The following is a 105,406-nucleotide window of genomic DNA, read 5'->3' as shown; positions in this document are numbered from 1 at the left end:
AGGTGTGCACCACCATGCCCAGCTAATTTTTGTATTTTTGATAGAGACAGGGTTTTGTCATGTTGTCCAGGCTGGTCTCAAGTGATCTGCCCACCTCAGCCTCCCAAAGTGTTGGGATTACAGGTGTGAACCACCACGCCTGGACGTTTTTTTAATTTTTGATAGAGACAGGGTCTTACTATGTTGAGCAAGCTGGTCTCCAATTCCTGGGCTAAAGCAATCCTCCCACCTCACCTCTCAAAGTGCTGAGATTACAGACATGAGACATGCTCCTGGCAAAGTCCCTGCTTTCCATTCTTTGGAGTACTTACCCAGAAGGAGAACTACTGGATCATATGGTAATTCTATTTAATTTTTTTAGGAACTACCATACCCTCTTCCACAATGGCTGCACCATTTTATATTCCCACCAGCACGGCACAAACATTCTAATTTCTCCTCATCTTTTCCAACACTTATTATTTTCTGGGTTTTCTAAAAAAATAGTCATCATAATGGATATGAAATTATGTTATTGTTATCTACATATGTTCTCATTTAATCAGCTTAATGAACTTGCTCTGACAAATAGTCATTTCTTGTATTTTCTCATATGAAATCTGAAATGATTTAGTGATACATTATTGTTCACTAGCAAATAAATATTCAGTACACATTTACTTTATTTTTATTCCTTTTATTTTTTAAGGAAAAGGTACTTCAATCCTAGAGTACACTTTTTTTTTTTTTGAGATGGAGTCTTGCTGTGCTGCCCAGGCTGGAGTGCAGTGGCACGATCTCTGCTCACTGCAACCTCTGCCTTCCTGGTTCAAGCGATTCTTCTGCCTCAGCCTCCCGAGTAGCTAGGACTACAGGTGCACACCACCACGCCTGGCTAATTTTTGTATTTTTAGTAGAGATGGGGTTTCACCATATTGGTCTTGAACTCCTGACCTCATGATCCGCTCGCCTTGGCCTCCCAAAGTGCTGGGATTACAGGCGTGAGCCACCCTGCCCAGCTAGAGTACACATTTTAAAACTTAGCCTTTGTTGAGAAACTTCTTTTTTTCCCTTTTCTGAGACAGTCTCACTCTGTCACCCAGGCTGGAGTGTAGTGGCGCAGTCATGGCTCACTGCAGCCTCAACTTCCCAGGCTCAAGTGATCCTCCCACTTTAGCCTCCCTGGTAGATGGGACCACAAGTGTGCACCACCACGTCCAGCTAATTTTTTATTTTTCTTTTTTGTACAGATGGGGTCTTACCATGTTATCCAGGCTGGATTTTGTCTTTTTAATTTCAAATTTCAATTGTTCATTGCTGGCATGTAAGAAAACAATTGACTCTTGTGTATTAATCCTGCATCTTGTGCTCACTTTGGAAACACATTTACTAAAATTGGAATGATACAGAGAAGATTAGCATAGCCTCTGTGCAAGGATGGCACACAGATTTGTGAAGCGTTCTTTATTTGTCTTCAACTTGGGCAAGAGTGATACGCTGTCTCCGAAAAAAAAAAAACAAGAAGAAGAGGAAAGGACACAAAGGAGGCTATGTGAGCCACGGTGGCTCACGCCTGTAATCCCAGCACTTTGGAAGGCCAAGGCAGGCAGATCACTTGGGTCAGGAGTTGGAGACCAGCCTGGCCAACATGGTGAAGCCCTATCTCTACTAAAAATACAAAAATTAGCCAGGCCTGGTGGCTCATGCCTGAGTCCCAACTACTCGGGAGGCTGCGGCAGGAGAATCGCTTGCACTCCAGGCTGGGCAACAGAGCAAGACTTCATCTAAAAAAAAAAAAAAAAGGGCCAGACGTGATGGCTCACACCTATAATCCCAGCACTTTGGGAGGCCGAGGCAGGCAGATCAGGAGGTCAGGAGTTCGAGACCATCCTGGTTAACACAGTAAAACCCTGTCTCTACTAAAAATTCAAAAAGTTAGCCAGGTGTGGTGGCATGCACCCGTAGTCCCAGCTACTCAGGAGGCTGAGGCAGGAGAATGGCTTAAACCTGGAAGGTGGAGGTTGCAGTGAGCCAAGATCATGCCACTGCACTCCAGCCTGGGCGACAGAGCCACGTGAAACAAGCAGAAATTAAAATCATGTTGCCACAAGTCAAAGAATGTCAACAGCCACCAGAAGAGTTAAGGAAGGGTTCTCCCTCAGAGCCTTCAGAGGGAGCATAGCTCAGCTGACACTGATTTTGGATAACTGTAGAAGCTGAAATCCAAGAGAATTTGCCGCCTGCCCATTTGGAAACCACCACAAAGTAATCAACTGCAACACATTCTTTGACACAAGAAGGGGATTAGAAAAAAGGGTTGCTTCAAGAGTTTGGTGGCAGACTTCATATTTTTTAATTTAAAAAAACACATTTTGTTTTTACCAAAAAAAAATATATATATATATACACACACACACACACACATATATATATATATATATATATATAAAAAATATCTTGCATCCTTGTTGTAATCACTTATTAGTGCCAGGATTCTTTGGTTGGTTCTTTAGAAGTTTTTACATAGACAATCATTATCATCTGTGAACAAACATAGTTTTCTTCGTTGCTTCCCTATGTTTTATTTCTTTTTTTGTTGTTGTTTTACTGCATTAGCTACAACTTCCAGTGTAATGTTGAATAGAGGTGATGAGAACAGACATCCTTGCCTTATTCCTAATCTTAGTGGGAAACTATCTAGCTTCTCCAATAGACTTTTTTTTTTTAAGAGGCAAGGTCTTACTATGTTGTCCAGGCTGGAGTGCCGTGGCGAGTCACAGGCGCAATTATACTGCACTAAAGCCTCGAACTCCTGGCTCACGCTCATGCAATCCTCTTGCCTAAGCCTCCCAAGTAGCTAGGACTATAAGTGTACACCACCACGCCTGGGTTTCAAGAAACTTTTACATCTAATATCAACTATCTGTATTCTTTTAATGTTCATTTTTGGGTTTTGTTGTTGTTGTTGCTGTTTTGAGACACAGTCTCGCTCTGTCATCTAGGCTAGAGTGCAGTGGTGCGATCTCAGCTCACTGCAACCTCTGCCTCTAGTGTTCAAGCGATTCTCCTGCCTCAGCTTCCCAAGTAGCTGGGACTACAGGTGCACACCACCATGCCTGGCTAATTTTTGTGTTTTTAGTAGAGATGGGGTCTCACCATGTTGGCCAGGCTGGTCTCGAACTCCCAACCTCAGGTGATCCGTCTGCCTCAGCTTCTCAAAGTGCTGGGATTACAGGCATGAGCCACCGCACCGGCCCATTTTTGTTATTAAAAGTTAAAAAATCAAATTAAATATACAAAAGAAAAATAACTATAACCCTTAGTTCACTGTCCAAACACAATATGGCAAAATGTGGGTATTTTCTTATAATTTCTATATGTGATTATTGTCCTGATGGTTTTTTATTTTAAGAATTTTAATGCTACTATATATTCTCTGAAAATGTTAATGAATGAAATGAAAATGTTAACATTTCATGAATATTCAAATGAATATTCCATGCCTTAGGTAATTATTCCCCTATGGATGGATCTTTAAGTTATTTATAATTTTCCTCTGTTATAAATAATATTGCTATAAAAATATTTTTGCATGGTGGACTTTATATATTTAGAAATGATTCATTACAATGTATTTCAGAAATTCTTGAATGAAAAACTTTAGATTCATGGTATATTGGAAAGTTACTTTCCATGTGGTCGGGTGCAGTGGCTCAGGCCTGTAATCCCAGTACTTTGGGGGGCTGAAGCAGGTGGATCACTTGAGGTCAGGTGTTCGAAACCAGCCTGGCCAACATGGTGAAACCCTATCTCTACTAAAAATATAACAATTAGCTGGGCGTGGTGACAGGCACCTGTAATCCCAGCTACTCGGGAGTCTGAGACATGAGAATCGCTTGAACCTGGGGGCAGAGGTTGCAGTGAGCTGAGATCATACCACTGCACTCCAGCCTGGGTGACACAGCCAGACTCCGTCTAGGAAAAAAAAAAAAAAAAAAAAAAAAAGGCCTGGTGCAATGACTCAAGCCTGTAATCCCAGCACCCAGCACTTTGGGAGGCCGAGGTGGTTGGATCGACTTGAGGCCAGGAGTTCAAGACCAGCCTAGCCAACATGGTGAGACCCCATCTCTACTAAAAATACAAAAATTAGCTGGGCATGGTGGTGGGCGCTTGTAATCCCAGCTACTCGGGAGGCTGAGGCAGCAGAATCACTTGAACCTGGGAGGCAGAGGTTGCAGTGAGCCACGATCACACCACTGCATTCCAGCTTGGGTGACAGAGCAAGACTGTCTCAAAAACAAACAAAAATAGCCAGCTGTGATGGTGTGTGTTTAAATAATCCCAGCTACTCGAGAGGCTGAGGCAGGAGAATTGGTTGAACCGAGGAGCCAGAGGTTGCAGTGAGCTGAGATCACACCCCTGCATTCCAGCCTGGGCGACAGAGCAAGACACTATCTTTAAAATAAAAAAAAAAGAAGGCCAGGTGTGGTGGCTCACGCCTATAATTCCAGCACTTTGGGAGGCCGAGGCGGGCGGATCACAAGGTCAGGAAATCGAGACCATCCTGGCTAATACAGTGAAACCCCATCTCTACTGAAAATACAAAAGAAAGTTAGCCGGGCGTGGTGGTGGGCACCTGTAGTTCCAGCTACTCGGGAGGCTGAGGCAGGAGAAGGGCGTGAACCCGGGAGGCGGAGCTTGCAGTGAGCCGAGGTCGCGCCACTGCACTCCAGCCTGGGCGACAAAGCAAGACTCCGTCTCAAAAATAAATAAATAAATAAAAAATATATATATATATATACACACAGACACACACACTTTTCATGAGTATTGTACAAACTTATATTGCAATCAACAATCTACATTGGTTTTCATCACTTATTTTTATTTTTGCTAATTTCATAAGATAAAATATTGGCCAGGCACGGTGGTTCATGCCTGTAATCCCAACACTTTGGGAGGCCAAGGCAGGAGAATCACTTGAACCCAGGTGGTAGAGGTTGCAGTGAGCCGAGATCACGCCACTGCACACCAGCCTGGGCAACAGATCGAGACTCTGTCTCAAAAAAAAAAAAAAGATTAAATATTATATGCCTCTTTTCATGTATATTTCTAATTACTTATGGTTTAATTTTTTGTTAGCCATATTTTTCATTAGTTGCATTTCCTCTTTTGTGTATTTTTTTATTCACGCTTTTTGGCCATTTATCTGTTAGAGATTTAGTGGCTTTCTCATTGATTTGCATGAATTACTTATGGCCATTTGCTTTACTTTGGCCATTTGCCTTCTAGATTTGCTCTGACATTTTCTAAGTTTGTTATTTGCCTTTAAATTTTATTTTTTTATATTTTAATTATAAATTATTTCTATATCATCATATGTAAATAGAATAACATATATAGTCTACACATTTACATAATTTAATATTTACTTTTGTTTTCTTTTAGTTTTCTGTGGCTATATTTTTCAAATTGTGGTAAAATCAAGTAATATGAAATTTACCATCTTAACCATTTCTTTGGTTATACATTTTTGAATTAAATATATTTGTGAGGGTCTAAGTTATTACATTTAAAATTTTATTTTCATAAATAGTATTGTACCAACTCCATTCATTCAATAGATAATTATTAATCATTTACTCTGATAAGCAATGATAAAAATTTAGATAGGAGATATTCTTACAGTGTGGTGGAAGAGACAAACAACTCCAGGATTATGTGATAAATGTGATAAATGCAGTGATAGAGGTATACATAGTCTACTATAGGTACTTTTTTTTCCTTAGTAGAGATGAGTTGCCCAGGCTAGTCTTGAACACCTGAACTCAAGTGATCCTCCTGCCTCAGCCTCCCAAAGTGCGGGGATTACAGGTGTGGGCCCTCATGCCCAGCCTACTATAGACACTCTCATTCAATCAATATATACTTCAGTAACTACTATATGTCAAGTACCGTACTGGGCCACAATCAACAGGGAACCAGTCATGGTCCCTGTTTTGGTTTTCAAAAAAGAGAAAGAGAAAGAAAACTTACACTCAAACAGAGGATACAGATACATTTATTGTGTGATTTGCTGATTTATTGTGTGTCATAGTAGAGAAAACATGGGCTGCCATGGGAAAACAGAGAAGATCCATCTAAATCCAATCAGGCTAGGAGTCACAGGGAGTCAGAAAGGCCTTACTAGCGCAGGAACAGAAAACCAAATCCCGCCGGGCGCAGTGGCTCACGCCTGTAATCCCAGCACTTTGGGAGGCCGAGGCGGGTGGATCACCTGAGGTCAGGAGTTCGAGACCAGCCTGACCAACATGGAGAAACCTCGTCTCTACTAAAAATACAAAAAATTAGCTGGGCGTGGTGGCGCATGCCTATAATCCCAGCTACGGGGGAGGCTGAGGCAGGAGAATTGCTTGAGCCTGGGAGGCGGAGGTTGTGGTGAGCCGAGATCGTGCCATTGCACTCCAGCCTGGGCAACAAGAGTGAAACTCCGCCTCAAAAAAAAAAAAAAAAGAAAGAAAACCAAATCCCTCAGGTTCTTACTTATAAGTGGGAGCTAAATGATGAGAACACCTGGACACATAGAGGGGAACAACACACTGGGGCCTCTCAGAGAGTGGAGGGTCGGAAGAAGGAGAGGATCTTGAAAAATAACTAGTGAATACTAGGCTTAATACCTGCCTGATAAAATAATCCGCACAGCAGACACCCATAACACAAGTTTACCTATGTAACAAACTTGCACATGTGCCCCTGAACTTAAAAAAAAAAAAAAAAGACGCCTGGGTGCGGTGGCTCACGCCTGTAATCCCAGCGCTTTGGGAGGCCGAGATGGGCGGATCATGAGGTTAGGAAATCGAAACCATCCTGGCTAACACGGTGAAACTCCGTCTCTACTAAAAATACATTAGCCGGGTGTGGTGGCGGGCTAAGTCCCAGCTACTCAGGAGGCTGAAGCAGGAGAATGGTGTGAACCCGGGAGGCGGAGCTTGCATTACAGGGTGTGGAGATTGCGCCACTGTACTCCATCCAGCCTGGGCGAAAGAGCGAGACTCAGTCTCAAAAAAAAAAAAAAAGAAAGACATGAGCTAGATGAAGGGAGAAACATACTCTGTGTAGAGAGCACATATACCACATACCAAGGTACAGTGGTGCAAGTAAGCAGGCTGTGTACCACTTAGTCAATTGAGAGAAGTGAAGCTAAAAATGTGGCAGGAGCCAGAACAAATTGTCTTTTATGCTAAATCCTAGCATCACTTCCTGAATAATCTTTCCCTTTCACATAAAAATAATGTTTATTGAGCATTTACTACGTGTCAGTCTCTGTTCCAAGTGTCTTACATGTACTGGTTCATTTGTTTCTTTATTCCAGAGAAAACCATTTGGTTCAGCGTATTAACTCGTTTAATTCTTACAATAATCCATGAAGTGCATATTATTATTATGCCTTTGCTTAGTTAAGAGGAAATTGAGGGCAAGTCACACAGCTATATTTAAACTCAGGCAGTCTGCCTCTAGAGGCTCAATCTTTTTTTTTTTTTTTTTTTTGAGACAGAGTTTTGCTCTTGTTGCCCAGTCTTGAGTGCAATGGCACGATCTCAGCTCACTGCAACCTCCACCTCCCGGGTTCAGGCAATTCTTCTGCCTCAGGCTCCCGAGTAACTGGGATTACAGGCATGCACCACCATGCACAGCTAATTTTGTATTTTTAGTGGAGACAGGGTTTCACCATATTGGTCAGGCTGGTCTCGAACTCCTGACCTCAGGTGATCCTACCGCCTCGGTCTCTCAAAGTGCTGGGATTACAGGTGCAAGCCACTGTGTCTGGCCCCAATCTTTTTTTTTAAGAGATGAGGATAGTCTCACTATATTGTCCAGGCTGGTCTCAAACTCCTGGCCTCAAGCAGCCCTCCCCACTTAGCCTCCTGAGTAGCTGGGATTATAGGTGTGAGCCACCTCATCTGGCACAGAGACCAGACTATTAACCACTCTGCCTCTCATTCATATGTGATACTTCAAATATTTAAAACATTATTATTTTTTTTTTCTTTTGAGACAGAGTCTCATTCTGTCACCCAGGCTGGAGTGCAGTGGTGCAATCATGGCTCACTGCAGCCTCGACCTTCTGGGCTCAAAGCAATCCTCCCACCTTGGCCTTCTAAAGTGCTGGGACTACAGCATGCATGACCACACCCAGGTGGTTTTAAATTTTTTTTGTAGAGATCGGGCCTCACTATGTTCCCCAGGCTGTAAAACATTAAATTTTTTACAGGTTATTTGGAGGCTATTGATTCGGCACAATATTTATTTCTGTAGGTACATGTATTTCTTTCTGTATGTTTATCTTTATTCCAGAATCATGCTGAAGGTTGTCTATGCCTTTGCTATCTTCTTTTTCAGGTTTTTCTTTCCTTTTTAAAAACAAATATTGCCTATTCTTCAAGTGAACTTTCATAACAATTTTCTTTTTTTTCTTTTTTTTTTTTTTATTTTGAGATCGAGTCTTGGTCTGTTGCCCAGGCTGGAGTGCAGTGGTGCAATCTCAGCTCACTACAACCTCCACCTCCCAGGTTCAAGAGATTCTCCTGCCTCAGCTTCCCAAGTAGCTGGGATTACAGGCACCTGCCACCTTGCCCAGATAACTGTATTTTTAGTAGAGACGGAGTTTCAACATGTTGGCTAAGCTGGTCTCGAACTCCTGACCTCAAGTGATCTGCCTGCATTGGCCTCCCAAAGTGATGGGATTATAGCCATGAACCACTGTGCCTGGCCTCTCATAATAATTTTCTTGAACTAAAATTTGGGATTAGACCAGGCATGGTGGCTCACACCTATAATCTCAAGCACTTTAGGAGGCCAAGGCAGAAGGGCTGTTTGAGCCCAGGAGTTCAAGACCAGCCTGGGGGATGTAGCCAGACCCCACCTCTACCAAAAAATCAAAAATCAGCTGGGCATGGTGACATGTGCCTGTTGTCCCAGCTACTCAGGAGGCTGAGGTGGGAGGATTGCTTAAGCCTGGGAAGTTGAGGCTGCAGTGAGCTCTGATGACACCACTGCACTCCAGCCTGGGCTACAAAGCGAGACTGTTGTTAAAAATGAATGAATTAATTTAAAAAATAGAAATTGGAGAATTTTAGTTAAATAAATAAAATTTAAAAATAAAATTGGAGATTAGAGGACTTTAGTTAAGTGTATTAAATTGTAAAGTATTCCATTTTTCCATCCACAAAGTGCTATATTTTCTCATTGAAGTCTTTCAAGTCTCCCGATACAATTTTCTTGAAATAGGTAACATTTATTAAGCTTGTTCTTAGGTGTGTTAGAATTTTGTGGAGAAGTGTCATTTCTGATTGTGTTTTCTAATTCCTCACTATTAGTATGTAGGAATGCTGTATACTTGTATATGTTATTTTTCTTGATAGGTGAGATTATAAAATTACCACACAAAAACTGTAAAAATAGAAAAGGCATATACCTTATTCAATAATGTTCAAAACATTCAGAAAAGGTTTGGGTCAATATGAAAGGCTACACAGAAAATAATGTGATTGTAATTCACTGTTTACATAGGTGTTAGTTACACATTTAAACTCTTGTCACCAATGCATTCTCATCTAATTTTTCCCATAATGAAAGAGAAGGAGACGCATTGGTGACTGCAATAGGGCCACCTCCCTCAAATTACGTTGCTCTCTATGACCCATCCTCAGTCTCCCAGTTCAAGCTAATCATTGACAGAGCTTTACAATCACAAGCTTTTACTGAAGCTTTGATAAGACAGTCCAGCAGTTGGTGGCAAATGAAGCCAGGCTGTGCGGCAGGATCTCCAGGGAATGAATGGATTTTCTTCAGCACTGATGAAATAACCATACGCTATAGGAATACAATGTCCAACGGGGGACTGCAAAGATCTGTCATCCTGTCAGCACTTATTCTGCTACGAGCTGTTACTGGATTCTCTGGAGATGGAAGAGCTGTATGGTCTAAAAATCCTAATTTTACTCCGGTAAATGAAAGTCAGCTGTTTCTCTATGACACTTTCCCTAAAAACTTTTTCTGGGGTGTTGGGACTGGAGCATTGCAAGTGGAAGGGAGTTGGAAGAAGGATGGAAAAGGACCTTCTATATGGGATCATTTCGTCCACACACACCTTAAAAATGTCAGCAGCACGAATGGTTCCAGTGACAGTTACATTTTTCTGGAAAAAGACTTATCAGCCCTGGATTTTATAGGAGTTTCTTTTTATCAATTTTCAATTTCCTGGCCAAGGCTTTTCCCCGATGGAATAGTAACGGTTGCCAACGCAAAAGGTCTCCAGTACTACAATACTCTTCTGGACTCTCTAGTGCTTAGAAACATCGAACCTATAGTTACTTTATACCACTGGGATTTGCCTTTGGCCCTACAGGAAAAATATGGGGGGTGGAAAAATGATACCATAATAGATATCTTCAATGACTATGCCACATACTGTTTCCAGACGTTTGGGGACCGTGTCAAATATTGGATTACAATTCACAACCCATATCTAGTGGCTTGGCATGGGTATGGGACAGGTATGCATGCCCCTGGAGAGAAGGGAAATTTAGCAGCTGTCTACACTGTGGGACACAACTTGATCAAGGTACTGTACAGCTCGCTTCTTATTATAGCTTCAGAAAACACTAACAATTTACCTTCTGCCTCAGTAATTCTCTTATTGAAATCAAGGCAACTGATTTCAGGCTAATTCACAAGATCTATCCTCAAATTTTGTATTTAAGTTAGTGTATGTTTTATTTATCTAAGCTATTTTTAATGTATTAATCCAATCAGTTTTTTTCAAAAGTCGCACTTTGAGGCTATTTTTAAATCTACCATCATACACTACAGTATGAAAATATGAGCTTACTTTCATCCTGTGAGAAAACAGTGCTTCATAAATTTAATTGTTGGAACCCTTTTCTGACAACGTGCAATTGTTTCAGAATTATGTTAAGGCACAACCATTTCAACTATGTATTTGTTGTTAAGGATAGCTAACTTAGCTAATAAGTAAATAAAGTAAGTAAATAAGTAAGTTAAATAAATGTTAGCTAACTCATGCATATTAAATACAGAAATTTAAATGTACTTCACATTTGATTTTATTTGTGTTACATAGCAAAAAAGAGAGGGTTAATTGTTATGGGAGCTAAACACATTTCTTCCCATAAGAACTGGGAAGAATGTGCTCTACTAAAGCAATTTTCAAGCAGTGTATTTCAAAAGCTAGAGATTATGTTGAGAAATGTTAACATTAGTAAAACGATAGTGAAAATGCAAGCAAAATCATAGGTAATATTTACTGAGTACTTATTATGCACCACAGACTACATTAAGTATTTTACATGCATCGTCACAGTTGATCCTCTTATCCTCTTAACAGCCTTATGAACTAGTCTTCTTATTCTTCCCATTTAAAAGATGAGGAAACTGAAGCTTAATGAAATTAAATAATTTTACCAAGGTTAAGGAGTAAAATACAGCTGTTATGGACATGGATTTTTTAAATGACAACATAATTAACACTAACTGTCTTCATTAAGAATGTTTTGAAAAGAAGACTCAGGAATTTTCAAGAGATTTAAAATTAGGAAAAATAAGTTATTCTGCACACCTGTTACATTTTAAAAATGAAAAAACTTTTATCAATTTTATAATGTGCTACAAAAAGTAATTTAATTATTAATGATCAAAAGCTAAGTATACAGAAATTTTAAAAAAGAGCAACATAAAATAATTCCATGTCTGAATTTGTACATACAAAAATATCTGCTATCACTTCTTTTCTTTTTGAACTTTTCTGGATTATTACACATGTGCATTGTACTATGGTTTCAGACACATCTGCCCTTGAAGTAAATAGATTGCATTATGATTTAAAGGTCATTTGTACATTTTTGACTAGAATTGTATATAGAACATATTAATATGTGGGTATACTATGATTTGACAAAATAAGGCCTTAAAGGGGAGAAATTGTATAAGTATTTAAAAGTTATCAAGATTATGCATGCAAAAGTTAGAAAAATATTCCTTTCATTTAGTCCTTTTAATTTTTTTTTTGTTTTTTTGGTTTTTTTTGAGACAAAGTCTCATTCTGTCACCCAGGCTGGAGTGCAATGGCGTGGTCTCGGCTCACTGCAACCTCCACCTCCCAGGTTCAAGCAGTTCTCCTGCCTCAGCCGCCTGAGTAACTGGGACTACAGACACGTGCCACCTAGCCCAGTTAATTTTTGTGTTTTTAGTAGAGAGGGGTTTCACTATGTTGGCCAAGCTGGTCTCAAACTCCGGATCTCATGATCCACCCGCCTCGGCCTCCCAAAGTGCTGGGATTACAGGTGTGAACCTCAGGCAGTCCTTTTAATTATTAAAACAATTCATGCTCATGTACATTTAAAAATATCAGATTGGGCGGGGCGCAGTGCCTCATGTCTGTAATCCCAGCACTTTGGGAGGCCGAGGTGGGTGGATCACGAGGTCAGGAGTTCGAGACCAGCCTGGCCAACATAGTGAAACCCCCTCTCTACTAAAAACACAAAAATTAACTAGGCATGGTGGCACGTGCCTGTAGTCCTGGTTATTGGGGAGGCTGAGGCAGGAGAATCCCTTGAACCCAGGAGGCAGAGGTTGCAGTGAGCCGAGATCACGCCACTGCACTCCAGCCTGGGTGAGAGTGAGGCTCTGTCTCAAAAAAATAAGTAAATAAAAAATAAAAATATCAGATTGTACCAAAGGATCTAAAGTGAAAAAGTTAAATCCCTCTCCCTTTCTCCACCTGACAATCCCAGGCCAAGGACACTACTGTTAATCGTTTCTTATACATTCTTTTTAAAGTTTTCTATGCAAATATATGCATGAATATGTTTATTTAACCTTTGTATAAAGAAAAATATTCTAAATTGTTGAAAAGTCATTACCTGGAAAAATGTCAACAATTAGAGTTTTCATGAAAATGTATTTTAAGGATTAAAGCCTTAAAATTGGCTGATAAGAATGAACAGGCAAAAAGCTTTAACAGATGTTGCTTCCAAATGTAGTTGATAAAATGACATATTTTCAGATGTTTTTCATTTTCCTGTAATTTGAGATATTCTCTGCCTTTAACACAAAATTAGCACTTTCTGATCGTGAGATAAATTTTATTATTTTAAATGGAGGGATATGTTTTTCAACTGTTGTGTTTTCCAAATAATGTTTGTATTGCCTTAAAAGTTCTAAATCACTAGACTAAATAAATGGTGTGAGGGGTCCTTGAAATCAGTCAGAAAGTGAAATACACTGCATGGCCCAGTGACTTATAGCACTAAAGAAATCTTGCAATGATTTGGTAGCCTGAGGTGAACTTGTTTTTCCCACTTGTCCCCTCGCTGTCTTGACTTTCACGTAGAAAACATTAATTTGATATTTTATGTTGCAATGAAGTATTTCTTCCTTATCCTGCCCCCTTGTGACCCAGAAGAAGCATTCTTTAGGAATGGTTTTTAGACCGAAAACATTTATTGAGCTACACAAGCCTAATATAAAACTGAATTCTGGGGGGTTATGGATCCCTTCATTCCCTGCTTCTCAGATAGAGAAAAGGTTTCATGGTGGCTATTGGGGTTCTTTTCATTCCAGAATGATCTGGAAAACTCCATCTTGGTTTGAAATGTTCCCGTTTGGAGGAAACCTGAATGGTCCAGAGGGTCCCCAGACTGACCTGCAATTTAGATTCCACTTTATTGCAGATCTAGGGAGTACCTTAATGCAAGTCTAAGACTCAGGTAAAAATTTTCCATAATCACATCTACTATTGGACGCCTCAACTCTAAGTTTTTGTTTTTGTTTTGTTTTGTTTGAGACAGAGTTTTCGCTCTTGTTGCCCAGGCTGGAGTGCAGTGGCACAATCTTGGCTCACTGCAACCTCCGCCTCCCGGGTTCAAGCAATTCTCCTGCCTCAGCCTCCCAAGTAGCTGGGATTACAGGCATGTGCCACCACGCCCGGCTAATTTTTTGTACTTTTAGTAGAGACAGGGTTTCTCCATGTTGGTCAGGCTGGTCTGGAACTCCTGACCTCAGGTGATCCGCCCGTCTTGGCCTCCCGAAGTGCTGGGATTACAGACGTGAGCCGCCACCGTGCCCGGCCTCAATGCTAAGTTTTCAACAGTATTTGCAATAGAATGAGGATGTCTTTTTTGGTTTGGCCTTTTTTTTTTTTTTTTTTTTTTTTTTTTTTTTTTTTTTTTTTTTTTTTGACAGCGTCTCACTCTGTCACCCAGGTTGGAGTGCAGTAATGCCATCTCAGCTCACTGCAACCTCCGCCTCCCGGGTTCAAGCAGTTCTCCCACCTCAGCCTCCTGAGTAGCTGGGATTACAGGCGAGTGCCACCACACCCAGCTAATTTTTGTATTTTTAGTAGAGACGGGATTTCACCATGTTGGCCAGGCTGGTCTCGAACTCCTGACCTCAGGTGATCTGCCCACCTCAGCCTCCCAAAGTGCTGGGATTACAGGTGTGAGCGCCACTGCACCTGGCCCTGGCTTGGCCATTTTTAAGCATGGTAATCATCACTTTAAATATCATCTCTAGGCTGGGCATGGTGGCTCATACCTGTAATCCCAGAGCCTATGAGTTCGAGACCAACCTGGGCAACATAGCAAGACCCCCATCTCTATTTAAAAAAAAAAAAAAAATCTGTATATTCTAAGTGAAGTAACTCAGGAATGGAAAACCAAATACCATATGTTTTCTCATATAGTGGGAGCTAAGCTATGGGTATATTGAGCTTATGTATGCATTTGCATACCCATAGCTTAGCTCCCACTATATAAGCATGACATAATGGACTGTATATACAGAATGATATATACCTACATACAGAAGGATATAATCAACTTTGGAGACTCAGAATGGAGAAGCTGGGAGAGGAGTAAGGGATAAAAAACTACATATTAGATACAATGTATACTCCTCTGGTGACAAGTACACTAAAATCTCAGACTTCACCCTTACACAATTCATCCATGTAACCAAAAACCATTTGTACCCCAAAAACTATTGAAATTTTAAAAATATTTTTAAAAAGAGAAATATTATGAACATTTACATTTCAAAAACACATAAGTAAATAAATATTATCTATACTCTTTGCAACAATCTTGCCAGGTAACTATTATCCTCATCTTACAGTGTGATATTTTGGACATGTGTCATATTGCTCCCCTATATAAAATCCATTAGTGGCTCCCCCAAGCTTTGGGGATAAAGTCTCAAATTTTCACCAAGACCTTTGAGACACAATTCCCAGCCTCCTTCCTGGCCACTCTCCCATCATCTTGCACTTCATGTTCTATCATAACACACTACTACTGCCAGTGTCTCAATCTCTCCTTCCTATTTCTCTCCACCAGCTTCAACTATCTCACTCTGTCTAGCACAAATGCCCTCTTTACTTCGTGATGGTCACCACCTCCAAGTTATTCTTGCCCCTTTAAGATTTAAGTGCCCCCGGTGGCTCAAGCCTGTAATCCCAGCACTTTGGGAGGCCGAGGCGGGCGGATCACAAGGTCAGGAGATCGAGACCACAGTGAAACCCCGTCTCTACTAAAAATACAAAAAATTAGCCGGGCGCGGTGGCGGGTGCCTGTAGTCCCAGCTACTCAGGAGGCTGAGGCAGGAGAATGGCGGGAACCCGGGAGGCGGAGCTTGCAGTGAGCCGAGATCGCGCCACTGCACTCCAGCCTGGGCAACAGCGTGAGACTCCGTCTCAAAAAAAAAAAAAAAAAAAAAAAAAAAAAAAAAAAGATTTAAGTGCCCCTTCTGTGGGCTCCCCATAAGATGGGTTTGTTTCTAGCATAACACTCATACGACATGATACTTTTTCATCTCCCCAGCTAGACTGAGAGTTCTTTCAAAAAGGAGAGACAATTTTTAAATTTGCCTTTATGTTCTCAGCACCTAGCACAGAATATTTATACACGTTAGTTGTAAATGTTGATTAAATGAGTGGTTTAGGATTTCTGTCTTAAATACTGTAATCAAAAACCAGTCTCAAGTTCAATCTTCATATTTCATGGCATTATTGCAAACTGTTGAAATATTACTTATATTAATCGAGTAGTATATTAGTCAGGACTTTTTTGGTGGTAAGTTACAGAAATCTCATTCAAATTGGCTTAAGCAAAAAGGGGCAATTTCCTGGCTCAGTAACCAGACGACAGGGATGAATGGGCTCAGTGACCAGGAAGGCCCTTTATCTCAGCCTCTCACGTCTATTTCTTCCTCGGGTTGTGTCATTTTCTCCTTTGTAGAGGAAAGATTTCTCTCTCCCAAGTTTAGTTTTTTAAATCCCAGAAACGTATTTGGCCTATTCAGCAAAGCCCTGAGGGTTCACATTAGTAAAGGCAGTAATGTCTGTTTTCATTCTATTTTTAAATCAATAAACACATATAATAATTTAAATTTGTACATTTCCCTTTTAGAATGGAACATTTGAGAGTCTCTGAGTAAACATGCACAGAGGTTTGGGAAGGTGAGTTTGCTCATGAGACAATAACTCATTCTGTTTATAACTCTACTAAATATTGCCAAAGCTGCGCAGAGTTACTCCTGCCTGTAATCCCAGCACTTTGGGAAACCGAGGGAAGAAGATCCCTTGAGTCCAGGAGTTCAAGACCAACCTGGGCAACATAGTTTTGTAGAGACGAGACAAACCTTGTCTCTACAAAAAATAAGAAATCAGCTGAGAGGGGTGGCACATGCCTGTAGTCCCAGCTTCTTGGGAGGATGAGGTGGGAAGATCACTTAAGCCCGGGAGGTCGAGGCTGCAAACAGCTGTGATTGTGCCGCTGCACTCCAGCCTGGGTGACACAGCAAAACCCTGTCTCAGGAAAAAAATTAATTAAATAAATAAATAAATAAATAAAACGAAAAATACTGCCAACTTCCATGATAGTTTTGACCATTTCTTGACTTTAAAACTCTTTGTCTTTTACTAGTCATATTGGATTAGGGGGGAAAATGTTATCTTTCATAGATAAATACTGTTTACACAGTACAAAGATTTCTCAAACCTGGTCACCATTGACATTTGGGGTCAGATAATTCTTTGTCGTGGTGGGCTGTCCTGTGCAATGGAGGAGGTTAGCAGCATCTAAACTCTACTCACTAGATGAGAGTAGCTCCCCCATTTTCAGTGTTGTGACAATCAAAAATGTCTCCAGACCTTGCCAAATGTCCCCAGGCAGTCAAAATTCCTCCCGCTCACTCCACCCTTAAAACCACTGACTTATTCTATAGTAGACAACTGGTTAAAGACGTGAAGCACAAAGAATAAGGACATTGACATGTAACTAGTATGAGGGGCATAAAGATGATTATTTTACACGATTGCCTCAAGGAGATCTTCACCAGATGTATAAGTTGCATACAGAAGCTCAAAATTAATGTACGGCCTATTCTGTTTTTAGGGGAAAAAAAACAGTGCTTTTTTTTTTTTTTTTTTTTTTTTTTTTTTTGAGACGGAGTCTCGCTCTGTCGCCCAGGCTGGAGTGCAGTGGCGCGATCTCGGCTCACTGCAAGCTCCGCCTCCCGGGTTCACGCCATTCTCCTGCCTCAGCCTCCCGAGTAGCTGGGACTACAGGCGCCCACAACCACGCCCGGCTAATTTTTTGTATTTTTAGTAGAGACGGGGTTTCACCGTGGTCTCGATCTCCTGACCTTGTGATCCACCCGCCTCGGCCTCCCAAAGTGCTGGGATTACAGGCGTGAGCCACCGTGCCCGGCCAACAGTGCTTTTAAAATGTTGAAAGAGGAAATAATATTTAATCATCAACATGATTACATCTAGTTTGGCTTTTCACATATCAAGAATAAAGACTGTCCCTCCTGGCTTTGCCTTATTTGTGAAATACTTGAAAGAGCTGCCCCCAAACTATTTTTCTTATATTAACCATTAGTTATTCATGAACAAAACACTAATCTTACTTTTTAAAAAAACTTGTCCTTTTTTAAAAAGCAAAATTTGGCCAGGCGCGGTGGCTCATGCCTGTAATCCCAACACTTTGAGAGGCCAAGGTGGGCGGATCACGAGGTCAGGAGTTCGAGACCAGCCTGACCAACATAGTAAAACCTCATCCCTACTAAAAATACAAAAATTAGCCAGGCGTGGTGGTGGGTGCCTTTAATCCCAGCTACTGGGGAGGCTGAGGCGGGAGAATTGCTTGAACCCGGGAGGTGGAGGTTGCAGTGAGTCGAGATCACACCACTTCACTCTAGCCCGGGTAACAGAGCAAGAATCTGTCTCAGAAAAAAAAAAAAAAAAAAAAAAAGCAAAATTCAACGATTCAAACAAAACGTTACATAAGCAATATTTATTCATTTTTGATGCTATAACTTTGTGTTTCACAAAGCTTGGCAGGGGGTGGCTTTTTTGATTCGTGTTCTGAGAAGGAGCGATTCTCATGCCTCAGCCTCCCAAGTAGCTGGGATTACAGGCATGTGCCACAGCTCACGGCTAATTTTTGTATTTTTAGTAGAGACAGGGTTTCACCATGTTGGCCGGGCTGGTCTCGAACTCTGGACCTCAGGTGATAGACCTGCCTCTGCCTCTCAAAGTGCTGGGATTACAGGTGTGAGTCACTGCGCCTGGCCAAAGTTTGGTTTTTTATGTGTCACTTTGTGTTCTATTTTTCTGGTTTTTTATTTATATACATATCTAGATATATCTAAGTGTCATTATGTACTCTTGTTTACTAAAATATTTTTCTTTTAGAAATCTACTTTGAGGCCAGGTGCAGTGGCTCATGCCTGTATTCCCAACACTTTGGGAAGTCAAGGCAGGAGGGCTTCTTGAGCTCAGGAGTTCGAGGCTGCAGTGAGCTGTGATCATGCCTCTGCACTCCAGCTTGGGTGATAGAGGGGGACTGCGTCTCTAAAAAAATAAAAAATAAATAAAATTTTAAAAATATTTAAGTCATAAAATGCTTTTCCTTATTACATAATTAAAATAATTTTTTTTTTTTTTTTTTTTTTGAGACGGAGTCTCGCTCTGTCGCCCAGGCTGGAGTGCAGTAGCCAGATCTCAGCTCACTGCAAGCTCCGCCTCCCGGGTTTACGCCATTCTCCTGCCTCAGCCTCCTGAATAGCTGGGACTACAGGCGCCCGCCACCTCGCCCGGCTAGTTTTTTTTTGTATTTTTTTTTTTTTTTTTTTTTTTGAGACGGAGTCTCGCTCTGTCGCCCAGGCTGGAGTGCAGTGGCGCGATCTCGGCTCACTGCAAGCTCCGCCTCCTGGGTTTACGCCCTTCTCCTGCCTCAGCCTCCTGAGTAGCTGGGACTACAGGCGCCCGCCACCGCGCCCGGCTAATTTTTTGTATTTTTAGTAGAGACGGGGTTTCACCGTGGTCTCGATCTCCTGACCTTGTGATCCGCCCGCCTCGGCCTCCCAAAGTGCTGGGATTACAGGCGTGAGCCACCGCGCCCGGCCTTGTATTTTTTTTAGTAGAGACGGGGTTTCACCGTGTTAGCCAGGGTGGTCTCGATCTCCTGACCTCGTGATCCGCCCACCTCGGCCTCCCAGAGTGCTGGGATTACAGGCTTGAGCCACCGCGCCCGGCCGAATTAAAATAATTTAAATAATGTGCATTATTAGATGGTTAAATGCCCAAATTTATGTTCATATATTATTAGCATTTAAAATATTTATTTATTCTATTAATATTTTAAATTTAAATAGGCCTTAAAATACAATAGTCAATAAATATATTTATATAAAATAAAATATATGTCAACGCTTTTTGTATTTTTTTATTACCACACACAAATGATGAAATAATTTTTAAAATTCCTCGTGGGTTCAAGAGATTGCTTAACACTGTGAAAGAGGCTTTCAGGATAAGATAATGTTGGGAAACCCTACTCTAGGTCAAGGCCTCACCAGCTCTTTCTTGAGCTTAGGATACAACTGGATTGCTTTCCTATTTTTCCACTTCTTTGAGTAACTTTATCTTAACATTTCTTGGCATAATTCCTTCACAGAAGCTCACACATGCTGGACACGTGTTAGGCATTCAATGCATAATTGATTATTTTCAATTTAAGGAAGATCTACCTTGTTCCAGAAAGGATTTAAACCTGCAACAACAACAACAACAAAAAAGTGGATTGCAGGCACATACACACACACACACACACACACACTCTCACAGGCATAAACATTAGTCTTTTCAGAACATGCAAATCAATTAGATATGTCTGTTTCTTTAAAATATTGTACATTAAAAACCCATCTTGAAACAAGCTGCAGCATTTTGATGACTGTTAAAACTCAGTGATGTGTTTATGAGGGTTTATTATTGTTTCTATTTTTGTGTATTATGACAATTTCCATAATTAAAAGTAAAAAATAAGTCACATAAGAAGGTAAAGAGAATATTTTACATTTAAAGATAAATGACTTTTTCCAACAAGAAACTAAAAAAAAATTTTTTTAAATCTTCATATAGTTCTCTTCTTAAAGGCTCTCTTAAAATTATTAAACAAAATTTAGTATTTAAACTGCAAAAACAAGGGTCAAGCGCAGTGACTCATGCCTGTAATCCCAACACTTTGGGAGACTGAGGCAGGAGGATTGCTTGAGTCCAGGAGTTCAAGATCAGCCTAAGCAACATAGTGAGACTTCGGTCTCTACAAAAAATAAAACAAAAATCAGATAGGCATGGTGGTATGAGCCTGTAGTTACAGCTACTGGGGAGGCTGAGGTGAGAGAATTGCTTGAGCTCAAGAATTCAAGTTTAAAGCTATGATGGCACCACCGGACTCCAGCCTGGGTGACAGAGTGAGACCCTGTCTCAAAAAGTAAATAATAAAACTGCAAAAATAGCCGTGAAAATGCCACCATTCACATGATTAATAGCTAAGCCTTCTTTGCCAACAGACTGCTGCAACTGCTTTCTTGAACAACAAGAAGGCTGCAGTGTTTCTTAGGCATATTTAAATAAACAAAGTGTCATTTTAAAGACTCTTTTGCCCAATCCACCACCAATGTCTTGAAGATTAAGTATAATATTTTGAAATGGAAATACTAGTTGGAGCCTTTTTAGTTTGTCTTGGTTATATAGAAGCAAAATCTTCAAGGATTATCTGAAATTATTTTCTTTCACTGAAAAAAAAAGGATTTTTTAAAAACTCCCTTGGTAAAGTCAGATTTCAAGAGAATAACATATCATAATTAATTTGTGCTAAGTCTTAGTGGCTAAAAAATTAGTCAAGCTTTTTTTTTCAACAAAGGACGGGAGAAAGAGGGTTGAAACAAACAACAAAACCTATTACTTTCTTCCTTCCACCACTTTCCCCTCTCACATCAAAAAAGTGGTTTTTGTTGTTGTTGTTGTTCGTTTGTTTGTTTGAGACAGAGTTTTGCTCTTGTTGCCCAGGCTGGAGTGCAATGGCGCGATCTCGGCTCATCATAACCTCCACCTTCTGGGTTCAAGTGATTCCCCTGCCTCAGCCTCCCAGTAGCTGGGATTACAGGCATGCACCGCCACGCTTGGCTAATTTTGTATTTTTTGTATTTTTAGCAGAGACAAGGTTACTCCATGTTGGTCAGGCTGGTCTTGAACTCGTGACCTCAGGTGATCCGCCTGGCTCAACCTCCCAGTATGCTGGGATTACAGGCATGAGCCACTGCACCCAGCCAAAAATGCTTTTTTTAAAAAGAGAAGAAAGAACAAAGAACAATCTTAATTCTTAAAGTGAAAGATTGAGACAATTATTACAGATAACTTTTTTACATCCCATCATATTCTTTTAAATTACTATAAGAATTTTTATTGCATACATACTGTAATATCAGAAGCATACTAGGTACCTGTAATATATGATCTCGTTTAATTCACTCATCAACTCTGCCAGGCAGGTGTTCTGAAACTCAACTTACAATTGATGAAACTGAGGCCCAGAGAAATTTGCCCAAGGTTACATAGTGGATCAACGTGTCAAACACAAAATTAAAGCCTGATCTGTGTCAATCCAAGCTAGCAAGGTCTGAGGACAGAAATCAGCTGCCCCGCTTCAATGAAAAAAAAATTTACATCTTCAAAACCCATGTCCGTCACTTGTTTTGATACTGTCTCAGCAGATATTTTGCTTTGCTTATTAAAAGACCAAAACAATCTATGTATGTGTTTAATTTGTCCATGAAATCTATGAACTATTTATCCCCTGACTCATATATTAAAAGTTGGGTTTTTCATTTGTCCTCATGATTTTAATTATTTGCTCAAAATTTAGCATCCCATTAAAGTGATGTTAAATCACTTAAGTGTGCCCTTGACAATATCTTTTTTTTTTTTTTGAAGAGTCTCGCTCTGTCACCTAGGCTGGAGTAGTGCAGAGGTGCAATCTCGGCTCACTGCAACCTCCACCTCCCAGGTTCAAGCGATTCTCCTGCCTTAGCCTCCTGAGTAGCTAGGACTACAGGCATGAGCCACCACGCCAGCTAATTTTTTTTTTTTTTTTTTTTTTTTTTTTTTTTTTTTTTTTTTTGAGACGGAGTCTCGCGCTCTGTCACCCAGGCTGGAGTGCAGTGGCGCGATCTCGGCTCACTGCAAGCTCCGCCTCCCAGGTTCACGCCATTCTCCTGCCTCAGCCTCTGAGTAGCTGGGACTACAGGCGCCCGCCACCACGCCCGGCTAGTTTTTTGTATTTTTAGTAGAGACCGGGTTTCACCATGTTAGCCAGGATGGTCTCGATCTCCTGACCTCGTGATCCACCCGCCTCGGCCTCCCAAAGTGCTGGGATTACAGGCTTGAGCCACCGCGCCCGGCCGTCGCCAGCTAATTTTTGTACTTTTTTTTTTTTTTTGAGACAGAGTCTCGCTCTGTTGCCCAGGCTGAACTGCAGTGGCGCAATCTTGGCTCACTGCAAACTCCACCTCCTAGGTTCACGCCATTCTCCTGCCTCAGCCTCCTGAGTAGCTGGGACTACAGGCGTCTGCCACCACACCCGGCTAATTTTTTGTGTTTTTAGTAGAGACGGGGTTTCACCATGTTAGCCAGGATGGTCTTGATCTCCTGACCTCGTGATTCGCCCGCCTCGGCCTCCCAAAGTGCTGGGATTACAGGCGTGAGCCACCACGCCCGGCCTTGTACTTTTAGTAGAGACAGGGTTTCGCCACGTTGGCCAGGCTGGTCTCAAACTCCTCACCTCAAGTGATCCATCCACCTCAGCCTCCCAAAGTGCTGGGATTACAAATGTGAGCCACTGTGCCCGGCCGTATCATCTAGAGTTAGCACAGTTTTTCATTTGATTAGCTAATGCATGGTACCTGCATATAATGCCAACCCATCTCCATCAGGATCTAAGACACCTCTTAGAAAATACCGTATAAGAAATACTGATCAGGCCGGGCACAGTGACTCACGTACATCCCAGCACTTTGGGAGGCTGAGGCAGGCGGATCACTTGAGGTCAGGAGTTCAAGATTAGCCTGGCCAACCTGGTGAAATCCCATCTCTACTAAGAATACAAAAGTTAGCTGGGTGTGGTGGTAGTAAGCCTGAAATCCCAGCTACTTGGGAGACTGAGGCAGGAGAATCGCTTGAACCCAGGAGGCAGAGGTTGTAGTCAACCAAGATCGTGCCACTGCACTCCAGCCTGGGTGTCAAACACGCCATCTCTAAAAAAAAAAAAAAAGAAAGAAAGAAAAAAGAAATACTGACCAAATACATTAAAACTATTATTATTATAGATGTTTTTAAACTAAGTTTGAATAAATTATGAAAACTGCTTGTGGAGAATTGCCAAAGAGAGTTTCTATAACCAGAATACCATTGTTAGTAATGAGTCGTGTAAAAAAAAAAATTTTCAGACTACAACAGGTATTCTAAAACCTTCAAGAGAGCAATATTTACTTTTTCTAACCATTAAGTAGAAAAAGTTATACTTCAGTAAATGATTAACAAGAGTTTAAATAAATGTAATTATAAATACTCAGAGAATAATATTGTGATCCTATTTAAACAGCTTGATTTGATATGAGCACTCTCATACATGGAAAATTAGGCCCAAATGGAGATCAGAAAATATTTTGAGTAATGGAAACAGTGCTGGACATAATGAAACTATGAACAGAGGGAAACTTTACATGACTTTATAATACAAAATAAGTGAGCTGAGATCCGGCCACTGCACTCCAGCCTGGGCCACAGAGCGAGACTCTGTCTCAAAAAAAAAAAAAAAAAAAAAAAAAACATATATAAAGTTTTACTGAGCAAACTCAACATTCGAAAACAGCCTATTTTAGGCCAAGCACTGTGACTCACGCCTGTAATCCTAGCACTTTGGGAGGCTGAGGTGGGTGGATCACCTGGGGTCAGGAGTTCAACACCAGGCTGGCCAACGTAGTGAAACCCCGTCTCTACTGAAAATACAAGAAAAATAAGCTGGGCTTGGTGGCGTGTGCCTGTAATCCCAGCTACTAGGGAGGCTAAGGCAGGAGAATTGTCTGAGCCCGGGAGGCGGAGGTTGCAGTGAGCCAAGATCGCACCACTGCACTCTAGTCTGGACGACACAGCGACTCTGTCTCAAAAAAATAAAAAAATAAAAAAATTAGCTGGGCGTAGTGATGGGTGCCTCTAGTCCCAGCTACTCAGGGGGCTAAAGCAGGAGAATCGCCTGAACCTGGAAGGCGGAGGTTGCAGTGAGCCAAGATCGTGCCACTGCACTCCAGCCTGGGCGACAAGAACAAAACTCCGTCTCAAAAAAAAAAAAAAAAAAAAAAAAAAAAGCTATTTTAAAAGAAAAATGTGTGATTAAAACTACTGAACATTAGCAACAATTCTGTTGCTGAAAAGTAGTAGAGAAGCTGAAAATAGAAGGTTCTGACCTTCTAATTTACTGACCAGTGAAGAGTGAATCACAGAAGTAATTAAAGTAATCCTTGGATGATCTAGTAGTGTTACTTGAAAATGTTTTTGGGTAACCTTGAGGCTGGTGAAAGCCAGGATCCTTTAGTATTTGGGGGAGTTAATTGCTTGGTTCTGCTTAATGTCATATCTTGACCAGAGATTACATGACCAAAGTCTTAAGTAAAGGGCCAGGGTCTACTGTTACGAGTTTTTCCTTCATGTTAATATGACATGACTTCCTCCTTACATTGTTTTGAACATCAACGTATTATTATAGAGGACAAAATATTCCTTAATATAGAATGAAATTCAGAGTAGCCAAACTTTACTTTTAAGTCTGTTTTTTCTTTTGAGATTTTTGGAAGTCGGGGGAAGCTAAACAGTGATAGCACAGAACAATTAAAGTCACTGACAGGAACTGTTTCAACCAATACCCTTGACTTTTTGTTTTCGAGATAGGGTCTTACTCTGTTGCCCAGGCTGGAGTGTAGTGGCATGATCATGGCTCACAGTAGCCTCAACTTCCTGGGCTCAAGTGATCCTCGTGCCTTAGCCTCCCGAGTTAGCTGGTACACCCAGCTAACGTTTTTAGTTTTTGTAGAAACAAGGTCTGGCTCTTGTTGCCCAGGCTGGTCTTGAACTCCTGGGTTCAAATGATCCTCCCACTTCAGCCCTCCAAAGTGCCGGGATTACCGGCATGAACCACCATGCCCAACCCAACTTTATTGAATTACAAAAATAATGCATTTGTATTGCAAAACATTCAAACAACATAGAAAGACATTGTCAAAAATAAAGGTTCTCTTCTTTCCTTACTCCCTAACCCCACACCACGGAAGTAACCACTGCTAGCAATTTGTTCAATGTCCAGATTTTTTTCTATGTATATATGTACACATAACATAGACATACATATAGTGATTTTTGAATCATATTATTACATTTAGTTTCAGTTATTATTTCTCAATCAAAACATAAAAGCATACTGTTTTTATTTCACTCATTTCTGTATTTTTTTCTCCTGTTAGATATCATAGGTCATCTAAAGGCAGTGGCTACCTTGCTTTTCTAAATGTCTGTTACAGGGCCTTGTATTTGTTAAATAAATGTAGACTTGAATTTAAGTAAATAATCAAAGTAAATGGATGAAGAGTGACAAAAGGAATAAAATAATAGCCGGGGGTTGAAGGAAACTTAGACAAATGAAAATGACTTATCTAAACATGTTTTTGCTGATGTATATAACTTTGTGTAATGAACAGAATGAAACATAAGGTAATGCTGATGAATTCTCCATTTGACTGAGTTCAGAGGGGTGCCCCAGGTGGTGAAGCGGGATGCAGGCATAATCAAAACCATGACCCTGACTGGGCACGGTGGTTTATGTCTGTAATCCCAACAGTTTAGGAGGCCAAGGTGGGCAGACCACTTGAGGTCAGGAGTTCGAGACCAGCCTGGCCAACATGGCAAAACCCCGTCTCTACTAAAAATACAAAAAAATTAGCTGGGCATAGTGGCCCATGCTTATAACGCCAGCTACTCAAGAGACTGACGCAGGAGAATTGCTTGAACCTGGGAGGTAGAGGTTGCTGTGAGCCGAGATCTGCCATGCACTCCAGCCTGGGCAACAGAGCAAGACTCCATCAAAAAAAACACAGGGTCTCACTCTGTCACCCAGACTGGAGCTCAGTGGCACGATCAGCTCACCTTACCGTCTGCCTCCCAGGCTCAAGCAATTCTCCTGCCTCAGCCTCCCGAGTAGCTGGGATTACAGGTGTGTGCCACTACTGCCTGGCTAATTTTTGTATTTTTAGTAGAGACAGGATTTCACCATGTTGGCCAGGCTGGTCTCGAATTCCTGACCTCAAATGATCCACCCCCCTCAGCTTCCCAAAGTGTTGGAATTACAGGTGTGAGCCACCGCACCCGGCTGCCTCTGAGTGTTTCTTCTCTGGTTTCTCAGTCTACTATCCCTTGGTTTTGTGCCATGTCTGTTACATACCCCTTGCATTTTCACAGCCTGTTCAATCACCTTCTTGTCTATGGTGTAACAGTGTGTTTCAAAGGCACGTAATTTAATTTGCATGATATCCTGGAATGACAGTGAACTAGAAACCTGAAGGACTTAGTTCTATTTCTAGCTTTACTACTAACTGACACCTTGGGCAGGTCATTTATGTGGGTGAGAGGGAGGTTCAGCTTCTTCATCTATAATAGAAAAATTTTTTAAATTGAACAAAATGACCTCTGAGGTCCATACTCTACCTCTAATTAGAGCACGTGGGGTGATACAGCCTGGGCCTGATTCATCCTGTGCAAGTTACCTAACCTCTCCACCCTCTGATTTCCTCTAAGTGGAAATGATCACAGTACCTACCTCGCAGAATTTCGGTGAGGATTACATGAGAGAGTACACACACAACACCTGGAATAGTGCCTGGCGCATTTGGTACTAGATATGTGTTAGCTCTTATTAATATTTATATTATTCAATTTCTGTGGCTCTTATTTCCATCACTGTTCTGTTATATTCAGTTATGAAAATCACTCATCTCTAAGAACCATTTAATTATGACTTGATTGAATGCCATGCTGTTCTAAATGCTATGAAGACAAGTATCTCTGCTCTTTCAGTCTAACTTTTTTTTTTCTTTTTTTTTTGGAGACAGAGTCTTGCTCTGTCACCCACACTGGAGTGCAGTGGCATTATCTCGGTTCACTGCAGCCTCCACCTCCTGGGTTCAAGCAATTCTCCTGCCTCAGCCTCCTGAGTAGAGTAGCTGGGACTACAGGCGCGTGCCACAACGTCTAGCTAATTTTTGTATTTTTAGTAGAGACAGGGTTTCACCATGTTGGCTAGGCTGGTCTCGAATTCCTGACCTCAAGTGATCCACCCATCTCATCCTTCCAAAGTGCTGGGATTACAGGCGTGAGCCACCGTGCCTGGCCTCAGTCTAACATTGACAATGGTGTAAGGATCACCATTCACAGGGAAGACAGTCCAGCACAGGGGTGGTGCCTGAGGGATTTACTTAGCTTCTGACATCAGTGAGGAAAATAATCCAATGCTAACGTTACTGGTTTTAGGAGAGAGGTGAATAGAAAATTACACATAAGTGTTATACATAGAAGTGCTGTGCTAGGCACTTGGACAACTAACCGTTTTCTGAACACCCCAAATTTACTGACAGGTCCTCCATGACCTTTCTAGATGATACTGAATTCCAAAGGTATATAGATATTTTTCTCTCATCATGCAATTGTGGAATGTGGTACCCTCATTCCAGGACTATTTAGCTCTTTTAATAACTAAGTACAGCAGAGAGAAAATGTAATTTTAAAACAATATGTCAAATGGTCTTTCCCCAACGGCTTCAAAATTTAGAACTGGCAGGACATACAGAAAGCAGGATGGTATAGTAAAGTGGGTTCAAATCCCAGCTCTGCAACTGTAAACTTCAATTTCTTTTCTAAAATGGGAAAAATAAGACTTGTCTTGCAGAAGCTGTATTATCAACAAGGTACATCAAGTAACCAACGAACTAGCTGATCCATAATGGGCGTTCATTCAACAAATATTCTAGGCCAGGCCCTCCATTGGGCATCTGTGTGGACAACTGTGAGCACAATAAATATAGTCAGTCTCTGCCCTCAAGAAGCTAATAGGCCTGGTGTGGAGCCACACTGCATGAGCCTGAGACTTTTACAATAGCAGGGAGGGATCCTTTTTAAAAAAAAAAAAAAAAAAAATTAAACGGAGACAAAAATCAATACAAAAGTAAATATTTGGCCAGGTGCAGTAGCTCAGGCACTTTGGGAGGCCAAGGCAGGAGGATTGCTTGAGTTTGAGACCAGCCTGGGCAACATACTGAGACCCTGTCTCTGCAAAAATATATTAAATAAATAAATGAATCTTTATTTAGACTGAGAAAAACATCACAATAAATTACTATAGTCATTTTTTGTTTTTGTTTTTGAGACAGGTCTCATTATGTCACCCAAGCTGGAGTGCAGTGGCACAATCACAGCTCATTGCAGCCTCAACCTCCATGGGCTCAGGTGATCCTCCCACCTCAGCCTCCTGAGTAGCTGGGGTTACAGGTGCACACCACCATGCCCAGCTAATTTTTGTATTTTTTGTAGAGAGGAGGTTTTGCCATGTTGGCCAGGCCGATCTTGAACTCCTGAGCTCAAGTGATCCACCAGCCTCGGCTTCCCAAAGTGCTGGGATTACAGATGTGAGTACCACGCCTAGCACAATAAATTACTGTAGTCCTAGAGTCCTTTTTTTTCTAAAGTCTCTTTAGGGAATTTGCCAGAACTGCTCACCTAGAAGTGCTTCCAATTGCAACTAGGCTCCCCGACCCACCCAGGGCATTTCTGGGGGCCTAAGCAAGCAAGGCGTCCTGAAGTTAAAGCTTCATTGGGCTCACAGTAAATATGGCTTTGCTGCAGGCTCTACACATGATGGCCCTTGTTTTTATTAATTTGTAATCTCCATGGTGGTTTTTTTTGTTGCTGTTTTTTTTTTTTTTTTTTTTTTTTTTTGATGGAGTTTCACACTGTTGCCCAGGCTGGAGTGCAGTGACGCTATCTTGTCTCACTGCAACCTTCACCTCCCGGATTCAAGTGATTCTCTTGCTTCAGCCTCCCTAGTAGCTGGGACTACAGGCATGTGCCACCACACCTGGCTAATTTTTGTATTTTTAGTAGAGCTGGGGTTTCACCACGTTGGCCAGGCTGGTTTCGAACTCCTGACCTCAGGTGATCTGCCCTCCTCGGCCTCCCAAAGTTCTGGGATTACAAGTGAGAGCCACCGTGCCCAGCCTCCATGGTGGTTTATATATTGACTATCCGTATTCCTAAATCCTGAGGAAAGGCTTCAAGTCACCAACCCAGACCATTTTAGCTTCAGTTATACCATGAGATATGGTCCTTTTGCATGAAAAAATTACTATCAGGATCACTAACAGAAAGCCTTAAATATCATTACACCCTCTACAAAGATGGCATGCAAATGCTCTCCTCCGGCAAAGAGAACTTCACTACAGCACTAATTAACTAATACTGATTTCCTCTCATTTCTGATAGGGGGAAACCAGATGCTTCATTTAATCAAATTACGAACTTTATTCTAGACTTTTTTCCTTTTGTGTTGCCAGGTATAGATTCTGGTTCAGCCACTAGTCTAATTTAGTAATATTATCATTGAAATCAGAATTCTTGGCCGGGCGCGGTGGCTCAAGCCTGTAATCCCAGCACTTTGGGAGGCCGAGACGGGCGGATCACGAGGTCAGGAGATCGAGACCATCCTGGCTAACATGGTGAAACCTCGTCTCTACTAAAAAATACAAAAAACTAGCCAGGTGACGTGGCGGGCGCCTGTAGTCCCAGCTACTCGGGAGGCTGAGGCAGGAGAATGGCGTAAACCTGGGAGGCGGAGCTTGCAGTGAGCTGAGATCCGGCCACTGCACTCCAGCCTGGGCGACAGAGCAAGACTCCGTCTCAAAAAAAAAAAAAAAAAAAAAAAAAAAAAAAATCAGAATTCTTTAACAAGACACTTGTTTTAAAGGAACAAATATGCTAGAGTTTAGTTTTTACATTCCTTCAGGAAAATTCTGAAGCAATACAAACTGAGAATAATCAATAATTTGTTAGAATAATTTTTTTTTTTTTTTAAGACAAGGCCTTGCTCTGTCACACGGGTTGGAGTGCAGTGGTGTGAACACAGGTCAAACACAGCTCACTGCAGCCTTGACCTGCTGGACTCAAGCGATCCTCCCACCTCAGCCTCTCGAGTAGCTGGGACTACAGGCACATGTCACCATGCCTAGCTAATTTTTGTATTTTTTGGAGAGATCGGTTTTTGCCATGTTGCTCAGGCTGGTCTCAAACTCCTGGGCTCAAGCAATCCATCTTCCTTGGCCTCCCAAAGTGCTAGGATTATAGGCGTGAGCCACCACACCCGGCCAGAAAATTTGAAAACATAATGATTGAAAAAAAAATAGGGAGAAATTCATTAAAATGTATAGTTATTTCAACTATAGAAAACATGAATTTGGGCCAAGCGCAGTGGCTCATGCCTGTAATGTCAGCACTTTGGGAGGCTGAGGTGGGCGGATCACCTGAGGCCAGGAGTTTGAGACCAGCCTGGCCAACATGGTGAAACCCCGTCTCTACTAAGAATACAAAAATTAGGCTGGGTGCAGTGGCTCCTGCCTGTAATCCCAGCACTTTTGGAGGCCGAGGTGGGCAGATCACGAGGTCAGGAGATCAAGACCATCCTGGCTAACACGGTGAAACCCCATCTCTACTAAAAATACAAGAAATTAGCCAGGCATGGTGGTGGGTGCTTGTAGTCCCAGCTACTTGGGAGGCTGAGGCAGGAGAATGGCGTGAACCCGGGAGGCAGAGCTTGCAGTGAGCCGAGATTCTGTCACTGTGCTCCAGCCTGGGTGACACAGCGAGACTCCGTCTCAAAAAAAAAAAAAAAAATTAGCCAGGTGTGGTAGTACACGCTTGTAGTCCCAGCTACTCAGGAGGCTGAGGCAGGAGAATGGCTTGAACCAGGGAGGAGAAGGTTGCGTTGAGCTGAGATCACGCCACTACACTCCGGCTGGATGACAGAGCAAGACTCCTGTCTAAATGAAAAAAAAAAAAAAAATGCCATGAATTCGGACCATTAAAAATAGGATGGTAAATATTTTCTTTATGAAAGGCTGTAACTTTTGTTAATATTTAAATTCTTTCCTAAGAAAAGCAAAGATGAAATAATGATTCTAAAAGAGTTTCAAGATTGCCAAAAGCTTTTTAAAAAAGAATAGTCACATAATTAAAGAAATAATTGTCATATAATTTTATAATTTTTTAGCAATAAATAATAAAGGTCACATACCTTAAGCATCCAATAATCCAATAATTTTTCTTTTTTTTCTTTCTTTTTTTTTTTAGAGACAGGGTCTTGCTCTGTTGCCTGGGCTGGAATGCAGTGGCATGTTCATAGCTCATTGCAGCCTCAACCTCCTGTGCTCAAGCAAGCCTTCCATCTAAGCCTCCTGAGTAGCTGGGACTACAGGCATGCCACCGGGCCTGGCTAATTTTCTTAATTTTTAGTAGAGAAAGAGAGTCTCACTATATTGCCCAGTCTGGTCTTGAACTCCTGGCCTCAAGTGATCCTCCCACCTCGGCCTCCCAAAGTTCTGGGAGTACAGATGTGAGCCACAGCATCCAATAAATATTTGTAGACTGCAGCATAGATGAATGAATGAATGTTAAACAATCTGGAAGAGCAGCATTTGGTAATTAAAACTTGATAGTAGGCTGGGCTAAGGCTGGCGGATTACTTGAGGCCAGGAGTTCGATACCAGCCTGAGCAACATAGTGAGACATTTCTTTACAAAACAAACAAATACACAAAAAAATCAACTTGAGGCCGGGTGCGGTGGTTCATGCCTGTAATCCCAGCACTTTGGGAGGCCGAGGCAGGCGGATCGCTTGAGGTCAGGAGTTCAAGACCAGCCTGGCCAACATGGTGAAACCCTAAAAATACAAAAATTAGCCAGGCGTGGTGGTGCACACCTGTAGTCCCAGCTACTCAGGAGGCTGAGGCAGAAGAATCACTTTAACCCAGGAGGCAAAGGCTTCAGTGAGCCAAGATCGAGCCACTGCACTCCAGCCTGGGTGACAGAGGGAGACTCTGTCTCAAAAAAAAAAAAAAAAAAAAAAAAAATCAACTTGATACCAAAATAAAGAAGGGCTGAGTAGATGAAAAATGAATCAAATTGAAATTAATCCCAAAAGGACAACAAGTAAAACTCAGTAAGCTGCAAACAATAAATGAGGGCAAACATGTTCAGCCATGAGCCTTGGTAAATAAAGGTTTAGGAGCTCTTTGCAGAACACCCTTCATGTCCACAGTCTCCATCACGATTTTCTAGACCAAGCTGAATTATTTTCAGCTTGCTCTTTCAAAGTACTTCAGATTTATGTTTGTGTCATTTTCACAGGGTCTTCACAGATATTATTACCTCGTTTGACCTTCACGAAAATTCTCTAGGGTGTTTATTTTTAGCTCAGTAGAATGAAGAGAAAAACAGGTCTTTGGCAGTGAAATGATCTGTCCAAGATCATAAAGCTAATGAGTCAGCAGAGCTAATACAAGAGCCCAGGTCTCCTGCTTTCAAGACCAGTGTTATTTCCCGTATAGTACCCGGCAGAGGAGTAGCACCTTTATATCATTCTCGAATGCCATTTACCCCCCAATAGAGCTATCAATATTTTGTATCAGATGGTCACAGAACACTCACACCAATGGACAAAATGTATGGAAATGTTGGGAATATTTAAAACAACTTTAGAAATAGGTAGTCCAGGCCGGGCGCGGTAGCTCACGCCTGTAATCCCAGCACTTTGAGAGGCCAAGGCAGGTGGATCACCTGAGGTTAGGAGTTCAAGACCAGCCTGGCCAACATGGTGAAACCCCGTCTCTACCAAAAATACAAAAAATTAGCTAGGTGTGGTGGTGGGTGCCTGTAATCCCAGTGAAACTCCATCTCAAAAAAAAAAAGAAAGAAAGAAAGAAAAGAAATAGGTAGTCCATTCCTGGCATTAATGAAAGGCAATGATTCAAATAAATTGAAAGTTATATGCCCAAAGTTAGCTATTGAAACATTTATGACAGGAAAAGAGAAAGAACAAAAGAACAAAGAAAAATAAATGTTTATCAAAAGAGAGAGATGACTAAGTAAATTGTTGTTATACTAAGATATTCTGAAAACCAAAACCAACATGCAAAAATGTTTAAAGTGATTTTATTTTTTAAATTTTTATTTATTTATTTATTTGTTTAATTATTTCAAGATGGAGTTTTGCTCTTGTTGCCCAGGCTAAAGTACAGTGGTACGATCTTGGCTCACTGCAACCTCCGCCTCCCGAGGTTCAAGCCATTCTCCTGCCTCAGCCTCCCAAGTAGCTGTGACTACAGGCACCCGCCACCATGCCCAGCTAATTTTTATATTTTTGATAGAGACAGTGTCTCACCATGTTGGCCAGGCTGGTCTCAAACTCCTGATCTCAGGTGATCCCGCCCACCTCCGCCTCCCAAAGTGCTGGGATTACAGGCATGAGCCACGGCCCCCGGCCTTCAAGTGATTTTAGCTGGGAAATATATTTGGAAAACCTGGGTGGGAACACAGAAATATAAACATATTTTGTTATGCTTGTGGAGTTTTTAAATAAACTTTCTTTAACCGTTGTTATTTAATAGTCTTATTTAAATAGCTTTAACAACAGACACTTTTACAGTACACATGAAGATATTTCAGCCAAAATGTGACCAAACTCATACACAGATTTGGAAATGGAACTTTTGACGAATGACTGAGGGTTCCTTGAATACACCAGTGTGATGTGTTTGGCTTGCTCATCTGTCTTGAACCCATCTTTCCAACAGTGTCCCGTCATGTCTTCCTCTGGCTCCCAATCCCTTCTTCACCTATTTCTGAAGTTGTGCCTGCTATCTTATTTGTTTCCTATCATCCACAGAATTTATCTGAGTCTGGACTTCCAGGGGCATCAAAAAAATGCTGCCACATTAGACTGGAGGAGGGAACAGAATGAGATATTAGGTCCTGGTCGTCTCTCAATGACATTAGGCCCTGATAGCTGGCTCCAAAAGGAAAAGAAGCTGACTTTCCCTTTAAGCTACTGAATCTAAAGAACAAAGGTTGAAGCTCCCTTAAATCAATCATTACAAAGGTAGATGGCTTTGTACAAATTAGAGGGTGACCTTGGAAAATTGTAGAATGGCTGTTGTGCAAGGTTGCAGGTCCCAGGTTGCACTCCCCTACTAACCTTATTTTAATTTTCCCAACAGATCTCCTTTATGAGTGTCCAACCAAAGAACACACATAGATGGATATGGCAAACTCACAATCTCGGAGCAAAACTTTTTACCTTGTTACTTGGCAAATAGGATCAAGTTATAACCAAAAGTACTGCACAGAGGACCTCCCCCACATTCTCTACATGAGAATGAAGAGGCTGTCTTCAGCCCAGAGCAAAGATAACCCTAGATACCTTGATAGCCTATGTAAATAGCAGCAAAGGTGAAAGAGACACTGTGGACCGTGAAGGTCACCTTGACAACACATCCGTATGTATATCCGGAAAACCTGCATGGAAAGCTACTGCAGAGCTATGTCTTCTGAGCGCTACTGTTTCTCATTCAAAGGCTGATGTAACCAAGATTTTTATCGCAACTTAGGTCATCTTTCATATAATCACTGAAATTTAGTGTCTGCAAAGGCAAGACACTAGATTTGTAAAGCAACAAGTTTAAGGCTCAGAATCTGGGCTACACGGGCTCAGTGCTTTCCAGTTTGCATGGAGAGGTGCACGATAGGCCTGAGGGGAGGTACTGATCACTGGGTCTTCCATGGATGATAGTCCTAAGCCTACCAAGGGATTAAGTGACTTGTTAGAAAAAAGCAAAGAATGCCCTCCTTTGAATCCTAGTAATGCCTGACTGCTTTTGTTTCTAATCAGGAAAAAAAAAAAAAAAAAGTGGTTTTCAAGAATGTCTGTCGTGATTCTAGCCCCAGAAAAATCCAGAAAGAATAGCTGAAACCATTTAAGGTAGTGCCTGTCCCAGGCTCCTCTGTGATTCTTCCAGAAGTTGCAATCTCAGGTTGGAGAAAAGGAAGGAGGCTACATTCTGAACACTTCTCTGAGAGGAAATTTTTTTTTTTTTTTTTTTGGAGACAGAGTCTCACTCTGTCACCCAGGCTGGAGTGCAGTGACTCAATCGAGGCTCACTGCAACCTCCGCCTCCCTGGTTCAAGTGATTCTCCTGTCTCAGCCTCCTGAGTGGCTGGGACCATAGGCGCATGCCATCACGCCCAGCTAATTTTTGTATTGTTTTTAGTAGAGAAGGGGTTTCACCATGTTAGCCAGGCTGGTCTCAAACTCCTGACCTCAAGTGATCTGCCCACCTCAGCCTCCCAAAGAGCTGGGATTACAGGCGTGAGCCACTGTACCCAACTGGAAAGCTTTTTTTTTTTCCTTGAGTCAGGGTGTTGACCTGTCCCCCAGGCTGGAGTGCAGTGGTGCCATCTCGGCGCATCACAACCTCTACCTCCCTGGCTTAAATGATCCTCCAACCTCAGCCTCCTGAGTAGCTGGTACTACAGGTGTGCATCACCATGCCTGGCTTTTCTTTTTTTTGTAGATATGGGGTTTCATCATGTTGCCCAGGCTGATCTTGAATTCCTGAGCTCAAGCGATCCTCTCACCTTGGCCTCCCAAAATGTTGGGATTACAGGTGTGAGCTTTCCAAGAGGAAAGCGTTCTTTTGTTTTGTTTGTTTGTTTGTTTGTAATGGAGTTTCACGCTTGTTGCCCAGGCTGGAGTGCAATGGCACGATCTCAGCTCACTGCATCACTGTAACCTCTGCCTCCCGGGTTCAAGCGATTCTCCCGCCTCAGCCTCCCAAGTAGCTGGGATTACAGGCATGCGCCACTATGACCAGCTAATTTTGTATTTTTAGTAGAGACGAAGTTTCTCCATGTAGGTCAGGCTGGTCTGGAACTCCCCACCTCAGGTGATCTGCCCGACTCATCCTCCAAAAGTGCTGGGATTACAGGCGTGAGCCACCACGCCCGGCCTGAGGAAAGCATTCTTAAGGATCCTTGGGAATATCTGGGTGCTAAATGGTGCCAGAATCTTCCAATGAAAATTGAGTAAGGACAAGTGGACAGAGGTATACCTCAAGGCATTTATTTCTCCGGAAAATCTTCCAGGAATTTATTTAAATTGTGTTTTCTTGCCTAAAGCAGGATGGCACGTTTCAGAATCCTCACCCCTTACCTCAATGCTACTTTCCCCATCTAACAGGGTTTATGGAATATTTTCAGGGTCCATAGGATCAATCTGGTTTGAATCCATTGTTCATATTTGGTTGTCTTTGACCTACATAAAAGGCAGTTTCAGACAGTTTATCCTGATATAAAATATCTCCAGTAAGCAAAAGAAAAGCTAAGGAACAAAACTGAAAGCAGGCTCTGTGTGCTAAAGATAACGAGTTTGTGCATCCGTTTTAGAAACTCGCAAATAGTGGAGGCCAGGCACAGTGGCTCACGCCTGTAATCCCAACACTTTGGGAGGTTGAGGCGAGTGGATCACCTGAGGTCAGGAGTTTGAGACCAGCCTGGCCAACATGGTGGAGCCCCATCTCTACTAAAAATACAAAAATTAACCGGGCTTGGTGGTGCTCACCTGCGGTCTCAGCTACTCGGGAGGCTGAGGTGGGAGGATCACTTGAACCCGAGAGGTGGAGGCTGAGTGAGCTGAGATGGTGCCACTGCACTCTAGCCTGGGTGACAGAGCAAGACTCTGTCTCAAAGAAAAAAAAAAAAAAACAAACACTTGAATAGTGGAGAAATTGAGAGACCAGGGAAGAGATGTCAAGAGACAAGCAAGACAAATGCTGAGGGGAAGAGAGTGGCTGTGACACAGATGAAGGACAATTCCACAGCTAACTGGGACACAGAAGTGGCCTTGGCATTTAACTGGCATGGAGTCCTTAATGTTTGCTCCTTCAGCTGTGGCTGTGACAGTTAACTGAGCCATGGCTTCTGGCTTCTTTTTTTTAATTTATTTTATTTAATGCCATATTTTATGCCGTTTTATGTTTCTCTTTCACATGTTTCATCCTTATTTTCCTGATAAGAAACTTTCTGAGGGTAAGTTCCTGTGCCATCTATCTCAGTCTCTCAGCTCAGGGCAAGCCAGGCATGGAAGTAAGTGCTCAGGAAGTATGTGTCATATTAAATGGACCAGAAACCCATCACGAAGCTGTATTGTAAGAGAGCTCAACTGGAAATGCAAACTCCAGAGGACCAATAACAACTTCCACCTTTTGGCAGCACCTCCTGCGTGCTCTATTCTATGCTACCTATTTCATGCATATATTAGCTCTAAATCTGACAACAACCTTATAGAGGATTTTTTTTTTTTCTTGAGACAGAGTTTTGTTCTTGTCGCCCAGGCTGGATCTCTGCTCACTGCAACCTCCACCTTCTGGGTTCAAGTAATTCTCCTGCCTCAGCCTCCCAAGTAGCTGGGATTACAGGTGCTTGCCACCAGGCCCAATTAAGTTTCGTGTTTTTAGTACACACGGGGTTTCACCACGTTGGCCAGGCTGGTCTCGAACTCCTGACCTCAGGTGATCCGCCTGCCTCGGCCTTCCAAAATGCTGGGATTACAGGCATGAGCCACCGCGCCTGGTGGATATTGTTTTTATTAACCTCATTCTACAACTGAGGATACTAAGAGATTTCAGAAGGGTTAAGTGACTTGCCTCAGGTTACACAATAAGTACGTGAACTTCAAGCCTAGGTGTGCTGACCCCAAAGCTCACACTCTTTCCATTGGTCTTCTGCTGTGGGCAGTGCCAACCACCCTTTAATAATCATACCAATAATAGCTAAGGCTTATATAGAGCTTACTCTGTGCCAGGCATGATTCTATAGCAGTTCACACAGGTTAATTCACTCAATTCTCACAACATCCCTAGGAGGTGGGCTCCATTATTATTCATTTATAGGTTCAGGGCCTGTGTTTTCCTGGACTTCTAAATTAGGACCAAAGGAAGATTCTGTAGAATGGTGAAAGATCACTGCTCTGGGTCGGGCGCGGTGGCTCACTCCTGTAATCCCAACACTTTGGGAGGCCAAGGAGGGTGGATCACCTGAGGTCAGGAGTTCCAGACCAGCCTGACCAATATGGTGAAACTCTGTCTCTATTGAAAATACAAAACTTAGTCGGGCGTCGTGGTGTGCACCTGTAATCCCAGCTACTCAGGAATCTGAGACAGGATAATTGCTTGAACCTGGGAGGCGGAGGTTGCAGTGAGCTGAGATCGCACCACTACACTCCAACCTGGGTAACAGAGTGAGACTCCATCTCAAAAAAAAAAAAAAAAAATCACTACTCTGTGTCTTCTTGTGTAGAGGAGCAAACCCTAAGAGGACCCGGGAAGGGAGCCAGGCAGAGGGGAAATAAGAGCCTAGACTAGGCTTTCTGCCAGCCTCCAGCCCTCCTGTAGCAGAAACTTTAGGTTGGAAGCATCAGGGGCATAGAGAACAGACTTTGAGGTCATCGGGGCTCCCTGGCACTTTCCCCTGAATCACTCTATGCTGCATTCATTTTATCCATGAAAAGACCATTTACCAGCCACGTTACAGCTCTTGTAAGTGAGGACAACAAAGATCAATAATATTTTCTTCTTTTAGGCTCACTCGAAAGTTTGGCATAACTACAACACACATTTCCGCCCACATCAGAAGGGTTGGTTATCGATCACATTGGGATCTCACTGGATCGAGCCAAACCGGTCGGAAAACACGATGGATATACTCAAATGTCAACAGTCCATGGTTTCTGTGCTTGGATGGTTTGCCAACCCTATCCATGGGGATGGCGACTATCCAGAAGGGATGAAAAAGAAGTTGCTCTCCATTCTACCCCTTTTCTCTGAAGCAGAGAAGAATGAGGTGAGAGGCACAGCTGATTTCTTTGCCTTTTCTTTTGGACCCAACAACTTCAAGCCCCTAAACACCATGGCTAAAATGGGGCAAAATGTTTCACTCAATTTAAGAGAAGCACTGAACTGGATTAAACTGGAATACAACAACCCTCGAATCTTGATTGCTGAGAATGGCTGGTTCACAGACAGTCATGTGAAAACAGAAGACACCACGGCCATCTACATGATGAAGAATTTCCTCAGCCAGGTGCTTCAAGGTTGGTTGTACACTTGCTTAATTTTTTAAAAATTCTAAAAATTTGCAGGATATTTAAAATCACCTTTGAATATATAACTATTATTGTTGGGCAGTTTTTTTTTTGAAATGGAGTTTCTTTTTTTTTTTTTTTTTTTTTTTTTTTTTTGAGACGGAGTCTCGCTCTGCCGCCCAGGCTGGAGTGCAGTGGCCGGATATCGGCTCATTGCAAGCTTCGCCTCCCGGGTTTACGCCATTCTCCTGCCTCAGCCTCCCGAGTAGCTGGGACTACAGGCACCCACCACCTCGCCCGGCTAGTTTTTTGTATTTTTTAGTAGAGACGGGGTTTCACCGTGTTAGCCAGGATGGTCTCGATCTCCTGCCCTCGTGATCCGCCCGTCTCGGCCTCCCAAAGTGCTGGGATTACAGGCTTGAGCCACCGCGCCCGGCCCGAAATGGAGTTTCTGTCTGTCTCCTAGGCTGAAGTGCAGGGGCACCATCTTGGCTCACTGCAACCTCTGCCTCCTAGGTTCAAGTGATTCTCCTGCCTCAGCCTCCTGAGTAACTGGGATTACAGGTGTCCACCACCACGCCCAGCTAATTTTTGTATTTTTACTAGAGACAGGGTCTCACCATGTTGGCCAGGCTGGTCTTGAACTCCTGACCTTAAGTGATCCACCCGCCTCAGCCTCCCAAAGTGCTGGGATTACAGGCATGAGCCACCATGCCCGGCCTGGCCTTTTTTTTTTTTTTTTTTTTTTTTTTTTTTTTTTTTTTTTTTTTTTTTTTTGGAGACGGAGTCTGGCTCTGTTGCCCAGGCTGGAGTGCAGTGGCCGGATCTCAGCTCACTGCAAGCTCCGCCTCCCGGGTCTACGCCATTCTCCTGTCTCAGCCTCCCGAGTAGCTGGGACTACAGGCGCCCGCCACCTCGCCCGGCTAGTTTTTTGTATTTTTTAGTAGAGACGGGGTTTCACTGTGTTAGCCAGGATGGTCTCGATCTCCTGACCTCGTGATCCACCCGTCTCGGCCTCCCAAAGTGCTGGGATTACAGGCTTGAGCCACTGCGCCCGGCCCGGCCTGGCCTTTTGTATCGTCCAATTTTTTTTTTTTTTTTTTTTTTTTCCAGATGGAGTCACTCTGTGGCCCAGGCTGGAGTGCAACAGTGCGATCTCGGCTCACTGCAACCTCTGCCTCCTGGGTTCAAGTGATTCTCCTGCTTTAGCCTCCTGAGTAGCTGGAATTACAGGTGTCCGCCACCACGCCCGGCTAAGTTTTGTATTTTTAATAGAGACGGGGTTTCACCATGTTGGCCAGACTGGTCTCAAATTCCTGACCTCAGGTGATCCACCTGCCTCAGCCTCCCAAAGTGCCAGGATTACAGGCGTGAGCCACCACACCCAGCCATTGTATTGTCCAATGTTGACAGAACTTTTTCATGTTATTCCCATATTCTTTTTTAAATAAAAGTTTGAGAACAGAATCCTTTCAGACTAGAGCTACATCCTTAATTGGCAAGAAGATGCGTTTCATTCTTTATAAAGGACATAGTGCTAAAAGAGGTATGCTTAAAGTTTCCTCACAGTAGTACTTTATTCTGAGATGTTGAAAGTGTTTCTTGAAACTGTGATCTTTATACTCTATTACACGAAGGTATGATGAAAAGGTCTGAAGACAAAATGAGTTGCTTCTATTGCTCCCAGTGACTTTTGGCCCCCACTTAGCCCCTCACTCCTTACTCTATTACTCAAGTAGTGACATCTACAGGTGGCTAACAGAAACAATAGAGCAGAAGACAAGCTGAGGTTACAATGGTTCTGTTCCCTGGAGTTGGGCTCTATTTCACTCTCATATTAAGGAATTCTCTGTGGATCTTTCTAAAATTCTGTTGCTCTCTTTAAAAGTCACAAGCCAGGAAGAAAATCCTAGGTGCCGCTGGAGAGAGCCTTCAGGGAGGGTCCTGAAGGAGAACCAGACCCTGCCACCCCAAGTTGCAGGAAGGAACAGCATGGAACCGAGCCACGCCCAGCTACAGGCCATGCATGTGGGAGCCAAGGCTGAGGGCTCTGCCTACAGGGTCTGGGTCAAATGTCATGCTCTTGGGCAGAAGGGGTGTGCACTCCCCAGGTGTTACCGTTCCACCTCTCCTTAGGGCCCTACAGCAGCTATAGACTAGAACCAGGGCCTGTTGAACATATTTATCTTCTTGGAAACTCTTGGCCTGGATTTTCCTCATTTAAGGAAAAGAATGTCATGGATAAAAATCCCAAAAATGCAGAGATGAGGAGGCATTTCTATGAGGGAAGTGAAATCTTTTAAGAAAGAAAAAAGGATTCAGGGCTAATTTGGGTATTTGTTGTTTGGACTGCTGCTGTTGATTTTCTTTTCTCTCTCTTTTTTTTTTTTCTTTTTTTGAGATGGAGTTTTGTTCCTGTTACCCAGGCTGGAGTACAATGGCACAATCTCGGCTCATTGCAATCTCCACCTCCTGGGTTCAAGTGATTCTCCTGCCTCAGCCTCCTGAGTAGCTGAGATTGTAGGTGCCCGCCACCATCCCTGGCTAATTTTTGTATTTTTAGTAGAGACGAGGCTTCATTGTGTTTCCTGACCTCAGGTGATCCACCCACCTCAGCCTCCCAAAGTGCTGGGATTACAGGCATGAGCCACCGCGCCCAGTCTGTTGATTTTCATATTTCATTTTTACACAATTCCTACAAGTTACTGAATAAGAGATTTAAAGCTAGAAAGGTCCTTAGAGATCCTATTTTCCAATCTTTTTTGTTTACAAATGAGGAAACTGAGGCCAAGAAACTTGCCCAATAGCATGCTCCCTAGAGCATAGCAGGGTAAGCGCCTCAGCACCCTGCTCCTTAGCTCAGCCAGTTTCCATTCTCTTACATCACTTTTCTTCTTTTACCTCCTTATGTCTACATTCATTTACGTCAATTCTAAAAGCAGATTTTTAGAAACTCCTTGGGCAGAAGGGGTGTCCATGCCCCAGGTGTTACCATTCCACCTCCCCTTAGGGCCCGACAGCAGCTATAGACTAGAACCAGGGCCTGTTGAACACATTTCTTAGAAACTCTTGGCCTGGATAGTTTCCTAGAATTAATAGCTTATCCATAAACAAGAACCAACTCAGACTTGAAATAAGAAACTCTTGGTCATGAGCAGACATATGCATTGATCCCAAAGAGTTCTGGAAATTACCATGCCCTCTGACACAGATTTGCACACCAAGTCTCAGGAGTATTTAAGGTGTGATCCTTTAACTGTGACATTCACTTGGTCCAAGCGGGAGTCGGGGGATCAGGAGATACCAGTCTTGATGAAAATAATTGCCACTTTTGAAGTATAAACATGAATTTTCTATTTGATACAGCAGACCTGAAAATTAGGGGAAAGGTTCGTTTTACAATATGCTGCCCTCTGGCACGTTAGTGAAATTGTAAACACGAACTAGAATGTTTAGGCCTCTGAACATCTCTGCTTTCTTTTCTCTGTGCAGCAATAAGGTTAGATGAAATACGAGTGTTTGGTTATACTGCCTGGTCTCTGCTGGATGGCTTTGAATGGCAGGATGCTTACACCATCCGCCGAGGATTATTTTATGTGGATTTTAACAGTAAACAAAAAGAGCGGAAACCTAAGTCTTCGGCACACTACTACAAGCAGATCATACGAGAAAATGGTTTTTCTTTAAAAGAGGCCACGCCAGATGTGCAGGGCCAGTTTCCCTGTGACTTCTCCTGGGGTGTCACCGAGTCTGTTCTTAAGGTAAGTGGTTACTTCCAAATTAACCATAAACTGGGGCAAACAGCACACACTATTTCATTTACTCAATGACAGCTGAGAGATAGCTGTCAGACAATATCAAATACCACAATTGTATGGAGATTATGAAGGAGAGCTAGGGAAAGAGAAGGGAGAAAAAGAAGTAAATAGATGCTGAGAGCCTTTCATGGGCCAGAACTCATAATTGGTGATGGAGATGGAGAGGTGAAGAGGCTGCCCTCAAGAAGCATACAGTCTAGAGGGAACTTACTGTCATTTCTGTGTCAGGTTTTTGTTATAATAGTAATGTCAAAATGATAGGAAATTTGTTTTTAGATTTTTGTTTTGCCAAAAGCAAATTATTAGCAGCGCCTTGTTTAATTGATTCTTGCTGTTTCACAGAGTTGGGTAATTTGCCTTCTGAGGTCTCTATATCCCAGTGGAGCCTTCCCACACGTCTCATTCCTCACCCCATTCAGCTGTCCTTAAAAGTCATCTCCTCGATAAGGCTTCCCTCCACTCCAAAAACCATCCTCCTATCACTTCTCTTCCTCTTTTCCTGCTTTTCTGTAGCGTACTCGCCACCTCCTGACATACTTTGTGCTTTCCACATTTTCCATACTTATCACCTGTTTCCCCTACTAGAATGCAAGCTGCATAAGAGCAGAAATGCCTGAGGCTTTGATGCCTGCTATATGCCTCACTAGGGCAGTGCCTGGCACCTGGCAGGTGCTCGTCTTCTAGAACCAGGTGAATGAATGAGATCGCCTTTTAGTTTTATTATTATTTTAACTATGCTACCTGGAAATCAAGAAATCACCTTTTAGAGCCAGATGAGACCTTAAAGACCTCCCATTCCAAATCCTTCATTTTGCAGGGGAGGAAAGTGAGACCTATCAACTTGCTGAGATAACGAGCGCTGGCAGAACTGTTAACATCCCTTCTTCAAGCTTCCAGATGCACAGTCATTTAACTGCTATGTATGCACGTTCTCTCTACTTCACCTTTTTTTTTTTTCTGAGACAGGATCTTGCTCTGTCACCCAGGCTGGAGTGCAGTGGCACAATCACAGCTCCCTGTAGCCTCACTCTCCTGGCCTCAAGTGATCATCCCACCTCAACCTTGAGCTGGGACTCCAGGTTCACGCCACTATGCCCAGCTAATTTTTGATTTTTTGTACAGACAGAGTCTTACTATGCTGCCCAGACTGGTCTGGAACTCCTGGACTCAAACAAACATCCTGCCTCAGCCTCCCAAAGTACTGGGGTTACAGGTGCAAGCCACTCCATCCAACCTACTTAATGTTAAAACCCTCATCTTACAGGCAACGCAACTGAAATTTAGGGGGCGGTTACATAACTTGCCCAAGTTACCTAGGTCTGTCTTCCAACCACTATGCTTTAAGACTTCACAATACCACACTATTGCATTGTTTTTGGTTTTGTTTTTTCTTTTTGAGACAGAGTCTCACTCCGTTGCCCAGGCTGGAGTGCAATGGTGCCATCTTGGCTCACTGCAACCTCCGCCTCCACAGTTCAAATGATTCTCCTGCCTCAGCCTCCCAAGTAGCTGGGATTACAGGCACCTGCCACCATGCCTGGCAAATTTTTCTTTTTTTTTTTTTTTTTTTTTTTGGAGACGGAGTTTCATTCTTGTTGCTCATCGCCTAGGCTGGAGTGCAATGGCAGGATCTTGGCTCACTGCTGCAACCTTCGCCTCCTGGGTTCAAGCAATTGTCCTGTCTCAGCCTCCCAAGTATCTGGAATTACAGGCATGTGCCACCACTCCCGGCTAATTTTTGTATTATTAGTAGAGACGGGGTTTCACCATGTTGGCCAAACTGGCCTCGAACTCCTGACCTCAGGTTATCCACCCACCTTGGCCTCCCAAAATGCTGGGATTATAGGCATGAGCCGCCGCGCCCAGGCAAATTTTTGTATTTTTAGTAGAAACAGGGTTTCACCAAGTTGGCCAGGCTGGTCTCAAACTCCTGACCTCAGGTGATCCACCCACCTCGGCCTCCCAAAGTGCTGGGATTACAGGCGTGAGCCACTGTGCCTGGCTTTCTCTTTTCTTTTCTTTTCTTTTCTTTCCTTTCCTTTTCTTTCCTTTCCTTTTCTTTTTTCTCTTCTCTTCTCTACTTTTCTTTATTGAGACGGAGTCTCACTGTGTTGCCCAGGCTGATGTGCAGTGGTGTGATCTTGGCTCACTGCAACCTCTGCCTCCTGGATTCAAGCAATTCTGCTGCCTTAGCCTCCCAAGTAGCTGGGATTACAGGTGCCCACCACCACGCCCAGCTAATTTTTGTATTTGTAGTACAGATGGGGTTTCACTATGTTGGCCAGGCTGGTCTTGAACTCCAGGCCTCAAGTGATCTGCCTGCCTCAGCCTCCCAAATTACAGGAGTGAGCCACCGTGCCCAGACATGCCTGTATTCTATTAATAGAAGCATATGGAAAGACAACAAGATGTACAAGGATTGAGACCAGACAAAAGGGTTCAAACCATGAATTAGCAAAGTTCTCAGGTTATGAATCTCAACCCCTGTGGACATTTATTTATATTTATATAATTATTTATTTATTTAATTTTTTTTTTTTTTTTTTTTTTGAGATGGAGTCTCGCTCTGTCGCCCAGGCTGCAGTGCAGTGGCACGATCTCGGCTCACTGCAAGCTCCACCTCCCAGGTTCATGCCATTCTCCTGCCTCAGCCTCCCGAGTAGCTGGGACGACAGGTGCCCGCCACCATACCCGGCTAATTTTTTATATTTTTAGTAGAGATGGGGTTTCACTGTGTTAGCCAAGATGGTCTCCATCTCCCGACCTCGTGATCCGCCCGCCTTGGCCTCCCATAGTGCTGGGATTACAGGCGTGAGCCACCGTGCCTGGCCATAGTTATTTATTTTTGAGACAGAGTTTTGCTTTGTTGCCTGGCTCACTGCAACCTCTGCCTCCCATGTTCAAGCAATTCTCGTGCCTCAGCCTCCTGAGTAGCTGGGATTACAGGCGCCTGCCACCCTGCCCAGCTGATTTTTTGTATTTTAGTAGGGACAGGGTTTCACCATGTTGTCCAGGCTGGTCTCAAACTCCTGAGCTTAGGCAATCTACCTGTCTCGGCCTCCCAAAGTGCTAGGATTACAGGCGTTAGCCACCGTGCCCAGCTGTGGATATTTATTTATTTGAAATAGTCTCACTCTGTCTTCCAGGCTGGAGTACAGTGACGTGATCTCAGCTCACTGCAATCTCTGCCTCCTGAATTCAAGCGATTCTCCTGCCTCTGCCTCCAGAGCAGCTAGGATTACAGGTGCCTGCCACTGTGCCCAGCTAATTTTTGTATTTTTAGTAGAGATAGGGTTTCACTATGTTGGCCAGACTGGTCTCGAACTCTTGGCCTTAAGCAATCTGTCTGCCTCAGACTCCCAAAGTGCTGGGATTACAGGTGTGAGGCACTGCACCCAGCTCCCTGTGGATATTTAAACAAGACTTTAGCAAGAGCTCAGGGTGATGAAGGGGGAAAGGTATAGAGAGCAGAATAAACACAGTGTCTCATCTTCAGCTTGTGTCCCCTCCAGAGCCAGTTCCTGCCTCTTCCTTCACATGGCAGAGGCAGGAGAGTTCAATACTATTCATGTTCAGATTTTGCTAAAATGTCTTTTTCCCTATCACTTCAATTGAGTTTATATTTTTCAAAATTCCAGACCTAGCAAAGAAAGACCCCAGGAGATATAAGAGTTCCTTTGCCTGCCTGTATGGGAGACCCAACCTACAAGCTCCTGCTTCAGCTAAAACCCACCTGTTCCTTAGATACTGTGAATGTCTGCCCCTTCTACATTTCAGAGCAAGAACTGACCACGGGGTCAGGCAAAGCGGTTCTGTGATCTGTCAGGTCTGGGTTTCATGCTCGTCTCTGGAGCCCAGCGAGGAGCCAGCTTCACTTGAACCACTTGGATTAAGAATGAGGATAAGGCTGATCCGAGTGCACTGGTGTTTACAACTTATTGGTTACAACCAGTTATAGATTTCTGTTCCTTCTCTACTCCCACTGCTTCATTTGGGTAGCCTAAACCTAAATAAATAAATAAATAAATAAATAAATAAATAAATAAATAAATAGGGATGACTGGTTTGCCAAGAAAAATTACGGTGCTTTTTGAAAAATCAGCCAATAAATATATGAATAGACACTGTGTACACAGAAAACTAGATGTCCTCTATAGGGAGACTGACAAAATTAAAGTAATACTTGAAAAATATTACTTAGCCAGGCCGGGCGTGCTGACTCACTCCTGTAATCCCAGCACTTTGGGAGGCCAAGGTGGGAGGATCACTTGAGCTCAGGAGTTTGAGACCAGCCTGGCCAATATGGAAAAACCCTGTCTCTACAAAAAAAACTGGGTGTGGTGGTGTGGGCCTGTAATTCCATCTATCATTCCATCTACTCGGGAGGCTGAGGCAAGAGTATCACTTGAGCCCAGGAATTGAAGTTTGCAGTGAGCCGTGATTGTGCCACTGTACTCCAGGCTGGGCAACAGAGCAAGACCCTGTCTCAAAAAAAAAAAAAAAATTACTAAGCCAAACTTTGCACATTTCTGTCTTATTTTCCCTAGCCTCTTAGCATTCTTTTCTCCTCCAACGTTTTACTTTGAAAAATTTCGAACTTATTCAATAGAAATGCATATTCCCTTCATCAAGACTGACTGTTAACATGCTGCCATATTGGTTTCAATTCTGCCTCTCTCCCTTTTTTTTTTTTTTGAGACAGGGTCTCAAAAAAACCTCCACCTCCCGGATTCAAGAGATTCTCCTGCCTCAGCCTCCCAAGTTATAGGCGCCTGCCACCACGCCCAGCTAATTTTTTGTATTTTTAGTAGAGACGGGGTTTCACTATTTTGGCTAGGCTGGTCTCGAACTCCTGACCTCATGATCCACCCACCTCGACCTCCCAAAGTGCTGGGATTACAGGCGTGAGACACCCGGCCTCTGCCTCTCTCTTTCATAAACTTTCGATAAATTGCAGACATCATTATACTCCACCCCAAAATATCTCAGCATGTATCTCCTAAGAACAAGGACATTCTTATGATTCCCAGGAAATTAAACATTGACTCAACGCTATCTAAAATACAATCCATATTCAATTTTTTTTAATGTTCCAAAAATGTCCTTTATGGATTAAAAAAATCTTTGATTAAGAATGCAAACAAAGATCAAACGTTGGTTGTCATGTATCTTTAGCATCCTTTAATTCAGGGCAATCACCTCATGGCACTGCCCTGTTTGAAGAGTCCAGGCCAACTGCTTGTAGATTTCTCTGGTTGTCTTCTGAGTCTAATGACTCAGTTAACCATTTCTGGAAATAATACTACATAGATGATGTGCCTTTTTATCACATCAGGAGGTCAATGATGTCAATTTGTTTCATTACTGAAGATATTACTGTGGTTGAAGTAGTATCACCAGATTTCTTGGTTAAGGTGGCATTTGCGGCTAGGCACACTTGTTCACTCCTGTAATCCCAGCACTTTGAGAGGCCAATGTGGGTAGATCACTTTGGTCGAGGACGCAGTCTAGTGTGGGCGACAGAGCAAGACCCTGTCCCTCCTCCCCACTCCCCCCCAAAAAAAAGAAAAAAGAAAAAAAAGGTGACATTTGCCATGTGGTAACTTTTCCATTTTTAATTAAGAAGTAATCTGATGTTGGCCAGGCTCAGTGACTCACACCTGTAATCCCAGCACTTTGGGAGTCCAAGGCAGGCATATCACTTGAGGTCAGGACCAGCCTGGCCATTGTGGCAAAATCCTGTCTCTACTTAAAAAAAAAAAAAAAAAAATTAGCCAGGCATGGTGTGGCACGGGCTTGTAATCCCAGCTACTTGAGAGGCTGAGGCAGGAGAATCACTTGAACCTCAGAAGTGGAGGTTGCAGGGAGCCAAGATCGCACCATTGCACTCCAGCCTGGGCAACAGAGCGAGACTCTGTCCAAAAAAGAAAAAAAGAAGAAGAAGTAATCTGATGTTGATACTTGGGACTCTATGAATATCCTATTCCTCAACAACATTTCACTCCATGGTTTTAACATTCTTTCATGAGCCGGGCCGGGCCCAGTGGCTCACACCTGTAATCCCAGCACTCTGGGAGGCCAATGTGGGCGGATCACCTGAGGTCAGGAGTTCAAGACCAGCCTGACCAACATGGTGAAACCCTGTCTGTACTAAAAATACAAAAACTAGCCGGGCACGGTGGCAGGTGCCTGTAATCCCAGCTTCAGGAGGCTGAGGCAGGAGAATCGCTTGAACCCAGGAGGCGGAGGATGCAGTGAGCCAAGATCGTGCCATTGCACTCCAGCCTGGGAGACAAAAACGAAACTCCATCTCAAACAAACAAACATTCTTTCATGAACCTTGCCTTAATTGTTACTTTGTAGATTGCAAAATGGTAAATTTCTAATCGGATTATTCCCTCTACATTTATTAGCTGGATTCTCTTAAATTTGATGCCTTGTAATTCATTATTGTCATTATGATATTGTTCCTTTTGATGCTCAAATTGTTTCTAATTTAGTCAATGGGACCCCCTCAAGCGGTTCCTGTCTTTTCCACATTTCCCTTTCAGTTTTTAAGCACTTCCTTATTTTCTGGCACAAGATGCCCCAGCTTCATCTCATTCTTCTCCTAGAAAAAGCCATTTCTCCAAGGAGTACAAGGTCCTTTTGGTGGGACATGGGATTTTAGAAACAAGCTTTGGGAGCTGGGGTTGGGATTGGGATGCATCATCTTTAACTAGAAAATCAACCTCTTAGCAGATTAATCATACACACTTGCTGAGACTAATGCTTTCTGAAGGTTTTTAACGTAAGACATTTTTATTTGATCTTGCCTTGCCCCATAGCAAGACTGCCTTTTATAAACATCCTTTCAATACCATGTTCTGAGTTTTCAAAACACTGAAACTGGCCATCTAGGCTAGGAGGATTTTACTCAAATAATTAATTATATACAGATTTAACTTCATGCTCACATGATCAATGTTCTCTTAGTTTAATGTTCTAGATAACTGGTTGGCAGATGGCAAATGGGCAGTGATATGGTTTTGTAATTAAACTATGAAAGATGACACACGAAAAAACAATTAGATGGAAAATATTTACCAAAGGTTAATTATAGTTTTTTCCTGGTGTATTTAAATTCTGTCATGAGGGAGAAAAAAGTACTTTAAAACAAGTACATAACTTTTACTTTCCGTTATTAATCTTGAATTTGGAAATGTTTTTCTTAAGGGCTTTGTTTTAGTTTAGACTCAAGGGCCTAGCAGGCAATTATTGCCACTAGGGAAAATGAAACCCAAGTCATGACTACATTGTGTTTGTACAGTGCATTAGAGTTCCCAGAGTCACTGAGTCCTCACAGCACACCTGTGAAGTGGGTGAGATTACTCCATCACTATATAGCTGCCAAGCCTGAGTTTCAAAGGGGCAGAACTAGAACAGGAGTCCAGGGCTCTCTCCTTCGTGGAGAGACAAAGAATGAGACACTGTCGGATCCAAGTGTCAACCTTGGGAGTTTCTGGGGATATTCTACTGTCCTTTCCACCCATAACCCAAGCGCCTTGCATAGAAAACGTGTCAGCATTCTGTTGGATTAATAAATACTATGTTTTCACAGGCACATGGGTCGGGGAAACATGATGGATGCAAATGTGATTTCGCTTGGACTTTTCTTTTTTTCCTTTTCTTTTCTTTTTTTGCTCTTGTTGCCCAGGCTGGAGTGCAATGGCGCAATCTTGGCTCACCGCAACCTCTGCCTCCCAGGTTCAAGCGATTCTCCTGCCTCAGCCTCCAGGGTAGCTGGGATTGCAGGCATGCGCCTTCACGCCTGGCTAATTTTGTATTTTTTTTTTTTTTTTTTTTTTTTTTTAGTAGAGACCGGGTTTCTCCATGTTGGTCAGGCTGGTCTCAAACTCCCGACCTTAGGTGATCTGCCCCCCTCAGACTCCCAAAGTGCTAGGATTACAGGTGTGAGCCACTGCGTCCAGCCTGGACTTTTAAAATAGAATTTAGAGATATGCATTCAGCAAATGCAAGGGGTCATTGCCTACCCTATCGTACCAGCCTCTTTTAGGAACTGTGCCTGGGGTCAACCAGCCTCTCTTCTCAGTGAAATCTCTACAACAGGAATTTCTTTTCTTTTTTTTTTTTTTTTTTTTTTTTTGAGACGGAGTCATGCTCTGTCACCCGGGCTGGAGTGCAGTGGCCGGATCTCAGCTCACTGCAAGCTCCGCCTCCCGGGTTTACGCCATTCTCCTGCCTCAGCCTCCCGTGTAGCTGGAACTACAGGCGCCCGCCACCCCGCCCAGCTAGTTTTTTGTATTTTTTAGTAGAGACAGGGTTTCACCGTGTTAGCCAGAATGGTCTCGATCTCCTGACCTCGTGATCCGCCCGTCTCGGCCTCCCAAAGTGCTGGGATTACAGGCTTGAGCCACCGCGCCCGGCCTACAACAGGAATTTCAACTTTGTCTTCAATTTATAGCAGGGTTTAGAATCTATCTTTTGTTATTGCTTTTAACTGAGTGTACCAAGCCAATTTCCTGATGCATTTGAACAGAATCACATCAAACCCCACCATGTAACCTGGGGTTTAAAGTCAAACGAACTGGAAAATGGCTTCCCAATGTTTTCTCCAACAACTTGTTTTCTAAGCCAGGGCCCGGGTGTGGCTCCTTCTCTGTTTTCTGGTCTCCCTGGGAGATTTCAAGGACTGGAAGAGGCCTGGCGGTGGCTTAGGCCTGTAATCCCAGCACTTTGGGAGGCAGAGGTGGGCAGATCACTTGAGCCTCCACCTGCCAGCGCATGCTTGACCTGAATGAGCTTGTTTTTCACAGCCCGAGTCTGTGGCTTCGTCCCCACAGTTCAGCGATCCTTACCTGTACGTGTGGAACGCCACTGGCAACAGACTGTTGCACCGAGTGGAAGGGGTGAGGCTGAAAACACGACCCGCTCAATGCACAGATTTTGTAAACATCAAAAAACAACTTGAGATGTTGGCAAGAATGAAAGTCACCCACTACCGGTTTGCTCTGGATTGGGCCTCGGTCCTTCCCACTGGCAACCTGTCCGCGGTGAACCGACAGGCCCTGAGGTACTACAGATGCGTGGTCAGTGAGGGGCTGAAGCTTGGCATCTCCGCGATGGTCACCCTGTACTATCCGACCCACGCCCACCTAGGCCTCCCCGAGCCTCTGCTGCACGCCGGCGGGTGGCTGAACCCATCGACGGTGGAGGCCTTCCAGGCCTACGCTGGGCTGTGCTTCCAGGAGCTAGGGGACCTGGTGAAGCTCTGGATCACCATCAACGAGCCTAATCGGCTAAGTGACATCTACAACCGCTCTGGCAACGACACCTACGGGGCGGCGCACAACCTACTGGTGGCCCACGCCCTGGCCTGGCGCCTCTACGACCGGCAGTTCAGGCCGTCACAGCGCGGGGCCGTGTCGCTGTCGCTGCACGCGGACTGGGCGGAACCCGCCAACCCCTATGCTGACTCGCACTGGGGGGCGGCCGAGCGCTTCCTGCAGTTCGAGATTGCTTGGTTCGCTGAGCCGCTCTTCAAAACCGGGGACTACCCCGCGGCCATGAGGGAATACATCGCCTCCAAGCACCGGCAGGGGCTTTCCAGCTCCGCACTGCCGCGCCTCACCGAGGCCGAGAGGAGGCTGCTCAAGGGCACGGTCGACTTCTGCGCGCTCAACCACTTCACCACTAGGTTCGTGATGCACGAGCAGCTGGCCGGCAGCCGCTACGACTCGGATAGGGACATCCAGTTTCTGCAGGACATCACCCGGCTGAGCTCCCCTACGCGCCTGGCTGTGATTCCCTGGGGGGTGCGCAAGTTGCTGCGGTGGGTCCGGAGGAACTATGGCGACATGGACATTTACATCACGGCCAGCGGCATCGACGACCAGGCTCTGGAGGATGACCGGCTCCGGAAGTACTACCTGGAAAAGTACCTTCAGGAGGTGCTGAAAGGTAAGGGCGGGGCCCCTTCAGACACAGGGCAGAGCGAGATTCCTGACAAGAACAAAGAATGAGAGGGGCAGGCTGGTGCCTGACGGCATCCGATTTGTGGCACCCAAGTCCTGTCAATTGAATTTTGTCTTGAAAACTGGCCTATGGATTTTTGGAAAAATTTTTAAATCATAAAAGTAACACATACCCATTATAGAAAACTGGGCACGTGGAGAAAGTTTTTTAAAAATCACCTGAAATCTCACCCCCCAGGATAAAGTCACTATTGTGGATTATTTTCAGCATGCTTGCTAGCCTTTAAAAAAATTTTTGTGGGTACATAGTAGGTATATAAATTTATGGGATACATGAAATGTTTCCATACAGCCATGCAATGTGAAATAACCACATCATGGTAGCCTAAGCGAGCCAGCAAGTGGGGAAAACCAACTGTGATTCCCGGGCTGCACCAAGAGCACGTCTGAGGTTCACAATCAGGCCAAATAGGCAACATTTTTCTGCTTGTGACCCTTTAAACAAAAGTGACAACCTTCATTGCTCTGCTCCTTAAATTTGCTTTCTCCTCCAAGAGTTTTTGGATTATTTATGGATCAAAGTTTCACAAATTTACTTTAAATTATACACATTTTCACCTTCTCCTTTACATAGATCATAAAAGAATAAATGTCAAAAAAAAAACCTCCAATAAAAATCACTACCTTTATTATGGGCATAATTTTAGGTTGTTTCAATGAAAACTAAATTCTTGTTCAAAGATATTTCAGTCCATTTGTGATTCATGTTAATTTCTGATCTTTTTCAGCATACCTGATTGATAAAGTCAGAATCAAAGGCTATTATGCATTCAAACTAGCTGAAGAGAAATCTAAACCCAGATTTGGATTCTTCACATCTGATTTTAAAGCTAAATCCTCAATACAGTTTTACAACAAAATGATCAGCAGCAGTGGCTTCCCTTCTGAGAACAGTAGTTCTAGATGCAGTCAGACCCCAAAAAACACAGAGTGCACTGTCTGTTTATTCCTTGTGCAGAAGAAACCACTGATATTCTTGGGTTGTTGCTTCTTCTCCACCCTGGTTCTACTCTTATCAATTACCATTTTTCATAGGCAAAAGAGAAGAAAGTTTTGGAAAGCAAAAAACTTACAACATATACCATTAAAGAAAGGCAAGAGAGTTCTCAGCTAACCTGATCTTATTTGTCTGCATCACAGACAGCTTAAAAATTCATTCCAGTTCCATATGCTGGTAACTGACAGGAGATATACCTGTATTATAGAAAGACAATTTGAGATACAGCTGTAACCAAGGTGATGACAATCGTCTCTGCTGTGTGGTTCAAAGAACTTTCCCTTAGGCATTGACATCAGTGAATTCAGTTATTGGATGTAAACATAAAGGCTTCATCCTGACAGTAAGCTATGAGGATTACATGATACATTGCTTCTTGAAGTTTGATGAACTGTATTCCATCATTCTGCTCTAGCTTTCATCTCTACCAATAGCTACTTGTGGTACAATAAATTATTTTTAAAAAGTAAAACTTTGGGCCGGGCACGGTGGCTCACACCTGTAATCCTAGCACTTTGGGAGGCTGAGGCGGGGACATCACCTGAGGTGAGGAGTTCAAGGCCAACCTGGCCAACATGGTGAAACCCTGTCTCTACTAAAAACACAAAAATTAGCCAGTCGTGGTGGCAGTGGTGTCTATAATCTCAGCTACTTGGGAGGCTGAGGCAGAATTGTTTGAACCCAAGAAACAGAGGTTGCAGTGAGCCGAAATTGTGCCACTGCACTCCAGCCTGGGCGACAACAGCAAGACCATCTCAAACAACAACAAAAAAAAGCAAAAGCAAAACTTTGTAACTGGATAGTCAGTGATACATAATATATATTCTGTCACTTCTAATAAAGTGCTTTCCCCTTTAGGTCAGGGTGGTTCTAAATGGAAAGAAAACACAATAATAGGGTAAGTAGTGCTTGTCTGAGCCAGTTACAACACTGGCTTAAGTACTGATCTTAAGGGGATCAAGCCCTTCATTTTTCTAACAACAAAAAAATCACCTACAGAATATCTAATTTGTGATCTTTTACTAGATCTGATTTTTTAAAATAATGTAATTTCCGGCCAGGCATGGTGGCACACGCCTATAATCCTAGCACTTTGGGAGGCCAAGGCGGCTGGATTACCTGAGGTCAGGAGTTCGAGACCAGCCTGGCAAACGTGACAAAACCCCGTCTCTACTAAAAATACAAGTCAGCTGGGCATGATGGCGGGCACCTGTAATCCCAGCTACTCGGGAGGCTGAGGCAGGAAAAACGCTTGAACCTGGGAGGCAGAGGTTGCGGTGAACCAAGATTGCGCCATTGCACTCCAGCCTGGGGGAGAGAGCGAGACTCTGTCTCTCAAAATAAAATAATAATAATAAAAAAAAGTAATTTCCAAAATCTCATCTCATGGAAAGATCACAGGATGAAGGAAAGCTAGATTCAACTCTGTGAATAGAAGTTGCTATACTCTTAAGTAAAGCAACAATTCAGAATGCTGATGGTCTGAATGAGTTTAAATTGTTTTATATAGCACCTTTTTGGGCTAGGGTTATTTACGAGATCTGACTTGGATAATCTGACATTTTGGGAAATGAACTCTGTCCTTGAGACTTGTTCAGTTTATTTTAAACATTCGAGGAAGAAAACCTACATTTAACACCCATTGCACACAGTAACTTGTCTTTGTCTGCTCACTCCAGCAATTTAGACCTTAACAGTCACAGGAAATGTTCTTCTGTTATAAAGCCTTAGTAAATTAAGGTAGGTTTGATTATATTCTAGGTCCACTTATGTCTGAAGTTAAATTCAGTTCCCAACTGAAATTCTAATTGCTAATGAACAAGTTTCCAAAATACTGTAAAAAGAAAATACAATTAGTGAATTCAAGTAAATGCAAACATGATGGGAAATCAATTTGCTATTTGGCCTGGCAAAAGACAGTAAAATTGTTTTACTCTCCTCTAGTCTCCTTGCCCCAGCTGCACCCACTACCCCAAACTTGGCAGTTTTGAAGTTATGACTTTCAAGGAATTTTTTAGTATTAATATTTCCATCTGAGAACTATGTGCCTAAGGTTATGCATACAACTAGTCAACTGTTTTTATTACTCTATGTATATAAGGTTATGCATACAACTAGTCAACTGTTTTTATTACTCTATGTATAAATAGGAAGTCATTTAAAATAATCACTTGGCTGGGTTTTTTCCCCGTTGTGCCACATGGATTCACCCTAACCCAAGAACTCCAGGGAAAATTCGTGTCAACTGAGCAACTCATGAACCTCTCTCAAGACCTCTTCAAGGCCTTGAAAAAAAATGGTTGGCCATAGGAATAAAAAAAACCTGGAATTTATCTTTGAGGTTTTGCTTTCTCGTCTCTTTCTCACTGGCCTTTGTTTAAAGTATCTCGTACTCACAGTTCACGTATCTATTAACCTTCACTATGTCTTTTTCACATTAAGAGCTTATGCTTCAAGCATGTCCCCCTTTTCTAACTTGCTGGTTTACCAAACTCCCCTAAACAATAAAATTCCTAACCCAGTACTGACAGTCCTCTGCCACTTGGGGATTTTACTACTTTTTAAGCCATCATCACACAAGAATCCAAAAACCCTTATATTTTTTAAACAATGGCAAATATGTACAGCAAATTATGTTAAGCATTTAATCTGGCTCATGCCCTTATCATACTAAATATTCAGGTTTATCATAAACTCATTAAAAACCATCAAAGGTCAACCAGAAACGGATAGCTCTTGAAAGGAGCAAACAGGTAAGATCTTTCGAGTTTAAGCTTTTCTGAGATGTATTGTGAAAAATTTAACTTGTGTTTATTGTGTATTCAATATAACAATCTGGAAACATCACAACTATGGTATTTACAGAGCCTCTGGAAAATGAGGCCAGTACATTGTGACATGTTTAATTTTCAATGTATTTATTCCAAATAAACTGGTTCATGCTGACTACTTGAATTCAACTAACAACCTGGTCAATTTTAAGAACTGCTGAATGTGAATGGGTTTGGCATTGTAAATGGGCTCTGCCCAAGACTGCCTCCCCTGAACCCTTCTGCCTAGTTTGTGTGCCAACTTAGTATGTTACTTCTGGGTATATTTTCTCAAAAAATGTGGCTGGTGTGTGGTGGCTCACACCTGTAACCCCATGACTGGGAGGCTGAGGCGGGCAGACTGCTTGACTCCAGGAGTTTGAGACCAGCTTGGGCAACATGGCAAAACCCTCTCTACAAAAAATTAGCTAGATATGGTGGCACGTATTTGTGGTCCCAGCTACACAGAAGGCTGAGGTGGATGGCTTGAGCCTGGGAGGCAGAGGTTGCAATGAGCCAAGATTGCACCACTGCACTCCAACCTGGGTGACAGAGACCCCATCTCAAAAATATGTGGACACCTACATCTAAAAACTGCAAAAATAGTGCACAAGTGCTTATCCACAGACACAGAAGACAAGAAGAAACGTTTTCCCTGGGGAACAACGGCTCATTTATTATACCCAAATTAAAAAAAAACAAAAAAAACAGTTGAGCTACAACTAGCCTGTAAGTTATCCTATCAAGGTCAGACCCAGCATGCCAGTCCATTTCATGCTCAAAGAAATCCCATTTACTCCCACAGCAGCTACTACCCACAAGCTGATCCTCTCATGAACATCTCCACCCAACTGTAATATTGCCACTTGGAAATTTCTCCCACAAGCCTCGTACTGTTTTGAAATCCTGTCAATACCTTTCAAAACATCTTCCAGTCCCACTGCCATTACTGAGTTCCCTGGCAATCCAGGAACCACTGACTCAGTAAACAGCTACATGCCATCGTTCTAGGTAGTTGGAATACACCAGAGTACAAAATTACATCCTTGTTAAAGTTACACTCCAGCAGAAAAAAAGCATATAACGAATACACACATTGTAAATATCAGAACTACAAATGCTATGGACAAAAACAAGTGGAGAAGGGTAAAGAGACAGTAGGACAAGTTTAAGGAGCAGGTCCCCTATTTTTAATAGAGTGATCAAGGCAGGATTCACTGAATAGACCTGCAGGTAAGTGAGTTAGACACACAGCTCAGCTGAGAGCATTCCAAAGGGAAAAGACAACTTAAATGCTTAATGACAGAGGACTTGGTATCGAGGAATAGCCAGGTCAGTTCAGCTATAGTGCAGAAGTCAGAAAAACTGAGTTAAAAACAGCTGCAGGTAGAATGGGGAAACTATTTTAAAAAGAAAAAATTGAAAAGAACCTGTTACAGGATTTGAAGCAGTGCTATAATCCATTTCAAAGTCAGTACCCTGGCTGATGCTGAAATACAGGGAAGATGACCAGTTGAGACTGTCACAGTAACCCAGGTGAAATACGCAGGTTTTTCATTTTCTGCATTGTAAGAAATTTGTATCTAATGGACCCGTATTTCCCAACCTTTTGGGGATGTGATCTTACTTCATGTTGATCCCATTCATTGCCTACAACCCCATCCCGGAAGCTTCTGAGCAAATCCTAGATTCATCATTACCTCCAAATTTCTTAAAAACCTAATCACATACATGGTCAGCAAGATTCCTTAATGTATGTTCAACTGGTGCACTTGAATCAAGATCTAAAATATATAGGGCATGGTGACCCATGCCTGTAGTTCCAGCTCTTTGGGAGGCAAAAGAGAAACACTTAAGGCCAGGAGTTCAAGACCAGCCTGGGCAACATGAGACCCCATACATACTTTAAAAAAATAAAAAAAGTCAAACGTGACGGTGCCTGCCTATAGTCCTAGCTACTAAGGAGGCTGAGGCAGCTAGGAGCATCGCTTGAGTCCAGGAGTTTGAAGTTACAGAGCTATGACCATGGCACTGTATTCCAGCCTGGGCAACTGAGCAAGACATTGTAAGATCCAAGATAACATATATGCCAACTGGTTGCTACTTCTGTCATTTAATCTTTCTGCTAGAAGTATCTGACCATACCTTACAATGAAGGTACTCAGCATGTTTTCCTGATGCATTTGATCAAGAATGAACGTTACATCTTGCCTTAGAAATTGCAGTTTCCATCAAATGAGATGTAGAATTCAGGAAGGTTTGGGGGTCACCATGTTGACCTAGGTCTAGTTATGGTGGCCTCATACCATATTTAAAAGTATGACACGTGGAATTAAAAGATTATGGAAGGGTTATCAATTTTCAAAAACAAGTTCTAGGATATGGAAGTAAATGGCTGAGGGAGGGTAAAGGACAAGATTATTGAGACCATGAACCAAACCAAATGCACCTTCTAACTGATGCTGTAACACTTTGTTCTACTCCTCAGCTGTTTTTCCAAAGATGACTAAGACAACATCTGCCTTACCAAATATTCAAATTCATGCCTCAGCAAATTTAGACACCTTCAGGGTATTCCTAAAGTTCTATATGCAATGATGAACAGCCTCATGTTTGCCTGTCACTGGTACAATATTCCTCTTGCCTAAAATATATCCTTGCTATTCCTTCAAGAACCAGATTAAAGCTCTTTGTTCCACAAGGGAGAAAAACTAGCTAACAAGGATAACAGGTTTAAGCAGCTCCAAATCAACAGGTCTTTTATTGCATCATTTAAATATCACAAGTAGGTCTTAGGAGTCATCTGGCATCTTCTTTCTGTAGCTGGATAACTGGGCAGAAAAAAAAAAAAAATCGGTCATTCCCATCAATACACTTGCCTAGAAAAGTACTAGTACTAATCTTTTGTTTTGTACTATATTCTAAATGATCTAAAACATACCTCAGGACTATGACTTATTGATTCATGGTAAACTATACATAGTAAAATGCATGCCAATTCCATCTTTTATTCTGTCAAATTTACTGTGTTCCAGAATGCTTAACTCTCCATTTTCTATGACTACAACTCCAGTTTAAGTCTTTTAGTAAATTTAGAGCTTCATTCAACTAAAGCAGTAATAAAACTTAAGACACTACCAAGAACTTACCTCTTAGATCTTATTCATCAGCCTGCTGAACAGTTCCTTTTTCAGAGACATAGATACCATCCAAAAATTTCCTGATATCCTTGTTTTTAACTGTTGTGGCTTGCTGAATCAAAGCCGCTACAGGAGAGAAGATACAGCAATTAATACATCAGCCTAACCCATCTTAAAAAGAATATATTTCATTATATGCTCTACTTAAAATTTCAGAATGTTACCTTTTTAACTTCACAATTTAAAAAGCTAACCAAATAAAAATTAGCAAAATACTGTATTTTAAACAAGATTTAGATAAAATCTTGTAGGCATAATTAGAAATAGTAAACATACAAACCTGAATTTGAAACAAGTTCAATGTCATTTCCTTCAAGGATTAATTCATCTTTCTGGGCTTGAGATACTGAACAAGCAACACCTGAAAGGGGAGAGGGCATGTGCATAGCATCAACACCAAACTAGATCTGTGTAAAAAATATTTAAATTGCAGAGGCACCAATTTATTCCATGTAAAACTCCATGCACCAAAAGAACCTTGTCTTAAGATTTTGGGGCCAGGCACAGTGGCTCACGCCTGTAATCCCAGCACTTTGGGAGGCCGAAGAGGGCGGATCATGAGGTCAGGAGAGCAAGACCATCCTGGCTAACACAGTGAAACCTCATCTCTACTAAAAATACAAAAAAGTAGCCGGGAGTGGTGGCACGTGCCTATAATCCTAGTTACTTAGGAGGCTGAGGCAAGAGAACCACTTGAAGCTAGGAGGCAGAGGTTGCATGGAGCCGAAATCGTGCCACTACACGCCAGCCTGGGTGGCAGAGCGAGACTCTGTCTCAAAAAAACAAACAAAAAAACCATTTTGGTTTTACAGCACCTGCCTTACCTGTGCCAAAATCTTATTTGTGTTCCTACTTGAATGAATCACAGTCCTACGGTGGTTACTCCTTCGGTGATTTAATTAAGGTATTCAATTTGCCAGAATTTAGTTGTACAAAGCCTTGTGCCAAGTCTTACTTTAGACCAGCCTGGACAACATAACAAGACCCTCCCTCTACAAAAAATTTTAAAAATTGGCTGGGGTCAGGCACAATAGCATTCCTTGAAATCATGAAATCAGCCTGGGCAATGTGGCAAAACAGTCTCTACAAAAAATAAAAAATTAGCTGGGTGTGGTGGCAGACACCTGTAGTGCCAGTTAGTGGGGTGGCTGAGGTGGGAGAAACACCTGAGCACGAAAGTGGAGGCTGCAATGAGCTGAGATCACACCACTGTACTCCAGCCTGGGCAACAGAACAAGACGCTGCCTCAGATAAAAAGCACCAATCTTTAAAATTTTTTTTAAACCTACCGTATTTACTATGTATTACGCATGCACTGTTATTTTTCAACTTTAAGTCATTTAATCAAAGATGTTTGCAATTTTAAGCTACGGAGAGATGATACGCCCAAAGTGGACAGTGAGAGCTGAAATTTAAGCTAGGCTATTAACCACTACTCATGTAGTTTTCTCTTTAGATTTTAAAGGTTCTTACCACAAAGAAAAATGGAGTGATGGATGTGTTAATTAGCTTGATTTTGTCATTCCACAGAATATACATGTATTGAAACATCACATTGTGCTCCATAAATACGCCTTTTGTAAATTACAAGACTTTAAAATATTTCATTTGCCAAGTTAAATACAACCACCACTACAAACTACTCCAATGTATCAACTTTCTGAAATTGTAATCAATATGATATAAACCCTCAAGTAGCACCAACAGTTACAAGTGTAATCAAGAGAATTCTAAAACAAATCTGGTTTTATTCAGCACAAACACAAAACACCAGCCAACTAAAGTATGAAAGAGGTTGGGAGTGGAAAAGGAGAAAAAAAAAATATGAAGGAAAAATTTCTTAATTCTATCTGAGGGTATGCACATACCTGGTCTCATCCGAACCCTGCGGATGTATTTTTCACCCAAGAAATTTCGGATTTCAACAAGAGACCCATTCTCCTGGATAACAACGTTGATGGGGAAGTGAGCATACACAGACCTCATCTTGTAACGGAAGCCCTATATTAAATAAGCAAGCTATTACTAATGCTGAAGAATATTTTTAATAGCACCTGAACCAAACTTTATAAACTGTCACCTGAACCAAACTTTATAAACATTGTTCTGTCTATTCAGTGGACTGTAAAGCTCCTTACAGAGGCATTTATTTCACTATCTCTCATGCCCTCAATGAACAATGCTGCCCTCTTTTAATGAGAACCCCAAAGCCCTCATGTCTGACATTAGACTAACATTTACTGAGTAGTACTAAGGTACAGCACATGGCCAAGAAGTGAAAACCATTTCAGCATGAACTTTTTATCCTAAGGGGAGAGAAGGTGGGTTGGAAGGAATAGGGACCAACAGACAGAAAACTCAGAAACTACATCATTTTCTATCCCAACGAGGGGTCCTGATGGTGAGATTTGATTGCCACTTAGTACTGCAACTGTAGATTTCCTATTTTAAAAAAAGAAAATTCGGAAGATGTGAAAATTCACCATTAGCCTACTTTTTAAAAACTGCACCCATCTAGCCATGCATGGTGGCTCATGCGGCAATCCCAGTACTATGGTAGGCCAATGTGGGAGGATCCCTTAAGCTCAGCCTGGACAAAACAGGGAGACCCCAGTCTTGATTCAAAAAAAAAAAAACAACGCCCCCCCACCCCCAAACAGAAAAAACAAACATGTTGTACCCATCTGGTCTTTGCTCTCAGCTTTATCGCTTGAAGACCCAGAGATGCCTATTTTTGCCAAGTTCGTATTACACCAAATAAAATGTGTAACCCATTCTCTGAAAGAGACATTTATGCTGTATAAAGCAAAGGTTTGAGAAACCTCCCTTTCCAAAAGAAAGAAGTCTGATTCATCTGCTTACCAGTGTAACACCCTTGATCATGTTCTGTACATGACTACAAATAGTCCGAACGGTAGCCAGTTCCTTTCTGTTACCCCACCATTTGTCAACCCGAAGCTGTAATAGAAAAACGTATTCTTTCCAGAAATATGCAGGCTTAAAAGATAACAGACCACTTACCCAATTACTTTAAGATTCTAGAATTAACCCTAATCAAAGCACATGGTTTTCAACTGGAAAAATCCAACCACCTATAAAACCTCCCAAAAGTTAAGCTTTGTACAAGTTGCAACAAACTTCCCTTCTGGAAAATTAAATCATCAGGTGTTACAGACCTACTGCCGGTTCCTAGGATTTTTACAAAGCAACCACTAGGAAAATAAACCAAACTTCTAACACTACTAAGACGTGTCACTGACGACCACTACATTTGAGCTTTATATAATTCGCTGTGTTAAGAATCTGGTTTTTCAATTTCACTAACGGAAAACTGGCTGGTATTCTGGACAGCAACATTTAAAGCTAAAACACTGAACCTCAATTCGAAAATTGTTAAAGTAACCAATGTGATGCTGTTATAAACCACCGTCCAACGAGCAAGTGAATTATCAGAAGAAAAACCCTCACCCTTTTTTTTTTCTTTCCAAGAAGACTGAGTTCTACATTGATGTGATTGAAGTCCCTCCGCAGAGTTCCTCTGGGGCCCTTCACGATAACTGTGCGTCCCTTCAGGGTAATGTCGACTAGAAGAGAGAACACACTAGTCAGGCCACACAACGCTTGGAACGTGTAGTAAAGATGTATGAAAAAGATATCAAGTCTCATACCATTTTCTGGAATGTCGACAGTCTGATTGCTGAGAATGGTCTTCATTCTGAAACACAAACACTGGGGGTGAGGCCGACCCAAGGCCCGTTTTTCCACCAAACTACGCGGCACAGAGCTCCACTCCTACCGGAGACTGCCAGGCGGAAGTTCCGGAGACGATATTGGAGGACGGGACACCGACAGCGGGCCCCAGTGCGTCCCAGCCCAGAAGGAGCAGCCCCAAAGCGACAGTTACGAGGCCCAGCAGGCGAACTCCCGCTCAGCCCAACCCTGGAAGTTCTATCCGGGCGGCGCCATCCCGGCAAGGCTGAGGGGCGGGAATAGGCCAAAAAGCCCAAAACAGGATTCGCATCCGGCGCCGCCAGGCTCATATGGCGCTTGCCGAGCTGGGGGACAAACAGGACAAGGTTCCGAGAGTGGGAGCCGCGCCACAGCCTTTCCCAGAACAGATGGCTTCAGATTCCTAATGCCCCGCGAGCACAGAAACAACCTCACCTTGCAGTAGACGCAGCAAAGAAAGAACGTCTTTCGTCATTACGTACTTGTATCCCGTAAGGGGGGGGGGGGCCTGTGTATTGCGTCATAAGTGCGCGACGTCACGTAAGGCTAAAGCAGCCAATCATGGAGCAGCTCGGCTGTTTGTCGTAAACGGAGCGACGTGTTACCGACCTGTCCTTTCCCGGGAGTTAGCGAGCTCTCAATCCCTGCACTGCGCTAGTTCTAAAGAGGAAATGTCTCTACGCTGCGGGGATGCAGCCCGCACCCTGGGGCCCCGGGTGAGCGGCGGGGCGAGCGGGTTTGGGCGTGGGGTGGGGGGATCCTATCCCTTCAGAGCGCCCACGCCCAATAATAAAGGTCAGTGCATTTACTTCTAGCCAACGGCAGTTTTAAACATTTTTCGTGTAATCTCATGTAATTCTTCCACCAACCGCAAAATATTGATATAGAGTCTCTGGCATCAGTTTGTTTGAAAGTCTCTCTGGGCCGGCACTAAGGAGTTATTTTCTGTTTAGAGTGGTTTGTACCCTATATTTATGGAGCACTGCAGTGAGCACCCTACATACCTATTCTGTGTTTGACTCTTACTGTGTGTAAGACCCCACTCTAGCCGCAGAGAACACAAACCTGTCCTCTAGGCTTTAGCTGCAGACATTGAGAAGTGCAGTAGCAATCGTGCAACACCCTAACAGGCACTCTTGAGTTGTCGAAGGTTCTTTTGCGTTACATGTGCAGACTCAAGGATTTTGTAGTGTTCTGGCTGTCTCATGCATGTTTGTGTTCAGATGTAAAAGCCGAATACCATGATTTCTTATGTTCTTGACTGCCATGTTCAAACACAGAAAAAATGTAACCTAGAAAGTAAAATCGTTCATCCTGGCCAATGCGGTGAAACCCCATCTCTACTGAAAATACAAAAATTAGCTGAGCGTGGTGGCGCGCGCCTGTAATCCCAGCTACTCGGGAGGCTGAGGCAGGAGAATCTTGAACCCGGGAGGCGGAGGTTGCAGTGAGCCGAGATCGCGCCACTGCACTCCAGCCTGGGCGACAGAGCGAGACTCCCTCTCAAAAAAAAAAAAAAAGGTAAAAACGTTAGGCTTAGTTTTCCCCCTTCCAGTTATCTGAAACCAACTGGGCATTATTAACCTACTTTTCAACAATTATGCTTATTCAAAACTCGAGAGATTTATTGCACACTTCACTTTTTTTTTTTTTTTTTTTGAGATAGGGTCTCGCTCTGTCGCCCAGGCTGGAGTGCAGTGGCCGGATCTCAGCTCACTGCAAGCTCCCTCTCCTGGGTTCACGCCATTCTCCTGCCTCAGCCTCCCGAGTAACTGGGACTACAGGCGCCCGCCACCTCGCCCAGCTAGTTTTTTGTATTTTTTAGTAGAGATGGGGTTTCACCGTGTTAGCCAGGATGGTCTCGATCTCCTGACCTCGTGATCCGGCCGTCTCGGCCTCCCAAAGTGCTGGGATTACAGGCTTGAGCCACCGCGCCCGGCTGCACACTTCACTTTAAACGCCCCTGATTCAAGTCAGGACCAGAACAATTTTAAACTGTGGCACCTTCTTCAGTTATTGCAGTTCAATCTTGTTGAAAGACAAACATGTAGTTCCTGGTAGGTGGAGTATGTGGAAGTGTGATGTATGTTAGATAGTTCCAGAGATTTCCAAATCAATTCTAAACTCAGTAGTAAACAGTCAACTCTTATTCTCTTTTAGGTTTGGTTCCTTCAGTCATCTTTTATATTACATTCTAATGCTCTAGAATACTAGAGCTCCTAGTTTGACATAATTTCTGAAACACTTTTTTAGCTTTACCAAAAGGCTTACTTTTAGGTGTTATGATGGGTTAAAACTAAATTATTCTGGACTCCACTAAATAAATGTCATAATGAACTCTTTCTTTAGGTATTTGGGAGATATTTATGCAGCCCAGTCAGACCATTAAGTTCCTTGCCAGATGAAAAAAAGGAACTCTTACAGAATGGACCAGACCTTCAAGATTTTGTATCTGGTGATCTTGCAGACAGGAGCACCTGGGTTGAATATAAAGGAAACCTAAAACGCCAGAAAGGAGAAAGGTAATTTAAAATTTGAGATAATTTTAACGTCCCATTCCTTTGTTGTGCATTATTTTCAGATATAACCAAGCCCTAGAATCTGTTTTTTATATCAGACTTGTTAAATTTAGCTAAAAATTATTAGAAAGATGTGATAACACAACTAGATAGAACGGGTAAGCAAATGTAATTGTTGGAATCTTTCTCTTTTCTCTGTGCCCTTACTATGTTACACTGCCATCTCCCCATTTTCTACCCAGCATCCAACTTCTTCAGAGTAAGGATTATTGCTTTACTACTAGTCTGTTAGATCTGGGTTACTAGGTGTTGATGATCTAACGTGTGCTTCTCCTAGTCAATTTACATATGACCTATGGATACCTTACCTTAATTTAAAAGAGTTATGGAATTTTATGTAGAAGGTAGATTGTGTTGAGAGAGAACTTAATCCAGCTCCTTCTATATCACAAGTGGATGGAAGTCATGGAGAACCAAGGATTCACAATCTCCACTCCAAATTTTAGATCTTTTTTACGTTGAGTAACCACTATAAAATCTAGAGTATAGAGCAGACAGTGCACTGTTGTGATCTTACCTCACTCTAAACAAATAGAGTACTTTTTGGCAGTATCATTCATGAAGGATGAGATATTCAAAAACTCATTCTCTTATTAGAGTAGTGTAACTCTGGCTTTGCAAAAAAGGTAGACATGAGCATAGTGCCCTGTTACACTCCATTATTGGTGTTTTCTTTTTTTTTATTTTTTTTGAGATGGAGTTCGCTCTTGTTGCCCAGGCTGGAGTGCAAATGGCACGATGTTGGCTCACAGCAACCTCCGCATCCAGGGTTCAAGCCATTCTCCTGCCTCAGCCTCCAGAGTAGCTGGGATTACAGGCATGCGCCAGCACGCCCAGCTAATTTTGTATTTTTAGTAGCGACGGAGTTTCTCCATATTGTTCAGGCTGGTCTCGAACTCCGGACCTCAGGTGATCCGCCTGCCTCGGCCTCCCAAAGTGCTGGGATTACAGGCGTGAGCCATGGTGCCTGGCCCCATTATTGGTGTTTTTTTTTTTTTTTTTTTTTTTTTTTTTGAGACGGAGTCTCGCTGTGTCTCCCAGGCTGGAGTGCAGTGGCATGATCTCAGCTCACTGCAAGCTCCGCTTCCCGGGTTCACGCCATTCTCCCGCCTCAGCCTCCCAAGTAGCTGGAACTACAGGCGCCCGCCACCACACCCGGCTAGTTTTTTGTATTTTTAGTAGAGATGGGGTTTCACCATGTTAGCCAGGATGGTCTCAATCTCCTGACCTCGTGATCCACCCGCCTCAGCCTCCCAAAGTGCTGGGATTACAGGCTTGAGCCACCAGGCCTGGCCTATTGGTGTTTTCTAAAGTGGTTTGAGCAAGGCTGAATTTGATTCTGTGTTCTTACTCTTATGACAGAAATTATAAGAGTTATTCTAAGATTATAGAAAAAGTATTAACTAGGAATTGTAATAGAAGAAATTAACTTCAAAGCTGTGTAATTATTTGGCAGCATATTTGTTAATCGTTATGTTTGGCTTTCCTTAGGTTAAGACTGCCTCCGTGGCTAAAGACAGAGATTCCCATGGGGAAAAATTACAATCAACTGAAAAACACTTTGCGGAATTTAAAACTCCATACAGTAAGTTGTCAAAGTGTAAACTATCCCTCTTAACCAAAAGCCATGTTTCTACATTTATATAACTTAAAAATTATTAATAAATATATAAATAATAGCAAAGAAAGTAAATATGTTAAGTGATACATTACTACCACGAATGGAAATATATTTAGAATCATTTTTCCTGCAAACAAAAATATTTTTTGCCCTACAAGTTTGGAAACAAAGCTTTGTTTGTTTTATATTGCAAATTAGATACATGTTTCATTGGAAAGAATATAAAATTAAATGTGAAGCTATGTCACATACACAATGTCATATATAAAGCACGCTCTTTTACCTTTAACTTTTCAGTACACTTTCAGACTTTTTTATTTGCACATATGAAGTATATACATTCATAAAGTTTTTAATTTAAAAATGAGAGTTTAGCCGGGTGTGGTGGCTCACACCAATAATTCCAGCACTCAGAAGGCCGAGGCGGGAGGATCACCTGAGGTCAGGAGTTCAAGACCAGCCTGGCCAACATGGCGAAACCCTGTCTCTACTAAAATTAAATAAAATAAAAAATTTGCTGGACTTGGTGGCATGAGCCTGTAGTCCCAGCTACTCGGAAGGCTGAGGCAGGAGAATCACTTGAGCCCGGGAGGTGGAGATTGCAGTGAGCCAAAATGGCACCACTGCACTCCAGCCTGGACGACAGAGTGAGACTCCATCTTTAAAAAAATAAGAATTCAACTCTGTCCATTCTTATATAATTGTGTAAGGGAGTACACCTCTATAGGACATGCTCACCACACTCTAATTTTAATATAGAGTTTGGCAGTTTAACAGCCTCTTTTTTTTTTTTTTTAAGACAGGGCATTGCTCTGTTGTCCAGGCTAGAGCACTGTGGCACAATTGCCTTGACCTCCCAGGCTCAAGTGATCCTCCCTCCTTGGCCTTCTGAGTAGCTGGGAGTATAGATGCACATTACCATGCCTAGCTAACTTTTCGATTTTTTGTAGAGGCGGGGTTTCACTATGTTGCCCAGACTGGTATCAGATTCCTGGGCTCAAGCAATCCTCCCGCCTCAGCCTCCCAAAGTGCTGGAATTACAGGCGTGAGCCAGCGCACTTGGTCTTAACAGCATTTTTGAATAGTGGATGTCTTCAAAAATATGTTGTAAACAATGAGCAGTTTAAAATGTCTAATCACAGTCACCAATTGTTTAGTTGGTGGATATTGTCAACCTCATGGTGTTCCATTTCCTTTTGTACACAGGTATGTGAGGAAGCTCGATGTCCCAATATTGGAGAGTGTTGGGGAGGTGGAGAATATGCCACCGCTACGGCCACGATCATGGTAGGGCCAGCCTCAGCCTCTACAACTTTAGTCTAGAAACTGAAAGGGAATATGTTCTGTCTTCTTCTGTGCGTTATGAATCTCTGGTCAGATTTTTCATTACATTTGCATTTATGAAAAATATTAAGAAAAAACCTGATGGAATAATCCAACCTGTTTTGATCTCAATCTTCTCTGCATAAATCTGTTATTGGTTCTTTCATTTATGTGATAGTTAATCACGCGCTGCCTTGAGATACCTCTCCTATCAATTTTTGGAAACATTATTCATGATTGCTTAACTTTTTACGTGTTTTCTGTTTAATATATTCTACAAAAAGGAGCTGTGCTTTCTGTTTTCATATTCATGGAGACCTGCACATTGATCTGTTACATATTTTATGTCTTTTAAAATCATCTTTTTTGATTATTGAGTAGATAAAATGTATCTTCATAGGCCAAGTGCAGTGGCTGATGCCTGTAATCCCAGCATTTTGGGAGGCTGAGTCAGGCAGATCATTTGAACCCAGGAGTTCGAGACCAGCTGGGCAAATAGTAAAACCCTGTCCATACAAAAAAAGGTTTAAAAAAAAAACTAGCTGGGCATGTTTTTTTTTTTGCCTGTATACCCAACTACTGGGGAGGCTGAGGTGGGAGGATCACTTGGGTCCAAGAAGTCGAGGCTGCAGTAAGACATGATCATGCCATTGCATCGCAGCCTAGACTACAGAGCAAGACCCTGTTTCAAAAAAAAAGTATCTTATAAACTGTGTAAGTTATAAAGAATAACAGAACAGACACCTTCATACCTCCAGTTTGAGATTAAAACATTAGAGATTAAAACATTAGCATTGTCTTTGAATCCCCCTCTGTAGCCCCTAAACTGTATTTTAGAATCCCATTTTTCAGTTGTGTTTCTATTTTGTTTTAAGAAATGGGGGTCTCACTCTTGTCACCCAGGCTGGAGTGCAGTGGCACAGTCATAGCTCACTGCAGCCTCAAACTCTAGGCTCAGGTGATCCTCCCATCTCAGCCTCCCTGAATACCTGAGGCTACAGGTACATGCCACTACACCCAGCTAATTTTTAGAGACAAGGTCTCACTGTGTTGCCCATGCTGGTCTCAAACTCTCAACAATCCTCCCACCTCAGCCTCTAGAGTAGCTGGGATTATAGGAGCAAGCCACTGCACCCTGCTTTGTTTTTTAAATGTAAATTTTGTGTCCTTTCCTGATCCCATCCCCTTTTCTCTTCCCTGAACACTATTCTTATTGCTGAGTTTATTATTTCCCTTTCTTTTTAGTTGTATCACATATATTTGTGTTCCTTGACTATCATTTAGTTTCGAATGTTTCAAATTTCTTATAAACAGAACCAAACTGTATGCATTCTTTGCAACTTGCTTTATTCTCTCAACATTATGTCCTTAAGGGTCATCTGTCTATTTGATTTAAATTGTAACATTTCTATTTTAGTTGATGGGTGACACATGTACAAGAGGTTGCAGATTTTGTTCTGTTAAGACTGCAAGAAATCCTCCTCCACTGGATGCCAGTGAGCCCTACAATACTGCAAAGGCAATTGCAGAATGGGGTCTGGATTATGTTGTCCTGACATCTGTGGATCGAGACGGTTAGTGTGTCATCGTGGCCTCTACCAGAAATTGGCTCTAAATGGTGACATCATCTTGAGCAGTGGATTCTTTTATTTCTAGATATGCCTGATGGGGGAGCTGAACACATTGCAAAGACTGTATCATATTTAAAGGAAAGGTACTTATTTTTGCATTTGTTTGTGTAATTTAAGGACCGTTTTGGACCCACATGAGTTTAGTTTAAGTTCTTTACCTTGAAGCAGGGATTATTCACTTTTTGGGGAGTTTCATAGTTTTCTGATAATTCACTGGAAATTATGTACACATTTCTTTGGAAAAAGCATATTTGTATGTACAGATACATATTTGCAGAGAATTTTAGGGGGTCAGTAACATGAACTTATCTGTAGACCTTTAGCCCATAGAATCCCTCCCTCATATTAGAGCATTAGTCTAAACTTTGAATAATTTTCTTTAAAAAGTATAAACCTGGTCTTCTTAGTAATGATTTTTGTTTTGTTTTGTTTTGAGACGGAGTCTCACTCTTTTGCCCAGGCTGGAGTGCAGTGGCGCCATCTCACTGCAACCTCCACCTCCTAGTTCAAGCATTTCTCCTGCCTCAGCCTCCCGAGTAGCTGGGATTACAGGCCCATGCCACCACGCTCAGCTAATTTTTGTACTTTTAGTAAGAGACAGGATTTCACCATGTTGGCCAGAATGGTCTCGATCTCCTGACCTCAATTGATCCACCCACCTGAGCCTACCAAAGTGCAGGATTACAGGCCTGGGCCACCGCACCCAGCCTGGTTTTTTTTGTTTTGTTTTGTTTAAGAGACAGTCTTGCTTTGTCATCTAGGCTGGAGTGCAATGGCCTGGTCATAGCTCACTGCAGCCTCAAACTTCTGGGCTCAAGCAGTCCTTCTGCCTCAGCCTCCCAAGTAGCTGGGACTGCAGGTACACACTACCACACTCGGCTAATTTTTTTTTCATTTTTTTTTTAGAGACAGAATCTTGCCGCATTCCCCAGGCTCATCTCAAACTCCTGGCCTCAAGCAGTACTCCTGCCTCGCCCTCCCAAAGTGCTGGGATGATTCTAATTTTCTACAACTCAGTACTAGTTTGGCACCTAAGCACACTTAGTAAATTTTTTAAATGATTCCCTAGTATTTTCTGTTTTCTATTTACTATAGTTCATTTTTGAAAAATCTGTTTGCAGCCCACTGTTTATTTTACAAGCTTCAATGGGTCTTAGCTTGCAGTTTAAAAAAGCAGTAGAACCAAGCACAGTGGTTCACGCCTATAGTTCTAGCACTTTGGGAGGCCAAAGCAGGAAGATTGCTTGAGGCCAGATGTTCAAGACCAGCCTGGGCAACACAGGGAAATGCTGTCTCTACAAAAAATAAATTAAAAAAAAAAAATAGCTGGATGTGGTAGCATGCGCCTGTAGTCCTACCTGCTTGGGAGGCTGAGGCAGAAGGATTGCGTGAGCCCAGGAGTTCAAAGTTACAGTGAGCTATGATGCCCTGGGCAACAGAGCAAGACCCGGTTTTTATTTAAAAAAAAAACAAACCCAGAATTATAGGATATGTTCTTTGAACATCTCATATGTTCATGATAAGGGTGTACATGTAGTCTTTTCTACATCTGTTCTTTCAGGGAACAACTCCAGACACTTTGCCAGTGGGTTTATGAAAAAATTTGTCAGCTGTTTCAGTCATTTTTGTTGGTGTCAAAGGGAACAGCTCTGTGACCCAGTTCACATTATATTGCTTGGATGAATAGATATAGCCACAACATAAATAGGAAGATTAATGTTTAGCTCGTACTTTGTTTAACAAAGCTCATGACTCAGCAACCCAGAAAATAGTTTTTAAAACCCATAGTACTTGTGAAATATTTGCCTAGAGGAAAGGAGGAGAGCATGATTTGATGACTTTTTAAAGAAATCAAAATTAAAGCAATCAAATAATATTCACATTTATATAAGAAATATCTCAATTTACTTTCCAAAGAGTAAAGTTTTATATTTAATGTTTTAATATTTCATATTTTAGTTTCTTACAATTATTTACTTTTTCTAAAACCTACTCAAATTAGGTTTAAAAGTCTATTATATATAATTTGAAATTTTATTCAGTTTGCCTACAGGTGTGTTTTAACCACTGCGTACATAGTATTTAATGTTCTGCTTTTTTTTTCTTTTCTTATAATGGTTCATGTATGAACATCTGTATGTTCATACTTTGCTTGGCAAAGTTCTAAAGGTTACTGTGTTGAAACATACTGAATGAGTACCGATAATTTCTGTTTTGAGCAACAGGTATGTCAGTTCTTTCTCTCTGTTTGATAATTCTCTTTTTTCCCCCTAGGAATCCAAAAATCCTTGTGGAATGTCTTACTCCTGATTTTCGAGGTGATCTCAAAGCAATAGAAAAAGTTGCTCTGTCAGGATTAGACGTGTATGCACATAATGTAGAAACAGTCCCGGAATTACAGAGGTGAATACGTGTACAAAGTAATGTTGGAAAGTTAGGTGGGTCAAAATATGCCATATATACTTACCTTTTCCAGGGGTGAACTTTGCCATCGACTTTTACAAAGGAAACTCTATTCTTTTTTGTTTTTTAGGAAAACTCAGTCTATGTCTATTACATAAAAATCAGAAAATATCACCAACAAAAACAGCATAAATATCCATAATAGTATTTCCACCCAGCAATATCAGTTACTTAGTGTTTATATTATAAACACTATGTTTATACTGCATAATTATATTTTTATATTTATAATATACTTAATTTTTATATTATAAACATTAAGGTGTTAATTCATATTACTAACAGTTATTGTGTGTGTTTTAATACACACAAATAATGAACATTATTTTTCTTTTTTTTTAAAATAATATCAGACTGCAAATTTCAATGAGTTGTTTGCTTCCCCCTCCCCACAAAAAAGTTTTCAAAGGAGGGAAAAATTACACTAGAGCAATTGCTTTGGTTGTAATTCTAAAGAAAAGGCTTCAAAAATATATTCGGCTGGGCGTGGTGGCTCATGCCTGTAATCCCAGCACTTTGGGAGGCTGAGGCAGGCAGATCACCTGAGGTTGGGAGTTCGAGACCAGCCTGACCAACATGGAGAAACCCCCATCTCTACTAAAAATACAAAATTAGCCAGGCGTGGTGGCACATGCCTGTAATCCCAGCTACTCGGGAGGCTGAGGCAGGAGAAGAATCGCTTGAACTCGGGAGGCGGAGGTTGCAGTGAGCCAAGATTGCGCCATTGCACTCCAGCCTGGGCAACAAGAGCAAAACTCCATCTAGAAAGAGAGAGAAAGAAAAAAAAAAAAAAAAAATATATATATATATATATATATATATTTTTTTTTTACACACATACGCAGCACTAATATATGTAATGAATGATGCAGAAGAAAAACTCGTGGCTCACGCCTGTAATCCTAGCACTTTGGGAGGCCGAGGTGGGCGAATTACCTGAGGTCGGGAGTTCAAGACCAGCCTGGCCAACATGATGAAACCCCGTCTCTACTAATATACAAAAAATTAGCCAGGTGCAGTGAAGCGCATCTGTAATTCCAGCTACTCTGGAGGCTGAGGCAGGAGAATTGCTTGAACCCGGGAGGTGCAGGTTGCGGTAAACCAAGATAGTGATAGTGCCACTGCACTCCAGCCTGGGCAACAGAGCGAGACTTCAGAAAAAAAAAAAAAAAAGAAAAACTCATATCATTCAGATGTACTTTTTTAAAAAAGTAGACACTATGCTTTCTTACTCCTAATAATTTCAGTAATTAAGAGTAATTATTGGCAAGTAACACTGATGTAAAAAGTAAGGATTATTATCCACATCCATTCACATTTTAGAAAAATGAACATTTTAAGCTTCAGGCAAGATTAATATCATTTTTTCTTTAATTTAGCATTTAGCAGTGATTTGATTAGCTTCTACATATGATCTGTGTCATAGAACCTGAAATAAGTTAAAGTAAACAATAACCATCATTTTCACTAAATCATAAACAGTAGAGACCATAACTTAATTTCAGTGGAGAAATTCTGTTAAAAAGTAATTTCTGTATTGTCAGTTTCAGTTATTTTTAAATTCATAAATTTGTTTCTTTCCTGTTAACTAGTGGCTGATGAAAAACAATTACAGAAAATAAAGCTGCATTGGAATTGAAATGAAATCCGATTTAACATCAGAAGCTTTCTGGCCTTTTGGCTTAAATGATAAGTCATTTAAGCCACGGTACACAGCCTGTTGCAACCTTGTCGTGATACCACCACCAGTGGGTGCCAGTTTCCCTGGTTTCACTTAAGAAACATGATCCTTTCCAGTGAAAATTCCAGAATCATGCATTTCTTTACCTAAGAGGTGGCAGTGTTGTGTACTCACCAGCAGAGGGCAGCTTAGTCTTCAGAAAAGAAATGAACATGAAAGTTTCAACCCTCTCACGTGGGTTCAGCTTATTTTTTTCTTTGTTCAGCATGGAGACTCTCTTACTTCTGCTTTTTTTTCCTTTCTCTCCTAATTTTTCGCTTCAGAATTCTGGTTTCTCAATGCATAAACTGAAGTAATTTCTTCCATTGTACTTTTCTCTGCCCCAGGCTTGAGGCAGAGCTAGGGAGCCCAGTGAGGCCTTTTCTTTCCTAAATTAACAGTTAGGCATTTGTGCATAAATGCTACCTTTCAACTATGTGGTTTAAGATAATGTGCAGAATGTACTTCTCTGGTCTTTCAGGTTGCTTGCGTAACTATGTACTTGGTTGAACTTGTTGTAATTCTTGCTGACAACAGTCCTGCTGTTTTCCAGTAAGGTTCGTGATCCTCGGGCCAATTTTGATCAGTCCCTACGTGTACTGAAACATGCCAAGAAGGTTCAGCCTGATGTTATTTCTAAAACATCTATAATGTTGGGTTTAGGCGAGAATGATGAGCAAGTATATGCAACAATGAAAGGTAAAGAAATTGAAAAATGAAAAAATCTTTCCCATCTAATTTGAGTAACAGCAGGAACCCACTCACTTTGAAGGCCCTTCTAAGAACAAAGTATATGGTTATAAATGGCAGCATAAAAAGAAAACCAACTTGCACATGCACCCCCAAATCTAAAATACAAGTTAAGAAAATAAAGCAAAGGAAATAAATTTTCTGGGGATTTCATGGAGTGACATGCATGAAGCTCAGGATACGAAATTTATATCCCATTTTATTCCCCATCCTTGCATCCACTGATAGCATGATTTCATTCACTTTTCTCATTCTATCATTGGACACTTTTGGAGAGCCAGCCAGGTACCAGGCACTGACAGTTCATAGATCAATGAGACTAATCCAAGCCTCTGAGAAAGAGCTTACTTGTAGCATTGTCACATAACATGGTGTGCTTCGGACTTTGCTGAACCATAGTCCCATAAGTCCATGTACTTTGTGATTCTTGGACTTTTTAAACTTTGAGAATAAAAGTTTTAATTTTAGCAGAAGATCCTTAGATTGCTTGTAGTTATTTAGTGGTTCAAAGAGTAGTAAGTTCATATAGTAATTAAGAGCTGCTGTTTACCAAATTGCACGCAGTTTATTAGAAAGGTTCTGATACGTCACAGTTTAAATCACAGCCCCCATAGCATATCTTGTGCATTGAGTAAAAACCTAATGCAACACATTTGCTCTATAATATAGGTGCATTCAGATTTTTGCATATACCATTTCCCATACCTTTTCTGCCAAACAGACTCCTACTCTAAAACACCCTCCACGACTATTTTAACATTTATTCTGTACTATTAGAAGTATTTATCCTTGTCTCTATAAGCCCTACATGACTGTCTTAATTATTACTGTTTTCAGTCCTTACTACAGTCCCTGGCACATAATACTTTTGAATGAATAGGTGTTATCTTATTCCCCAACATGAGGATTATGGACTGTCACAAAGTTCACACCATTTTTAAATATTCCTCAGGAAAATTATGGTTAGGTCTACAATTAAAGTATTTGCTAATGTAATTTGTGCTTTTCTTCCTACAGCACTTCGTGAGGCAGATGTAGACTGCTTGACTTTAGGACAATATATGCAGCCAACAAGGCGTCATCTTAAGGTACACGTATCTTGATTTGCTTTTTTTTTTTTTTTTTTTTTTTTTTGAGACAGAGTCTCGCTCTGTCGCCCAGGCTGGAGTGCAGTGGCCAGATCTCAGCTCACTGCAAGCTCCGCCTCCCGGGTTCACGCCATTCTCCTGCCTCAGCCTCCCGAGTAGCTGGGACTACAGGCGCCCGCCACCTCGCCCGGCTAGTTTTTTGTATTTTTTTAGTAGAGACGGGGTTTCACCGTGTTAGCCAGGATGGTCTCGATCTCCTGACCTCGTGATCCACCCGTCTCGGCCTCCCAAAGTGCTGGGATTACAGGCTTGAGCCACCGCGCCCGGCCTGCTTTTTTTTTTAAGACGGAGTTTTGCTCTTGTCGCCCAAGCTGGAGTGTAGTGGCACGATCTCGGCTCACTGTAATCTCTGCCAACTGGGTTCAGGTGATTCTCCTGCCTCACCCTCCTGAGTAGCTGGGACTACAGACGGGTGCCACTACATCTGGCTAAATTATATCTATATATATAGATACAGATATAGATATTTTTGTTGTTGTTGTTTGACACAGAGTCTCGCTCTGTCACCCAGACTAGAGTGCAGTGGTACAATCTCAGCTCACTGCAACCTCCACCTCCCAGGTTCAAACGATTTTCATGACTCAGCCTCCTGAGTAGCTGGGATTACAGGCACGAACTACCACACCCGACTAATTTTTTTATATTTTTAGAGACAGAATTTTGGCATGTTGCCCAGGCTGGTCTTGAACTCCTGAGCTCGGGCAATCCACCCACCTTGGCCTCCCAAAGTACTAGGATTACAGGTGTGAGCCACCACACCCGGTCAATTTTTGAATATTTTTAATGGAGACGGGGTTTCACCATTTTGGCCACGCTAGTCTTGAACTCCTGACCTTAGGTAATCCGCCCGCCTCAGCCTTCCAAAGTGCTGGGATTACAGGTGTGAGCCACTGTGCCCAGCCCATGTATAGCTTTTGACTCCCAAAAAATCATAACTATTAATAGCCTTCTGTTGACCGGAAGCCTTACCAATAACAACAGTCAATTAACACACATTTTGTATGTTACGTAAGTGGGCCTGTGCAGTTACCATGTTGTTCGAGGGTCAGCTGTATACTGGTAAGTCCCAGTTTTATTATCTACATGAATCAGCTACATTGGTACATATTTGCTGCCTCCCCCATTTTCTCTACAAATTTCACAACTCAAGTGAACCTAGAGAAAAAGAATTTAAAAGTTGGGAAATGGCACTCATTTACACTTGGTTATTGTGTAATTTGTTTTTTGTTATGTTAGAGCCAGAGGCGAAGTAAGAATGGGAAACCATTGTTTCTATTTCTATCATGGACGTTTATCCATTCATTCAAGAAGCTTGTGTTGAGCAGTGACCATGTGCCAGTCACAGTGCTAAGCAGAAGATACAAATTGAGTAAGACAGTCTTGTCCTCAAGAATCAGATAGGCATGAGTAATTCTTGAATTTACCTGTTAATGAAGGAAAAATACAGATAAATAATCTCTATAGATAATCTCTTCTTTCTCTGTCCTTTGGAATAGCCAATGTAGCACAAAATTGATATGCTTCCCTGCCTCTATAATTCCCTGTATTTACATCCCAGTAGAGTGGCCAACAAGTAACCAGCAAACAGGGAGGAGGGAGAGGACAAAAGCCTGGGGGTGGAGGCAAGATAAATTATGCAGTGAAGAGTGTTCTGCATAAATGGGTATAGACTTTCTGCAGAATCAAAGAGGAATTCTAAAATCTGATCAGAAGTAATTATTTAAATCTAGGTTGAAGAATATATCACTCCTGAAAAATTCAAATACTGGGAGAAAGTAGGAAATGAACTTGGATTTCATTATACTGCAAGTGGCCCTTTGGTGCGTTCTTCATATAAAGCAGGTAAGGTAGATTGCGGGGCATGGTTTTATTTAGGCCATTAACTTTCCACATTAAGTTCTACCACCAATCACTAAAACTCTTGACAAATTGTAATACCTTTGGTGGTCTTGGTAGAGGGCGTAGTTTTTTTTTTCTGGAACATGCTTAGGAGCTTTGCTCCATGGGGATCATGTTAAGGAAAAGTTTCTCTTAATCCTTTGTTTCTTAAACAAATTCAGCCCCCTGCTTTGTAACTCAGCTACTATAGTAAAAGCAGAAACAATTAGTTTATTGATTTATTCTATGTGTAGATTTCAGTAGTAGATTATTCAGAAATGACAGAGCATGTCAAGCATCTGATAGGGTTTTCTGAGAAATACATATTTATTTGGAAATGATGCCAGCTGCATCTCCAGACTACCAATTTCAATCAATTTAAGCACTGAAAAGTATCTGTTCGATAGCATTGCTTGCGTCATTACATTTCTTTGTATTTTTCCCCCAGAGGCAACAGAAAAATATCCATAAGATTATTTTTCTCCATAGAAACGTTTAGTGGTTTTACTAGCTACAATGCAGTTTTTTTTTTACCTTTGGAATTTCAGCTCTTATTTTAATCAATAGCTTGAATTGATTTATGAAAACAAAATCAGTTTCCAAGGGATAAAAAGTCACGTGATAATGATTGTCAGAGGATCCATAGAACATATCTGAAGACTGAATTTAATCTAGAAAGTGTTGATGATGTCCCTGTCAGTTGGACTTAACAATTACAATTATTAAGAATAAATAGGCTGGCTGGGTGCGGTGGCTCACGCCTGTAATCCCAGCACTTTGGGAGGCTGAGGCGGGGGGATCACAAGGTCAGGAGATCGAGACCATCCTGGCTAACACAGTGAAAACTCCGTCTCCACTAAAAATACAAAAAATTAGCTGGGCATGGTGGCAGACGCCTGTAGTCCCAGCTACTCAGGAGGCTGAGGCAGGAGAATGGTGTGAACCCAGGAGGCAGAGCTTGCAGTGAGCCGAGATTGTGCCACTGCACTCCAGCCTGGGTGACAGAGCAAGATTCCATCTCAAAACAAAAAGAATAAAGAGGCCAGGCAAGGTGGCTCATGCCTCTAATCCCAGCACTTTGGAAGGCAGGAGGATTACTTGAGCCCAGGAGTTCAAGGATGCAGTGAGCTATGATCATGTCACTACAACTCCAGCCTAGGTGACACAGCAAGATACTGTGTCTCAAAATAAAAATAAAATAAAAAAAAGAAACAGCTAGGCCAGGTGAGGTGGTGTGTGCCTATAGTCTCACCTTCTTGGGAGACTGAGGCAGGAGGATCGCATGGGCCCAGGAGTTCAAATAGAGCTTGAGCAACATTGTGAGACCTCATCTCTTTATTTTTTATTATTATTTTTGTTTTGAGGTGGAGTCTCTCTCTCCGTCGCCCAGGCTGGAGTGCAGTGGTGCAGTCTTGGCTCACTACAACCTCTGCCTCTTGGGTTCACGCCATTCTCGTGCCTCAGCCACCCGAGTAGCTGGGACTACAGGCACATGCCACCACACCCAGCTAATTTTTTGTATTTTTAGTAGAGATGGGGTTTCACTGTGTTAGCCAGGATGGCCTCGATCTCCTGACCTTGTGATCCGCCCACCTCAGCCTCCAAAAGTGCTGGGATTACAGGCGTGAGCTACCACACCTGTCCGACCTTGTCTCTTTAAAAATAAACTAGGTATTGGCCGGACGTGGTGGCTCATGCCTGAAATCCCAGCACTTTGGGAGGCCGCGGCGGGCAGATCACAAGGTCAGGAGTTCGATACCATCCTGGCCAAAATAGTGAAACCCCGTCTGTCCTAAAAATACAAAAATTTAGGCTGGGTGCGGTGGATTATGTCTGTAATCCCAACACTTTGGGAGGTGGGTGGATCATGAGGTCAAGAGATCGAGATCATCCTGGCCAGCATAGTGAAACCCCATCTCTACTAAAAATACAAAAATTAGCTGGGCATGGTGGCGTGCACCTGTAGTCCAGCTACTCAGGAGGCTGAGGCAAGAGAATAGCTTGAACCCGGGAGGCGGAGGTTGCAGTGAGCCAAGATCCTGACACTCCACTCCAGCCTAGCAACACAGCAAGACTCCGTCTCCAAAAGAAAAAAAAATTACAAAAATTAGCCGGGCATGGTGGCATGTGCCTGTAGTCCTAGCTACTTGGGAGGCTGAGGCAGGAAAATTGCTTGAACTCGGGAGGCAGAGGTTGTGGTGAGCCAAGATCACGCCACTGCACTCCAGCCTGGGCAACAGAGCAAGACTCTGTCTCAAAAATAAATAAATAAATAAGCTAGGTTTGGTTTGGTTTTTTTTTGGATCTAAAGTGATGTTTTAAATGATTGCTTTATATATTGGAGTCTAAATCTTAAATATGTTTAAATTAAATTCTTTTTGAAAAAATTAATGCTCCAGTATTAGTAATATAAATTAGTAATATGTCTTTATAGTATGTTCCTATAAAGACATTTAAGGCCGGGTGCAGTGGCTCACGCCTGTAATGCTAGCACTTTGGGAGGCCGATGTGGGTGGATCACTTGAGCCCAGGAGTTCAAGACCAGCCTGGGCAACATGGCAAAACCCCATCTTTACAAAAATACAGAAATTAGCTGGGTGGCTGATTTGCTGGATGGTGGTGGGCACCTTTAGTTCTAGCTACCCAGGAGGCTGAGGTGGGAGAATCACCTGAGCCCAGGAGGTTGAGGCTGCAGTGAGCTGTGATCGTGCCACTGCACTCCAGCCTGGGTGACAGAGTGAGATCCTGTCTCAAAAATAAATAAATAAATAAAAATAGTAATTTAAAACATTTTAATGAACTAATAGCTCATCATAGTTTGGAAACCCAAGAATTTGATTCAGTGCTGACTGACAGGAGGTGGGGATTTTGAAAACCAGTAATTGCAAGTGATTTAATCTTCAAGCAGCACTGCTGGCAAGCTAAAAATACATATGAAGGATAGAACCACTATCAGCTTCTAGAATGGTTACAGTAATATCCTTTGAAAGGAGTTTTTCTTTTGTTAAAGAAAAATTTCTAACATATAAAAGGAAGTAAATTATGAACTTTTTGATGCTTTCTAAATTACCAGGAAAAGATCAAATTCTGGTACGTGATGAGCATTAGACTAAAATGATGGATTAGGGTCTGGTAAAGTCGGTGCTACTCCCACGACATTCGGAGGAGGTGTGGAGCAGCATGGATTACTTGGCTGGGTTATGAGCCTTGGGATTTGCAGAGATTATATGTAGATACACTCATCACAGTTCTACTCATATTAAGATGGCAAAGAGAAGTTAATCAGACTCCTCGTAAAATCAGGCCTCCAGTGCTGCGCTCTACCAGTAAGCATTGAGTCATGCTGTAAGAGCAATAGACTAAATGGAATGCTAATGGCCTAAAAAGAGAATGTGCCCTCTAAGCTGCTAACTTACTGCATAGGCACAACTCAGGCGGTGGAGAGAAAGCCCATTACAAATGAAGAGCTCTTGCTTCCCTAGAGGGGAATAAGCTAAAGAGATTCCATCAGATGCGTCTGCTCAACTGCAACAAGGTCTGTTTTATAAACATCAGATCCAGCCTAATAATGTAGCAAAATTGCTCTTGGAAGTGAATTTTGCCAAGAGCAATACTTTGACAGTGATGAGGGAAAGATAGTGCACATAAAGTAGAATAAATGTGCAGACCCATGTATACAGTAGGGTCACCCTTCGTAATATTGAGTTACTAGAAAGAATAGTAGTAGGAGACTCGAGTCATTATTGCTGGGGAGAAAGGCCGAAGATATAGGGGATATTTAGGTTAGAAAAATATTGCCATTGAGGTTTGAGAAGAGGGAAGTGCCAATAAATACAAACGTCTTCTTTAAAGGGGAAACACCAAAAATATAATTCTGAAATAGTTGTCTTACTATTATTTACTTTAAATTGATATTAATGTGTTTTCCTTTTTCCTAAATAGGTGAATTTTTCCTGAAAAATCTAGTGGCTAAAAGAAAAACAAAAGCCCTCTAAAACTTCAAGACCTTCAAGATCACAGAAATTTTTAAAATTCGATTCCAGTTAATAACAGAGGTGGTGCCAGAATGCCTGGACTACAGTGGATGTACCCCACCTCTTTGCTTAAAACAAAAAAATGTCAATAGCCAGGCATAGTGGCTCACGCCTGTAATCCCAGCACTTTAGGAGGAGGAGGCCGAGGCGGGTGGATCACCTGAGGTCAGGAGTTCGAGACCAGCCTGGCCTGCATGGTGAAACCCTATCTCTACTAAAAATACAAAAATTAGCCAGGCATGGTGGCGGACGCCTGTAATCCCAGCTACTTGGGAGACTGAGGCAGAAGAATCACTTGAACCTGGGAGGGGGAGGGTGCAGTGAGCCGAGATCGCACCATTGCCTTCCAGCCTGGGTGACGAGCAAAACTCCATCTCAAATAAATAAATAAAAAGGAAAAAAGTCAATAAACTACAGATTTAATTACAGTAATTCATTTGGCTTTTTGTGTATCTTCTTTGTCCCAATAAACAGTTGCTTGCTATGATGTAATCTTAAAATATCTTTGTAAGAATTTTCTGTTAAATAATTTTAAAATGCATTAAAAACTTCTAGAGGCATGGTGGCTCACACCTATAATCCCAACATTTTGGGAGGCCAAGGCAGGCAGATCACTTGAGCCCAGGAGTTCGAGACCAGCCTGAGCAACATGGTGAGACCCTATCTCTACAGAAAAATTTAAAAATTAACCAGATGTGGTGGCATGCATCCGTAGTCCCAGCTACTCAGGCTGAGGTGAGGATCACATGAACCTGGGAAGCAGAGGTTGCAGTGAGCTGAGATGGTGCCACTGTTCTCCAGCCTGGACACTGTAACTGCTCTCCAGACTCTGTCTCAAAAAAAAAAACTTCCAGATTTTCTAGTCCACTGTTAACATCATCATTACATTTCATTTATGAAAAATAAAAACTTCATTTGTTACTGTGATGGAACAGTCACAGTAACATAATCACAGTTTCATAGGTTGAAACTGTGATCAGTTATGATTAACATTTGTCCTTATAATATTGGAATAATTTAGAAAGGCTTAAGAGTGAATGCTGGCCGGACGTGGTGGCTCATGCCTGTAATTCCAGCACTCCTAGAGGCCGAGGTGGGTGGATCACCTGAGGTCGGGAGTTTGAGACCAGCCTGGCCAACCTGGTGAAACTCCATTGCTACTAAAAATAAAAAAATTAGCTAGGCGGGTTGGCAGGTGGCTGTAATCCCAGCCACTCAGGAGGCTGAGGCACGAGAATTACTTGAGCCTGTGAAGTGGAGATTGCAGTGAGGTGAGATCGTGCTACTGCACTCCAGCCTGGGCGACAGAGTGAGATTGTCTCAAAAAAAAGTGTAAATGTTAATTTTTTACATTGGTGTGACTACTTTAGAACTTGCAAAATCGTTTTATGCTGATCACATTTAGTCCCTCTGAAAAAACCAAGGCCATAATGCTGCCTAAGGCAAGGAAATAGAACCTGGAAATATTAACCCTTATTTGTATAGTAGCTTGCTAAATCCACATGCACTATTCCTTTCATTTCTCACATTGGTTGTGTTATATGATGATAAAGACCTGAGAAAGGAATTTCCTTCCAAAATACTAGTAACTCAGATTCATCTTTTGACTGAATCCTGCCTTTCTACTTTTTCTGCATATCAAAAAGGACACTTTTAGGTGGCCATGTTGTAAAATACGTAAAGTGGATAGCCAATTCTGTTTTGAATTCTTACAACGAGCCAGGATTACAAAAGTAATGCATGTCCTCGCCAGGTGTGGTGGCTCATGCCTGTAATCCCAGCACTTTGGGAGGCTGAGGTGGGCGAATCAGTTGAGCTCAGGAGTTTGAGACTAGCCTGGGTAACACAGTGAGAACCCCACCTCTACCAAAAATACAAAAAATTAGCTGAGTGTGGTGCATGCCTGTAATCCCAGCTACTTGGGAGGCTGAGGCAGGAGAATCACTAGAACCTGACAGGGAGGGGTTGCAGTTAGCCGAGATCACATCACTGCACTCCAGCCTGGGTGACAGAGACTGTGTCTCAAAAAAAATTTTTTTTAAGTCATGCATGGGCCAGGCACGGTGGCTTACGCCTGTAATCCCAACATTTTGGGAGGCCGAGGCAGGTGGATCACCTGAGGTCAGGAGTTCGAGACCAACATGGTGCAACCCTGTCTACTAAAAATAAAAAATTAGCCGGGTGTGGTGGCGCATGCCTGTAATCCCAGCTACTCAGGAGGCTGAGACAGGAGATTCCTTGAACCTGGGAGGTGGAGGTTGCAGTGAGCTGAGATCACACCATTGCACTCCAGCCTGGGCGAGTGAAACTCCTTCTCAAAAAAAAAAAATAATAATAATAATGCATGTCTTTATAGATCCGAGTACATTTTGGGATGTAAATTTAACCCTATTTCTTTTGTTTTCAGACAGTCTCGCTCTGTCAGGCTAGAGTGCAGTGGTGCGATCTCAGCTCACTGCAACCTCTGCCTCCTGGGTTCAAGTGATCCTCCTTCATCAGCTTCCCAAGTAGCTGGGATTACAGGCACCTACCATCACGCCCGGCTAATTTTTGTATTTTTAGTAGAAATGGGGTTTCACCGTGTTGGCCAGGGTGGTCTCGAAGTCCAGGCCTCAAACGATCTGCCCGCCTTGGCCTCCCAAAGTGTTGGGATTACAGGCATGAGCCACCACCAGGCCTAACCTTACCAACTTAAAATAGAAATAGCTCAAGCTGCCTTAACTTATTTTACAGGAAAAAAAGGGATTACTTTTCAGGCTAATTTTTTTGACATTTCTAGATATTATCTAATAGGCCTTTTGCACAGTGTAGGCCAATGGCAGTTAAACATTTGTTAGCTAGAGAATCATTTGGTGAAATAAAATTCTCAGCCGGGCACGGTGGCTCACACCTGTAAACTCAACACTCTGGGAGGCCGTTGCGGGCGGATCACCTGATGTCAGGAATTCGAGACCAGCCTGGCCAATATGGCAAAACCCCGTCTCTACTAAAAATATAAAAAATTGGCCGGGCCGGGCGCGGTGGCTCAAGCCTGTAATCCCAACACTTTGGGAGGCCGAGACGGGTGGATCACGAGGTCAGGAGATCGAGACCATCCTGGTGAACACGGTGAAACCCCGTCTCTACTAAAAAAAATATACATATATATACAAAAAACTAGCCGGGCGAGGTGGCGGGCGCCTGTAGTCTCAGCTACTCGGGAGGCTGAGGCAGGAGAATGGCGTGAACCCGGGAGGCGGAGCTTGCAGTGAGCCGGAATCGCGCCGCTGCACTCCAGCCTGGGCGACAGAGCCAGACTCCGTCTCAAAAAAAAAAAAAATTAGCCTGGGGTGATGGCACGCGCCTGTAGTCCCAGCTACTCAGGAGGCTGAGGCACAAGAATCGCTTGAACCGGGGAGGCAGAGGTTGCGGTGAGCCGAAAATGCACCACTACACTCCAGCCTGGGCCACACAGTGAGACTGTCTCAAAAAAATATAAATGAGTAGTCCTCGCTGGTGTCCAGGCGAGGTCCGCCGACGCCCTGAGCACCCGGCCTGCCACGGCGGCCCGGCAGACTGCCTCTGTCACCAGGACCCTCTGTCCACGTCCCCTGTGCGGCCAGCGTCAGAGCCATGGCGACCGAGAAGAGGCCACCAGAGCACAGCCGACCCCTTCGTCATCCGCCACTCAGAGCAAGTCTACACCCGTGAAGCCAAACTATGCTCTAAAGCTCACCCTTGCTGGCCACACCAACGCAGTGTCCTTCCTGAAATTCAGCCCGAATGGAGAGTGGCTGGCAAGTTCATCTGCTGATAAACTCATTAAAATTTGGGGTGCATGTGACCGGAAATTTGAGAAAACCGTCTGGTCACAAGCTGGGAATATCCAATGTAGCCTGGTCCTCAGATTCTAACCTTTTTGTTTCAGCCTTAGATGACAAAACCTTGAAGATACAAAATACAGGAGGTGAGCTCGGGAAAGTATCTGAAAACCCTGAAGGGACACAGTAATTATGTCTTTTGCTGTAACTTCAATCCCCAGTCCAACCTTACTGTCTCAGGATCCTTTGATGAAAGTGTGAGAATATGGAATGTGAAAACAGGGAAGTGCCTCAAGATTTCACCAGCTCACTCAGATCCAGTCTTGGCCATTCATTTTAATTGTGATGGATTCTTGATAGTTTCAAGTAGCTATGATGGTCTCTGTCCATCTGGGACACTGCCTCGGGCCAGTGCCTGAAGACGCTCACTGATGATGACAACCCCCGGTGTCTTTTGTGACGTTCTCCCAGAACAGCAGATACATCCTGGCTGCCACGCTGGACAACACTCTGAAGCTCTGGGACTACAGCAACGGGAATTGCCTGAAGATGTACACTGGCCACAAGAACGAGAAATACTGCATATTTGCCAATTTCTCTGTTACTGGCAGGAAGTGGATTGTGTCTGGCTCGGAGGATAACCTTCTTTACATTTGGAACCTTCAGACGAAAGAGATTGTACAGAAATTACAAGGCCACACAGGTGGTGTGATCTCAACAGCTTGTCACCCAACAGAAAACATCACCTCTGCCGCGCTAGAAAATGACAAAACAATTAAACTGTGGAATAGTGACTGTTAAATCCCTTTGCTCCCTTACATGATAGACTGTCAGGAAGTTGACCTGGATTGGCAAGAAACATGGTGTCTCAGAGGTGGTCCCCCCGGGGTCTGTGCCTGCGGGTCAGGACGGGGCCTGATTTGAGCCTCCTTTTTGAAGACTATTTGGCTGAGTGTGGACCACTGGAAAGTGCTAAAAGTTGCTGGTGACATTTCTCGCCAATTCTTCTAACACTGGTGGCACATGCCTGTAACACTGTCTAGGGAAGTGCCTTCTAATACCGTCTAGGGAAGAGTTCCTAGTCTATTGTGTTCAAACAGAGTGAACAAAAATTTTTAATTTTTTGTTTCAAAAGGGTGAAGTTCAATTTTTAAAAATAATAAATATAATAAAAATCTCATGGAACATCAATGTAAAATAATTAAAATGGCATTTTATTAGCACAGTGTATGTTACAGTTTCAGATTTGTAACATTTACTCTGTAAATAAAAATAGTGAATAAGAAAAATGAAGCTATTTTGATACACATGCAAAATTGGGATTTATGGATAACAGTTGCTGTCTTCAGCCTCAAGAGTCTACTTACTTGTTTTGGTTGCACAGTATTGAGAACAGTTCCAATATAGCTAAATAATAGTAAATTTCAGTTAGTAGCATAGCTTAAAAAGAAAAAAAAATAGTAAATAATTTTTAAAAATTGTAAAACACCTCATCTTGGAATCTCTGGATGCTTTCCAGTTAAATTTAATACAGAAACTTGAAAGAGGAGTAGCAGGAGATGTTTTTGTTTTGTTTTGTTTTTGAAACAGAGTCTCACTCTGTCTCCCGCGCTGGAGTGCAATCACGCAATGTGGGCTCACTGCAACCTCCACCTCAAGTGGTTCTCGTGCCTCAGCCTCCTGAATAGCTGGGATTATAGGCACACACCGCCATGCCCGGCTAATTTTTGTGTTTTTAGTAGAGACAGAATTTCACCGTGTTGCCCAGGCTGGTCTGGAACTCCAGGACTCAAGTGATTCACTCATCTTGGCCACCCAAAGTGCTGGTATTACAGGCGTGCGCCAATACTCCCAGCTAATTTTTTATATTTTTAGTAGAGATGGGGTTTCACCATGTAGGCCAGGCTGGTCTCAAACTCCTGACCTCAAGTGATCCACCCACTTCGGCCTTCCAAAGTGCTGAGATTATAGGCTTGAGCCACTGCGCCCAGCCAGGGCTGCTATTTTTGAATCTGCTTTTACAGAGCAGGTGGTACCTTTCCCCTCCTCTTTTCCCTTTTCCTTGCTGGCTAGAATGAAAACATGATGCTTAGAGTGGGAACAGCCACCCTGGACATGAAATGGGGGACTTGTGTCAAGGACAGCAGAGCGACCAGATGAGGAAGGCTTTGGCCTTTTCCAGCCCTTGACCACCTACCTGGACTTTTATGTGAGAGAGAAATACATTACTATTCTGCTTAAGACACTGTAATATTGGGTCCCTCTTAGAGCATCCAAGTTTATATGCTAATGTAATTTGTAAATTATGTTTATTCTAATGTTCCTAAAATAAATGCCTATTAAAATTTAAAAAGATGTATATGCACCTAAAATAATCTCCCATGTTACTAGCATTATCTAGTGAGTAGTCTCTTACATGTCTGTATTCAAGAAAAATGAAGGGAGGAAGGGAGCAAGCGGTCACTGTATCCAGCTTATCCTCTGAAGCTTTAAGTCTGCTTATACGTATTATTTTGCAAGGCTAGCACTACAAAACACTACAAGAACACACCTGAGTTTTGGTCTAAAACTTAAACACACTGCCAGTATGTGGTGATGATAACAGCTAGTTGGGGACCACATGCTCTGGAAAGCTAGGATGAGTTTCTAAATGACTAACAAAGTTAATGCCTTTTTTTTTTTTTTGAGATGGGGTTTCACTCTGTTGCCCAGGCTTGAGTGCAGTGGCACAATCTTGGCTCACTGCAGCCTCAACCTCCCTGGCTCAAGTGATCCTCCCACTGCAGCCCCCAAATAACTGGGACTATAGGTCCCCACCATCACACCTGCCTTTTTTTTTTTTTTGTCATTTTGGCAGAGATGGGGTCTTTCCATGTTGCCCAGGTGGGTCTCAAACTCCTGAACTCAAGCAATTCACCCACTGTGGCCTCCCAAACTGCTCGGATTATAGGCATGAGCTACTGTGCCTGGCGTTTTTTTGTTGTTTTTTTAATGTGATAGCTGTGATTGTGCCACTGCACTCCAGCCTGGGCAAGTGAGACTCTATCTCAAAAAAGCACAAAAAATCGACTGAGTGCAGTGGCTCATGCTTGTAATCCCAGCACCTTGGGAGGCCAAGGTGGGTGGATCACCTGAGGTTAGGACTTCAAGAGCAGCCTGGCCAACATGGTGAAATCCTCTCTATACTAAAAATACAAAAATTAGCCAGGCGTGGTGGCGGGCACATGTAATCCCAGCTACTTGGGAAGCTGAGGCAGGAGAATTGCTGGAACCAGAAGGCAGGGGTTGCAGTGAGCCAAGATTGTACCATTGCACTCCAGCCTGGGCAACAAGAGTGTGAAGCTCTGTCAAAAACACACGCACACACATACATGGTAAATAAAATCTTAAAATTAAAAAAAAGAAAGTGACTACAAAAATAAAAAACACCTCAATGTTTCCTTTTACCATTTTAACCTTTTTTTTTTTTTTTTGAGACAGGATCTTGCTGTGTCACCCAGGCTGGAGTGCAGTGGCACAAATCGGCTCATTGCAATCTTGACCTCCCAAGCTCAAGTGATCCTCCCACCTCAGCCTCCTGAGTAGCTGGGACTACAGATACATGCTACCACTCCTTGCTAATTTTTTTCTAGTATTTGTAGAGTTGGGATCTCACTATGTTGCCCAGGCTAGTCTTGAACTCCTGGCCTCAAGTGATCCTCCCTTCTCGACCTCCCATAGTGAGGCAGAAATTAAAGAAAGAAGAAATAAAAACTAAAAGAGAAAAACAAGTTTCTCTATATTAGGTTGTCTCATCCCAAAAACAGTAACAGACAGAGCCCAGGCCCAGGCAAGGTCCTGATAACACTATCTAAGAAGTCAGAACCCAAAAGGAATGTGCTCTGGAGACTCTCCCAGCACCCCCCAATATAAGGACAAGAAAAACAAAATTCCTCTTTTAATCCTTTACCCGCTCCCCACAAATATTTTGCAAGTTTTATAAGTTCCTGTTTCTGCTTCAATGCAGCTGCAAGGTCACAGCTGTAACGCAGCTGTGCTAGAGATTACAAGACGTGTCACTGTTTGATTAACTGTCTTTATTCTGCTTCTGTAAGCTTGCTTACAAAAATCAAGCCCTGTCTTTGTTCTGGTCTCAATTTTTTGGACATGAGTCCACTGAGCCAGTGCACACCTTAATAAAAATCCTCCTATAACACCCATTTGGTCTCTCTGGTCCTCTGATTCCTACAACATTTTGGTGAGCCATCCAGGAGAGGAGACGACAGGTTTGTTGTCTCCTTTGCCTGTGGGGCTGGAGCCCTGGGCTGGCAGGATACCTGTGACCCCAGGCGTGCCATCAGGAGAACTTCAACCCGGAGGGGAGATCAGCTCTTCTGCGACCCAGCCGTGTCCCTTCCCTGACAGTGCAAGGGAACCTAAAGGGTACAGGACGATTCCAGGGACAGCGCGCTTCAGGACCACGGTAAGGTATTGGGGCCCAAAGCAGGATCCGTCCCACAAGGACGAAAGGGGAGCTGATCACTTCCCAGGGTGCAACTAGTAGTCCGACACAGGATGCAAGAATGGCTTGTAAAGGTCGGGGAAACTTACACCCTAGCCAACCCAGTACGCGAGAGTGGCTCGCAAACACAGTTGAGAAAGGAGAACTGGGAGAGGGGAAGTGTGTGAAAGTGTGTGAAAGTTTGTTCCAGGAGGAACCAACGGGGGGGGTGACATGTGGGGCCTGCAGGTCTCTTAGTAGAGACTGTATGCTCCAAGCGAAGTGTGCGACCCACCAGGTCTAATTGATCTGAAACAAAGGAAGAGTGAGTGTGCTATGCCTGGGAAGGAGGAAATGGGAGGAAAATCGTCAAAACCTACCCCATTAGAATGGGGTTAAAGAACTTCAGAAAGGGTTATGCAGGGGACTATAGGATCAAGTTAACCCCCCAAGGGTTGAGGACCCTCTGTGAAATAGAATAGCCTTCTTTTGATGTCAGCTGGCCGGCTGAAAAGGCTATAGGTAGTGAAGCAATTGGCCGTGTATTTAGGGTTGTAACCGAGGTTGGAGGACAGCCAGGGCACCTGGACCAGTTCACCTAATATCCACTCATGGCTGAATGCAGCCCTGCCTAGCAGCTTATTGCAGAACGCTCCTAGCTGGAGTCATGCCCAAAGTGAAAGTAAAATCAGCTTTGCTGGCAAACAGGGAGACAAAGGAAAAGTCTCAAGGAGAGCAGGAAAAACCAGTTTTGCAAGCTCCAGAGAAGGCAAAAAACGCTTCCTCCCTATACTCCAATCTACCCACCTCTACTGAGACGAGCAGCCCCTGAGGGGTTAGGTCCAGGTGGGTACACGCCCCCAACCTCACCCAATAGGGAAGAATCAGAGCTCCAGGAAGTTAAAGTGGAAGATCAGGAAAATCAGGCAAGCCTTCTCCAGTCAGGCCGCACTCAGGCTATGCAAATACCTCTCAGGGAGACAAGAGGACCCCCCTCTATCATAATGAACAAGGTCAAATCCAGGGAAGAGAATGAACCTTCATTCATTTTCAACTACTCATCTCCTAAACTGGAAGCACCATACCCCTTCCTACAAGGAGAAACCTAAGGCCCTTATAGATCTGGCGCAGTCCATCTTTCTAACATACAATCCAACTTGGTCAGACTGCAAACAGCTCCTCCTGACGCTGTTTAATACTGAGGAGTGCCGGAGGATAACTCAGGCAGCCCTCCACTGGCTAGAAGCCAATGTACTAGCAGGCACAGTGAATGCTCAGCGTATGCTCAAGGCCAGTTCCCAGAAGCAGACCCGCACTAGGACCCAAATGATGTCACCCAGTTTCAGCAACTGCAGAGGTACCGAGAGGCAATCCTGCAAAGGTTGAGAAATGGCAGAAAAAAAGGCAATCAATATAGGGAAAATCTCAGAGGTGCTCCAGGGAGCAGATGAAAGCCCTAGCCAGTTTTATGAAAGACTGTGTAAGGCATTCCAGCTTTATATTCCGTTTGACACTGAAGCAGCTGAAAATCAGCGCATGGTGAACATGGCATTTGTAGGACAAGCCCAAGGGTGACATCAAATGGAAGCTGCAAAAGCTAGAAGGGTTTATGCAGGCATGAATGCCACCAAGCTTATAGAGGTGGCCACTAAGATGTATGTTAACCGTGACCAAGAGGCAAAGAAGGAAGCAGATCAGAGGCTTAAGAAAAAGGCAGGCTGGCCGTGGTGGCTCACGCCTGTAATCCCAGCACTATGGGAGGCCGAGACGGGCAGATCACGAGGTCAGGAGATCGAGACCATCCTGGCCAACACTGTGAAACCCCATCTCTACTAAAAATACAAAAAAATTAGCCGGGCTTGGTGGCGGGCACCTGTAGTCCCAGTTACTCGGGAGGCTGAGGCAGGAGAATGACGTGAACCTGGGAGACAGAGTTTGCAGTGAGCCGAAATCACACTACTGCACTCCAGCCTGGACAACTGAGCAAGACTCCGTCTCAAAAAAAAAGAAAAGAAAAAAAAAAAAGAAAAAGGCCGATCTGTTAACGGCAGCCCTCGTAGAAAGGGAAACTAGTATTGTAAGAGGATGTGGACGTGGACGTGGATGTGGAAGAGATCAAGTTAGGCAGAGATCTGAGAGCCGGCTGAGGCTAGAGAGAGATCAATGTACATGATGCAAAAAGAAGGGACACTGGAAGGATGAATGTCCAGAAGGTAATGAGGAGAGTAGTCAGGGCCATGGTATGAAGAGGCCATCGGCCATGGGCTGCTGCACCCTGGGAGAACCAGATAACTATCTAATCAGACTGGTAGGGGCTGAAGGATATGAAGACTAGGACAGACTGGGCTCCTTCTCTTTAGGCCCCCAGGAACCAATAGTCACATTAGAAGTTGGGGGCCAGCTAATGGACTTTATGGTAGACACTGGGGCTGAACACTCAGTAGTGACCTGACCTCTAGGGCCACTAACCAAGAGCTACACAACTAGGAGCCACTAGAGTCTCAGAGAAAAGGCCTTTCTGTCAGTCAAGGAGGTATGTTATAGGAGGACGAGGGGTCCAACATAAATTCCTATACCTCCCAAATTGTCCAGTTCCCTTGCTGGGAAGAGACCTACTCCAAAAACTGCAAGCACAGATTGCTTTTGGGCCACAGGGAAATACAACTTTGAGCCTAACTGAGCCGAAGGCCATGATGTTAACCCTTACTGTCCCACAGACTGAGGAATGGAGAATATATGCAAAAAAGGCTCCAGAACCGGGAGTAAATGAAATGTATAGGTTACTTACTAAAATTCCTGGAGTATGGGCTGAAGATAATTCACCAGGGCTGGCTGTAAATCAGGCACTGGTAGTGGTAGAGTCAGAACCAGGAGGCCGCCTTCATTGCGGTGTAGATAGAGTAGATGAGGTGTTCTCAAGCTGGAGAGATCTTACAGAACAACCCCTTGGGGACCCAGATGTTGAATACTTTACAGATAGAAGCAGTTTTGTACTGTAAGGGACCCGACAAGCCAGGTATGCAGTAATAACATTAAACTCAGTAGTAGAGGCACAGTCTCTGCCCACCAGAACATCAGCTCAAAAGGCAGAACTGATAGCCCTGACAAGGGCCCTATTGCTAGCAAAAGACAAAAAAGTCAACGTCTGGCTGGGCGCGGGGCTCACGCCTGTAATCCCAGCGCTTTCGGAGGCCGAGGCGGGTGGATCACGAGGTCAGGAGATGGAGACCATCCTGGTTAACACAGTAAAACCCGTCTCTACTAAAAATACAAAAAAATTAGCCAGGCATGGTTGCGGGAGCCTGTAGTCTCAGCTACTCAGGAGGCTGAGGCAGGAGAATGGCATGAACCTGGGAGGCGGAGCTTGCAGTGAGCCGAGATCACGCCACTGCACTCCAGCCTGGGTGACAGTGTGAGACTCCATCTCAGGAAAAAAAAAAAAAAGTCGATGTCTACATGGATTCTAAGTATGCCTTTGCTACATTACATGTTCATGGAGCTATATATAAAGAAAGAAGACTTTTAACTGCAGGAGGCAAAGAAATAAAGTACAAAGAAAAAATTCTACAGCTCTTAAATGCTATGTGGGCTCCAAAAAAAGTAGCTATTATGCATTGCAAAGGGCACCAAAAGGCAGGAACACTAGAGGCCAAAGGAAACAGAAAAGCAGACAGGGAGGCAAAACGGGCAGAAGTGACTACCCTGCACTGTAAAGAGGAGATCTTAGCTTTGCCTCTCCTCCCAGAGCTTCCCCTGCCAGAGACCCCAAATTATTCTCCAAATGAAAGGGCGTAATGTGCCCAAGAGGCTGGAAATTACATTGAAGGAGGATGGTGGAAATTCTCAGATGGGAGGCTAGCCATTCCTGAAATGGTAGCCCCTAAGTTTATAAAACAATTCCATCAAAGAACTCATATTTTTTAAAAATGGCATTAGAGACAGTACTTAGACGCCATTTCTGTGTGCCACTGCTCACTGTCATTGCCCGAGCCGTTTGTGAACAGTGTCTAACCCATGTTCAGAACAACCCTCGGCAGGGGCCTACCCGGCCCCCAGGATTTCAAGAAATAGAGGCCACACCTTGTGAAAACTTGCTTCTGTACTTTTCCGAGCTGCCCCTAGCAGGAGGCTATGGGTACATGTTGGCCTTTGTACCTTCTCAGAGTAGGTCCAGGCTTTCCCCACCCAGACAGAAAAGGTGCAGGAAGTAACTAAAGTACTGATAAGAGACATTATTCCCAGATTTAGACTGCCTCTAACTCTAGAGTCAGACAACAGACTGGCATTTGTAGCTGAAATAGTTCAAGACCTAACATGGCTGTTAAAAATAAAATGGAAATTACACACAGCCTACCTGCCACAAAGCTCAGGAAAAGTGGAGCGCATGAACCAGACGGACACGCAAGCAGCTACTGAAGAAATATTGCCAGGAGACTTATTTGAGATTAGATCAAGTCTTGCCCATGGTCCTCCTCCGAGTCCGGTGCACTCCCACTAAGCAAACTGGGTATTTGCCCGATGAGATTTTGTTTAGCCGGTCACCCCTAATCATAGGTCAGATTAAAGGTGATCTCCGTGAGCTACGAAAACTAACTTTGAGAAACCAAACACAGGTTTAGGGATAGCCATGTAAACAGTTCATAGCTCGGTACATGAAAGAGTACCTGTAAGTCTAACAGACCCAGCACACCTATTTAAACCTGGGAGCTTTGTTTGGGTTAAAAAAGTGGAATCCAACCACTTTGGGACCCATAAGAGATAGGCCCCATACTGTAATCCTGTCCACTCCCACTGCTGTTAAAGTTGCAAGAATCGTGCCTTAGATCCACCACAGTCGGCTGAAACCGGCGGCCCAAGACTGGTAGAGCAGCCAGCAAGATCCAGACCACCTGACCCGACTCATCCTGCGACAAAACCAAGCTGCCAGTAGAGACAGCAGCCCTGCTCTGGTCACTCCGGAAGCTGACCAGTCTACGCACGGTGGAAGCTGGTAGAAACAGCAGGCCTGCTCTAGTCACCCCAAAGGCCGACTAGTCTATGCACGGCTGAAGCCTGAAGAATCATCATCAGGGAAGTAAATGTAGCCAGAAATCTTAAGTCCAATGACTTTCCCTATAATATTAATTGTTTTGCTGTTGTTCTGTCACTTTAGCCAACCCACTTCTCTGGGTAAACACCTCTTCTGTCCATGCTAGATAGAAGCATGCCAATCCTTGTTTTGCTCTTGCTAGTTCCCATATCTATGCTAAAAAGAGAAAGACTCACAGAGGAACGCCCGCACTGCCTGCTACCACATGGTTAAGAAACACAAGAGTTAAGACTTTATTGTACTATACATATTATGAGTGAACAGGAAACCATCTGGGGACTTGCATGCACAACTAGACAATTTATTCAGTCTGTGACCCAAGAGATGGCCAGCCTTATATATGCTATAATCCCAAGCTCATACCTGAAAACCAAGAGAGTCCCCAGACTCCCTCTTCAGAGGTTGGTTTTCGTCCTTTGGTGGATTTAAAACATAAATGGAAGTGGTGCTGGTTATATTAAGTGGTTGCTTAATACTCCCTTGCCTCTTACCCCTGCTTGTCAGAAGCATTCAATCGACTATAGAAGTCTTAGTAGACGAAACAACCACCACTCGACTAATGGCTCTAAGTACCAGCCATTGCTAACGGAAGAAAATTATGCTGCCATGAAGAATTAAATAATAGTGACGCTTTCTATTAAACTTTATTTATAAAAAGCATCAAAGGGGGGAATAAGGCAGAAATTAGAGAAAGAAAAAATAAAAACTAAAAGAGAAAAACAAGTTTTCCTGTATTAGGCTGTCTCATCCCAAAAAGCAGTAACAGACAGAGCCCAGGCCAAGGTACGCCCCTGATAACACTATGTAAGAAGTCAGGACCCAATAGTGCTGGAATTAGAGTCAGGAACCACCATGCCTGGCCCATTTTAACCATGTTAAAGTGTACAATTCAGTGGCATTGAGTACATTGCCAATGTTATGTAACCATCAGTGTCTCCATTTTGACAACCGAATGAAGTCCAAGCTCAGTGTAGAGTTCAAGGCCTTCCACAATTTGTCCTTGGTCTAATCTTCCAGTCTTCTCCAGCTATTCCTCCTCGTACTCCCTTCAACTCCAGAAAAAAGATAACTTGCTTTCCCTAAAAGCAGCCTGAATCTTCCTCCTTCCATCTTTTTCTTCCCATTGCTTCTGCCATGGACCTGCCCATTCGAACCCACCCTTCCCCTACTAAGATCATGTCTCTCCATTAAGATCCAGCTCAAATGCCACCCTGCCTCTGGGGAGCCTTCCTGTTTCCCTCAGCTGGAGTAATCTTTACCTCTGTGCCCACACAGCATTTTAAAAAATCATTTATGGCTATTTTCTTGGTTGGGCCAGTTATTTGTGTACCTGCCTCTCTTAAGACCTCTCTCATTCATCTATGCCCTCTGTTTCTTAGCATCGCACAGTATCTGCCTTATAGTAGGTGCACAGACACCTAATTTGAAATATTATTTTTTGAGACGGAGTTTTGCTCTTGTCCAGACTGGAGTAAAGCAGCATGATCTTGGCTCACTGCAACCTCCACCTCCCGGGTTCAAGCAATGCTCCTGCCTCGGCCTCCCAAGTAGCTGGGATTACAGGCACATGCCACCACGCCTGGTTAATTTTTGTATTTTTAATAGAGATGGAATTTCTCCATGTAGGCCAGGATGGTCTTGAACTCCTGACCTCAGGTGATCCACCTGTCTCGGCCTCCCAAAGTGCTGGGATTACAGGCATGAGCCACCGTGCCCGGCCCTAATTTGAAATATTCTAAGTAGAGTTACTTAAAGGTGAGTACAAATGAACTTACTTTACACATTATACTTAGACCTTACCTTTGCCAGCTCAGTTGTCTTACTGAACCCTCCTCCACGTCCCCTATCCCAAACCTCCTGTAGAACCTCAGACCCTTTCTAATAGCTAGGAGTCCCCAGGAGGGTGGAGGCCACGTGCTCACTTCCATTTCAGCTGCTCTTCAAGCAATTTTGCTTTAGCAACCTTCTGATTACTTACTTATTCATTTATTTTTTGAGAGGGAGTCTTGCTCTGCTGACCAGGCTGGAGTGCAGTGGCGTGATCTCGGCTCACTGCAACCTCTGCATACCCGATTCAAGCCATTCTCCCGCCTCAGCCTCCTGAGTATCTGGGATTACAGGCACCTGCCACCAGGCCCAGCTAATTTTTGTATTTTTAGTAGAGATAGGGGTTTACCCTGTTGGCCAGGCTGGTCTCAAACTCCTTACCTCAGGTGATCCGCCCATCTTGGCCTCCCAAACTGCTGGGATTACAGGCGTGAGCCACCACGCCTGGCCAATTTTTGTATTTTTTAAATAGAGACAGGGTTTCACCATGTTGGCCAGGCTGGTCTCGAACTCCTGACATCAACTGATCCTCCAACCTTGGCCTCCCAAACTGCTGGGATTGCAGATGTGACCACTGCACCCGGAGCAAACTTCTGATTCTTTCCTTGAGATGCTACTTCATTATTCTGTCTAAAGCCATTGGTGCTTGTTCTTCTCTTTTCTTCTACTTCTTTTTTTTTTTTTTTTTTCTGAGACAGAGTCTCACTCTGTTGCCCAGGCTGGAGTGTAAAGGTGCGATCTTGGTTCACTGCAGCCTCCGCCTCCTGGGTTAAAGTGATTCGCCCTCCTTAGCCTCCTGAGTAACTGGGATTACAGGCACCCGCCACCATGCCCAGCTAATTTTTGTTTTTGCTTTTGTTTTGAGACCGAGTTTCACTCTTGCCGCCCAGGCTGGAGTGCAATGGCGCAATCTCTGCTCACTGCAACCTCTGTCTCCCGAGTTCAAGTGATTCTCCTGCCTCAGCCTTCCAAGTAGCTGGGATTACAGATGCCCACCACCATGCCCAGCTAATTTTTGTATTTTTAGTAAGATGGGGGTTTCACCATGTAGGCCAGGCTGGTCTTGACTCCTGACCTCAGGTGATCCACTTGCCTCAGCCTCCCAAAAGTGCTAGGATTACAGGCGTGAGCCACTGTGCCTGGCCACTCTTCTTAATAATGTTATTACAATACCTCTAAAATTAGGGTATTTTCAGCTTCAAGTAAGAAATGTCCTATTCAAACGTGTCATTAAGAAGGACATTTATATCACCAAACAGGAAGTGGGCTTCAAGGTTCATTGATTTGGGGACTGAACAAAATAATTGAGGATCTAGGTTTTCTCCTTCTGTTGTCTCTGCCATCTTTGGTGTTGGCTTCACCCCGCTCTGGTAGGATGGTGGCTGTGGCTGTCACAACCAAACACCTGTTATCCAGGCACCATATCCAGCCATGACATCCAGAAGGAGGAGAGAGGGCAACTTTCCTTGTAGCTGTTTAAGGAATGTGTCCCAGGAGCCTTACTAACAAACCACCCCTCAATTCTCAGTCGCCAGCATTGGTCACAAGGTTGTTTCTGAAGCAATAATTGGCAAGAAAAATCATCAGCAAAGGAAATATGTTAAACAAAAGTAAGATGGACCATCCTTGGATCTGAAGGTGAGGTAAGCAGGTGGGGATGAACATCTGAACACTGGGGCTCTGTTAGGAATGAAGAAGGGAGAATGGATCCTGCTCGATGGGCAACCAACAAAGTCCCCCTAACATTTGTGGAGTGTTTACTGTGTACCACACCCTGTGCCAAGTGCTTTACACTCTTATCTAACGTAATCCTCACAAATGGCCTTCTGAAGCGTACTGTATTATCCTTGATTTATATATGAAGAAATTGACTTAAGAAAGTTGACATTCTGGGCCAAGGCCCCATTTCTACGAAGTGGTAAAAGCAAGATTCAAACTTGATCAAAAACTGGAAGCTACCATTGTCATAATAATTCAGACAGGAATCATTAGTAGATGCTAAAACCAGTGGATGAAAGTTTAAAGGAGTAACAATATTTTTGTTTGTTTTGTTTTGTTTTGTTTTTGAGATAAAGTCTAGCTCCATCATCCAAGTTGGAGTGCAGTAGCACAATCTCGGCTCACTGCAGCCTCAGCCCCCCCAGGTTCAAGCAATTCTCCTGCCTCAGCCTCCTGAGTAGCTGAGATTACAGGTGCCAGCCACCACACCTGGCAGTTTTTGTATTTTTAGTAGAGATGGGGTTTCACCATGTTGTGTCCAAGCTGGTCTTGAACTCCTGACCTCAGGTGATCCACCCACCTCAGCATCCCAAAGTGCTGGGATTACAGGCATGAGCCACTGTGCCTGGCCTGTTTCGTTTTTTAGACACAGTTTCACTCTGTAGCCCAGGCTGGAGTACAGTGGTGAGATCTTGGCTCACTGCAACCTCCACCTCAAACGATCCTCCCATCTCAGCCTCCCAAATAGTTGGGACCACAGGCATGTGCCACCACACCTGGCTAATTTTTGTATTTTTAGTAGAGATGGGGTTGTGCCAGATTGCTTAAGCAATCTGCCTGCCTTGGCTTCCCTAAGTGCTGGGATTACAGGTGTTAGCCACTGCACCTGCCCTATTTCCTTATTTTTTAAGGAAATAAAACTCCAGTAGCCAACCTCCCAGATGGCTCCCAGTGATTATCACCTCCTGGTATCCATGTCTCTTCAGACAGTGAATAGAGCTATCTGGTTAAACAATAGGATCTTGTAGAAATGATGGGGTATGATTTCTGAGGCTAGATAATAAAAGACATTGGAGGTTTTGTCTTGTCCTCTATTGGTTTGTTCACTCTTGGAGATGCCAGCTTGCTGTGCTGTGTCATGAGGATCTCAAGCAGTGCTATGAGGAGATCCAGTTGGCAAAGAACTGAGGCCTCCTGTCAACAGCCAGCACTAACTTGCCAGTCATAGGAGCAAGCCATCTTGGAAGACAATCTTCCAGCCCCAGTCAAGCCTTTGGATGACTAAAGCCCTGGTTGACATTTTGATTACAACCAGACTTTGACCCAGAACCATTTGGCTAAACTGTTCCTGAATTCCTGACCCACAGAAACTGAGATACCCCTGAAGTATTTAGGAGAAAAGGGCATCATGTCTCCAACTTACTCTTTTTTTTTTTTTTTTTAAAGACAGAGTCTTGCTCTGTCACCCAGGCTGGAGTGCAGTGGCATGATCTCAGCTCACTGCAACCTCTGCCTCCCAGGTTTGAATGATTCTCCTGCCTCAGTTTCCCAAGTAGCTGGGACTATAGGTGTGCACCACCATGCCCGGCTAATTTTTTGTATTTTTAGTAGAGATGAGGTTTCACCATGTTGTCCAGGCTGGTCTCAAACTCCTGACCTTAGCCTCCCAAAGTGCTGGGATTACAGGCATGAGCCACCGCACCAGGCCTTGCAACTGAATCTCAAATTGTTCAGGAAAAAAAATTATATAAATATAAATTTTATGTGTGATGTATATAAGAAGGATAAAACAAAGCAAATATAATATTAATATTTACAGAATGTGAAGGGTATACAGAATTTTTTGTACTATTCTTTCAACTTTTCTGTAAATCTAAAATTATGTCAGAATTTAGGGTTTTCTTTTTTTAAAAACCAGCGATCTTTGATCTAGATCTGCCCTTCAAAGATATTTTGGTCTGTATAGTATAAAAATTTGTTTTTAAACATTGTGCCAACTCTTATAAATTGAGAGATTTTATATAAAAATCCAGATTTTTTTACAAAAATTAGTCAGGCATGGTGGTGGGTGCCTGTAATCTCAGCTACTCAGGAGGCTGAAGCAGGAGAATAGCTTGAACCTGCGAGGTGAAGGTTGCAATGAGCCAAGATTGCACCACTGCACTCCAGCCTGGGTGACAGACATTCCATCTCCAAAAAAAAATCAAACCACCAAATCCAGGTTTTAGCTTTTTCTTGAGAAATAGGAAGATAAGGCACCAGTGACAAGTACTGCATAACAAAGTATTGGCTTAAGTCTGCATGACAAGTATTGGCCCGATGGCTGGTTAACTCTTTGCATTTGAGAATGACTTTTACCTGGGCACCTTTATATATCCAGAGAAGCAGAATGACTAATATTAAGAGTTGGAGAGAAAAGTCACATAGTCTGTCCTGAATTCTGGTTCTGCCACTTATTAAGGTGTGACCCTGAGCAAGCTGCTAAATCTTTTGAGCCTTCTGCCTGCAGTCTGAAACACAGGATCAGAACTTACCTCAAAAGACTTAAATCAGTCCTAGAATCACATGGGGAAGTAAAAAATGAAGTGAAACAGAGACTTACGTGAGGAACAGATGAGAAAATGCACCTAAAGGACTTTGCACAGTGCCTGCCCAAAATGTTCAGTGTTCATTACTGTCCCTTTAGTGATTTCAGAGCCTACACGTGGTTCTGGTGCAGTGGGACCAGCTTGTTATGGTGCTAACAGGAGTGCTCATTGCCTGCCAGTCATTGTGCCAATAAGATCTTGGTGTAAACATTCATCTCATGTAATCTTTATAACAATTCGAGTTAGAGATGGATTATCTGTTTTACAGATGGGAAAAATAAGGCTTTCGGGTAGCTTAGCCAAGAAGTCTTAAGTGGAACTGTAGGAGAGAAAATTGTAGGAGAGAGATTTTGTTTATATATTCTTTTGTATCTATGTGAATGTCTTTTTATCATGTCCATATGTTATTTTCAGTTTTAAGTACAGTTAATAATCTTACCAATATTCATCTGCCCTACCAAAAATATATTAGCTAATAAAAAATCGAAACTTTTCCTGGGGGTAGGGATCAGGTATAAACATTTAAATATATATATTTTTAAAAACTGAAAGTTTGTATCATTAAAAAAAATTGTCTTTAACTGGTTGAGGAGAGAAAAAAGACTAACCATCTTCATTTAGCTTTTCACATGAAGGTCTCAAATTGCTATTAAGCTACATGCCTAATTACTGAGTTTTTCCTCCCATTTCAAACAGCAAGTTTCTCTGGCTCTATGAGCCCTCTTTTGCCCATTTTCCTCCATTTACCAGTAACTTGTTTTTATTTTGAGACAGGGTCTCACTCTGTCATCCAGACTAGAGTGCAGTGGTACAATCTTGACTCACTGCAGCCTTGACCTCCTGGGCTCAAGTGATCCTCACACCTCAGCCTCCCAATTAGCTTGGACTACCGGCACGCATCACCACTCCTGGCTAATTTTTTGTATTTTTTTTAGAGACAAGGTTTCGCCATGTTGCCCAGGCTGGTCGTGAACACCTGACCTCAAGCGATCCACCCACCTTGACCTCCCAAAGTGCTGGGATTACATGCATGAGCCACCACGCCCGGCCAGTAACTATATCTTACAATAATTGTTTACTTATCAGTTCCAGGCATTGAAACATCTTGCAATTTAAAACATGTACCTATTTCTTTATTTTCTTTTTTCTTTTTTTTTTGATACAGAGTTTTGTTTTTGTTGCCCAGGCTGGAGTGCAATGGCGCCAGCTTGGCTCACTGCAACCTCCGCTCCCAGGTTCAAGCGATTCTCCTGCCTCAGCCTCATGAGTAGCTGGGATTACAGATGCGTGCCACTATGCCTGGCTAATTTTTTTTTTTTATTTTTAGTAGAGACGAGTTTCACCATGTTGGCCAGGCTTGTCTCAAACTCCTAACCTCAGGTGTCCCCCACCTCAGCCTCCCAAAGTGTTGGGACTACAAGCATGAGCCACTGCACCTGGCACAAGTACCTATTTCTTTTTTCTTCTTTTTGTAGTTCTTTCAAAGGATTTATTTGCTACAGAATTGCTTCATTCCACCAATGAGATGAACTCAGGATTCCTTTGTTTAAAAGGATTTTGCTTATTGTTGTGTTTTTACAGATTCGGCAATATCCAAATAGCAATTCTTAGGCTGGGTGTGGCGGCTTGAACCCCGGGAGGCAGAGGTTGCAGTAAGCCAAGATCGTGCCACTGCATTCCAGCCGGGCCAATAAAACAAGACTCTGTCTCAAAAAAAACAAAAAACAAAAAAGAAAAAAAGAAAGAAAAAAAAAAAAAAAAAAGCAATTTTTTTTGCCAGCATTTGGCATGTCTAGACAAGAGTAGAAAAAGTTAGAATCTATAGCATTAGATGTCTAAAAATAGAAAAAAAAAAACATTGGCCGGGCGCGGTGGCTCAAGCCTGTAATCCCAGCACTTTGGGAGGCCGAGACGGGCGGATCACGACGTCAGGAGTTCGAGACCATCCTGGCTAACACGGTGAAACCCCGTCTCTACTAAAAAATACAAAAAAAAACTAGCCGGGCTAGGTGGTGGGCGCCTGTAGTCCCAGCTACTCGGGAGGCTGAGGCTGGAGAATGGCGTAAAAACCCGGGAGGCGGAGCTTGCAGTGAGCTGAGATCCGGCCACTGCACTCCAGCCTGGGCGACACAGCAAGACTCCGTCTCGAAAAAAAAAAAAAAAAAAAAAAAAAAAAAACATTTAAAAATTTAAAATTCCTCATTTGGACAAGTGCCTAATTCTATCTGCTTTAGCATACATCTTCCTATATCTTTGGATTTACAATGCCTTTACTAGAATATAAAATTACTAAGTAAACTACAAGAATATTTTCAAGCAGAAATGTAAAGCAAATTCTAATTAATAAACTCATCCTCACTTCAAAGTCTTATGAGTAAAGGCTCACCTTATGTTCGAACTCTAGTATTTGTCTTTTTCAGAGGTATGCAGACTTTCCTAAAGGACCAGGTAGGAAATATTTTAGGCTTTGCCAGCCAAGAGGTAAA

At 42.8% G+C, this 105,406-nt stretch overlaps 3 protein-coding genes, 1 non-coding gene and 1 pseudogene across 8 annotated transcripts; 4 read left to right on the top strand and 1 right to left on the bottom strand.

Moving 5' to 3' along the window:
• Positions 1-1,344: 1,344 nt before the first annotated feature.
• On the top strand, positions 1,345-1,451 carry LOC126955770 (U6 spliceosomal RNA). The gene has a single exon (XR_007726070.1). It is a non-coding gene; the product is annotated as a U6 spliceosomal RNA (small nuclear RNA).
• A 7,993-nt stretch (positions 1,452-9,444) lies between these two features.
• Positions 9,445-56,808, top strand: KLB (klotho beta). The gene is made up of 5 exons (XM_050790339.1): positions 9,445-10,603; positions 39,181-39,691; positions 43,175-43,443; positions 52,317-53,460; positions 54,263-56,808. Exons 1-5 carry the CDS (start codon positions 9,779-9,781, stop codon positions 54,646-54,648), a joined length of 3,135 nt encoding a protein of 1,044 aa, XP_050646296.1. The 5' UTR covers positions 9,445-9,778; the 3' UTR covers positions 54,649-56,808.
• A 3,275-nt stretch (positions 56,809-60,083) lies between these two features.
• On the bottom strand, positions 60,084-64,757 carry RPL9 (ribosomal protein L9). Of its 3 annotated transcripts, none has more exons than XM_050790379.1 (8): positions 64,706-64,757; positions 64,210-64,256; positions 64,010-64,125; positions 63,404-63,499; positions 62,410-62,542; positions 60,822-60,902; positions 60,491-60,607; positions 60,084-60,172 (listed from the first exon to the last, which is right to left on the bottom strand). In XM_050790379.1, the coding sequence occupies exons 2-7, from the start codon at positions 64,253-64,255 to the stop codon at positions 60,501-60,503; spliced, it is 579 nt and encodes a 192-aa protein (XP_050646336.1). In that variant the 5' UTR covers position 64,256; positions 64,706-64,757; the 3' UTR covers positions 60,084-60,172; positions 60,491-60,500. The 3 variants fall into 3 exon arrangements, with proteins under 3 accessions (XP_050646336.1, XP_050646338.1, XP_050646335.1); XM_050790381.1 differs by having other exon boundaries at positions 64,338-64,713; XM_050790378.1 differs by having other exon boundaries at positions 64,010-64,256; positions 64,706-64,724.
• A 65-nt stretch (positions 64,758-64,822) lies between these two features.
• LIAS (lipoic acid synthetase) lies at positions 64,823-95,482 on the top strand. Of its 3 annotated transcripts, none has more exons than XM_050790374.1 (11): positions 64,823-64,986; positions 66,620-66,792; positions 68,341-68,434; positions 69,677-69,757; positions 71,211-71,367; positions 71,450-71,507; positions 73,699-73,827; positions 76,161-76,306; positions 77,375-77,445; positions 79,236-79,347; positions 90,698-95,482. In XM_050790374.1, exons 1-11 carry the CDS (start codon positions 64,942-64,944, stop codon positions 90,796-90,798), a joined length of 1,167 nt encoding a protein of 388 aa, XP_050646331.1. In that variant the 5' UTR covers positions 64,823-64,941; the 3' UTR covers positions 90,799-95,482. The 3 variants fall into 3 exon arrangements, with proteins under 3 accessions (XP_050646331.1, XP_050646333.1, XP_050646332.1); XM_050790375.1 differs by lacking the exon at positions 90,698-95,482 and adding an exon at positions 83,326-83,917 and having other exon boundaries at positions 64,826-64,986; XM_050790376.1 differs by lacking the exons at positions 68,341-68,434; positions 71,211-71,367; positions 71,450-71,507; positions 90,698-95,482 and adding an exon at positions 83,326-83,917 and having other exon boundaries at positions 64,825-64,986.
• On the top strand, positions 85,158-90,688 carry LOC126955023 (WD repeat-containing protein 5-like; annotated as a pseudogene).
• Positions 95,483-105,406: the final 9,924 nt, after the last annotated feature.

The sequence above is a fragment of the Macaca thibetana genome, chromosome 5, assembly GCF_024542745.1.
Source record: "Macaca thibetana thibetana isolate TM-01 chromosome 5, ASM2454274v1, whole genome shotgun sequence".
Taxonomy (NCBI): Eukaryota; Metazoa; Chordata; class Mammalia; order Primates; family Cercopithecidae; genus Macaca; species Macaca thibetana.
The sequence above is the reverse complement of the archived record's forward strand: the minus strand, read 5'-3'. Positions and strand labels throughout refer to the sequence as shown.

Excerpts from the sequence above, each read along its gene's own strand:
- KLB (XM_050790339.1), top strand. The coding sequence starts at position 9,779 with ATGAAGCCAGGCTGTGCGGCAGGATCTCCAGGGAATGAATGGATTTTC. Across the intron at positions 10,604-39,180 it reads TGGGACACAACTTGATCAAG|GCTCACTCGAAAGTTTGGCA; the intron begins GTACTGTACAGC and ends TTCTTCTTTTAG. Across the intron at positions 53,461-54,262 it reads CCTTCAGGAGGTGCTGAAAG|CATACCTGATTGATAAAGTC; the intron begins GTAAGGGCGGGG and ends GATCTTTTTCAG.
- RPL9 (XM_050790378.1), bottom strand. The coding sequence starts at position 64,255 with ATGAAGACCATTCTCAGCAATCAGACTGTCGACATTCCAGAAAATGGT. Across the intron at positions 62,543-63,403 it reads TGATCAAGGGTGTTACACTG|GGCTTCCGTTACAAGATGAG; the intron begins GTAAGCAGATGA and ends TATTTAATATAG. Across the intron at positions 60,903-62,409 it reads CAGGGTTCGGATGAGACCAG|GTGTTGCTTGTTCAGTATCT; the intron begins GTATGTGCATAC and ends CTCCCCTTTCAG.
- LIAS (XM_050790374.1), top strand. The coding sequence starts at position 64,942 with ATGTCTCTACGCTGCGGGGATGCAGCCCGCACCCTGGGGCCCCGG. Across the intron at positions 71,508-73,698 it reads GTATCATATTTAAAGGAAAG|GAATCCAAAAATCCTTGTGG; the intron begins GTACTTATTTTT and ends TTTTCCCCCTAG. Across the intron at positions 76,307-77,374 it reads AGTATATGCAACAATGAAAG|CACTTCGTGAGGCAGATGTA; the intron begins GTAAAGAAATTG and ends TTCTTCCTACAG.